This window comes from Bombina bombina, chromosome 1 (assembly GCF_027579735.1).
Source record: "Bombina bombina isolate aBomBom1 chromosome 1, aBomBom1.pri, whole genome shotgun sequence".
In the NCBI taxonomy this organism is placed as follows: Eukaryota; Metazoa; Chordata; class Amphibia; order Anura; family Bombinatoridae; genus Bombina; species Bombina bombina.
In genome coordinates, this window is record NC_069499.1 from 1,031,521,854 (window position 1) to 1,031,666,032 (window position 144,179).

At 39.2% G+C, this 144,179-nt stretch overlaps 1 protein-coding gene across 2 annotated transcripts; it reads left to right on the forward strand.

Annotated features, from left to right (window-relative positions):
* The first annotated feature begins 10,568 nt into the window (after positions 1-10,568).
* DDX27 (DEAD-box helicase 27) lies at positions 10,569-97,493 on the forward strand. 2 transcript variants are annotated; one of them, XM_053719411.1, is made up of 21 exons: positions 10,569-10,764; positions 13,386-13,529; positions 13,660-13,719; positions 13,797-13,944; positions 15,645-15,688; positions 23,579-23,665; positions 24,226-24,331; positions 24,424-24,597; positions 33,085-33,235; positions 48,594-48,693; positions 48,813-48,954; positions 50,527-50,680; positions 50,976-51,057; positions 51,829-52,006; positions 71,688-71,794; positions 71,883-71,985; positions 95,075-95,169; positions 95,272-95,386; positions 96,248-96,344; positions 96,492-96,566; positions 97,137-97,493. In XM_053719411.1, the coding sequence occupies exons 1-21, from the start codon at positions 10,681-10,683 to the stop codon at positions 97,150-97,152; spliced, it is 2,262 nt and encodes a 753-aa protein (XP_053575386.1). In that variant the 5' UTR covers positions 10,569-10,680; the 3' UTR covers positions 97,153-97,493. The 2 variants fall into 2 exon arrangements, with proteins under 2 accessions (XP_053575386.1, XP_053575422.1); XM_053719447.1 differs by having other exon boundaries at positions 23,582-23,665.
* The last annotated feature ends 46,686 nt before the right edge of the window (positions 97,494-144,179 follow it).

Genomic DNA, 144,179 nt, shown 5'->3' on the forward strand with positions numbered 1-144,179 from the left:
GTCACTCATGTTATCCAAGGTGGGCCTCACCCTGTGAACAGGAGGACCTCTAACCAGACGAGCCCTTTGTCTCTCTTGGAGACGCCGAGCCCGCCTGATTTTATTGTACACCACTCGTGCAACAGCACCAGCAGCAACTAACTGCGGCTCATCCATATTTGCCAAGCTAAGCAGCACAAAGCCAAACAGCAGAGCAAACCTCACAATGAGTAACAAGGTATGCAAAAACACAAAAGCGATTTGATACAATGTCGATCACAAGGGACGCTTTGGCCATGTTGTTTGGGGGATTTATAATGCAATATGTCCAATGGTAGCGTGTTCGTAACGATTGCTGATTGTATACACTTGATTGTATGTGAGCGGTGTGAATGCTTTCAAAGTGGGCGGTTTTTTTTAGGTGTTTGCTGAAATTTTTGCTGAAAATTGTTCCCCCCCAATGAATCGTAATGTGAAAGTGTAAAATATAACATATACAGTGCATCTTCGTAATGTTTGTTCATATGTGTAATAAATACTTATTAAACGCGATCTTATAGTAAAAAGCACACGTCCAAGCTAACATGAATGAAAGTGCATAGTTGTGTATAATGTGCATAGACATGGCATAGAATCTGATCGATCAATGTTGCTGCAATATTGTTTCTAAACGATAAAGTAACTGCTGACATCTGTAATCTTCTATATAAAAGTGATTGGCGAGATGTCAATGTTGTACGCGTCCCATTGAAATCGTAATAACAATGAAGATCTTCTGGCTGACATCTGTAATATTCTATATATAAGTGATTTGCGAAATGTCAATATTGTACACGTCCCATTGAAATCGCTATAATAATGAAAATCTTCCAAACTCTCGTTTACGTATATGTAGTATTGTAGTATTAAGTTAGAAACTTCTGAAAGGGGCGGTACAGTCCAAAAGCTGTAATCTGAATGATTGAAGCTTATAATGACGTCATCATATTAGCAACCTGCCTGTCTAGTTTGCAAATCTTCATTCTGTTGTTGTATTTTACAACATTGTTATTGTGTGCTGATTAAAAATATTAATGTGTGCTTTGCTGTTGTGTGATGCGTGTTATGTACATATACATATGTATTGTGTTTCTCTCCCACATATGCTGATTTATATGAAGCAGTATAGCATTGTTGTTCCTTCCAAAAAAGTGACAGCTGTAATATTTTCTAATGATCTGTTCTTATTATACGTAATTCCTAATGGTATATTATGAGTGAATCGTGATGTTAAAGGGACACTAAATCCGTAATTTATCTTTCATGTTTCATATAGAGAATCTAATGTTAAGCAACCTTCCAATGTAGTTTATGATGTAAATGTGTTCATTGTTTATATGTGTTTTTTGGCCAGAATATCAATGCACATGTATGAGTCAATGACAAAAGTTGAGCCTATATAGATATGCTGTTCATCCAAGCATATGAGTTGAATAAATTAAATGTTATAATAGAGGTAAATGAGACGTGTTTCCAATTGTCTACTGTTTGTGAATAATGAAATGTAAAAATAATTTTTCAGTCCGTTTAAATATGATGTAATTTTTCAAACCGATTTCGTATTGGTGATGGTGATTTGTAGTTGATGTAATGTAAATAAATATATAACAATTTGATGTTGTAGTGAATTTCACACAAGTAAAAGCCATAACTCCATAGGGAAATAGTAAATTCTTGATCTATTTGTAATAGCGGGACTAACGCAAGAAAGAATGAGTTAGTTTCACAATTGTAACGCTGGTATTACGATTTTTATTGTCTACGCATTTTGCGTGCGTTAGGTAAATATGCCTGTCGCGTGCACGAGCACGTCTTCCCCATAGAAGTCAATGGAGGAGAAAAATGTGTTGAGAAATAAAATCCAACACTTGTTTTGAGCGTAAAGTGAGTGACGTCATGTTCTTGTGTGAAAAAGTAGCTAAATCGTGTTTATTTCCTAATAAAAATCTGATTTGTATAGGTAATGTGCTTTTTTTGTTTGTATGTATCTCATTGTGTATGTATGTGATAATATTTGTAGTTAGATGTAGCTATATGAGTGTATGTTCCCGTCTGTCTATGTAAGTCAATGGAAAATGGATTTGTGAGGGGGGGGGGTTTCAAACACACGAGATCTCGTAACTTTGATCCGTTCTATTTTGACATGAAAATGTAAAATATCAAAAATAAATATTGTGCAGTGTTTGTATGAGTGTAAGTGTACTTTGTGTAATGTTTTTGTAGTGATTTGTGGATGTTTTTGTTAGCGGTATATGATTAACTACTGGGTCTGGGTTTACGTTAATGATTTGAGCAGAGATGGATATTTTTGTGGCGTTACGTAAATTCGTAATACCAGCGGTAGGGAAAAAGCAGCATTAGGGGGCTTTTTCACGCATAACGCACAACTCATAACCTAGCCGAAAGTGTTTAAATAATAAAGTGTACTATTATATGACGTCAATTATACGCGTAACAATTTTGAAACATCTATTACATGCTTCACTATATCTCATAAGATAATGTGAATGATGGGGATCCCCCAAGCGCCTACCAGGCCGGAGGCAGAAAGGGATTAGTAACGATATAAATCTAGTGCTTCTAAAATTACATAAATATTTAATAAACAAAGTCTAAAAACATATACAGTACAATTCATGGATCCATGAAGAATAATAAAACAGGGTATATAAACAGATACAAAAATTAAATAAAAACAATGGATGGTCACAAGTTATTGGCCTATCTGATGCGCAGAACTGGGTACAGAAGAATAGGATACCAATGTGTTAAGTTAAAAAAACAGTAAGTGTTCAAAGATATTCAAAAAGTCATCGTGATGAAAAAGTCTCAGTGAAAAAATTCCAGTGAAAGAACAATAATCAGTACTGTGAATTGCAATTCAGTTTCCAAAAATAAACAAATAATAAAAATCAATATTGGTGAAAAAATTATTATGGTGAAAAAATTTATGAAAAAAATCCTGTGTGAAAACAAAGTGGAAATAGTCACCCAGATCTATATGGATATTCCTTGCAGTGATCCCATAGTGTAGATATATCATTGAGGGTGTGGAGAGAAGAGGGACAGTGCCCACAGAAGTGTGGAACAAGAAGTCAGAAATCAGTGTATGAACCAGATTGGCCCAAAAAACGATATCCACCTAAATGTATGAAAAGAAAAATATAGTGCAGCTTACTTCACACAATATTACATAAATGGAAATAGTCTTACCAATACTCAGTCTTCACCATAGTTTTCACCATAATAATTTTTTCACCAATATTGATTTTTATTATTTGTTTATTTTTGGAAACTGAATTGCAATTCACAGTACTGATTATTGTTCTTTCACTGGAATTTTTTCACTAAGACTTTTTCATCACGATGACTTTTTGAATATCTTTGAACACTTGCTGTTTTTTTAACTTAACACATTGGTATCCTATTATTCTGTACCCAGTTCTGCGCATCAGATAGGCCAATAACTTGTGACCATCCATTGTTTTTATTTAATTTTTGTATCTGTTTATATACCCTGTTTTATTATTCTTCATGGATCCATGAATTGTACTGTATATGTTTTTAGACTTTGTTTATTAAATATTTATGTAATTTTAGAAACACTAGATTTATATCGTTACTAATCCCTTTCTGCCTCCGGCCTGGTATCCGCTTGGGGGATCCCCATCATTCACTCGATTTCTATTGGTGGTTACTAGGTATCACCCCCCTCAAGCTCTAAGGGTATAGAGTAGGCGCTAGTCCATATCCCTATTACTTGTATCTCATAAGATAAGTTAACAATTCAAATTTTGTTAAAGGGACTTTAAACTTAAAATTGAATTCCCCATAAAAAGTTAACTTAAGCATAGTTAAAGAGAAAAAAAAACAACGATCGCATGGAGGGGGGTGGTGGGGGGACTGCTACACTACAGAAAAAAATTGAAAAACTGGATACTGACAGACAGCTGCCCGTACCTAAGATGGCGGACACCATTTGGAGTGTAGAGGGTTAGAGACCTGTTTAGGAGGGATCAGGGAGTTGGGATGGTAAGGGGATCCTAAACTGCATAAAATAAATAAAATGTATTTAAAAAATAAATAAATAAATAAATAAATAACAAAAGCCCTAAATCTTAATCCTGGCAGACTGTCTGCCAGTACCTAAAATGATGGTGAGGAATGAGGGGGAGAGCTGTTTGGGAGAGATCAGGTGGGAGGGTAATCCTTACACTAAAATACTATAACCCTTGCCAGCTTACTAATTAACCCCTTAACTACCAGGAATTTCAGAAGTATGGTGCGCAGCTGGAATTAGTTTCCTTCTAATTACCATAAAACAATGACAAAACCATTAATATCTACTACTTCTGAACAAAGGGGACCCCAGATAAGCTTTTACTTCCCTGATATAACTGCAGAAACTGTATGTAAATAATTTCAGTGAGAAACACAAAAGTTTGTGAAAAAGATAACGATTTATTCTATTTGATCACATTTTGCGGAGAAACAGTGTTGTGAAATATAACAAAAGGAGCCTAGCTCAATACCTTGGGTTGTCTAATAAAAACATATATATAGTTTTTCTATACTGTGGCATAATACTCAGGATAACATTAGATGGGTACAATTAGAATCTGAGATGACAAAAACATCTCCTATTCATAAGCTTTTATGATCTTCAAAAGGGACTAGGCCGAAGTTATGCAAGAAGTTCCTATCTATTTCCCACACACTTTGGATTTGGGATAAATTCTATAAACAATTGATTTCATCACAGGAGGTATCTAAAGCAATGCCATTAGTAATTCTAGATACATCCTTTAGCAACATAATTCAGTCTAAGTGGGCTAACAAGTGACTTTACAGAGTCGCTGATGCATTAGTCAATAATACACCCCTGACTTATAACCAATATAGAGACATAAATTATGATGAACAACCTGGTTGGTACCATTATCTCCAACTCAAGTCTCGCCTTACCACATCAATTAATACACAAACCAAAGAAGCACATTCATATGTAGAAAAATTATGTCTTATGGGCACTAGAATGAGAGGAATGATTTCCAATCTCTATCTTGTAATTAAAAGCTCTACACAAACTACCAAACACAATTTTATGAATAAATGGGAAGCTGAGCTGGGGACCACATGGACAGGAGAGAGATGGGCAAGAGACTTGAGTAAAGGGGTTTTGTTTTCATATTGTGCCAATTTGCAGGAGAACTTTATTAAAGTTGCATTCCGTTGGTACCTAAATCCAACTAGGTTTCATACAAACACAGGTCACTCGTCCTAAGAATGCTATAGAGGGTGTGGATCAATGGGTACGTAATTTCATATGTGGTGGTGGGAGTACACACACACTCAAGAGATGTGGAGGCAGGCATAGACTTAATAAATATGATTTATGAAGCTAACATAACCCTAACACCAGTAGTAGCACTATTACATCATCCCATACAAACTCTTTCTCCAATGGCCAATAAGCTAGTAGCATTGATCTGTACCGCTACTCGGGTATGCATTGCTAAATACTGGAAGGGACAGATCCCTAACTTTGTTATTAAAAACAAGATAAATTATTATTACCTCATAAGCAGTTATTCAGTTGATATACTTGATAAAAAAGAATCATTCCTACAGCTATGGGAATCTTGGATACTATTTACGAAATCCAAACATGGGGAGCAGAGAGCCGGGCCCATCAGTGAGCATTAAAGGGAGACCCACAACGTAATGTATTATTCTGATTGATCAGGTACTATTTGATAACACTTATGTTTCTTAATTCTATAACTTAACTTAACTTAACTTGTACTTGTGGTGTTTCTCTTATACGGATGTGTGATGTTAAAATTATGACTAATATGAATACTACCTTTACACTGGTTACTTTGTTGTATGCCTGTAGGTTTTACTTGTAACTATGTATATTGGAAGAAGAAATGTAGACGCAAAAAAATTATATTTTTTATGTTTAATAATTTAATAAAGTTGTTTTAAAAAAAAAAAAAATATATATATATATATATATATATATACTGTATATATATATATATATATATATATATATATATACATATAGTTTTGACAGGTAAATAAAAAAACAAGGCTCTAAAGGCTCTATTTTTGTTTAAATTGAGTGATAGCAAAAATGCTAAAAGTTCTTCGGTATTTTGGGAAAGTTATTCTCTGTAGTGAAGGGGTTAAACTCTGTAGCAATAAAGGTCTGTACTCCATTTTAAAGGAAACCCATTTTTTTCTTTTGTGATTCAGAATAGATTATCCAAATTAAAAAAAGTTTCCAATTTACTCACGTCATCAAATTATCATTACATAGTATATTTTGTTGAAGAGCATACCTAGGTACATAGCATACACATGTCTGCAGCACTGCAATTCAGCAACACTGCTGCAATCTAGTGCTCTTGCAAATGTATGACACCATTAAAATTATTCTTGCAAAACTGCTGCTATCGAGTGCTCTTGCAAATGTATAACACCGTTAAAAGTAATGAGCGGGTAGGCAGCGCAGCGCAGGAGGGGTAGAGGTATGCTACAGAAAAATATAATTGGGGAGGGATGGGTTCCCTACGCTACAGAAATGGGTTATAACAGGGCGAGGGTCCCTTTAACAATCGCTATGAGGGGGGAGGGTTTAGTGGGATCGCTACAGTACAGAAAAAATATATATTAATAAATAATTTTAAAAAAATAAGAAAATTACTATTAACTGGGTACTGGCAAACAGCTGTTAGTGCCTTATATGGCTGCTACTAGTTAGAGGGTAAAGTTGCCACATATTTTCACAGAATGTGTTAACAAAAGTGGGGGAGTTCCTAACTTGCACAATAACACGCCCAGTGTAGCTGTTATTAATCAGACACATACAGGGAGTGCAGAATTATTAGGCAAATGAGTATTTTGACCACATCATCCTCTTTATGCATGTTGTCTTACTCCAAGCTGTATAGGCTCGAAAGCCTACTACCAATTAAGCATATTAGGTGATGTGCATCTCTGTAATGAGAAGGGGTGTGGTCTAATGACATCAACACCCTATATCAGGTGTGCATAATTATTAGGCAACTTCCTTTCCTTTGGCAAAATGGGTCAAAAGAAGGACTTGACATGCTCAGAAAAGTCAAAAATAGTGAGATATCTTGCAGAGGGATGCAGCACTCTTAAAATTGCAAAGCTTCTGAAGCGTGATCATCGAACAATCAAGCGTTTCATTCAAAATAGTCAACAGGGTCGCAAAAAGCGTGTGGAAAAGCCAAGGCGCAAAATAACTGCCCATGAACTGAGAAAAGTCAAGCGTGCAGCTGCCAAGATGCCACTTGCCACCAGTTTGGCCATATTTCAGAGCTGCAACATCACTGGAGTGCCCAAAAGCACAAGGTGTGCAATACTCAGAGACATGGCCAAGGTAAGAAAGGCTGAAAGACGACCACCACTGAACAAGACACACAAGCTGAAACGTCAAGACTGGGCCAAGAAATATCTCAAGACTGATTTTTCTAAGGTTTTATGAACTGATGAAATGAGAGTGAGTCTTGATGGGCCAGATGGATGGGCCCGTGGCTGGATTGGTAAAGGGCAGAGAGCTCCAGTCCGACTCAGACGCCAGCAAGGTGGAGGTGGAGTACTGGTTTGGGCTGGTATCATCAAAGATGAGCTTGTGGGGCCTTTTCGGGTTGAGGATGGAGTCAAGCTCAACTCCCAGTCCTACTGCCAGTTTCTGGAAGACACCTTCTTCAAGCAGTGGTACAGGAAGAAGTCTGCATCCTTCAAGAAAAACATGATTTTCATGCAGGACAATGCTCCATCACACGCGTCCAAGTACTCCACAGCGTGGCTGGCAAGAAAGGGTATAAAAGAAGAAAATCTAATGACATGGCCTCCTTGTTCACCTGATCTGAACCCCATTGAGAACCTGTGGTCCATCATCAAATGTGAGATTTACAAGGAGGGAAAACAGTACACCTCTCTGAACAGTGTCTGGGAGGCTGTGGTTGCTGCTGCACGCAATGTTGATGGTGAACAGATCAAAACACTGACAGAATCCATGTATGGCAGGCTTTTGAGTGTCCTTGCAAAGAAAGGTGGCTATATTGGTCACTGATTTGTTTTTGTTTTGTTTTTGAATGTCAGAAATGTATATTTGTGAATGTTGAGATGTTATATTGGTTTCACTGGTAAAAATAAATAATTGAAATGGGTATATATTTGTTTTTTGTTAAGTTGCCTAATAATTATGCACAGTAATAGTCACCTGCACACACAGATATCCCCCTAAAATAGCTATAACTAAAAACAAACTAAAAACTACTTCCAAAACTATTCAGCTTTGATATTAATGTTTTTTTGGGTTCATTGAGAACATGGTTGTTGTTCAATAATAAAATTAATCCTCAAAAATACAACTTGCCTAATAATTCTGCACTCCCTGTATATACGCTCCACCGAAATTTCCCCACCTCCACTATCTTTTTTTCCCCTCAGTTTGGGTTGTTCAAGGGGGCAAAGCCCCCCTTGTAAACCTCATACCAAGGCTGACCATATTGCCGCTTTAAAAATGGACACATATGAAAAATACATATGCTGTTTAAAGAAATGCTTTGAATAATGTTCTGTTATAAGAACCCTGACATACTATATGTATTTTTCATATGTGTTTGTTTTTAAAGCGGCAATTGAGGTTCACTTGGGGTGAATGCCAGAGAATCTAGGATCAGCGCAGCACCCCAATGATCCTCTGGCATCCACCCCAAGTGAACCTCGAGGAATGAGATTTACAAGGGGACTTTGTCCTGCTTGAACCCCTAGGTGGAGGCAAAAAAGATAGTGGTTAGTGGAGATGGGGGAATTACGGTGGAGCGCATATATGTGTCTGATTAAGAATGCCTACACTATGAAAATTAGGAACTACTCCACCAGCAAGTAACAGCTAATCAGCGCTTGGCAAATATCCTGCTAAGTGGAATTAGCGAAAATGTGGTTGCCACCTGTCCGGTGTTCTGTTATATTTGCCTACCTTGTTACATTGTCCTACTTACGTAACACGTACGGCCAAGCCTACATCTAGACAGAGAACTTTCATATCCGCTATATTTGTTTCAAAAGGAGGCTGATGTTTAAATAGTGATCGTATTCTGTATACTTTTCCTACCACCTTATATTTTGCTGTTTTGAGTGCAGATCTCGCTCAAACATAATTAATTAAAACATAAACACCAAATATTTGTATAGTATTAGCTTGTGATGATAGCGTTCATTTTATAAATGTATTTTTCAGGCTATGTAAAAAAAATAATGGCAACATATCTGAACCCTGAAAAAAATAGTTATAAAATTAATGCTATCATCACAAGCTAACATACATAATATTTTGTGTTTATGTTTTAATGTTTTATGTTTGAGCGAGATCTGCACTCCAAACAGTCAAATATTACTATCCGATCAATATTTTGACATCAGCCTCCGTTTCAAACTAAAATGGCGGAAATGAAAGTGCTCTATCTGTCCAAATGTGTTACATAGGTAGGATAAAGTAACACAGTAGGCAAATATAAGAGAACCCCGGGAATGACCCTGACAGTTTGAGTTTCCATTTTTGTATCCGGGTTTGAAGCTGAATCAGGGTTTGGTGGGAAATAGCCATAGCCAAAAGGTGACTTTGCGAATTTGCAACATACTGCATGTGCCTAGTTATTTCTCTCTTTTGTGTATGTGTCTTTGTATGTTAGTGCATCTCAGTCTTTTGCTTGCGCACTTTTTACTTTTGATTTCGAATAGGTGTGATTTTTTTTTTCTTTGAGTCCATTTATTTAGTATAATTTAGTATGCCACTTGTAATCTGGCCTATGGCAGGTATTTTTAAGGTTCTGGTCAAAATTAAAAATAAATATTAAATATAGAAATAAAGACACTATAATGGTAAACAAAACCTGTGTGTTAGTATCTGATTATAAACCAATGATCGTTTAAAAATCAGACCTAGCATCTTTTGTTGCCAATTTATGCTGTATATTTATGGCAATTTATTTAGCTATAGCACTTTTAAATGTAATCCCATTATAGTCTATGGGCATTCCTTTTTGTCATTCACTTGTCATTCCATAGAAAGCAGCTATAATCTGAAGTAATCTCACTTTCAGAATATGCTACTGTACCTGTGGAACATATCTGGTAAATATCTAGTTGATATGTCTCGTATTTTCAACACTTCTAATTTAATTCTAATTAAAGACTATGGGCATTCCATTTTGTCATTCACCCTTGTCATTCCTTTTAGTACATCCCTTTATTTAGTGACCACACACGTTTTCATTTTTCCCCTCAAGAACCGTTTCGGTCGGTGCAGAAAAGAAAATGTTTATATACGTAAACGTCAGCCTATCGTGTGTTCTACTACTGGTAATAAAGCACTGACGTTTAGACTACTCGATGCTATGTTTTATCAATACCACCAGGGAGCGCTGTACTCTTTAGCTACAATATTTTATGCGTTTCTTTTAAAGCGTCGCACAAGCCCTGAGCAAATTTCCGGAATGGGCGGGGTATGTGCGTGGAGAGCTTCCTGTGTGTAGCTGGGGAACACACGTGGGCAAAAATAGTGGGAGAGATCTTTACTGCTTGCAAAACCTGTGCCTGGAAATTCATGTAAGCAAGATGCTGGCGGAGCTGGATCTGGTTGGGACCATCCTGGACGATGATGAAATCCCAGAGGAGCCCGAATCTGAGGAGGAGGAAGAGGTGATCATGATGTGGGAGACGTGTGTCATGTGATACAACAAGGGGCAGACTGAGATAGACTAGTGACAATTGTGTGTGTACTTACAATAATCCATGGGGTAGCAACAGTGTGTGTTCATAGGAATGTGTGACATTGACGTATTAAAGTGGGGAAAGTGGGTATATGGGTGACGAGAGTGTGTATAGCCATTAATGATTTATGAGGAAGATCCTCTAGATTTTAAAAACACATATAATTGTATAATCTTGTCTCGTTTGCTATTTACGCTTTATAACTAATTACTATGTAACAGAGTCAACAACTTGCAGCCTTAACCCAGCCTTTCTGGATCCATTTTAAATAAATACTTTTCTGAATGGGAAAACAGGAAGAATAAATATTAAAAGCATTTTGCTTATTTTTTTGTAGCTATTCATAACTAAATTGATAGTAAAGTCAACATTACATTTCCGTGATTCAGAGAGAGCATGCATATTTTGAAAAAAAAAATAAGGTTAGTTTACTTTTATCTAATTTGCTTTTTTCTTGTATCCTTTGTTGAAAAGGTAGGCTAGCTGCAATGCACTATTAGTTGTTGATTGGTGGCAACACACACACGTCTCTTCTTAGGAGCTTACCTAGCTCCCAGTAGTGCATTGCTGCATTAAAAAAAAAAGATACCGCATTTGCTTTATTTATTTAGATGGTAATACAAGTAAATTGAAACGCTGCTCAATGCTCTATCTGAATCATGAAATAAACTGTTTCATGTGCTATTAAAGGGACAGTCAACACCAACATTGTTATTGTTAAAAAAAAATAGATAAAGCATTTTCTACCCATTCCCTAGCTTTGCACAACCAACATTGTTTTATTAATATACTTGGAAACAGGCAGTAATTTAGAGGGTTAAAGGGACACTGTAACCAAAAATTTTCTTTCGTGATTCAGATTGAGCATGAAATTCGAAGCAACTTTCTAATTTACTCCTATTATCAAATTTTCTTCATTCTCTTGGTATCTTTATTTGAAATGCACAAATGTAAGTTTAAATGCCGGCCCATTTTTGGTGAACAACCTGGGTTGTCCTTGCTGATTGGTGGATAAATTCATCCACCAATAAAAAAAGTGCTGTCCAGAGTACTGAAACCAAAAAAAGTTTAGATGCCTTCTTTTTCAAATAAAGATAGCAAGAGAATGAAGAAAAATGATAATAGGAGCAAATTAGAAAGTTGCTTAAAATTGCATGCTCTTTCTGAATTACAAAATAAAAAATTTGGGTTCAGTGTCCCTTTAATTGTTAGAAATATACTACTGACAGCCTTTTATCACGTTTTATTAGCTTTTCACAACAATAGACTGCTAATTCACATGTGCCATATAGATAAACATGTTCTCTCTCCTGTGGAATTGTTCAGAAATCGGCACTAATTGGCTAAAATGCAAGTCAATAGATAAATAGCCATGTGATCAGGGGGCTGTCAAGAGGCTTAGATACAAGGTAATTACAGAGGTTAAAAGTATATTAATATAATAACTGTTTTCTGCGCAAAACTGAGCAATTGGTAATAATGGGATTATCTATCTTTTCAAACACTAACACATTTGGAGTAGAATATAGCCCTAAAAATGGTGCAAATTAGTTTTAGAATAGAAGCATTTTTGCAGTATACTTGTATTAGCAAAATGCTTCTTGTAAAACCTATGGCCATTTCAGGTGCAAGTGCCTGTGAACTAGCATTCAAGCTTTTCACCTGCTCACATGGATCCCAGCATGCTGACCCCCCCCCCTCCCTTTTTTGTTTGTACTGCAGAATCTGTTGGTGTGTTGCAACTAAAAATAATAAGAATTTAATAACAACTGGGCATATGCAAAGGTTAATTAAAGTGAAGGTAAAGTTTTGTTAAGCAGCAATGGTATTTAGGATCCTTTTAATAACTCTAATCCAGTCGCTAGGTTTGTTTTTTACAAATATTTAGTTATTTAGGTATTTTTCTAACAATAGTTTTGTTACCGTTCCGTGCAGATTTTCCTCCCATCCTCAAGTTCCGGGTTTATGATACTGTGACTTATAGAGCGGTCCCACCCGCTCTATACGTGTCTACTACGCTCGTGCACATCGAGCATGGAATAACGGCGCATGCGCATCATTTGTTCTCAGCGATCTTTGCACATGCGTTAATCCCGGTTGTCGCTCTCTACTGCGCATGCGAAAATACTTAGCAAGTTCCTCGGCAGCTCCTGCTATGACTACTACCTAAAGTTTATAATGCGCATGCGCGAAATGAGGATGCGCGCACTTGGAAAATGAGAAGTAGAAAATGTTGCGCATATAGACCCATCTGTTGATGACGAAATTTGACGGCCGCCTAACGGCCAAAGAATCAATTGGATGGCTCAACCACGCGATAGTTCTTTCTAAAAAAAAAAAACATTGTACGGGTTGATTTTCGGAAAGCCGATTACATGACAATAAAATAAGATATCTCAGGTAATATATATTTTTGGAATATTGATGAATGAAACTTACATTTATTTGCCTTGATATCTATAATTGTTTATAATAGAGCGTTTGACTTTACCTTCACTTTAAGGTGTTTAGTGCTGATACATGTCCTGTGTTTTGTTTCCGACCTACAGGATCAGAAAATTGTCCTAAACAAAAAGAAAAAGGCCCATGCTGGGCGGAGTGAGGACTTCAATGCAGACTTCATGTTTGGGGAGCGGGATGGACAGAGTGATGACAGTTGGGTGATGGCCGATGTCATGAAGCAGCTGAAAAAGGTCAGGTGCCACCTCCGATGGAATGTAACATAATTGGTGCCACTTTTATATCTTGTGTCTGTGTTTAAAGAAAACAAGGACGCTTGTAAGAAAACCTATTCATGTTTGTAATTCGTTAATGTTCCTTTAGAGAACAGCTACCAGTTTGGATGCGAAGATAGAAGCCGTGAGGAAAAAAAGGAAAGTCCAGGTGAGTAATCCATAAAGGATTTCTCAAGTATTTCAGACCAATTAAAAAAAAAATGCTTAGAGCTCTTATTCTTATAGGACAAGACAGAGATAGATACAAAAGTATCAGATAATGTGGAGGAAAAAAATTTGTCTGGTGGTGATGATGATGATGATGAGGAGGAAGAAGATGAGATGAGCAAGGAAGAATTTTCTTCCGAAGAAGAGAGTGTGCTAACAAAAGCTGGTACTAATCTGTCTAGTAGTTGTAATAAACCTGCTGTTTCCTTTTTCCCCTTAAAGGGACACTGTACCCATACTGCTATTATCAATTTTTCTTCGTTCTCTTGCTATCTTTATTTGAAAAAGAAGGCATCTACGTTTTTTTCTTGCTTCAGAACTCTGGACAGCACTTTTTTTAGTTGCAACACACCAACAGATTCTGCAGTACAAAAAAAAAAAAAAGGGGGGGGGGGTCAGCATGCTGGGATCCATGTGAGCAGGTGAAAAGCTTGAATGCTAGTTCACAGGCACTTGCACCTGAAATGGCCATAGGTTTTACAAGAAGCATTTTGCTAATACAAGTATACTGCAAAAATGCTTCTATTCTAAAACTAATTTGCACCACTTTTAGGGCTATAGTCTACTCCAAATGTGTTAGTGTTTGAAAAGATAGATAATCCCATTATTACCAATTGCTCAGTTTTGCACAGAAAACATAGTTATTATATTAATATAATTGTAACCTCTGTGATTACCTTGTATCTAAGCCTCTTGACAGCCCCCTGATCACATGGCTATTTATCTATTGACTTGCATTTTAGCCAATTAGTGCTGATTTCTGAACAATTCCACAGGAGAGAGAACATGGTTATCTATATGGCACGTGTTAACTATATGGCACATGTGAATTAGCAGTCTATTATTGTGAAAAGCTAATAAAACGTGATAAAAGGCTGTCAGTAGTATCTTTCTAACAATTAAAGGGACACTGAACCCAAATTTTTTATTTTGTAATTCAGAAAGAGCATGCAATTTTAAGCAACTTTCTAATTTGCTCCTATTATCATTTTTTCTTCATTCTCTTGCTATCTTTATTTGAAAAAGAAGGCATCTAAGCTTTTTTTGGTTTCAGTACTCTGGACAGCACTTTTTTTATTGGTGGATGAATTTATCCACCAATCAGCAAGGACAACCCAGGTTGTTCACCAAAAATGGGCCGGCATCTAAACTTACATTCTTGCATTTCAAATAAAGATACCAAGAGAATAAAGAAAATTTGATAATAGGAGTAAATTAGAAAGTTGCTTAAAATGCCATGCTCAATCTGAATCGCGAAAGAAACATTTTGGGTACAGTGTCCCTTTAATTTACTCCATCGTTCATGCTGACTAATGCTTTTCATATTACTGCTCTCACCTTTTGTTCCCTTAAAGGGACAGTCAACACCAGGATTTTTGTTGTTTAAAAAGATAGGGAATTCCTTTATTACTCATTCCCCAGTTTTGCATAACCAACACTGTTAGAATAATACACATTTTACCTCTGTAATTACCTTGAATCCATGCCTCTGCAAACTGCCCCCTTATTTTCTTATATCTTTTGACAGACTTGCCTTTTAGCCAATCAGTGCTCACTCCTAGGAGCTTCAAGTGCGTGAGCTCAATACATGAACTAACGCCCTCTAGTGGTTAAAAAACTGTCAAAATGCTTTCAGATTAGAGGTGGCCTTCAAAGTCTAAGAAATTAGAATATGAACCTCCTAGGTTTAGCTTTCAATTCAGAATTCCAAGAGAACAAAGCAAAGTTGGTGATAAAAGTAAATTGGGAAGTTGTTTAAAATTGCATGCCCTATTTGAATCATGTTTTTTTTTTGTTTTTTACTTGACTGTCCCTTTAATTCACTCCATCGTTCATGCAGACTAACTAATGCTATTCATATTTCAGATACTCTGAGAATTAAGGAGAAGAAAAAGAAAAAAAATGACCAGGTAAACTTCTTGAATTTATATAACAATAAATAGCCTAGATTTTTTATATCTATTGTGTGTAAATAAATGTAACATCTGTTGCATATCAGTGGTATTATGTCTAGTCTTCAAACAAATAGTCTCACCAGCACCAATGCACCACACTGACGTGCAAACTGTTAGAGCCACTGCTCCCGGCTCCACAAAAATACAGCAGCACCATCAAGTATTGAAATCCTCATGGCTTTATTGGTCAAAAAAACATGACGTTTTGGGCTCACTTGCCCTTAATCATATGGTCCATATGATTAAGGGGCGGCAAGTAAGCCCAAAACATCATGTTTTTTGGACCAATAAAGCCATGAGGATTTCATTACTTGATGATGGTGCTGCAATTTTTTGTGGCGTTTGTCTAGTACTGTAATGTTGGTCATGTTAATTGGCCATGAATACCAAGTTTGTTTTTTATTAGATGCATTTAATTTTTTCTGAATAATCAAATTCTCTAGTGTCAACTTTTTTTTTAATATAAATATATATATATATATATATATATATATATATATATATATATATATATATATATATATATATATATATATATATATATATATATATATATATATATATATATATATATATATATATATTTAAATTTATGGAGCTTTGTCCATGCTATCAATACAGCTGTGAAAGCTGTCTCTTATTGGCCTGTGAGCATGTATAATGATGTTACATGGAAAAAGGAATTTCCTGCTAATGTTATTATACATTTAAATATGGTTAAATTCTTCCACTCCCCCCCCCCCCCCCCCCATTTAGAAATGCTATTTTCCTTGTCCATCTAAGCTTTAAATTATTTTGCATAAACACAAGTAAGCGGAGGCATTAAGCATTATATATGGACTTCTGTTGCTATATAAGCTATTATCGCGTTTGTAACGCATCTGTCACCGTCGGCAGTTGCGCACGCATCCTCAAAGGAATGTTGGATGTGCGAGTAGCCACCTCAACGCGAGACAACTTCAGGAGCTCCAAGCTTCAGGCATCTGCGCATATGGAGCCGGAGCATGATCGATGAGAAATGAGAGCAAAAGAGAGTAGCGGGGGGAGAGAGCGCAAAAGAGAGTAGGGGGGGGGGGAGAGAGCGCAAAAGAGAGTAGGGGGGGGAGAGCGCAAAAGAGAGTAGGGGGGGGGGGAGCGCAAAAGAGAGTAGGGGGGGGGAGAGCGCGCAAAAGAGAGTAGGGGGGGAGAGAGAGCGCAAAAGAGAGTAGGGGGGGAGAGAGCGCAAAAGAGAGTAGGGGGGGGGAGAGAGCGCAAAAGAGAGTGGGGGGGGAGAGCGCAAAAGAGAGTGAGGGGGGGGGAGAGAGAGCAAAAGAGAGTGGGGGGGAGAGAGAGCAAAAGAGAGTGGGGGGGAGAGAGAGCAAAAGAGAGTGGGGGGGAGAGAGAGCAAAAGAGTGGGGGGGGGGAGAAAGCAAGAGTGGGGGGGGGGAGAAAGCAAGAGTGGGGGGGGGAGAAAGCAAAAGAGAGTAGTGGGGGGAGAGAGAGCAAAAGGGGTGGTGAAATAATCCATCTGCCATTAGGCTGCATCCAGGTGGATTCTTTCGCCACCCTGCTATATTTGGAATCCACCTGGATGCAGCCTAATGGCAGATGGATTATTTCACCACCATCCAGATGGATTCCGAAAATGGCAGGGTGGTTCAGTCCCCACAATAGACTGCCCTCTGGGCAGGCTTTCCCACTAGGATTTACATAAAATACAACAGATAATATGAGGCTGTTTCAGCATTTGTATAGAATCCTCAAGTGTGAACTGCCATCCTGAAGAATACTTCCTAATTTATTACAGGTTTCTGTAAATTTTCTGAATTGTAGGAATAAAATATTAGCATGTATAGCCTAAAAGAAAGCTATCTATAATAAGTGAAAAGTGAAATGTCTGTTTTAAATATCTCTTTTTCTCCAACATTGGTGTGTCCGGTCCACGGCGTCATCCATAACTTGTGGGATATTCTCTTCCCCAACAGGAAATGGCAAAGAGCACAGCAAAAGCTGTCCATATAGTCCCTCCCAGGCTCCGCCCCCCCAGTCATTCTCTTTGCCGCTCTGAACAAGTAGCATCTCCACGGAGATGGTGAAGAGTATGTGGTGTTTAGTTGTAGTTTTTTATTCTTCTATCAAGAGTTTATTTTAAAATAGTGCTGGTATGTACTATTTACTCTGAAACAGAAAGAGATGAAGAGTTCTGTTTAAAAGAGGAGTATGATTTTAGCAGCAGTAACTAAAATCCGTTGCTGTTCCCACACAGGACTGTTGAGCTGAGAGAACTTCAGTTGGGGGGAACAGTTTGCAGACTTTTCTGCTCAAGTTATGACTAGACATTTTTCTAACAAGACTGTGTAATGCTGGAAGGCTGTCATTTTTCCCTCATGGGAATCGGTAAGCCATTTTCTTAGACTCAAACAGAATAAAGGGCTTATTATGGGCTATATACTGGTGGACACTTTTAGGGGCTAAATCGATTGCTTTATTTAAGTATTATATGCAGTTTGAAGTGAATTTCACACTTTGTAATATTGGGGAACGTTTTTAGAGCCAGGCACTTGTTAAGACACCTTCCCAGTCAGGAAGGGCCTTTCACTGTAGTAGGCAGAGCCTCATTTTCGCGCAATTATTGCGCAGTTACTTTTGAGTATAGTACATGCAGCTGCATGTGTGAAGGTCTGGTATTCACTGAAAACGTTCCTAGAAGGCTTCAATTGGTATCGTATACCCCCCTGGGATTGGTGAAGTCGCAACAAAGGCTGTGGCTGGGACTGTAGGGGGGTTAAAATTGCAAACAGCTCTGGTTTCCACATTTTAAGGGTTAACAGCTTGAATTGGGGTGCAATACTTTGAATGCATTAAGACACTGTGGTGAAAATTTGGTAAAGATTGGATAATTCCTTCATAGTTTTTCACATATTCAGTAATAAAGTGTGCCCTGTTTAACATTTAAAGAGACAGTAACGGTTTTGTTTAAAAACGGTTTTTGTGCTTTATTAACCAGTTTAAGCCTGTTTAACATGTCTGTACCTTCAGATAGATCATGTTCTGTATGTATGGAAGCCAATGTGGTTCCCCTTCAAATATGTGTGATAATTGTGCCATAGCGTCCAAACAAAGTAAGGACAGTACTGTCACAAATAGTAAGGTTGCCCAGGATGATTCCTCAGATGAAGGAAGTAGACATAGTTCTACATCATCTCCTTCTGTGTCTATACCAGTTATGCCCGCGCAGGCGACCCCTAGTACTTCTAGCGCGCCAATGCTTGTTACTATGCAACAATTGACGGCAGTAATGGATAACTCCATAGCTAATATTTTATCCAAAATGCCAGCATTTCAGAGAAAGCGCGATTGCTCTGTTTTATACACTGTAGAGCAGGAGGGCGCTGATGATAATTTTTCTGTCATACCCTCACACCAATCTGAAGTGGCAGTGAGGGAGGGTTTGTCAGATGGGGAAATTTCTGATACAGGAAGAATTTCTCAACAGGCAGAACCTGATGTTGTGACATTTAAATTTAAATTAGAGCATCTCCGCGCATTACTTAAGGAGGTGCTATCTACTCTGGATGATTGTGACAATCTGGTCATCCCAGAAAAATTGTGCAAGATGGACAAGTTCCTAGAGGTCCCGGTGCACCCTGATGCTTTTCCAATACCTAAACGGGTGGCGGACATAGTGAATAAGGAGTGGGAGAAGCCAGGCATACCTTTTGTCCCTCCTCCTATATTTAAGAAATTGTTCCCTATGGTCGACCCCAGGAAGGACTTATGGCAAACAGTCCCTAAGGTCGAGGGGGCGGTTTCTACACTAGCCAAGCGCACGACCATTCCTATTGAGGACAATTGTGCTTTCAAAGATCCTATGGATAAAAAATTGGAGGGTTTGCTTAAAAAGATTTTTGTACAGCAAGGTTACCTCCTTCAACCTATTTCGTGCATTATTCCTGTCACTACAGCGGCGTGGTTCTGGTTCGAGGAACTGGAAAAGTCGCTCAGTAGGGAGACTCCGTATGAGGAAGTCATGGACAGAATTCACGCACTTAAGTTAGCTAATTCCTTTATTTTAGACGCCGCTTTGCAGTTAGCGAGGTTAGCGGCGAAAAATTCAGGGTTTGCAATTGTGGCGCGCAGAGCTCTCTGGCTAAAGTCTTGGTCGGCAGACGTATCTTCCAAGACAAAATTGCTTAATATCCCTTTCAAAGGTAAGACCCTTTTTGGGCCAGAATTGAAAGAGATTATTTCAGACATCACTGGGGGAAAGGGCCATGCCCTCCCACAAGATAGACCTTTTAAGGCTAAGAAAAGTCCAATTTTCGTTCCTTTTGCAATTTCAGGAACGGACCGGCTTCCAACTCTGCAGCCTCTAGACAAGAGGGTAACGCTTCCCAGACTAAACCAGCTTGGAAACCAATGCAAGGGTAAACAGGCCAAGAAGCCTGCTGCTGCTACCAAAACAGCATGAAGGGGTAGCCCCCGATCCGGGACCGGATCTAGCAGGGGGCAGACTCTCTCTCTTTGCTCAGGCTTGGGCAAGAGATGTTCAGGATCCCTGGGCACTAGAAATAGTTTCTCAGGGTTATTTTCTAGAATTCAAGGAACTACCCCCAAGGGGAAGGTTCCACTTGTCTCACTTATCTTCAAACCAAATAAAGAGACAGGCATTCTTACATTGTGTAGAAGACCTGTTAAAGATGGGAGTGATACACCCAGTTCCAACTGTGGAACAAGGTCAGGGGTTTTACTCAAATCTGTTTGTAGTTCCCAAAAAAGAGGGAACTTTCAGACCAATTCTGGATTTAAAAATTCTAAACAAATTTCTCAGAGTTCCATCGTTCAAAATGGAAACCATTCGAACAATTTTACCTACAATCCAGGAGGGTCAATATATGACTACCATGGATTTAAAGGATGCGTATCTACATATTCCTATCCACAAAGCTCATCATCAGTTCCTAAGGTTTGCCTTTCTGGACAAACATTATCAGTTTGTGGCTCTCCCATTCGGACTAGCCACTGCTCCCAGAATTTTGACAAAGGTGCTCGGGTCCCTTCTAGCGGTTCTAAGACTAAGGGGCATTGCAGTGGCACCTTATCTGGACGACATTCTAATTCAAGCGTTGTCTCTTTCCAAGGCAAAGGCTCATACAGACATTGTTCTAGCCTTTCTCAGATCTCACGGGTGGAAGGTGAACGTAGAAAAGAGTTCCCTGTCTCCGTCGACAAGAGTTCCCTTTTTGGGAACAATAATAGATTCTTTAGAAATGAAGATCTTCCTGACAGAAGTCAGAAAGTCATAGCTTCTAAACGCTTGTCAAGTTCTTCACTCTATTCTGCAGCCTTCCATAGCTCAGTGCATGGAAGTAGTAGGGCTGATGGTTGCAGCAATGGACATAGTCCCTTTTGCTCGAATTCATCTAAGACTATTACAACTGTGCATGCTCAAGCAGTGGAATGGGGACTATACAGACTTGTCTCCAATGATTCAAGTAGACCAGATGACCAGAGACTCACTCCGTTGGTGGTTAACCCAGGATCACCTGTCCCAGGGAATGAGTTTCCGCAGACCAGAGTGGGTCATTGTCACGACCGACGCCAGTCTATTAGGCTGGGGCACGGTCTGGGATTCCCTGAAAGCTCAGGGTCTATGGTCTCGGGAAGAGTCTCTTCTCCCGATAAACATCCTGGAACTGAGAGCGATATTCAATGCTCTCCGGGCTTGGCCTCAACTAGCGAAGGCCGGATTCATAAGATTCCAGTCAGACAACATGACGACTGTAGCTTACATCAACCATCAGGGGGGAACAAGGAGTTCCTTGGCGATGAGAGAGGTGTCCAAAATCATCAAATGGGCGGAGGATCACTCCTGCCACCTATCTGCAATTCCCATCCCAGGAGTAGACAACTGGGAGGCGGATTATCTGAGTCGTCAGACTTTCCATCCGGGGGAGTGGGAACTTCACCCGGAGGTGTTTGCCCAGTTGACTCAATTATGGGGCATTCCAGACATGGATCTGATGGCGTCTCGTCAGAACTTCAAGGTTCCTTGCTACGGGTCCAGATCCAGGGATCCCAAGGCGACTCTAGTGGATGCATTAGTGGCGCCTTGGTCGTTCAACCTAGCTTATGCGTTTCCACCGTTCCCTCTCCTTCCCAGGCTTGTAGCCAGGATCAAACAGGAGAAGGCCTCAGTGATTCTGATAGCTCCTGCGTGGCCGCGCAGGACTTGGTATGCAGACCTGGTGAATATGTCATCGGCTCCACCATGGAAGCTACCTTTGAGACAGGATCTTCTAGTACAAGGTCCATTCGAACATCCAAATCTAGTTTCTCTGCAGCTGACTGCTTGGAAATTGAACGCTTGATTTTATCCAAGCGTGGGTTTTCAGATTCCGTGATAGATACTCTGGTCCAAGCCAGAAAACCTGTGACTAGAAAGATTTACCATAAAATATGGAAAAGATATATCTGTTGGTGTGAATCCAAAGGATTCTCCTGGAGTAAGATTAAAATTCCTAGGATCCTCTCCTTTCTACAAGAAGGTTTGGATAAGGGATTGTCAGCGAGTTCTCTGAAAGGACAGATTTCTGCTTTATCTGTCTTGTTACACAAACGACTGGCAGCTGTGCCAGATGTACAAGCTTTTGTACAGGCTTTGGTTAGAATCAAGCCTGTTTACAGACCCTTGACTCCTCCCTGGAGTCTAAATTTAGTTCTTTCAGTTCTTCAAGGGGTTCCGTTTGAACTTTTACATTCCATAGATATCAAGTTACTATCTTGGAAAGTTTTGTTTTTGGTTGCTATTTCTTCTGCTAGAAGAGTTTCTGAATTATCTGCTTTGCAGTGTGACCCACCCTATCTGGTGTTCCGTTCAGATAAGGTTATTTTGCATACCAAGCCTGGTTTTCTTCCAAAAGTTGTTTCCAACAAGAACATTAACCAGGAAATAGTTGTTCCTTCTTTGTGTCTGAATCCAGTTTCAAAGAAGGAATGTTTGTTGCACAATTTAGATGTAGTCCGTGCTTTAAAGTTCTATTTAGAAGCAACAAAGGATTTCAGACAAACTTCTTCTTTGTTTGTCGTTTATTCTGGTAAGAGGAGAGGACAAAAAGCTACTGCTACCTCTTTCTTTCTGGCTGAAAAGCATCATCCGATTGGCTTATGAGACTGCCGGACGGCAGCCTCCTGAACGAATCACAGCTCACTCTACTAGGGCTGTGGCTTCCACATGGGCCTTCAAGAATGAGGCTTCTGTTGATCAGATATGTAAGGCAGCGACTTGGTCTTCTCTGCACACTTTTGCCAAATTTTACAAATTTGATACTTTTGCTTCTTCGGAGGCTATTTTTGGGAGACAGGTTTTGCAAGCCGTGGTGCCTTCTGTTTAGGTAACCTGATTTGCTCCCTCCCTTCCGTGTCCTAAAGCTTTGGTATTGGTTCCCACAAGTTATGGATGACGCCGTGGACCGGACACACCAATGTTGGAGAAAACAGAATTTATGCTTACCTGATAAATTACTTTCTCCAACGGTGTGTCCGGTCCACGGCACGCCCTGTTTTTTTAATCAGGTTTGAAAAATGTCTTTCTCTATACACTACAGTCACCACGGCACCCTATAGTTTCTCCTTTTTTTTTTCTCCTAACCGTCGGTCGAATGACTGGGGGGCGGAGCCTGGGAGGGACTATATGGACAGCTTTTGCTGTGCTCTTTGCCATTTCCTGTTGGGGAAGAGAATATCCCACAAGTTATGGATGACGCCGTGGACCGGACACACCGTTGGAGAAAGTAATTTATCAGGTAAGCATAAATTCTGTTATTTAAAGGGTTTCTCACTTTTTTTTTTTTTCCTTGTTTCTAGAAGGATTCAGGTTTTTTTGAGGATGCTTCTCAGTTTGATGAGAATTTGACATTTCAGGATATAAATTTATCTCGTCCACTTCTTAAGGTAATATGAAGTAGAGTTTATTCCTTGTTGTATGGGATCACTGTCTTAATCTCCTTTACATTAAAGTGCCTGTAAACCTAAAAAATAATGTTATATAATTCTGCACATAGTGCAGAATTATATAACATTATTTTAGTGCAAGTTTTTTATTATATAATATCTCCGGTGATTTTTATAAAAATATGTGCTTTAATGTGCTCTACTGAGCGGGTCTGGTTTTTCCGCAGAGCGCATCGGGCCAGCTGTTTAGTCACAGCCCGGCCCGACCGTGCCATTACATTCAATGCAGCTCGCTCCTGCTCTGTCTGACAGCAGACAACGAGCTGCATTTAATGTAATGGCGCGGTCGGGCCGGGCTGTGACTAAACAGCTGGCCCGATGCGCTCTGCGGAAAAACCAGACCCGCTCAGTAGAGCACAGAGGGCGGGTCTGGAAAACCCTCTTATTTTTATAAAAATCACCGGAGATATTATATAATAAAAAAACTTGCACTAATATTTTTTAGGTTTACTGGCCCTTTAAAGTAGCCAGCCTTTTTTTATTTTCTTCTTATATCATAGGCAATCTCTGCAATGAGCTTCTCACAACCAACCCCCATTCAAAAAGCATGTATCCCTGTCGGGCTCTTGGGAAAGGACATTTGTGCTTGTGCTGCCACAGGGACAGGTAAGACTTAAACAAGAAACATGAAATTAATGAGACCAGGTTGTGGTGGTTATACTTTGGTTAACCTATTTCTTTCTTTCCTCTCACTTTAGGTAAAACGGCAGCATTTATGCTTCCGGTGCTGGAACGTTTGATATACAAACCACAGAAGACTCCTATGACACGTGTGTTGTGTTTGGTACCAACCCGTGAGCTGGGTATCCAAGTGCACTCGGTTACTAAGCAGCTGGCCCAGTTTACAGATGTCACAATCTGCCTGACTGTAGGTTAGTATTCTCAGATATGAAACTTAAAGAGGTTTGTAGCACATGATGTGTGTGTATGTATATATATATATATATATATATATATATATATATATATATATATATATATATATATATATATATATATATATATATATATATATATATATATATATATATATATATATATATATATATATAGTTGGCATGCTTGTTCAAAACATGGGAGTCATGCAAAATACTAGATTATATTATAATTATTTATATTTATAAACATTATTATGGAGGTATACAATACATTTTTATCTAGAGTTCTTAAACAATATTAAACTTTTATACAGGAGATAGCAGGCCCTGCTACAAAGAGCATACTATCTAGAGGTTTAGGAATAAATGAGACAAGGTATAAAGGTTGCTTGGGTGTGCTTTTGTAGAATGGTTTATAGTTACGGAATCAGTGAAACAAACTAAAAATACCACTTCTATAAGGTGGTGAAAAGCAATGCTCGTCATACAGACTTAACATGTTCTTATAATGCACAATGGGACAGTATTTCTTTTATTGTCCACAGCTTAAAATAAAAAAAATACCACATCTACTAGAAGATGGTGCAAAGCAATGATTAATAAACTCAAATTATGTTTTGTGTGTGTGTATATACTAATATATACATGTGTGAGCATAACCCCCACACTAAAATAAATATAACTTCCATATTTCACCTCTACTAAAAAGCAGTTGAAAGCAACCACTACCATTTTTATTATTTTTAATTTAGATATTTCATTGGCATTAAGGGTGGTTAAAATCAATCAATAAAAGGTGTTATTGGTAATTTATTTTTTTGTTCTTAAAGGGACATAAAACCCAACATCTTTCTTTCTTGATTCAGGTGGAACATTCAATTTTAAACAACTTTCCAAGTTACTTCAATGATCAAATGTTCTTATTGTCCTTTGTTCAAAGGGTGTGGAGTACTGGCGCTATGCAGCTAGGGACAGTGGAAGTATAGTATAACAGTATCTGTGATATATATAGTGAAGTGATGGTAATTGATCTATTCAATGTATCAAAAAGATGTGACTAAAGATGAGCTTGAAGAAAGCAAATTACAATAGTACAGATTTTAATACATAAAATATTAATATATAGAAATGCTAAAAAACAGATACAATCGCAGATGTTACTATAGGCACTAATATTGTGCCAAATGTGGTGTCGGATCACACTATAGAGTAAAAGAAATAAGATCTGATATAAATAAATCCTATATGTGACACTCAGTTGAAAATACAGGGCTGTATGGTATGTGGACTAAATGCGTCCTTATGTAAAGGCCTCTAGATATAAGGCAATTCTAATAGGTAAAATGAAGGGCTTAATACTTATAAAAATACTGATAAACTAATACTCTGGACATCCAAGAGCTAAAAAACGATTGTTAAAAATATATATAATACGTTAAATGTAGGGTTTGCAAACCTGGAGGATTGTTGTATTACCACTTAGATTTTGGGATACATAAAAGTACCTTCATGCCACTCACTCTACGTGTAGAGTGAGGGGTGTCTGTGGTATCGATCTGGATAGAGTCTTATGATCTGATAGGAATGGATCGGGTCTCAATTGGCTCACAAAGAAAGCTGACCTGACTCCTTGTTTCTTCGTCCACTCCAGCGACTCTAATCGATTTCTGCTGGCTGCTCCAACAGTTGGTCTCTCTCTGTTGCAGACGCGCCCGAAGGAGTACTTGACTTCCGGGTTCTGTGCTGCGTCTGTCACCTAGATGGTCTTGTCAGCTGACACACAGCTGATTGCGCCTCTGATGCGCTTGATACATACAGTGTATGCGTAAAACGTCTGCCGGTGTGGATAGTATCCCACAGTAGGTAACAAGGATATTAGAAGATCAGTCAGGCCAGTGGGGAAGTGATATCCCAATGTCTACCTTCTAGATTGTAAATTCCCACGGGAATAGGGCCCTTAATCCCTCCTGTATGTGTAAATTTTGTCCTGTCTCTTACAAGACTTGTATTGTTTTATTTAAATGAATTGTATCCATGGACAGCGCTGCGGAATATGTTGGCGCTTCATAAATAAAGTATAATAATAATAATGTCAGCTCTAGTGCTGGGCAGTAATAATACAACCTTAGTGGATGTAAATGTTCATATATAAGTTATTGCAAAGTCCAGGATAATAAAGGAAAATGGCAGCACAAAGTCAGAGTGTAGCATATACCAGGCTACAAAATTGCCAAATAAAGTAATACAACCAAAGTGTTTCACCCCTCTCCAGGAGCTTTTTCAAGATGTGTCTAGATTGTTAGCAGTGCCTTTTTTAAAGGCTGTAAAAACATCCCTTATTGGCTCACCAGATAGACATCACTTATGCTAATTGCTCCAGTTAACAATGTCTAAAGAGGTCGTGTATACAATATATATGAACACATACCTCTAATAATTTTATTTATGTTTATCATATCATATAATCCAATAGGAATATATTTTTGGGATGATATGGGGATATAAATAGTGTAACAGACTACAGCTGTCGTGCATACATGTACAATATGTTTATATGGATGGATGGGTGAAAAATAAAGATTAAAGGGACATGAAACCCACATTTTTTCTTTTGTGATTCAGAAAGAGCATGCAATTATAAACAACTTTCTAATTTACTTCTATTATCTAATTTGCTTCATTCTCTTGATATTCTTTGCTGAAAAGCATATCTAGATAGGCTCAGTAGCTGCTGATTGGTGGCTGCACATAGATGCCTCATGTGATTGGCTCACCCATGTGCATTGCTATTTCTTCAACAAAGAATATCTAAAAAAATGAAGCAAATTAGATAATAGAAGAAGTAAATTAGCAAGTTGTTTAAAATTGTGTTTTCTATCTGAATCATAAAATAAATTTTTTGGGTTTAGTGGCCCTTTAATACATAAATGGGATAAAATAGATGACTCTTACTTAAGATTCTTAAGTCTAAATCTAATTTGCGTGGGGGATGTAATCTTTTCAACTATAAACACTGCGTTAAATGCAGATAGAAATAACAATAAATAATGAATAATAAAATAAATTCAATTTTATGTATAAGGGGCAAAATTGCCATAAAAGCATGTATTGGCTTAATATCTCTAAAACATATACCTATATGTTAAGATACACATATTAAGAAATGTACTAACAAATATATACTAAGAAGAAAAAATACATTAAAATAATATATATATATATATATATATATATATATATATATATATATATTATATTTTTTTTAATTTTTTTTTTTAAAAATCACACAAAAAATATGTATATGGAAAAATATATTATAGATGCTATTATAAAAATATATATATATATAAAAACATATTTTTATATTCAAACCATATATTTAAGAAATAGTAATACCAATATATGAAAAAATATGATTTAAAAATACCAACATTTATTTTATTTTTTTTAATTTTTTTTATTATATTATTTACAGGAGTGTACGGAATCAACAAAAAGGACTTATATTATTCATACATAAAGGGAGTGACATCCAATTCTGAGTTAAGTCCCAACGGATGGAGGGTTTTCATTTTGTATATTCTGCTTTTTTTTTTTTTTTTTTTTTTTTTTTTTTTTTAAGCAATTTGGTCTCAAAATTACCCCCTCTCTAATATGGTTTTACTTTGACTATCCCCCAGAAAGTAAGGTCTTTTAGTCTGTTATGAATGTCCCTAAAGTGTCTATAAGTGGGTGTCTTTATTACCTTTTTCAATGATCCATAAGTGCTCTTATTTTTTCTCTTAGTGTCCTAGTCGTTTTGCCCAAATATTGTCTATTGCAGCTGCATTGAATTAGATACTCTACCCCCTTATCAGTGCATCTAATTGTATCCCTGATTGTGAATTTTCCACCTGTTTGGCTGGAAAGAAATTCTTTAGTTTTGGAACTGTAGTGACAGGATCTGCAGCAGTGACGTGGATAGAAAGCATTCACTTCATTTTCCAACAGGTCTTTTTGTACAAGACTGGGACTTTTTCCTTTGAACTCACTAGGAGCTAGAATCCTTTTCAAATTACTTGATTGTCTATAAATGAACCGTGGTCTTATGGATAATTTAATACCAAAAATGGGGTCTTCCCTCACTATATGCCAATGTTTATTAATTATTTTTTCTATTTTCTTATACTCCCCATTATAGTTAGCTATGAAAGGCACTATCAGATCCTGTTCTTTAGAATCTATGGGGTCTTTACTATTATCTTTATACTGTAGGAGGGAGTCTTTCTACTTTCTTAACTTTCTCAAATTCCCTAGTGATGGCCGTTTCATCATATCCCCTGCCGGAGAACCTTATGCTTAGAATTATAGCTTGTTCTTCATATTCAATAATCTTACAGCAGTTTTTACTTACTCTAAGAAATTGTGCTTTAGGTATATTTTCTTTCCATTTTGTTAGGTGTCAACTTTTGGCATGGATGAAATTGTTTGAATCTACTTTCTTAAAGTAAGTCTTAGTGTTAGTTGTTGGATTCAATTGCTATGTCTGTCTATGAAGGATATTCTTTCCTTGCTCATCTCATACATTGGCATTATTGGTGATTATCCATATGACCACGGTTCATTTATAGACTATCAAGTCATTTAAAAAGGCTTCTAGCTCCTAGTGAGTTCAAAGGAAAAAGTCCCAGTCTTGTACAAAAAAAAAACCTGTTGGGAAATAAAGTGAATGCTTTCTATCCCTGTCACTGCTGCAGATCCTGTCACTACAGTTCCAAAACTAAAGAAGTTCTTTCTAGCCAAACGGGTGAAAAATTCACTATCAGGGATACAATTAGATGCACCAATAAGGGGGTAGTGTATCTAATTCAATGCAGCTGCAATAGACAATATTTGGGTAAAACGACTAGGACACTAAGAGAAAGATTAAGAGAGCACTTTATGGCTCATTGAAAAAAGTAATAAAGACACCCACTTATATCGACACTTCAGGGACATTCATAACAATATACTTAAAGACCTTACTTTCTGGGGGATAGTCAAAGTAAAACCAGATTGGAGAGGGGTTTATTTTGAGACCAAATTGCTTTAAAAAGAGGCAGAATTGATGTACAAAATGAACTCAGAATTGGATGTCACTCTGTTAATGTATGCTGATTCCGTACACTCCTGTAAATAATATAATTTAAAATTAACCAATAAAATACATTTCGGTATTTTTAATCATATATTATTTTTTTCATACATTGGTATTACTATTTCTTAAATATATGGTTTGAATACCATTTAAAAATATATATATATATATATATATTATATTTTCTTAATATGTGTATCTTGTAACGTATATGTTTTTAAGAGATATTAAGCTAATACATGCTTTTATGGCAATTTTACCCCTTATACACAATTTATTATTAATTTATTGTTATTTCTATATGTGCATTTAACGCAGTGTTTATAGTTGAAAAGATTACTTTCCCCACGCATATTAGATTTAGACTTAAAAATGTTTCAGTAAGAGTCATCTATTTTATCCCATTTATGTATTAATCTTTATTTTTCACCCATCCATCCATATGAACATAATGTACATGTATGCACGACAGTTGTAGTCTATTACACTATTTATATCCCCATATGATCTCAAAAATATTTCCCTATTGGATTATGATATAATAAAAAAAATGATTAGAGATATGTGTTCACATATATGGTATACACCTCCATAGACATTGTTAACTGGAGCAGTTGGCATAAGTGATGCCTCTATCTGGTGAGCCAATAAGGGACGTTTTTACAGCCTTTAAAAAAGACACTGCTAACAATCTAGACACATCTTGAAAAAGGCCCTGGAGAGGGGTGAAACGCGTTGATTGTGTTACAATTTTGTAGCCTGGTCTATGCTACACTCTACTGACTTTGTTCTGCAATTTTCCTTTATTATCCTGGACTTTGCAAGAACTTATATATGAACATTTACATCCACTAAGGCTGTATTATTACTGCCCAGCACTAGAGTTAACTGACATTGGGATATCACTTCCCCACTGGCCTGACTGTGATCTTATAATATCCTTGATACCTACTGTGGGATATTATCCACATCGGCAGAGGTTTTACTCATACACTGTATGTATCAAGTGCATTGGAGGCGGAATCGGCTGTGTCAACAGACAAGACCATCTACGTGACAATCAGACGCAGCACAGAACCCAGATATCAAGTACTCCATCGGGCGTGTCTGCAACAGAGAGAGACCAACTGCTGGAGCAACCAGCAGAAATCGACCAGAGCTGCTGGAGTGGACGAAGAAACAAGGAGCCAGGACAGCTTTCTTTGTGAGCCAATTGGGAGCCGATCCATTCCTATCAAAGCACATCGATACCACAGGCACCCCTCATTCTAGATGTAGAGTGAGTGGCATGTTGGTACTTTTTATGTATCCCAAAATCTAAGTGGTAATACACCAATCCTCCAGGTTTGCAAACCTCACATTTAACGTATTCTATATTTTTAACGATTGTTTTTTAGCTCTTGGACGTCCAGAGTATTTATCAGTATTTTTATAATTATTAAGCCCTTCATTTTACTTATTAGAATTGCCTTATATCTAGAGGCCTTCACATAAGGATGCATTTAGTCCATGTACCATACAGCCCTGTATTTTAACTAACTGAGTCACATATCACATATAGGATTTATTTATGTCTTATTTCTTTTACTGTATAGTGTGATCCGACACCACATTTGGCACAATATTAGTGCCTATAGTAACATCTGCGATTGTTTCGGTTTTTTAGCATTTCTATATATTAATATTTTATGTATTAAAATCTGTACTATTGTAATTTGCTTTCTTCGAGCTCATCTTTAGTCACATCTTTATGATACATTGAATAGATCAATTACCATCACTTCCCTATATATATCACAGATACTGTTAAACTATACTTCCACTGTCCCTAGCTGCATAGCGCCAGTACTCCACACCCTTTGTACTATCCGTTTCCTTTAGGGGGTTTTCTTTGGGGGTACCCTCCTGTACTTGGCTTTAGGTTAGTTTTTTAGCGCCAGCTCTTCCCACACATTCCTTGTTTTACTTTGTTAAAAAGCAGGAAGTTAACGTTCATTAGTTCACGTGCCTGAAGCACTATATGGCAGCTGTTTTGCAACAATGTTATACATTAGCAAGAGCACTAGATGGCAGCACTATTTCCTGTTATGTAGTGCTCCAGTCATGTGCACGCTACCTATCAAGATATCGCTTCAACAAAGAATAACATGAGACACAAATCTGATAATAAAAGTAAATCAAACTTTTTTTTTTTTTTTTAATTGTATTCCCTATCTGAATCGTGAAAGAAAAATTGCATTTCATGTCCCTTTAAAATAGCTGTAAAATGTGTTGCTAGGCAACATCAGCATTCTTCTACAGTGCACCAGCAAGAATCACTCTTTTACACATGCCGAGTAGTGACTTAGAAGGGAACTTCAAAGTGCTTGTATAGATTGAAAACAGGTAAATTATTTATTTATTTATATATATATATATATATATATATATATATATAAAATGTGTGTGTGTATTTGTTAATTCAAGCAGTATTGTGTGCCCCTTTAAAGGGATACTCAAGTCTAAAATTAAACTTTCATGACTCAGAGCATGTAATTTTAAACAAATCTCCAATTTGCTTCCATTAACAAAATGTGCAGTCTTTTTTTATATATTTATATTTTCAAGGCAGCGGCTCCTACTGAGCATGTGCAAGAATTTACAGAATATATGTATATGCATTTGTGATTGCTGATGTCTGTTACATGATAAAGGGGGAGTGGAAATGGACATAACTTTGAAATTTGTCAGAAAAAAATTACTGCTCATTTTAAAGTTCAAACTAAGTGCTATTACATTGTCTTTATTATGAATTTGTAGATTATGCAAATGTTCTCTATTTACTGGTCCTTTTAAGCTATCCAAAGCACAAATTGCATAATTTAGCATTGATTTTACCATTGGAAAAAAAATATTAACACATTTTAGCTTAATATTTGCTTTCGTGTTAGCCTTGTGATATACCCATTTAAATATTCACGAACAAATATGTGAAATCCTGACTTGCACACAACTAGTATTTTATGTTGTAAGTTTCAGCACAAATTGTATACGATTTGGTGACGCAATTCATGAATATAACCTTGAAGATAGTATAATTGTTTATCCTAAATCGTAGAATTTTAGCATTTAGGAGCATTTTTATTTGCTGCACTGTACAACACAAATTCTTTAGCATAACTTCTCGCAGAACATTGTGGCCCCCTATGTGGAGTTAAGACACCTGATCTAGAGCTGTTCTTACATAACACACATTTGAGGGTTTGTGTTATACGTATTTGTCCATCTTTCAGGGTTGTTATTATTTTTTTATTCGCAAATGCTTTATTATAAACGAGACCATGTAAATAAAATGACTTGACTAAGACTTAATATCCTCTGTTTAGGTGGTCTGGATGTAAAATCACAAGAGGCTGCGTTGCGCACTGCTCCTGATATTTTGATTGCCACCCCTGGAAGACTTATCGACCATCTGCATAACTGCCCCTCGTTTAGCCTAGATTCCATTGAGGTGCTGATTCTTGATGAGGCTGACAGGTAATGGGGCTTGAGCATGGCTTCTATTCTTTGACTGCATTTGCAAACCAAAAGTTTCAATCATCCTGGTTTCCTAATTGTATTTTATTTGAAAAGCCTCATGTTCTTCGTTACATTTTCATATAACTGCATTTAATAGACACTGCTTTAAAGAAGAATATGCACAGATACTGATCTAAAAATCCAGTATAAACCTTTTAAAAACTTCCTTAGACGCTCCCAATTTAGCACTGTTGATGAGGTAGTCTGGGACACCCACTGAGAGGGGCTGGGTAAACAAAAATAGCAAACACTCCCCACCTTCCCTGTATATGAAAACACAAAATAACATAAACAGGCGTCTGTAAACGCATGTATACATCTAGCTTTGTGGAGCTTGTGTTATGAGTCTGAAAATCAGCACACACAAAAAAAAGCAAAACTATACATTTTTATAAAAACACTACCAGATGGGCTATATAAATGAATCCAAAGAAAAAAACTAGTGTACAATGTCCCTTTAAATATATTTGATTATAGATTAACTGTTTTAAGGATATCAATTAGTTGAGGAGTTTTATATATTAAATGGCATATGCTAGCGTATAAAAAAGAAACAACTCCAAGTCAAAAAATATAAAATAACAATTTTACTAATTAATTAAAAATAATGTACAATAAAATAGATATAGTTGATATCGCTTTAATTAGATTAATTTAATATTTTGAAAAAACTTTTAAAACTTTCAATTAGTTTTGAATTTATAAATCGTTATATTCAAAGTAAAAAAATATATAGGGTTAAACGGATCCGTTTAAATTACTACAAAATTCTTAAAATAAATCAAATGGAATAATTAGAAATCCCACTAGTTTCTATAAATTGGAATTAAAAATGTTACTTACAGAAGCTAAAAATAAATACTAACAGATACAGAATTTAATTATCTACTACCAGCATTTCCGAAAATACCACTATTTTATATTTTACCCAAAATACACAAAGATGTTATTGATCCACCTAGGCCGCCCGATCGTTTAAGGTATAGGTTCTCTAACTTCAAATTTATCTGAGTATGTAGATAAGTTTCTACAGAAACATGTGGTTGTATTGGACAGTTATCTAAAAGACTCAACACACATAATCAAATTACTGAAAGATATAGAATGGAAAGATATGTGGCTTATTACATGCGACGTGACATCCCTATACACGTGTATAAGACACATAGATGGACTAAATGCAGTAGATCAATATTTAAGTAGAGATGAAGAAATGGTTGAAGTACAAAAAGACTTCCTCCTTGAAAGTATCAAGTATATTTTGACCCATAATTTTTTCCATTTGAAGGCAATTTCTATGACCAAATCTGTGGTACTGCCATGGGGACCTGGTTCGCTCCCAGTTATGCTAATCTGTTTATGGGTCTTTGGGAAACTGATTTCTTAACAAACACACCACTGGGCGCAAACCTGGTTTGTTTTAAAAGATATATAGATATTTTCATGATCTGGAAAGGCGACAAAATATTGTTTGAAGAATTCTATAAAAGAATGAATGATAATGATAAAAACCTTAAATTCACCTATGAGATAAGTAAGGAGAAAATCATATTCTTAGATTTGGAGATATATATAATCAATTTAAATACCAGAACACATTTTAAAGTAGTATACAGTAATAATTACATACATGTGGAAAGCTGCCACCATGTCCGATGGAAAAATAATATCCCAAAAGGGCAATTATTGAGAATAAAGAAAAATTGTTCACAAGAACAAGATTTGGAACAATCACAAGTATTAAAAAAGAAATTTACAGATAAGGGGGTACAATTGTGACTCAATAGATAAACAAATAGAATTAGTGAAAAATAAAAACGAGAATTACATATTACATAATCCTAAAAAGAAATCCAACAAAGAAAAAATTCCAAAGGTACCATTCATAACCCAATACAATAAAGATCATAAAAAGGTGGAAAAGATAATAAAAAAACATTGGAACATACTGAAATCAGATGAAAAATTAAAGGATATAATAGGAGAAAACCCAGAAATTATTTACAGAAAGGCAAACAATCTTAAAACTAGATTAGCTCCAACAGATTTAAGGAAAAACAGGAAGTTAGATAAAGACCTTGAAGGAAAAGAAAGTTGTTGTTTTTTTCCATGCTATGCATGTAAGGCATGTAGACACTCAGAAAAGAGAGAAATTCAAATCCAATATTACAGGAAAAGAGTATGAAATTAAACAATTAATACGCTGTACAGATAAAAATATAATCTTCCTCTTAGAATGTTTTTGTGGGAAACAATATATAGGTGAATCAACTAGACCAGTAAGGGAGAGAGTGAGAGATCACATACTCTCAATAGAAAATGCAAAAGATGATAGAAATAAAGATCTACCAGTACCACAACATTTTTTGACATGTAATAATTGCAACTTAAAAAAGTTAAATATATTGCAATTGATAAACTTAAGCCCAATTGGAGAGGAGGAGATGCGCTACAATGAGCTACTAAAACTAGAATACAAATGGATATATGATTTAGAAACTAAAACACCAAAGGACTAAATATTGAATTTAGTATAAAACCCTTTCTAAAATATTTAACCAAATAAACCCCTAAGAAATCTGATGAGAAGAACAATCGATATGTATGCATATACAGATATTTCATCTGTTGGAATATTGAACCAATAAATTTATATATAGATATTGGTTCTGATATAACCACATAGATCCCCACATGAGTAGATCTGTTATTATTTTAAATAGATTACATTATATAGGCATCAAAAAACATTTGATCATAATAAGTCCATCACCCATAAATCTAATTTACAAGTAAAATTTGTCCATATGTTTGATTTAATATAAATTGAATATATGGAATTAAATATCAACTTCTTTCAGATAACATTAGTGTTGAAAAAATCCTGATGTAATAATAAAATTCTTTAGTTAGGAATATATTAGTTTTTTATCTATCACTTTAGTTATTACTTTATTTAATTATCAATGTATTTATTAATCTTGATCTATTGACCACAGCACAATAATAAAACATTTGTGAAGTATATTGTTAAAAAATAACATCCTTAAAGGGACAGTTTACTCAAAAATTTTCTCCCCTTTAATTTGTTCCAAATGATCCACTTTACCTGCTGGAGTGTATTAAATTGTTTACAAGTAGCTCCTTTACCCTTATATTGGCATTTGAAATTGTTAATTTAGCATGTGGTATCCCCACCTATTCTGAAAGTTTGTGGCCGCGCGTACCAGCTATAGATAAGCTTTGTAAACACAGCCAGCAGAAGAAATTACACTCCCAGTGTGATAAAGCAGAGATAAGGTAATAAAATGTTGATTTTCCATTGTTCTCTCAAAGTACTGGTGAATGTTTTAAGGACAGATATAAGATAAAGAAGCAGGTATATTTGCACAATGTGATACAGTAATGAGATCTGATTATACCTACAAGCTCAACCCATTTTATTAGGTTGTGGCTTCAAAACACAAAATCAGAGCTTTAAATTAACACAAATAAGCCTTAAAAAGCTAATTTTCATACATTTTTTACTCTGCAGTTGGTAAAAAAAGCAATTGTAAACACATTAAGGGAAAATTATTTTACAGTATACTGGCCCTTTAAGTCCTTCAATATGAAATAAGAAAGTTTTTAAATTTAAGACTTGTATATTTATAATAAACAAATTGACATTTTTTCCAATTGACTATACAAATCCGTTATTTATAAAAGAATAAAAAATAGGGTTTGAAATCAAGAATTTTTCGTTTTAACTGTAAAACATTAACGAAAAATGTGCATACAAATAATTTGTGTACTACTGCTCTATTGGAGGAATTAATATCCAATAAGATATCGCCTCAACCAACCAATAAAAGATGGTCCCTGTTAGTTTAAATAAGACCGCGAATACTGAGATGAGCATTATGTTTGAAAAAGGCTGCAGGTGACGGCCGAAACTCATTCGTAGTGCTCTCTAACTATTTGGATTTACAAGGAATCGGTGCCTTAACCGCAACTTCAAATACAACATCTGCAGAAGACGCTAAAGGTAACGTAGCCTGTTGTGAACCAAACCACACAAGAAGTCTATTCAGACACTGCGAGAGGAACTCCCTTGGATACCGCAGAAAAATAGAAGGATAAATATTTGTTTGGCTCAAAGGACGTACCTAGGTCTGCACACCACTGCATCAAAGATTGCCTTATTGGAAAGGCCACAAAGACACTGAAACAAGAACAGTCAGAGGTAAAGTACACTAACAACACTTTGGATCATAAAACTAAATCAAGTCTACACGAAAATATATACCGGTATGGCGGTAGATAAAACAATTCTTTTGCTTTAATACATCTACCTCAACTGAAGATAAAAACATTCCATTATTAAGCCCCGGGCAAATAACTTTGACTTTTCGTTCTAAAGATTCATTTTAAAGGTTCATTTTAAAATATTCATTTCAGCATCAAACTCGGTGAATTTACTTATGTAATTATCACACTGAACTAAATGGTTTATCTATAAGCAGTTTACATAGTTTGTTTCAGCGTATTTGTTGTAACATTATCTGTTTCTAGCAGCTGAATAAACGTATCTTTATTCTGTTACAAAACTAGAGCATAATTGTATCAAGATTGTATCTATCTGTAGATGTAAAATATTCATGCTCTTAGATTGCAATAGAGAGATAATACAAATAAGAATATAGATATGTATCATATGCTTATGTAGCCTTTACAACAGTCTTTTAAGAAAGAATTATTCCATTGTACTATATTTATTTTAAAACTTTTTGTAGTAATTTTAAACAGATCCGTTTAACCCTATATATTTTTTTACTTTGAATATAACGATTTATCAATTCAAAACTAATTGAAAGTTTTAAGTTTTTTCAAAATATTAAATTAATCTAATTAAAGCGATATCAACTATATTCATTTTATTGTACGTTATTTTTAATTAATTAGTAAAATTGTTATTTTCTATTTTTGGACTTGGAGTGAGTTGTTTGTTTTTACGCTAGCATATGCCATTTCATATATAAAAAATCCTCAACTAATCGATATCTCTTAAAACAGTTGAGATCCATAATCAAATATATTTACATTCCATATGTTAGATGTATCCAGATAAAGCTATATAAATTAAGACTAAGTAATATCTACTTGAGAATTACTTTAGGCGCATTTAAAATACTTTTTTCTTAAAGGGACAGTCTAGGCCAAAATAAACTTTCATGATTCAGATAGAGCATGTAATTTTAAACAATTTTCCAATTTACTTTTATCTCCAATTTTGCTTTGTTCTCTTGGTATTCTTAGTTGAAAGTTTAACCTAGGAGGTTCATATGCTAATTTCTTAGACCTTGAAGCCCACCTCTTTCAGATTGCATTTTAACAGTTTTTCACCACTAGAGGGTGTTAGTTCACATATTTCATATAGATAACACTGTGCTCGTGCACGTGAAGTAATCTGGGAGCAGGCACTGATTGGCTAGACTGCAAGTCTGTCAAAAGAACTGAAAAAAGGGGCAGTTTGCAGAGGCTTAGATACAAGATAATCACAGAGGTTAAAAGTATATTATTATCACTGTGCTGGTTATGCAAAACTGGGAAATATGTAATAAAGGGATTATCTATCTTTCTTTCATGTAATTAGCAAGAGTCCATGAGCTAGTGATGTATGGGATATACATTCCTACCAGGAGGGGCAAAGTTTCCCAAACCTCAAAATGCCTATAAATACACCCCTCACCACACCCACAAATCAGTTTTACAAACTTTGCCTCCTATGGAGTTGGTGAAGTAAGTTTGTGCTAGATTCTACGTTGATATGCGCTCCGCAGCAGGTTGGAGCCCGGTTTTCCTCTCAGCGTGCAGTGAATGTCAGAGGGATGTGAGGAGAGTATTGCCTATTTGAATTCAATGATCTCCTTCTACGGGGTCTATTTCATAGGTTCTCTTATCGGTCGTAGAGATTCATCTCTTACCTCCCTTTTCAGATCAACGATATACTCTTATATATACCATTACCTCTACTGATTCTCGTTTCAGTACTGGTTTGGCTTTCTACTACGTGTAGATGAGTGTCCTGGGTTAAGTAAGTCTTATTTTCTGTGACACTCTAAGCTATGGTTGGGCACTTTATATAAAGTTCTAAATATATGTGTTCAAACATTTATTTGCCTTGACTCAGGATGTTCAACGTTCCTTATTTCAGACAGACAGTTTCATATTTGGGATAATGCATATGAATTAATCATTTTTTTTCTTACCTTAAAATTGACTTTTTTCCCCTGTGGGCTGTTAGGTTCGCGGGGGCTGAAAATGCTTCATTTTATTGCGTCATTCTTGGCGCGGACTTTTTTGGCGCAAATTTTTTTTTCTATTTCCGGCGTCATACGTGTCGCCGGAAGTTGCGTCATTTTTTGACTTTTTTTGCGCCAAAAGTGTGGCGTTCCGGATGTGGCGTCATTTTTGGCGCCAAAAGCATTCAGGCGCCAAATAATGTGGGCGTCTTTTTTGGCGCTAAAAAATATGGGCGTCACTTTTGTCTCCACATTATTTAAGTCTCATTATTTATTGCTTCTGTTTGCTAGAAGCTTGTTCTCTGGCATTTTTTCCCATTCCTGAAACTGTCATTTAAGGAATTTGATCAATTTTGCTTTATATGTTGTTTTTTCTATTACATATTGCAAGATGTCCCAGTTTGAACCTGAGTCAGAAGATACTATTGGAAAATCGCTGCCTGGTGCTGGATCTACCAAAGTTAAGTGTATTTGCTGTAAACTTGTGGTATCTGTTCCTCCAGCTGTTGTTTGTAATGAATGTCATGACAAACTTGTTAATGCAGATAATATTTCCTTTAGTAATGTTACATTACCTGTTGCTGTTCCATCAACTTCTAATACTAGTGTTCCTGTTAACATAAGATATTTTGTGTCTAAATCCATTAAGAAGGCTATGTCTGTTATTCCTCCTTCTAGTAAACGTAAAAGGTCTTTTAAAACTTCTCATTTTTCAGATGAATTTTTAAATGAACATCATCATTCTGATTCTGATAGAGATTCCTCTGGTTCAGAGGATTCTGTCTCAGAGGTTGATGCTGATAAATCTTCATATTTATTCAAATGGAATTTATTCGTTTTTTACTTAAAGAAGTCTTAATTGCATTAGAAATAGAGGATTCTGGTCCTCTTGATACTAAATCTAAACGTTTAAATAAGGTTTTTAAATCTCCTGTAGTTATTCCAGAAGTTTTTCCTGTCCCTGATGCTATTTCTGAAGTAATCTCCAGGGAATGGAATAATTTGGGTAATTCATTTACTCCTTCTAAACATTTTAAGCAATTATATCCTGCGCCATCTGACAGATTAGAGTTTTGGGACAAAATCCCTAAAGTTGATGGGGCTATCTCTACTCTTGCTAAACGTACTACTATTCCTACGGCAGATAGTACTTCCTTTAAGGATCCTTTAGATAGGAAAATTGAATCCTTTCTAAGAAAAGCTTACTTATGTTCAGGTAATCTTCTTAGACCTGCTATATCTTTAGCGGATGTTGCTGCAGCTTCAACTTTTTGGTTAGAAGCTTTAGCGCAACAAGTAACAGATCATAATTCTCATAGCATTGTTAATCTTCTTCAACATGCTAATAACTTTATTTGTGATGCCATCTTTGATATCATTAGAGTTGATGTCAGGTATATGTCTCTAGCTATTTTAGCTAGAAGAGCTTTATGGCTTAAAACTTGGAATGCTGATATGTCTTCTAAGTCTACTCTGCTTTCCCTTTCTTTCCAGGGTAATCAATTATTTGGTTCTCAGTTGGATTCTATTATCTCAACTGTTACTGGAGGGAAAGGAACTTTTTTACCACAGGATAAAAAATCTAAAGGTAAATTTAGGTCTAATAATCGTTTTCGTTCCTTTCGTCACAATAAGGAACAAAAGCCTGATCCTTCACTCACAGGAGCGGTATCAGTCTGGAAACCATCTCCAGTCTGGAATAAATCGAAGCCTTTTAGAAAACCAAAGCCAGCTCCCAAGTCCACATGAAGGTGCGGCCCTCATTCCAGCCCAGCTGGTGGGGGGCAGATTACGATTTTTCAAAGAAATTTGGATCAATTCAATTCACAATCTTTGGATTCAGAACATTGTTTCAGAAGGGTACAGAATTGGCTTCAAGATAAGGCCTCCTGAAAAGAGATTTTTTCTTTCCCGTGTCCCAGTAAATCCAGCGACGGCTCAAGCATTTCTGAAATGTGTTTCAGATCTAGAGTTGGCTGGAGTAATTATGCCAGTTCCAGTTCTGGAACAGGGACTGGGGTTTTATTCAAATCTCTTCATTGTACCAAAGAAGGAGAATTCCTTCAGACCAGTTCTGGATCTAAAAATATTGAATTGTTATGTAAGGATACCAACATTCAAAATGGTAACTATAAGGACTATTCTGCCTTTTGTTCAGCAAGGGCATTATATGTCCACAATAGATTTACAGGATGCATATCTGCATATTCCGATTCATCCAGATCACTATCAGTTTCTGAGATTCTCTTTCCTAGACAAGCATTACCAATTTGTGGCTCTGCCGTTTGGCCTAGCAACAGCTCCAAGGATTTTTTCAAAGGTTCTCTGTGCCCTTCTGTCTGTAATCAGAGAACAGGGTATTGTGGTATTTCCTTATTTGGACGATATCTTGGTACTTGCTCAGTCTTCACATTTAGCAGAATCTCATACGAATCGACTCGTATTGTTTCTTCGAGATCATGGTTGGAGGATCAATTTGCCGAAAAGTTCATTGATTCCTCAGACAAGGGTAACCTTTTTAGGTTTCCAGCAGTGACGTGCAGTGACGTCAGAGGCTGGTGAGGCAGTGGCTAGGATACGCCTTCATTCTTTAGATATCCTTTGTTGAAGAAATAGCAATGCACATGGGTGAGCCAATCACATGTGGTATCTATGTGCAGCCACCAATCAGCAGCTACTGAGCATATTTAGATATGTTTTTCAACAAAGGATATCAAAAGAATGAAAAAAAATAGATATTAGATGTAAATTGGAAAGTTATTTAAATTTGCATATCGGATTGATATGGGTTTCATGTCCCTTTAAATGGTGTCTTGGAAAACTGGTCAACTTAGTAAACATCTGATTTTAGTCTAAAAGGATTGTAACAGAAACTCTTGCCAGATAACACAATGCTTGCTCTGATTATGAGATCTAGAAATCCATGCCCATTAAAATATGTTTAAAACATACTTTAATGCTGCAAATTATGCTTATAGATTCTTTCATTATGCAGTAAATATAAAAATGTCTTGATCCAGTGGCGGCTGGTGAAATTTAAAGATGGTGGGGAGCTTGGCCTCACCCCTTTAAATAAAGCCACACCATCAGGTGGCACTATCAATTCATTAATTAAATAAATAAAAGGTAGACAGAAACACAGAAAAGCATTCGGGGGGAGAGGGAGAGACAGACGGGGGAGAGAGACACAGAGGGTTAGAGAGAAAGAGAGAGAGACACAATCACACACAGAGGGGTTAGAGAGAGAGAGAGAGAAAGAGAGAGAGACAATCACACACAGAGGGGTTAGAGAGAGAGAGAAAGAGAGAGAGACACAATCACACACAGAGGGTTAGAGAGAGAGAAAGAGAGAGAGACACAATCACACAGAGGGTTAGAGAGAGAAAGAGAGAGAGACAATTACACACAGAGGAGTTAGAGAGAGAGAGAAAGAGAGAGAGACACACAATCACACACAGAGGGTTAGAGAGAGAGAGAAATAAAGAGAGAGAGAGAGACAATCACACACAGAGGGTTAGAGAGAGAGAAAGAGAGAGAGAGACACAATGATTCAATCACATACAGAGGGTTAGAGAAAGAGAGACACAATCACACACAGAGGGTTAGAGAGAGAGAGAGAAAGAAAGAGACACAATCACACTCAGGGTTAGAGAGAGAAAGAGAGACACAATCACACACAGAGGGTTAGAGAGAGAAAGAGAGACACAATCACACACAGAGGGTTAGAGAGAGAGTGAGAGACACAATCACACACAGAGGGTTAGAGAGAGAGAGAGAGAAAGAGAGAGACACAATCACACACAGAGGGTTAGAGAGAGACACAATCACACACAGAGGGTTAGAGAGAGAGAAAGAGAGAGAGAGACACAATCACACACAGAGGGTTAGAGAGAGACACAATCACACACAGAGGGTTAGAGAGAGAGAAAGAGAGAGAGAGACACAATCACACACAGAGGGTTAGAGAGAGAGAGAAAGAAAGAGAGAGAGAGAGAGAGAGACACAATCACACACAGAGGGTTAGAGAGAAAGAGAGAGAGAGACACACAATCACACACAGAGGGTTAGAGAGAGCGCAAGAGACACAATCACACACAGAGGGTTAGAGAGAGAGAGAAAGAGAGAGAGAGAGAGACACAATCACACACAGAGGGTTAGAGAGAAAGAGAGAGACACACAATCACACACAGAGGGTTAGAGAGAGCGCAAGAGACACAATCACACACAGAGTGTTAGAGAGAGAGCGAGAGACACAATCACACACAGAGGGTTAGAGAGAGAGAAAGAGAGAGACACAATCACACACAGAGGGTTAGAGACACAATCACACACAGAGGGTTAGAGAGAGAGAAAGAGAGAGAGAGACACAATCACACACAGAGGGTTAGAGAGAGAGAAAGAGAGAGCTAGACACACACAATCACACACAGAGGGTTAGAGAGAGAAAGAAAGAGAGAGAGAGAGAGACACAATCACACACAGAGGGTTAGAGAGAAAGAGAGAGACACAATCACACACAGAGGGTTAGAGAGAAAGAGAGAGAGACACAATCACACACAGAGGGTTAGAGAGAGACACAATCACACACAGAGGGTTAGAGATAGAGAGAGAGAGAGAGAGAATCACACACAGAGGGTTAGAGAGACACAATCACACACAGAGGGTTAGAGAGAGACACAATCACACACAGAGGGTTAGAGAGAAAGAGAGAGAGAGACACAATCACACACAGAGGGTTAGAGAGAGACACAATCACACACAGAGGGTTAGAGATAGAGAGAGAGAGACACAATCACACACAGAGGGTTAGAGAGACACACAATCACACACAGAGGGTTAGAGAGAGACACAATCACACACAGAGGGTTAGAGAGAAAGAGAGAGCGAGACACAATCACACACATAGGGTTAGAGAGAGACACAATCACACACAGAGGGTTAGAGAGAGAGAGAGAGAGACACACACACAATCACACACAGAGGGTTAGAGAGAGACACAATCACACACAGAGGGTTAGAGACACATAAGGGATGAGAGAGTCTGAGGGGGAGGAAGAGAGACAGAGAGAGAAAGAGACCATGGGGGAGAACAACACATAAGGAGAGAGATGGATAGAGAGAGAGAGACACACACACACACATACAAGGGGGGGGGAGAGGGACCACTGCATTTTTAAGTAATAAAACAGCAAAGCTACAGAGACTGAGACTATAACTAAGTGAGACTATAACTAAATGAGACCATACATTAGTGTGCAGTACAGAGGCAAGCTGCTAAGTTAGTGGGTGTAAAGTTTGAGTAAGCAAAATACAAAAACAATCCTTTGCTGTAAAAGAGTAAAAAAAAAACACTAAACCACATTCATTGAATTATCATTTTCACTAACAGAATCCTTTTCAGTAAAATCTTACTTTAATAAGATGGGGCTGAAACAGTGCTCTCTGTGCTTCTCTCTTCCTGCTCTGTAAGGATTCAGGAAGTGACAGTGGCACATTCCACTGCACTTAGAGGGGAAGAACAGAACTCTCTTTTTCACTTTAGCAAAGCTAGCAGGTTCACAGGACAGCAACAAAATAAATGAAAGTTGTTTTTTTCCGTTTTTGTTTTATTTTATATCATTTAACATCCAGCCCTAACTTTAAGTTCCATTTACTAATGCCTCTCACTGGATTGGTTCAGCCCAAATAGGACTGCCTCAAATAAGCAGTTAATGGGCCATGCAATGATCTTAACCACTTTCATCCAGTAGATGGCGCAGCATGTTGTGTAATGGTGGGCAGACCTGCTTGTGCCTCTTCATTGCACAACATATAGCTGTGAAAAAAAAAAATGCTGGGGGAAAAAAAATACATTTTTTTTTTTTTTTTTTTTTAAAGTCAATAAAAAAATATATATTTTTGCCCATATGAGAGGTGAAGCACTGCCTCACCTGCCTCTAGTGACTGCACATCACTGGTTTCCAGATAGATTCAGTGTCCATGACTCTGTCTCTGACAGACAAGAGACGTCTAAAATTGGTTTCAGCTTGTCGAAACCTTCAGTCTCAATCATTCCCTTCGGTAGCCTTATGCATGGAAATTCTAGGTCTTATGACTGCTGCATCGGACGCGATCCCCTTTGCTCGTTTTCACATGTGACCTCTTCAGCTCTGTATGCTGAACCAGTGAGCAGGGATTACACAAAGATATATCAATTGATATCTTTAAAACCGTTTGTACGACACTCTCTGACGTGGTGGACAGATCACCATCGTTTAGTTCAGGGGGCTTCTTTTGTTCTTCCAACCTGGACTGTGATTTCAACAGATGCAAGTCTGACAGGTTGGGGAGCTGTTTGGGGGTCTCTGACAGCACAAGGGGTTTGGGAATCTCAGGAGGTGAGATTACCAATCAATATTTTGGAACTCCGTGCAATTTTCAGAGCTCTTCAGTCATGGCCTCTTCTAAAGAGAGAATCGTTCATTTGTTTTCAGACAGACAATGTCACAACTGTGGCATATATCAATCATCAAGGAGGGACTCACAGTCCTCTGGCTATGAAAGAAGTATCTCGAATTCTGGTTTGGGCGGAATCCAGCTCCTGTCTAATTTCTGCGGTTCATATCCCAGGTATAGACAATTGGGAAGCGGATTATTTCAGTCGCCAAACGTTACATCCGGGCGAATGGTCTCTTCACCCAGAGGTATTTCTTCAGATTGTTCAAATGTGGGGACTTCCAGAAATAGATCTGATGGCTTCTCATCTAAACAAGAAACTTCCCAGGTATCTGTCCAGATCCACGGATCCTCAGGCGGAAGCAGTGGATGCATTGTCATTTCCTTGGAAGTATCGTCCTGCCTATATCTTTCCGCCTCTAGTTCTTCTTCCAAGAGTAATCTCCAAGATTCTGAAGGAATGCTCGTTTGTTCTGCTGGTGGCTCCAGCATGGCCTCACAGGTTTTGGTATGCAGATCTTGTCCGGATGGCCTCTTGCCAACCGTGGACTCTTCCGTTAAGACCAGACCTTCTTTCACAAGGTCCTTTTTTCCATCAAGATCTTAAAGTTGAAGGTATGGAGATTGAACGCTTGATTCTTAGTCAAAGAGGTTTCTCTGACTCTGTGATTAATACTATGTTACAGGCTCGTAAATCTGTATCTAGAAAGATATATTATCGAGTCTGGAAGATTTACATTTCTTGGTGTCTTTCTCATCATTTTTTCTGGCATTCTTTTAGAATTCCGAGAATTTTACAGTTTCTTCAGGATGGTTTGGATAAAGGTTTGTCTGCAAGTTCCTTGAAAGGACAAATCTCTGCTCTTTCTGTTCTTTTTCACAGAAAGATTGCTAATCTTCCTGATATTCATTGTTTTGTACAAGCTTTGGTTCGTATAAAACCTGTAATTAAGTCAATCTCTCCTCCTTGGAGTTTGAATTTGGTTCTGGGGGCTCTTCAAGCTCCTCCGTTTGAACCTATGCATTCACTGGACATTAAATTACTTTCTTGGAAAGTTTTGTTTCTTTTGGCCATCTCTTCTGCTAGAAGAGTTTCTGAATTATCTGCTCTTTCTTGTGAGTCTCCTTTTCTGATTTTTCATCAGGATAAGGCGGTGTTGCGAACTTCTTTTAAATTTTTACCTAAGGTTGTGAATTCTAACAACATTAGAGAAATCGTGGTTCCTTCATTGTGTCCTAATCCTAAGAATTCTAAGGAGAGATCATTGCATTCTTTGGATGTAGTTAGAGCTTTGAAATATTATGTTGAAGCTACTAAGAATTTCCGAAAGACTTCTAGTCTATTTGTTATCTTTTCCGGTTCTAGGAAAGGTCAGAAGGCCTCAGCCATTTCTTTGGCATCTTGGTTGAAATCTTTAATTCATCATGCTTATGTCGAGTCGGGTAAAACTCCGCCTCAAAGGATTACAGCTCATTCTACTAGGTCAGTTTCTACTTCCTGGGCGTTTAGGAATGAAGCTTCGGTTGATCAGATTTGCAAAGCAGCAACTTGGTCTTCTTTGCATACTTTTACTAAATTCTACCATTTTGATGTGTTTTTCTTCTTCTGAAGCAGTTTTTGGTAGAAAAGTACTTCAGGCAGCTGTTTCAGTTTGATTCTTCTGCTTATAATTTCAGTTTTTTTCATTTAAGATTTAAACTTTATTTTGGGTGTGGATTATTTTCAGCGGAATTGGCTGTCTTTATTTTATCCCTCCCTCTCTAGTGACTCTTGCGTGGAAGATCCACATCTTGGGTAGTCATTATCCCATACGTCACTAGCTCATGGACTCTTGCTAATTACATGAAAGAAAACATAATTTATGTAAGAACTTACCTGATAAATTCATTTCTTTCATATTAGCAAGAGTCCATGAGGCCCACCCTTTTTTGTGGTGGTTATGATTTTTTTGTATAAAGCACAATTATTCCAATTCCTTATTTTTTATGCTTTCGCACTTTTTTCTTATCACCTCACTTCTTGGCTATTCGTTAAACTGATTTGTGGGTGTGGTGAGGGGTGTATTTATAGGCATTTTGAGGTTTGGGAAACTTTGCCCCTCCTGGTAGGAATGTATATCCCATACGTCACTAGCTCATGGACTCTTGCTAATATGAAAGAAATTAATTTATCAGGTAAGTTCTTACATAAATTATGTTTTTAAAACAATAAAAATTCTGGTGTAGACTGTCCCTTTAAGCTACTAAATTCATATACAGTGTTGAGGTTTCAGTTTGTTTTTAGTGTTTTTTGTTATATAAATAGCACCATCTACTGGGGAATTTAGATATATATTCTTTCTTTGGGAAAATTATATATTTTTTTAGATCAATGTCCCTTTAATCCATTCAACAGGTGTACTGTTTATTGACAATTATGTAAAGCAGCATCTTTCCAAACACTGCATACTGTTAATGTGCACATTTTACCTTTTATCCTTATCATACTTTCACTTACTCTCTTCCCTTTACATTTCTTTTCACATATCCCTAGCTTTACCTTTTACCTTTTTTATTAACATCACCTTAATGTAATACTTCTTTTCTGCTCCCCACAGGATGCTGGATGAATATTTTGAGGAACAAATGAAAGAGATTATCAAACTTTGTTCTCGTCAGCGACAGACTCTTCTCTTCTCAGCTACCATGTCAGAAACGGTATCACCCATTTATATTTATATGCATACTTCCCTTTTATTTCTGATCACACAGTATGATTGATCACAAGTATATTGTACAGTAACACACCTAAACAAGTGGCATTTTGCACTCAACAGGTTCAGGATCTAGCTGCTGTTTCTCTTCGCAATCCAGTGCGTATCTTTGTAAACAGTAACACTGATGTTGCGCCTTTCCTGCGGCAAGAGTTTGTCCGAATCCGACCAAACCGTGAGGGCGATCGAGAAGCCATTGCATGTGGTAAGTTACATTAACCTTTATATGTCATTGTGCCCACCTTTCTTTGCATATTGATGATTCGTTATTACGTCTGCATGGAAGATGCATTTATTTATTTCAAGCATATATTCTAAGTAGAAAGACATCACTAGGGTTTTTTTGGGGGGTGGGTTACACGGAAATAACTTTTTTGCATTTTTTTTTTAATTTTTAGCATAAGACACCTACCTGAAAGTGCAAAAAAAAAAAAGGCAAAAATCTTCTGATTTTTATCAAACAAAAATGTAAAATTTCTTTCAAAGTCCAGTAAGTATTCTGGAATCAAAAGTACCACCAAAGATCATAGTTAAAAACATACCTCTACCAATGTGGCTTTGTACTGTTGTTCTCTAAGTAACCATTGAGGGGCCTAAGTATTCATTTCACATTCTTAGGTCACTGAAAATTTTTATTTAAAGGGACATAAAAAACAAAATATTACTTTCATGATTTAGATACAGCATGTAATTTTAAATAAGTGTCCAATATACTTTAATTGACTTAATTCTCTTGGTATCATTTGTTGAAGGAGCAGCAATGCACTACCGAGAGCTAGCTGAACATAGGTGAGACAATAATAAGAAGCATATATGTGCAGCTAGCTCCCATTAGTGTACTTCTGCTCTTGAGCCTAATTAGGTATGCTTTTCAACAAAAGATAACAGAACAACAAAGAAAATAAGATAATAGAAGTAAAATCGAAAGTGCATAAATCTTCTAGTAAATGTATTTGCAGCGTTATTCAGCTGTCTTCTTCCCACGGAGCATGCCACTCCCCCTCCTTCCTCCTCCCTCCGTGTTCCTCTAGCCGTGCACTCAATAGTACAGACGTATTTCTTCTAACTCGGAAAACGTTTTGAGTGCTTTGATATTAATACAATACATGCACAAACGGAATGTTTATATAAATATGAGGCACATATGAAAAAAGTTTATACAGTTAATACAGCACTCACTTAGCACCACTGTGAGAGCATTCTGGTAATCCTTCTCTAAACTTAATAACATCTGCCATGCACATCGCGTGACTGCTGTGCCCGTGTGGCAATATGGTGGCATACATAGCATCACCAAGCGTGGGATCAGCAGTCTAATTAAAGACACTCTTATTGAAATGTTTGTGGTAAACTGAGCAGCAAGAATAGGGATTCATGCTTACTTTGTTATTAGTAAATATAAGTTAGTTTAAACAATTTTTAGAAGGTGTTATAGGTCCCTTTAAAATGGTATGCTCTAGCTGAATCATGAGGAAAATGTTCATGTCCCCTTTTAAAGACACAGGATTTCTTTGTTGTAAAATGTGTTATGCTTAAAGAAAACTCCCACAAGCTTAACAACTTTATTTTTTAATCTGCCAGTGAGCTTCTTTTTCAAAGGCCAGTTTTGCACTTCCTGTTAGTTACAAAATTAACAGCATTAAATTAACCCTTTTCATTTAAAAAGATATTTGTAGTGTGTGCTAAAGAAAGTATTTAATGTTCCTTTAAGAGATATTCCATTCATTGTATTGCTGCAGTATAATGATGCATGTTATCTGATGTGATCCTTTGCCAGCTCTCCTGGCCCGCACATTCCAGGATCATGTGATGCTCTTCACTCAGACCAAGAAGCAGGCGCATCGCATGCACATTTTGCTAGGGCTGATGGGGCTGCGTGTGGGAGAACTACATGGGAATCTCTCTCAGACACAGAGATTAGAGGCCCTCAGGTGAGCTTAGTGTTTGTATTGACTTCTTTCACATGTGCTTTCTTTTCTTTTACATTAAGACTTTGGTAAAATTACATTTGAGCATATTAATGTCACATTATTTACTGTTATTTACTTAATCTATATTGCTATATTATTTCTTATTCTTTCACTCGCTTGTGAATTCCTACTTTTCCTTACCATCTTGCATTCATATGCTTACTTACCAGTTCTTGCATATACTATTTTTTTTTCTCTCCTCCTTTTTTGGATTTCGCTTTCCATTGACCTGATTTTCATTGTAACTTTTTTCTAGGCGTTTTAAAGAAGAGCAAATCGATATTTTAGTGGCAACAGATGTAGCAGCAAGAGGGCTTGACATACACGGTGTGAAGACGGTGAGTACATTTTAAACACTTTAGTACATTGTCTTCTAAGCAGTGTGTGTGTGTATATGTATGTGTGTGTATATATGTGTAGATATAGATATAGATAGATATATATAGATATAGAGAGAGAGAGAGAAGTGCACTCTCACTTAAACGTCATCTACCAGGGTGCTAGTAGATAATAATAAACAGCATACAGAAAAAACTTGTACTTGCTGGATTTTTCAAAAACAGATTTTACTGTGACCGTGTAACGTATATATTATGTATATGTGTTTGTGTGTATAGTACTCCATTTCAAAAGACATTTTAAATGCTTTTTTTAATGGTCTGCACTACTTGTTGGGTATGTTTATAGTATCTACCCAAAGTGTAGACAGATGCAGTTTGATGTAAATGAGTTTGGCCATTTATCCTAGGCAGTCACAGTTTGTAGTTTTAGGTAAAATACTTGGGTTATAGAATTTTGCTTTCTATCCTCTTTATGGGGTGTGAGACAAGCACACTTTATACGTAAAAGCAAGAGGGGTTTAATGTCCCCTTAAATTGTTCTTATATATCCTAAATAGAATCCAACAGGTTTTTACTCGGTCCGTTCATTAGTCTTCAATCTTGGTGTCTTAATGAACCTATAGTTTAGCAAGTTATCATGGAAGTGGTCTATGTGTAATGCTTTAAAACCTCTATACAAAAAAGGATGAACTACAGAGGATATATATTGTTGGAGAGGATAGTTGCTGTACTGCTTACATCACTTCTTATCTCCAAATCTCTCATCAGGTGATAAACCTGACCATGCCTGCCACCATGAAGCATTATGTGCACAGAGTAGGCCGAACGGCTCGAGCCGGCAGAGCTGGTCGCTCTGTTTCTCTGGTTGGGGAGGAGGAAAGGAAGATTCTTAAGGAAATTGTGAAAAAAGCACAGACAGCAGTAAAAGCACGAATAATCCCTCAAGGTAAGATGGGTTGGTGGATTGCTGAATCCCAAACAATATAAAAATGGACACACAGCTAGCAAACTTTCAGCACTTGTATATCAAACTTGCAGCTTGTTTATTCGAAAATCGAACTGGGCAATATTGGGAAACATGCAAAACATTTTTTTTTTATCAGACTGTGGCTGAGAAGGGAAAGATTTATGTAACAACAAAAGTATAACGTACCAGCGCAAATTAACCTATATTGCCACTCTTAAAAGCATCACCTTCCAAGATACTATATATACAAGATAATTTAATACAAAGACAACAGAGGGTGCTTCCAGCTATAGGATAATGGAATAATGAACACCTTAACCTAAGGTTAGACAAAAATATGTCTTATTATAGACCTTTTAAGCAAAAACTTAAATAAATGAAATAAATGGATAAGAAGGCACTTGAGCTATAAGTTCACTACGTTAATATAAGAAGCAATCGTCTAGCTTGCAATTGGATTTTTGAGTTCTTTCGGGAGACTAGTTAATCTATATAAAAAATGCTTTTAAATCACCTGGATACAAAATATATCAATAGCATGTTAAAATGTAGTATTTCTCGATTGTAGCGATCTAGGATAATTCATAAATGTCACAGATTGAAACAATTCATAATTATAATGATCATTTAATATATAAAAACTAGTGTAGCATAAGTAAAACAAACAATAGTAAATCTCTGTGTTAAAAAATTAATAAATTAAGAACAATTAATTTTGGAGGAGATAAATTTCCCTGAAATAAAATTCTAAACCCAAACAGAAAATCAACTTTACTAATTTTCCAAAATATGACACCGGTGTCTATCGAATACTATATCCGCTAACCCTTATTTAAAAGTATTACTAGATAGTCAAGTATTATGCACTGCTAAAAATGCAAAAAGATATGATAAAAAGTTCGGATTTTTCCCAAAGTCTTTTTCTGTAAAAGGCCCTTTTTTTTTTAAATTCTTTACCGTTTGTTTTCTTACCGCACCTTCTCTTTGTATACTTTTTGATATGGTTTTTGGAAACACAGGCGAAAGGGGTGAGTTGTTCTCATCTGTTAATCTTTCTCACTTGGCGGCTTACGTTATTCCAAGCCCGCCAAAACAGTGATTCTGTGTCCTGAACTCTACGTCCTCATACGTCAATGTCGGTGTTGTCGGTTAACTCCTTACTTGCGCAAGTAATCTAGAACCAAGTCTCCACCCACACCGCTGTCCGATATCTTTTCAAAGCTCTGCTCTTGAGTACTGTGTGTACGCAGACCACTTTCAGATTTCCACGGACACGGATCCTTAGGGGGGGATTAATTATTACTTCTAGTACGATCCACAGTTCCACGAATCCAAACTCTCACACTTAGCTTTTCTACGCGTTTCACCCATATTATTAGGGCTTTATCAAGATCAGACTTTAACATTTTTTTATCAGTCTTTGTAATGCATATATTCATTTTTTAACATGTAAAGGGACAGTAAAGTCAAACTTTCATGAATCAGTCTATGTAATTTTAAATAAACTTTCCATTTTTCTTCTGTTATCTAATTTGCTACATTCTCGTATCCTTTATTGAGAAGCATATCTAGGTAGGCTCAGGAGCAGTAGTGCACTGCTGGGAGTTTTCTGCTGATTGGTGGCTGCACATATATGGCCCTGATTAGCAACCCAAATGTGTTCAGCTAGCTCCCAGTAGTGCATTGCTGCTCCTTCAACAAAGGATACTAAGTTAATGAAGCAAATATGATAATAGAAGTAAATCTATCTGAATTGCAAAGGAAAAATGTTTAGTTTCATGTCCCTTAAAAGTAAACCAAAGTCAAGGTATACAAAAGATAGTTTAAAATCTTTTAATTAAAAGGGACAAACATTTTTTTTTTTTTTTTTTAACACATTCAGTCCTCACTGTCAACAATTGTATGGTATATTCTACAGTGCGTAGTAACTATTACTACCCTTGTAAAATGTACCGCTAATAAAATTCTAGACAAAATATACAGGCATAGCAAAGTTCATAAATATTGGAGCAGTGTTTTTTTTTGCAGTAGGTTCTGACAATAACTTTCAGTGTTAATAGATAGGAAAAAGTATAGTGTCTCAATATTTAGTAAAAATAATAATAAAAGGGTTAGCACTATATGGCAGCAATGTTTGCAACAGTGTATAGGTACATTTTGTAAAAAAAATAATATATATATATATATATATATATATATATATATTTATATATATATATTTATATATTTATATATATATATATATATATATATATATATATATATATATATATATATATATATATATATATATATATATATATATATATATATATATATATATATATATATATATATATATATATATATATAATAAAATCTCTCATGCTTGATCTGGAGCAAGAAAACTTAGATTTGGCTTTGGTATCCATTTTAAATACAAATTTATAAAAGTTTTGCAATTCCCTAAAAAGCATTTTCAATCAACTAAAGGGACATTAAACTACTCCTGCTTTGTTTGGAAGAAAACCAAGATTACAGTACTTTGGGACAGAGTAGTAGTAGTTGTCGCTCCTGTGAAGGCGAGTAAATTGGACAAATATTTCAAAGTTCCTACTTTCTCAGATGTTTTTCCAGTTCCTAAGCAAGCTTCGGAGATTGTTTCTAAGGAATGGGAGAGACCAGGTATTCCCTTCTCTCCGTCTCCTATTTTCAGAAAGATGTTTCCTATAGCTGACGCTATCAAGGAGGCTTGGCAAACGGTTCCTAAGGTAGAAGGGGCTATCTCCACCTTAGCCAAGCAAACTACTATTCCTATTGAGGATAGTTGTGCCTTTAAAGACCCCATGGACAAGAAGTTGGAGGGTCTACTTAAAAGGATTTATGTTCACCAGGGTCTTCTGTTGCAGCCGGCTGCATGCATTGCTACTGTCACTAGTGCGGCAGCTTATCAGTTTGATGCTCTGTCTGAGTCTCTGAAGTCTGAGACGTCATTGGAGGAGATCCAAGATAGGATTAAAGCTCTGAAGTTAGCTAATGCTTTTATTACGGATGCTTCTCTGCAAATTACTAAATTAGCAGCTAAGAGTTCAGGGTTCTCTATCCTAGCTCGCAGAGCTTTATGGTTAAAGCCTTGGTCTGCGGACATTTCATCTAAGTCTAAGCTTCTAGCTATTCCTTACAAGGGTAAGACCTTGTTTGGACCTGGCTTGAAGGAAATTATCTCTGACAACACGGGAGGTAAGGGTCATCTCCTTCCTCAGGATAAGAGAAATAAACAAAAAGGACGTCAAAATAATTTTCGTTCCTTTCGCAATTTCAAGGGAAATTCTTTTTCTTCCTCCTCTAAACAGGAAGGAAACTATTCTCAGTCTAAGCCCACTTGGAGACCCAACCAGCCTTGGAACAATGGTAAACAGTCCAAGAAGCCTGCTGCTGACTCCAAGACAGCATGAAGGGTATTCCCCCGATCCGTGACCGGATCTGGTGGGGGGCAGACTTTCTTTCTTCGTTCAGGCTTGGGTGCGAGATGTTCAGGATCCCTGGGCTATAGAAATAGTGTCCCAGGGATACAAACTGGAGTTCAAAAATTTTCCTCCTCAAGGAAGATTTCTTCTTTCCAGATTATCTGCAAACCAGATAAAACGAGAGGCGTTCTTACATTGTGTTAGAGACCTTTCTTCCCTGGGAGTGATTACTCCCGTTACTGTACAGGAACACGGGCAGGGTTTTTATTCAAATCTGTTTGTAGTTCCCAAGAAGGAGTGAACTTTCAGACCTATTTTAGACCTCAAGAGTCTGAACAAGTTTCTCAGAGTTCCATCTTTCAAGATGGAAACCATTTGTACCATTCTTCCATTGATTCAGGAGGGTCAATTTATGACAACAGTGGACTTAAAGGATGCATATCTACATGTTCCTATCCACAGAGATCATCACAAGTTCCTAAGGTTTGCCTTTCTGGACAGACATTTTCAGTTTGTGGCTCTTCCCTTCGGACTGGCCACGGTACCCAGAATTTTAACAAAGGTTCTGGGGTCTCTCCTGGCAGTTTTAAGACCGCAGGGCATTGCGGTGGCGCCTTATCTGGACAATATTCTAATCCAGGCGCCATCCTGTCAACAAGCAAGGTCCCATACCGACATAGTACTATCCTTCCTGAGAACTCACGGGTGAATCTGGAAAAAAGTTCCTTAATCCCGAAAGCAAGGGTGACTTTCTTGGGAACTGTAATCGACACTATATCTGAGGATTTTTCTGACAGAGGTCAGGAAATTAAAAGATTCTAGATGCCTGTCGTGCCCTTCAGTCCAATCCTTGGCCGTCAGTGGCCCAGTGCATGGAAGTAATCAGACTGATGGTGGCGGCAATGGACATCATTCCATTTGCTCGGTTTCACCTCAGACCTCTGCAGTTAAACATGCTCAGGCTGTGGAATGGAGATTATGCAAACTTGTCTCCTCGAATAACCCTGGAGCAGGAGACAAGGGATTCACTTCAATGGTGGTTGTCTATGGATCATCTATCCCAGGGTACATGCTTTCGCAGACCATCCTGGGTGATTGTGACAACAGATGCCAGCCTTCTAGGGTGGGGAGTTTTCTGGGGTCCTCTAAAGGCTCAGGGAGTGTGGACTCCGGCGGAGTCTGTTCTTCCTATAAACATCCTGGAACTGAGTGCGATCTTCAATGCTCTTCTGGCCTCAGTTGGCTTCGGCCCAGTTCATAAGATTCCAGACGAACAACATAACGACAGTGGCTTACATCAATTATCAGGAACGAGGAGTTCCTTAGCGATGACGGAGGTGGGCGGAGGCCCATTCTTGCCATCTGTCAGCGATCCACATCCCAGGGGTGGACAACTGGGAGGCGGACTTTCTGAGCAGGCAGACCTTTCATCCGGGAGAGTGGGAACTCCATCCAGAAGTATTCTCCAGCCTGATTCGCAAATGGGGTTGGCCGGAGTTAGATCTCATGGCATCTCGTCAGAATGTCAAGCTTCCGAGATACGGGTCAAGATCCAGGGATCCCCAGGCAGAACTGATAGATGCTCTGGCAGTTCCTTGGTCCTTCAGCCTAGCATATATTTTTCCCCCGTTTGCTCTTCTTCCTTGGGTCATTGCTCGAATCAAACAGGAAGAAGGCATCAGTGATCCTCATTGCTCCTGCGTGGCCTCACAGGATTTGGTATGCCGATCTGGTGGAAATGTCATCCCTGCCACCTTGGAGACTACCATTGAGGAAGGATCTTCTCATTCAATGACCCTTCCTTCATCCAAATCTAATTTATCTGAAGCTGACTGCTTGGAGATTGAACGCTTAATCCTATCCAAGCAGGGGTTTTCTGACTTGGTCATTCAGGCACGTAAGCCTGTAACTAGAAAGATTTATTATAAGATATGGCGTAAATATCTTTATTGGTGTGAATCCAAGGGCTACTCATGGAGCAGAGTTAGGATTCCCAGAATTTTGTCTTTTCTCCAAGAAGGATTGGAGAAGGGTTTATCGGCAAGTTCCCTAAAGGGTCAGATCTCTGCCTTATCTATTTTATTACACAAACGTCTGGCTGATGTCTCAGATGTTCAATCCTTTTGTCAGGCCTTGGTTAGGATCAGGCCTGTGTTCAAACCAGTTTCTCCTCCATGGAGTTTGAATTTAGTTCTTAAGGTTCTTCAAGGGGCTCTGTTTGAGCCTATGCATTCCTTAGATATTAAGTTATCTTGGAAGGTTTTATTTCTTGTTGCTATTTCTTCAGCTCGAAGAGTGTCTGAGCTTTCGGCGTTGCAATACAATTCGCCTTACCGTATTTTCCATTTGGATAAGGTAGTTTTACGTACTAAACTAGGGTTCCTTCCTAAGGTTGTTTCAGACAGGAACATTAATCAGGATATTGTTGTTCCTTCCTTGTGTCCTAATCCTTCTCAGAAGGTAAGGCTTCTGCATAATTTGGACGTAGTCCGAGCTTTGAAGTTTTACTTACAAGCAACTAAGAACTTTCGTCAGTCTTCTTCTCTGTTTGTACTTTTCTCTGGAAAACATAAGGGTCAGAAAGCTACGGCTACCTCCTTTTTCTTTTTAATTGAGGAGTATCATTGGCTTTGCATATGAGACTGCTGGACAGCAGCTTCCTGAAAGAATTACGGCTCATTCCACTAGGGCGGTTGCTTCCTCATGGCCATTCAAAAATGAAGCTTCTATGGAACAGATTTGCAAGGCTGCAACTTGGTCTTCTCTTCATACTTTTTCTAAATTTTACAAGTTTGATACTTTTGCCTCGGCTGAGGCTGTTTTTGGGAGAAAGGTTCTTCAAGCAGTGGTGCCCTCCGTTTAGGTTCCCGGTCTTGTCCCTCCCTTATCATCCGTGTACTCTAGCTTTGGTATTGTGTCCCACAAGTAAGGATGATGATCCGTGGACTCATTGTGTTTAAAAAGATTTTACTTTTATTATCAAATTTGCTTTGTTCTCTTGGTATTCAATGCTGAAAGCTAAACCTAGGTAGGCTCGTGTGCTAATTTCCAAGCCCTTGAAAGACCCCTTTCTCCGTGCAGTTTGTCAGTTATTTACAGCTAGAGAGAGCTAGTTTACATGTGCCATATAGATAACATTGTGATCACTCCCGTGGAGTTACTTAGGAGTCTTCACTGGTTGGCTAAAATGCAAGTCTGTCAAAAGAACTGAAATAAATGGGCAGTCTGCAGAGGTTTAGATGCAAGGTCATCACAGAGGTCAAAAGTATATTACTATAACTGTTAAGGTATTATCATTTTAACCAATACACATTATGGAGTAGACTGTCCCTTTTAAATAGTGTATGCTAGATTTGTGTTTTTGTTGTGATTTACACTTAAATTGAAGGTAACACAAAATGTGTGTGCACAACTAATACTACTGTTTAGATGCTTCCTAGCTGATAGGGACCACTCCCATAGACCTACTGGTAGAGAGGGACAATTCTCCATAGGCCTGATATGAAAAAAGTTATTTATTTAGCACTTACAAATATATACCTGTTGAAATACTCTATTTGTAGATTGAAGTAAACATTGTGTATAATATCACTTTAATCATCCTCTTACATATTGTGCCTTCTCTGGAAGCGAGTTGCAAAAAGACTACCTGCTAAGTGAAACGTGTGTTTTGTGGTGGTTTGGGACTTGCATAAGTCATCATGCTGTTTGTCAAAACTCTGACTAGGAGCAGTGAACTGCAAAAGTGCATTTTTCATGGCTAAAATAAACCACTCACTGTTTGATTTGCTTCCTAAATCTGATGCAATAAAATGACTCGGATGCTAGTTTTGTTAAAACTATATTTCTTTTTTATGACACGATGAGTCCACGGATCATCTTAATTACTAATGGGATATTTACCTCCTGGTCAGCAGGAGGTGGCAAAGAGCACCACAGCAAAGCTGTTAAATTAGCTCCTCCCTTCCCTCCCACTCCAGTCATTCTCTTTGCCTACGTTAGTGATAGGATGCAGTAAAGTGAGGTGTTATAATAGATTCTTCAATCAAGAGTTTATTATTTTAAAAGTGGTGCAAGATTGTGCTGCTTTGTCCTAGGGTGTATCCGTAGTCCACATCAGTCTCTTCAGTAGAGCAGTGGTGGCTTTAGAGAAATGGGAACTTGTGGGACATAATTCTCACTGTGCCTCCCATAAATTGTATGCTGCCCTGTCTCTGAAAGTCTGAGGGGATATACTCAGGCCTTTCTTTTCTACACAGGCCCATGTGAGGGAGTGGACCTCACAAGCCAAGTGAACTGCCCTGCTGTTGGGCAGCAATTTAAGGTAAGTGCTGACTTTAATTATATTCTGGGGAAGGATTTCTCTCAGACTAAGTGGGCACTTTATTTACTAAGGAGAGAATGAAGGGGGCCATTTAAGATTTAAACTCCTTTATTTTCTGGGACACCTTATCTCTCCTACTGGAGAGGACTTGACAGCATAGCAGGCACTGGGGTTCAGGGAACTTAAATTGGTGGTGGTTCTCTGGGGACTTAAGTCGCTAAACTGAGGGGAAAAGTCTCAGTGTGAGGTGATTGTTTGTTTGTATTACATTTTGGGCTAAGCCGCTGTCTAGCAAGCGGTAGACCCAATTTGTCTCCAGGTTTTTTTCAGTGGGTTCATTATCTCCCGGTGGCTTCTCTGTAGTTAACAATGGCGACCGGGAGATTACTTGTTGTACCGCCCACGATGGGCGGAGCTATGTGTGGCGCCAATTTGGCCCGCGCACTCTCCTGCACTAATTCTAATTTGCAGTAAGCGGGAAGAGTCACTGGTTACTAAAAATGACAGTGGCGTAAGGGTAGGGCCGGACATCACTTCAGCTGAGTTCCGGACATGTCTAAACAAGAGACCGGTTACTTACAAAAAAGACAGTAACGTCAAGTGCTAGACTCACAGTTCTTAGTGTCTGCACAGAGGTTGAGCCGGACAGCGTTACAGCTGAGTTCTGGACCTTTTTTAGGCTCAAATTATGTGTACCGTTTGTCTATGGTTACCTACGTTTTTAAAATATAATTGGTAGTAGAAGGGCAGATGGGCACCCCAGCCAAGGTTAGGCTGAGGTGTAAATATGGTCTGCAGTAGTTGCGTACTATGTTAGATTTTTTTTTCAGCACACAAAAATAAAAAGTTACACTTTAAAATTTAAAGAGACAAACGTTTTTATGTGTTAATAATTTTTTTTACAAAATGTAACCTGTTTCTTTGTCTAACTCATCCTTTGTGACTCAGGATGGACCTAGAGGCCCTGCTAGGTGTCTCTTGGTTTTATGCTTTGATGCTAATGGGTTCTAAAAATAGATTTTTCTGAAACTACTCCTCCTAAGCCGCATGCTATATAGGAGTCTATTGACAACGGTCATGATATGCCACAAATGTTTCCTAATATGTCCCAAAAATGTATAGCCCACACGCAGTGCCCTGTGCTTTCTCTCACACTCCACCTGGAGGTACCTTGCATTTCATGCATTGTCTGTTTTTCCAGTACTGTAGGGGAAAGTACAAGAGGACATATTTTTTTTTTATTCAATGAATACTGTGACTAATTCAGTAGTAACTATTCCAAATGTTTTTTCCTGTAACCTGAAAGAGGAGGATACTTTGGTGGTATCTGAGGGTGAATTCTCGGACTCGGATGGGGTAATACCTTTATCTGATCCGGAGATTGTTTCCTTTAGTTTTAGCTTGAATACCTCCATTTGTAACTTGTGGAGGTTTTAGCTACCCTGGACGGCTCCGACACTACCGGCGTAGTCTATCCTAGAGAGTCCAGTAATTTATACTAATATTGTGATTTGCCCTTAATGGTGGAAGTATTTCCTGTACCAGATAGGGTTATACAGATATTTGCTCAAGAATAGGAGAAACAAGGTATCTGTTTTTCTCCTCCCCTATATTTAAAGGGAGGATTTCTATAGCAGACTCTATCAAGGAGTCGTGGCAGAAGGGAGATACTATTCTCATAGAGGATAGTAGTTCCTTTTAGACCCTATGCAGGAGAAGGACCCTATGGTCAGAAGTTAGAGGGTTTAGATTGTCAACCTGCAGTTGGTATGGCTGTCACCAGTGCGGCGGCATACTGGTTTGATGCGTTGCCTGTTTCTATTGGGCAGACACCCCTCTCGAAGGGATAGAATGAAGGCCCTTAAATTAGTAATCTCCTTTAATACAGAGGTTTATTAAACTGGGAGCTATAATTCAGGCTTTGCCATATTGGTCCGTAGAGCATTATGGTTAAAATCTTGGTCTGCGGATGTTTCATCCACAGGATGAGAGAAATAAGCGAAGGGATGTCAGAGATAATTTTAGGTCCTTTCGAGATTTCTAGGGAAATCCTTTCCATTCTTCTCCCAAGCAGGAGCAGTCTTAGTCTTCATGGAAGACCCAATCAGTCTTAGAATAGGAGAAAACAGTCCAAGAAGCCTGCTGTCCAATCGAAGACGGCATAAGGGCCTGCACCCGATCAGTAAGGTGGCAGGTTTTCCTCCTATCAGGCTTGGGTTTGTGATTTCATGATATGTACATTGTGGCCCAGGGATGCAAATTAGAGTTCAAGACTTCCTCCCAGGGGCAGGTGTCTGCTTTCAAGATTTTCGGCAGACCAGACTAAATAGAGAGGCGTTTTTACGCTTACGAAGCCTCTCTGACCTGAGAGTGATAGTTCCTGGTCCAATCCAGGAATGAGTCCTGGGATGCTACTTCTATCTGTTCGTGGTTCCAAGGAGGGAACCTTCAGACCTATTTTAGAACCCAATCAGGGTTCTTGGACTGACGTATTTAAGATAGACGCTATCGTTCCATTCTTCCTTTGGTCCAAGAGGATGAACACGGGAGATTTGAAGGATGCATACTTGCATCTTCCCATCCACAAGGACTATCTCAAAATTACTAGGGTTTGCCTTTCTAGACAAACATGCCAGCCTGCCTTTCAACATGCAGGATAACGCTCGATTTTTCCTGTGGTCTCCCGGATGGAAGGTGAATTTGGTAAAGAGTTCCTTAGTTCCACCTACATGGGTAGTTTTCTTGGAGAGCTATATTAGTGTCCTCGTCAATGAAGCTGACAGTAGTCAGGAATTCGAGGATTTTGATTCTTACCTAGCACTTCAGTCCCATCAGTGGTTCAGTGCATGTAGGTAATTGGGCTGAGGGTAGCGGCAATGGACATCCTTCCAGTTGCCTGTTTCCACCTTAGTTCTCAACAGTTAATAATTCTTGGTGGTATCTCCGAATTCTTGCTCCCAGGGAACCTGCTTTCGCAGTTCTGGGTGAATGCATCAACAGATGCCAGTCTTTTGGGCTGGGGATCTGTTTGGGACCCTCTAATAGCAGGGATCATGGACTCGGGTGGAATCGGTTCTTCCCATAACCGTTTTGAAAAAGTAAATATCTCCTAGCCTGGCCTCAGTTAGCGTCATCCGGGTTTATCAGGTTTAAGTTGGATCTTACTTTAGCTGTCGGGGGCTCTGAGTTTTCTTGGCCATGAAAGATCGTTCAGTGGGCTGTGACTCTCGATTGCTGTTTGCTGACTACCTGTATTCCAGATGGGATTTCTGAGAGGGGGTCTTAGTAAGTAAGCAGACTTTTTACCCAGGGGAGGAGGAAGTCCAGCCGAATTCTCAATGGGGTCAGTTAAAACTGAATCTCATGGCTTCTCGTCTCGTTATCTTGGAATTTCAGTCTTGCATACTTAATTCCTCTAATTTTTTCTTCTTAGTCTTGGCTCGAGCTAAGCAGGAAAAGGCATTGGTGATTCCCTTTTCACCAGCGTAGCTGTGTCACTTCCTCCACCTGGGAATTCCGTGGGGGAAGGACCTTCTACTTCAAGGACTTTTTATCCAAAAACTGTTTCTCTGTAGCGGACTACTGGAAGATGGAAGTTTTATTTCATCCAAGCATGGATTAGGAATTGATGAGTGAGACCATGAATCAGGCTCGTAAGCATGTATCTAGGAATATTTTACTCATGACGTGACATAAATATTTTTAACTGTGTGGATCCAGGGATTATTCCTGGAGTGGAGTCAGGATTTGTAGAATATTGTCTTTCTCCAAGAGGGTTGGCGAAAAGACCATCGACAAGCACCCTAAACGGTCAAATTTATGCTTTTATCGATTTTATTACTCAAGCATCTGGCAGATGTCCCAGATGTACAATTCTTTTGTCAGGCCTTGGTCAGGATCAGGCCTGTGTTTAAGCCAGTTACTCCTCCATGGAGTCTTAATTTGGTTTTAAGAATTCTTCAAGGGGCTCAGTTTGAGCCTATTAATTCCTTGGATATTAAGTTGTTTCCTTGGAAACCTTTATTTCTTGATACTATTTCTTCTGCTCGTAGAGTGTCAGAGCTTTCGGTACTGCAGTACGAGTCTCATTACCTTAACTTATTTTTCATTTTGTTAATGTAGTTTTTTCGTACTAATTTAGGATTTCTTCCTAAGGTAGTTTCTGATCGGAACATTAATCAGGAGATTGTTATTTTTTACTTGTGTCCCAATCCTACTTCTCAGAAGGATCTGTTTCTGCACAATTGTCTTCTGCATTGTTTGTAGTTTTCTCAGGAAAAGGTAAGGGACAGATAGCTACGGCTACTTCTTTCTTTTTGGCTGAAGTGTATAATACTTTTTGCGTATGAGACTACTGGACAGCAGCCTCCAGAGAGAGTTACGACTTATTCCATGAGGGCTGTTTCCTCATGGGCATTCGAAAATGAAGCTTCTGTGGAACAGATTTGCAAGGCTGCAACTTGGTCCTCTCTTCACACTTTTTCAAAATTCTATAAATTTGACACTTTTGCCTCGGTTGAGGCCGCTTTTGGGAGAAAGGTTCTTCAAGCAGTGTTGCTTTCCGTTTAGGTTCCCTGTCTTGTCACTCCTGTATCATCTGTCTACTCTAGTTTGGGTATTGAATCCCATTAGTAATTAAGTTGATCCGTGGACTCGTGTCATAAAAAAGAAGAAAATCTATGCTTTTCTGATAAATTTATTTCTTTTTTTGACACGATGAGTCCACGGCCCGCCCTGTTCTTGTAAGACAGGTTGTTGGTTATTTTAAACTTCAGACACCTCTGCACCTTGGTTTTTCCTTTCTTTCCTTAACTTCAGTCGAATGACTGGAGTGGGAGGGAAGGGAGGAGCTATTTAACAGCTTTGCTGTGGTGCTCTTTGCCGCCTCCTGCTGACCAGGAGGTGAATATCCCACGTGTCAAAAAAGAAATAAATTTATCAGGTAAGCATACATTTTCTTATTCTTTTTATATGTTTCCTATCTTTACTTTGTCTTTTTTTGTGTTTTTGTTCTATATTTCTTCCTCAGTCAGTCCCTATTTACAGTATGGGTTAAAGAGGCATGAAATTCAAAATTAAATTTTTTTTTTTTTTCCTATGACATGGAGAGTCCACAATGTCATTCCAATTACTAGTGGGATATTCAACTCCTGGCCAGCAGGAGGAGGCAAAGAGCATCCCAGCAAAGCTGTTAAGTGTAACTGCCTTACCCATAACCCCCAGTCATTCTCTTTGCCTCTGTCAATGGAGGTTGTGCGAAGTTGGTGTCTGAAGATATTTAATCCTTTTATGGGTATTTTTCCCTGCAAGCAAGGATTGGGGTTTAGCTGTGTCCACGTCAATCTCTTCAGTAAGAGTAGTGGTGGCTTTTAAGCAGTTAAAAGGCGGTGAGGTAGTCCTTGCTTTTTATTTTAACACTTTGCTTCCCCGTTACAAAAGTCAGCGTTGGTTACTCTGCTCTTGATTTCCCTACAGGTCCATGACAGGGTACCTGCCACACCTAAGGAGCAACATCTGTCCTGCAGGTAAGTGCCTTTGCCTTCTAGGTACTGAAGGCCAGCAGCACTTAAGGGGTTAACCTCCTAGGATCCATTTTCTGGGACAAGTTATCTTATTCTTAGTTTAAGGATACAACCTTGGGGACAGAGTTAATTAAGGGCTTCTCTGAGACCTATGATTCAATGCACAGTAGAGGACAGTTAGAGAGGTTTTGCACTTGGCTGTGAAGTATAACTTTATTGTAGGCACAAAATGTTATTGGAGACTTTTGCATTGCAAACGGCGCAATTTTAGTGAAGCAGTGGACATTTTTGCATGGTAGAGGAAAGAGATTGTGCTTAGCGGTTTTCTATATTAAGCACTTTCCTGTTTACCTGCATATTATAAGACAGAGTTAGTCAGTGGTGGTTGTTGTTGTTGTATCGTTTCTTCTTTCTTTAGCTCGCAATTTTTGGTGCAATGTTTTTTTTTTCTCCCGCTCACGTGATGCCCGCTATTCCGGAACGGAGCTCAGTGAGTTTGTGGTGCGTATGCATCGCACGTCTAGTCGGAACCTTGATCGCATCTAAGTGGATTGTTAGAGGCAAGATCAGTATAGCATCAGTAAAGTCTGCCTTTTCAATTGCTACTGGGGTAATTTGTGGTGATTTAAATGAGTTTTTCAACCTAAATAATTTTTTGATAAAAATTTTCTGTGGCTACAGTAATGGATTCTGATTTAGATCAATCAATGTCTGTAGACAAGTGCTTACTATGTTTAGAGGCTCAAATTGTCCTGCCAATGCAATTTAGTTCCTCATGCTTATCAAAGACTCTAAAGATAAGTTACTCCTTTCTGTGCCAAGTGTCTCTCAGGAAAATGCTGTGCGTGACATGCCTCAGCTTTCTCCTCAAACGTCCAAAGCATTAATTGTTTCTCATTTTGTGTCCGATTAACCTGTGGGTGTTTATTTACCTGGGGATTTTGCCTCTCAGGTTTCCTCTGCAGTAATGGCTGCTTTGTCAGCTTTCCCTGCATTGTTAAGTGCAAGAGAAAATCTAATCATTTGCCTGTTACTAAGGCTTCTGACTCTAGGACTGCATTAGCCACTCTCGGTTGTCTTATGAGGACAATACTTCAGTAGCTTCTGAAGGTGAGATCTCAGATGACACTTTAGCAGAAAAATCTTCTAAATCTGAAGAGATTAATTTTAGATTTAAGCTTGTACATCTCTGGTTACTATTGAAGGAGGTCCTAGCTACTTTAGAGGAGTCTGAACCTTTGGTTGCTGTCAATCCCACAAAGTCTTCTAAATTGGATATAGTATATGATTCCTTATCTTCTGAAGAGGTTTTTCCTGTCCCTAGGAAGATGTCTGAAATTATAGCACAGGAATGGGATAAGCCAGGGGTTCCTTTTTCCCCTTCCCCTGTTTTTTAAGAAGATGTTTCCTGTTGCTGACTCTTAGTGATTCATGGCGCACTGTTGCTAAGGTAGAAGGAGCTATTTCTACTCTGGCTATAGAGGATAGTTGCTTTTCTAAGGACCCAATGGACAAGAAGCTTAGAGGCTTGCTTAAAAAAGATGTATATCCATCAGGGATTACAGTGGCAACCTGCAGCGAGTATTGCTACGGTTGCAGGAGCTGCATTTTATTGGTGCAATGCATTGTCTGATCTTATTAAAGTGGAAACTACAATAGAGGAGATCCAAGACAGGATCAAAGCTCTCAAATTGGCCAATACCTTTTATCTGTGATGCCAATATGCAGATAATTTGTCTGGGAGCTAAGATGTCTAGCTTCACGGTACTAGCACGAAGGGCTCTGTGGTTAAAATCTTGGTTGGCCGATGTCTCTTCTAAGGCCAAGCTTTTGGCTTTACCTTACAAGGGAAAGACTCTGTTTGGACCTGGTATAGTGGAGATCATTTCAGAGATTACTGGTGGAAAGGGAGCTTTCCTACCTCAGGACAAGAAGAATAGACCTGGAGGTCGCCCGACTTATTTTCGTTCCTTTTGTAACTTTAAAGGACAAAACTCCTCCTCTTCAAAGCCAGATCAACCCAAATCCACTTGGAAATCCAACCAGCCCTGGAGCAAGGGAAAACAAAACAAGAAGCCTTCCGCTGACTCTAAATCAGCATGAAGGTTACACCCCAGATTCCAGTATGGATCAGGTGTGGGGCAGGCTTTCTCTTTTTCGTCAAGCCTGGATATGCAATGTCCCAGAGCCTTGGGAGGTGGATATAGTATCCCAGGGTTACAGAATGGGTTTCAAGTCTTGATTCAAAGAAGGGTTTAGGAGCACCGAGTCTGAAACAAGTTAAAATATTTTGTTTTATTGAAAATTATTGTAATTCACACAGGGTCCAGTGATCTAGTATCCCAGGGTTACAGAATGGTTTTCAAGTCTTGCCCTCCACGGGGCAGATTTTTCTTGTCAAGGCTATCCTCAAACCAAATAAAGGAGGCCTTCTTAAACTGTAAAAGACCTATACTTTTTGGGAGTTATTGTTCCTGACCCTCTAAAAGAACGGGGTCTAGGTTCTATTCAAATCTATTTGTGGCTCCCAAAAAGGAGGGAACTTTTTGGCCCATTCTAGACTTCGTGTCACAACAAATTCCTCAGGGTTCCATCCTTCAAGATGCAAACTATTCGTTCCATTCTTCCTTTGATTCAGGAAGGTTAGTTTGACAACTATAGACCTGAAGGACGCATACCCTTATGTTCCCATTCACAGGGAACACCATCAGTATGAGGTTTGCTTTTCTGGACAAGCACTTCCAATTTGTTGCTCTTCCTTTTGGTCTGGCCACGGCTCCCAGAATGTTCACAAAGATTTGCTGTGGCGCCTTATCTGGATGACAACTTGGTTCAGGCGTCATCGTTTCAACTAGCCCAATCTCATACAGAGATACTGTTGTCTTTTTTCTTCGTTCCCATGGGTGGAAGGTGAATTTGGAAAAAAAGTTCTCTTGTTCCATCTACCAAAGTGGGTTTCCTAGGTACTATAATAGATTGAACCCAGATAGGGACACCCCAGTCTCAAAACATTTCAAAAGTATGCACCAGGGAGATGCTTCATTAGTCTCTATACAGGCGTGGAGGAGATAGGGAGTACAAACTCGGTTATAAGGAAGCCAAATGGATCTTCCTACTAAATACCAGATACCCCAAAGGCATCAATAAAGAAAGTGATGTGAATTTATTTATTTAAGAAAATCTATAGTTGACAACTTCTTTTTGTAATTTCATATATCTTAGGTCATCTCTAACATATTATAAAGTTTATATTGTACTTTCCGGAATATGGGTCCCCTTTTTACTCTCTATTATAATGTTTGTGTACCTTTTAATAATTGTATCCATGTAGGAAAGGGTTAACCTTATTTATTTTAATTGATTGAGGCCCCTTTAAATGGAGGCCAGACGTGCAGCTTTCAAAAAGCAGTGATCAAACGTGGAGAACCACGCGAAACATATCTGCAGTCTGTTAAGCTGTAGCCCTGACCTCTTGTTAATGGAGCTTCAGCTCTGTACTTGTTTTTACTACGTACCCCGATAAAGACTGCTTTTTTATACTTTTTTGGCTGGTATTTTTGCACTTTTCCTTGGATTATCACCGCTTTCTAGTGGAAGTTGTTTGGGACCTTCATCCTGTGTAGCCCGGAAGTACACTTGGTTTCTACTGATTGCAGAGTGCGCCGGAAGCGCGTCAATCTGGGCTCCAGGAATAAAGGTCAGATGGAGGAGACAAGTGCCTACGCTGAAGACAACGCTGCCTGATGGCACGGATCCCTGGACTTGGTAAGCGCCACTTTACAGTTTGCTTGTACTATAATAGATTTCCCTGTCCATATTGATTTTTTCTGACAGAGGTCAGCATTCTTGCTTCCTGCCTTTCTCTCCAGTCTGCCTTTTCGTCCATCTGTGGCCCAATGCAATGGAGGTGATTGAACTGATGGTGGCATCCATGAACATTATTCCTTTTGCTTGGTTCCATCTATGACCGCTGCAGCTTTGTATGCTCCATCAATGGAACGGAGATCATTCAGATTTAACTCAAAGGATAAATCTGGACCCTCTGACAAGACACACTCATGGTGTCTCAGGGCACTTGCTTTCGGAGAACTTCCTGGGAAATTGTAACTACGGGCGCAAGCATGTCAGGCTGTTTGCTGTTTTGGGGACATATAAAGGCGCAGGGCCTGTGGTCTTGGGAAGAGTCCTCTCTTGCCATAAATATATTTGAGTTGAGAGCTATCTTCAATGCCCTTTTAGCATGGCATCAGCTTTCATAGATCCGATTTTATAAGATTTCAATCGGACAACATCACCTCAGTGGCTTATATCAACCACCAGGGAGGGACTCGAGTTCCTTCACCATGAAGGAGGTGACTCAAATTCTGCAGTGGGTGGAAGCCCACAATTGTCTCCTATCTGCCATCCACATTCCAGGAGTGGACAACTGGGAAGCATATTTTCTGAGCAGACATACCTTTCATCCTGGGGAGTGGGCTCTCCATCTGGAAGTGTTCTCTCAGATAACCCTCAAGTGGGGGGTTCCAGAGTTGCATCTGATGGTGTCATGCCAAAACGCCAAGGTTCCAAAGAGATCCTCAGGCTGTTCTGATAGATGCTCTAGCGGTTCCTTGGAGGTTTTCTCTGGCTTATCTGTTTCCTCCGTTCGCTCTCCTTCCAAGAGTCATCGCACGTTTCAAACAGGAGAGAGTATCTGTGTTTCTGGATGGCCTCGCAGGATCTGGTTCGCGTATCTGGTGAGGATGTCATCTCTACCTCCTTGGAGGATACTTCTGAAGAAAGACCTTCAGGGTCCTTTCCTCCATCCAAACCTAGATTCTCTGAAGCTAACTGCTTGGAGATTGAACGCCTAGTTCTTCGTGGTTTTTCTGAAGCGGTCATTGAAACTTTCATTCCGGTTCGAAAACCGGATACTTGCAAGATTTAAAATAAGATTTGGTGTAAATATATGTTTTATCCTTTTGCGCAAACATCTGGCAGACCTACCAGATCTTCAAGCATTTGTACAGGCCCTGGTTAGAATCAGGCCTGTGCTTAAACGTGTTGCTCCCCTGTGGAGCCTTAATTTAGTTATTAAAGTTCCAAAGTTCCAATTTAGTTCTTGAGCCAATGCCTGCTATTGATATTAAACTGTTGTCCTGGAAGGTTTTGTTTCTTGTTGCGATTTCTTCCGCTCGCAGGGTGTCTGAGCTTTCAGCTCTGCAGTGTGATTTCCCCGTACCTTGTTTTTTTATGCTGCTAAGACGGTCCTTCGTACTAAATTGGGGTTTCTTCCTAAGGTAGTGTCGGATCGAAACATTAATCAGGAAATTGTTGTTCCTTTTTGTCCTAATCCTTCTCAAAACTTGGATGTTGTGCGGGCTCTCAAATTCTACTTGCAAGCTACTAAAGATTTTAGGCAATCGTCTACCCTGTTTGTTGTTTTCTCTGGTAAACGTAAGGGTCAGAAGGCTACTGCTACTTCTGTTTCTTTGGTTGAGAAGTTTGATTCGTTTGGCTTATGAGACTGCTGGACAGCAGCCTCCTGAGAGAATTACGGCTCCACTAGGGCTGTCTCCTCTTCTTGGGCTTTCAAAAATGAAGCTTATGTGGATCAGATTTGCAAGGCGGCAACATGGTCCTCTCTGCATACTTTTTAAAAATTCTAGAAATTTTATACTTTCGCCTCGGCTGAGGCTTCCTTTGGGAGAAAGGCTCTTTAAGCGGTGATGCCTTCTTTTTAGGTTCTCCTGCCTTTTTCTCCCTGTTCATTCCGTGTCCTCTAGCTTGGGTATTAGTAATTGGAATGACGTCGTCGACTCTCCATGTCATCGGAAAGAAAACCTGATAAATTGCTTTCTTTTCGGACATGGAGAGTCCGCGACCCCACCCTTTTTAGTTACAATTCAGCAGTTTTTGTTTGTTTTTTTGTTAACCTCAGGCACCTTTTTCACCCTTGTGTTTTTCTTCCTTTCCATGTCCTTTGGCTGAATGACTGGGGATTATGGGTAAGGGAAATTACACTTAACAGCTTTGTTGGGGTGCTCTTTGCCGCCTCCTGCTGGCCAGGAGTTGAATATCCCACTAGTAATTGGAATGACGTCGTGGACTTGGAATTTATCAGGTAAGCAAACATTTTGTTTTATTGTTCAGATCTTTTTTTTTTTTTTTTTTTAATTTGTTATTAAAATGACTTTGCAAGTCTGTGTTTAACCACTGCAGAGTCTCTAGTGCTAAAATGATATGCTGAAACAAATTTGAGCAGGTCAGTTTTGCTCTATAGTGTCCTTTAACTGCAGATTTCAGAATTGGTTTTGAGAATGTGTAGTTGGGTAAGTTGGGTAATTTTTATGTATTTTTTATTTATTTTTTTTTAATGATTTTGCTAGATGTGATTTCCAAGTTTCGAGAGAGAATTCAAAAGTCGGAAAAAGAGGTCTATGCTGTACTCCAACTGGAGCGAGAAGAGAGAGAAATGCAGCAATCAGAGGCACAGGTGGGGTTGTCAACACGTTAGTATGATCATGACAACTACCTCCATTTGAATTATTCGTTAAATGTTTCAACCTGTGTTCTTCACCTAGATCGGTGTGGCCAAAAAAAAGTTGGAGACAGGGGGAAAGTCAGAATCTGCACAACAAGAAAGAAGCTGGTTCCAATCAAGAGAAGAAAGGAAGAAGGAGAAGCGTAAGTTAGATTCTTAATGGTTAATTATCCCAGAGTAGCGGCTCTTGGCACACATAAATTGTAAACTTATAGTCCTGGGAATCTATACCATTCAAAGGGACATTAAACAAAAAAACAGTATGTATCATGCATATGAAATCACACTATTCAGACATATACTTTTGTATATATTTGTGACCAAATCATCCGCAAGGACAGTTGTGAACTGTAACATTACCCATAAGCATACACCATATGGTGAAAAGTACACCTGACTATCATAGCTAAATCAGCTGGCTGGACATCCCATTCCAAAACCATGGGCATTAATATGTGTGTTGCCCAAGCCCCCTTTGTGGCTATAACAGCCACTTTAGGGAAGGTCAGACACTGATGTTGGACGACAACGTCTGGCTCACAATATTAGTTCCAATTCATCACAAAGGTCTTCATTGGGGTTGAGGTCAGGCCTCTGTGCAAGCCACTCTATTTCCTCTACACCAAACCTGTCTTCATGGACCTTGATGTGTGCACAGGTACACAGTCATGCTGGAGCAAGAAATGACCTCCCCCAAACTGCTGTCACAAAATTGGAAGCACTAAAATGTGTTTGTATCCTGCAGCAATAATGTGTCCCTACACTGGAAGTAAGGGACCTAGCTCAAACTCTGAAAAAAAGCCCCAGACCACTATCCCTCCTCAACCAAACTTTACAGTAAGCACTATGTATTCTAGTAAGTAGTGTTCTCCTGGCATTCACCACACCTAGATTTTTCCATCTGACTTCCAGATAGTAACACAGGATTCGTCATTACAGTGCACACATTTCCACTGCTCCAGAGTCCAGTTGCAGTGTGCTTTTGCTTAGAATTGTTCATGTTGATAAGTTTGTGTACAGCTGCTTGGCCTTGAAAACCCATTTCAGAAAGCTCCCAAAGCACAGTTCTGATGCTGATGTTGCTTCCAGTGGAAGTTTGGAACTCTTTAGTGATGCAACAGATTATAGGCGCACTCCAGCCCTACTCTGTGAGTTTCTGTGGTCTGCCACTTTATTCCTGGACTGTTGTTGCTCCTTGAAGTTTTTACTGACAATAATAGCACAGTTGACCATGACCCAGAGAGTATGGCAGAAATTTCACAAAATGACTTGTGGCATCCTAAGACAGTGCCATGTTTAAAGTCACTGAGCTCTTCAGTACTGCCAATGTTTGTCTTCGGAGATTTCATTGCTATGTGCTGGATTTTATGCATCTGTTAGCAATGGGTGTAACATAGTAACATAGTAGATAAGGTTGAAAAAAGACAAAAGTCCATAGTGTTCAACCTATACAAATCTAAAATACTTACAAAAAGCTCCAGTTAAGCTTAAATAACCCCACTAAAAGGCGACTCATTTAATACTAGCAATCATGTCCATGAATTTTGTTTATAAACAGAAATGTATCCAGACTGTTTTTAAATGTATCTAGGGTATTGGCATTCACTACCTCCTTTGGTAATGAGTTCCACAATTTTATTGCTCTTACAGTGAAAAAACGTTTCTGTTGCAGGAGATTAAATCTCCTTTTCTCCAACGTTATATTGTGACCTCTTGTCAGAAACTATTTTCTTGGAATAAACAGAGCTTCTGCCATCTCTGAATATGGGCCTTGAATATATTTATATAAAGTAATCATGTCGCCTCTCAAGCGCCTTTTTTTTCTAAAGAAAACAGACCCAGTTTGACTAGCCTCTCATCATAGGTTAATTTCTCCAATCCCCTTATTAGCTTTGTGGCCCTTCTCTGAACTTTTTCTAGTTCTGCAATATCTTTTTTTGAGATCGGTCCCCAGAACTGCACTCCATACTCAAGGTGAGGTGTCCAGGGCTTTATATAGTGACAGAATTATGCTTTCCTCCCTTGAATCAATGCCTCTTTCAATACATGCTAGTATCTTATTAGACTTTGAAGCTGCTGCTCTGCATTGTGCACCCATCTTTAGCTTGTTATCTATTACTACTCCCAAATCCCTTTCCTCCTCTGTTTGGCTAAGTTTTGTCCCATTTAAAAAATACGTTGCCTGCTTATTTTTACTTCCAAAATGTAGAACCTTGCATTTTTCCGTATTAAATCTCATTTTCCATTTACTTGTCCATACTTCTAATTTTTGCAGATCCTTTTTGTAATGAAAGTTCATCCTGCTCTGACCTAATGACATTACTTAACTTTGTATCTGCAAAAATAGAGATGTCGCTATTTAATCCTTGCTCCAAGTCATTTATAATTGGGGCCCAGTACTGATCCCTGGGGGACTCCACTGATTACCTTGTCCAATCTGAGTATGATCCATTTACTACTACTCGTTGCTCCCTATCTTTTATCCAGTTATTTATCCATTAGCTAACATTTTCAGCTATTCCCAGTCCCTTAATTTTGTGCATTAATCTCTCATGTGGCACTGTATCAAATGCCTTTGCAAAATCTAAGTATATCGCATCAACTGATTCCCCTTTATCTATATGTTTTACTGACTTCCTCGTAGAATCTAATTAGATTAGTTTGACATGATCTATTTCTCCTAAAACCATGCTGATTAGAACTCATAATCTTGTTTACACAAATATGCTCATCAATATAATCCCTTATCCCTTCAAATATCTTCCCCCACTATTGATGTCAGACTAACTGGTCTATGGCTACCTGGATCATCCCTGCTTCCCTTTTTGAAGAGTGACACCACATCAGCTTTACGCCAATCCTGGGGTACCATGCCTGAGGATAATGAGTCTTGAAAAATTAAGAGTAGAGGTTTGTCTATAACAGGGCTAAATTCCCTTAACACCCTTGGGTGTATTCCATCTGGGCCTGGAGTTTTATTTACCTTAATATTATCCAGTTTTTTCCTGATATCCTCTAAACATAACCCAGTTAATGGTATGGACTGGCATGTTCTATTTTGTTCCAAAGTATCATCCAATTGTTCCTCTCTTGTGTATACTGAAGAAAAAAACTGGTTTAGTACCTCGGCCTTCTCCCTGTATATTATTTATCATGCTACCTTCCCCCCTTTTTTTTTTTTTTTTTTTTTTTTTTCCTTTATTTAATATCCAACAGGTTAAACAAATTCATGCGACCAACTGTAGACACAGAGGAATAAACAATACAACAAAAACAAATACAGCTTAGTTAACTTAGTGCAGTATCTCACTAAATGCTTGCAAGGTAACTGAAAATATTGATAGTGAGAGAAAAAAAAAAACAAAGAAAAAAAACAACAAAGAAAGAAGTATACCTTATGTTAGGCTAACCTGCCTAATACTGAAATTCAGTGTTTATTCCACTCAATTAAATGATCACCTGTTGGAGAGGTTTTACTTTCCCCCTATAACTTAAAATACATCCAGTTAAGAACTGTCAATAACTTATGTCTTATTATTTTATCGGCAATCCTCATCCTTAACTGGGGTGAACCCAACAGCAAATAACAATCAACAAACAAACAGACAAACGAACAAAAAAAAAAAAAAAAGAAAGAAAAAGGGGAAAAGAAGGGAGAAAATAAACAAGGAGGGAGAGTAAGTGAATTACCAAATGCCCAACAACACCATTTCTGAGTTTCTAAATGGATGAATCAGGAGGTCAATTTCACTTGAAGGAAAAGATTTAATAAAAAATGCCCACTTCTTAAAGAATGAAATGACCTCTCGTTCCTCATTTAAATTAGTATCCATTTGCTCAAGGATACATTGTTTTTTTAGACAATTTTTGACCTCCGGAATACTGGGGGCAGTCCCTCCCCGCCATTTTCTAAGGATTAAATATCTGGCTGCTAATATGGCCATATTAACAATTTTAGTATTGCCTATCTGATCTTCTAAGTCCTTCCGTAAGAATATAATGTGAGATACCTCTAATCTCAAAGAGGAGGTTCCTAAAATAGTGTTAAGCCAGTATTGTAGTTTAGACCAGAATTGTTGCAGCTTTGGGCATTCCCAAAACATATGTATAAGATTAGCAGAAGGGAGAGAACATTTAGGGCAAGAGCTAAATTTAAAATTACCATACCGCGCTCCCTTTTCTGGAGTAAAAAAAGTAATTAATAATAATTTAACGTGAGATTCTCTCCATGTGGAAGAAAGAGTGACTCGTTTAGTTTCCGCAATTGAGAATTGGATGCAGCTAGTCTCTATATGACTTTGCCTTAAAGCAGGAGCCCAGTTAGTGGAGATCTTTTCCAGATTAGAGGCTCCTTTTTATAGAGCTCAAATCTGTATAACTGGTTGAAATTGAAATACCAGATTTAGCTAAGATAAGCCATTTCTCTATGGGCCCCTGGGACCAATTCCAGCCGTAAGTACTTATTATATTAGAAACAAAATGCCTTGCTTGTAAGTACGCAAAGAAATCTTTTTGAGGAAGAATATATTCCGCTCTCAATGAGCCAAAGGTTATTATGCATGACCTTTCAAAATCTAGTAACTGAGAGACCTTACTTAAACCTACCTTATGCCATCTCTGGAAAGGTGAAAATTGAAATCCCGCTTGAAATTGAGGGTTACCTGATAGTGGCATGAATTTAGAGACCCTATATTCAACACCTAAGAGTTTACACACTTTCCACCAGGCTTGAAGGGGGCTATAGATTGTTCTCATCTTTTTCACCTCCTTTGATAATTGAGCAGCATTACAGTGAATAATTGCTAAAGGAAGATATGGATGTGTTATGTTCCTTTCTAGATTATTATTAGTAACGTAGTCTCTCTCATATACCCAGTCCATAATTAAACGTAGTAAAAAGGCATAATTATAGAGTTTTAAATCTGGTAAAGCCAGGCCTGCGAGTTCTCTGGGGAGAGAAAGTTTAAGTAAGGAAATTCTGGTTTTTTTATTTTGCCACAGGAATTTTCTCAGGGAAGTGTTAAATATTGTCAAATCTCTTCCCCTTATGATCAGTGAAGTATTTTGTAATACATATAAAATTTTGGGAAGACAAATCATTTTATATAAGGCTATACGGCCTGACAAAGAGAGGGGGAGATTCTGCCAATTTTTAAAAATCTTCATAACTCTATTAAGTACTGGGGTAATGTTGAGGTTATACCATTTTTCTGGACTAGATGAAATCATTATCCCTAGATATTTAAAAGCTCTGGAGACTATTTTGAAGGGTATGTTTAGCATGGGTTCCTTGGGGGGTTTGATCCACATAAGTTCCGATTTTGTGGTATTCACTCTGTACCCAGAGAAAGAACCAAATTGTTCAATGATAGATATAAGTTTAGGAATATTGTTAACACTATTAGACATATAAATAAGAATATCATCGGCGTACAGAGCAATTTTCAGCTCTTCCGTACCGATCTTAATCCCCTCCAGCTGTTGCCTAATGCATATGGCCAAGGGTTCAATAGAAACGTTAAAGAGGAGTGGAGAGAGAGGGCACCCCTGTCGAGTTCCTCTTTTAAGCCAAATATCTGAAGAAGTCGAACCATTAATTAACATTTTTGTAGAAGCTACATTATAAAGATTATTAACAAAGTTGAGGAATTTGCCATAGAAACCGAAATGTTGCAAGGAATGAATTAAATGATAATGGTGTATCGAATCAAAAGCCTTCTCGGCATCTATAGCTATAACTGCTAGATCAGGGGTGACCCCCTGCCCTCCAGCCCCCAAACTCTCCCTAGTACTGAAAAAGTCAATAGTAAGAAGCAATTCTCTTATCTTAGCTGAAGAATTACGCTTGGACATAAAGCCCGCTTGGTCATTGTGAATAACGCCAGGAAGAATTGTTTGAAGCCTCAAGGCCAAAATGGTGGTAAGAATCTTGTAATCTGAATTAAGCAAGGCTATGGGTCTATATGACTCCTTCCTCTTTGGGTCCTTGCCTTGCTTAAGGATCAAAGTAGTGCAAGAGGCTGCAAAATTAGGAGAAGGGGGGTTACCCTTTGTATATATGTCGTTATATAATGAAGTTAGATATGGCAAAATTGTTAACATTGCAATTTTATAAAATTCGTTGGGGAGGGCATCTGGGCCTGGAGCTTTATTCAAAGATAAGTCTTGAATTGCTCTTGATACCTCCGTTTCAGTAATCGGGAGATTCAGATTTTCAATCTGGTCAGGTAATAGTGATGAGGATACAATCTTACTCCAAAAATCTTTGCGAGCAGGTATATTTGAGTTTTTCAAAGAATATAAATCTTTATAATAGGATGAAAATATCTGTGATATATCGTCCATTTTTGTTATCAGTTTACCATCTTCAAATAGGGAGTCAATTAGGGAAACCTCTTTATCTTTTTTAACTAATCTTGCTAAAAGTTTACCCGATTTACTACCATATCTGTAGAGTTTAGCTTGAAATCTCAGATCCTTCTGAGAAGTTTTATAGAGAAGAAAAGTATCTCTATCTTTCAGCGCCTGGGTGTATCGTTCCCAGGTGCTGGTTGTTTTTTGTAGAAGATAACAATTGTATGTACTAGATACTGCTTTTAAGATTTCCTTCTCCCTAAATTTCAATTTCTTTGTCCTCCTAATACAATATGCCAGGATCTCACCTCTGATCACTGCTTTTGCTGTCTCCCAAAAAATGGTGGGACGATTGATATAGTCCTGATTGAAAGATATATTCTTCTAACTTAAGTTTTACCCAATTCTTAAATTTGAGATCCATGGCTAAGTAAGATGGGAAATTAAATAGATTACTTCTAGTAGTGGGGTCACTAGCTTGGAACTCCAAGAAGATAGGGGCGTGGTCAGAGATACATATAGGAAGAATTCCTGCTATTACTCTCGTTTTACATAATTCTTCGTCCAAGAGAAGATGATCTACCCTTGAAAGTGATTTATGCGCCTTGGAAAGGCATGTGTAATCCCTTAAGTCCGGATTTCTCCAACATAGGTGTGTCCGGTCCACGGCGTCATCCTTACTTGTGGGATATTCTCTTCCCCAACAGGAAATGGCAAAGAGCCCAGCAAAGCTGGTCACATGATCCCTCCTAGGCTCCGCCTACCCCAGTCATTCTCTTTGCCGTTGCACAGGCAACATCTCCACGGAGATGGTTAAGAGTTTTTTGGTGTTTAAATGTAGTTTTTATCCTTCAATCAAGAGTTTGTTATTTTAAAATAGTGCTGGTATGTACTATTTACTCTGAAACAGAAAAGAGATGAAGATTTCTGTTTGTAAGAGGAAGATGATTTTAGCAACCGTTACTAAAATCGATGGCTGTTTCCACACAGGACTGTTGAGATGAAGTAACTTCAGTTGGGGGAAACAGTGGGCAGACTTTACTGCTTGAGGTATGACTGGCCACATTTCTAACAAGACTTTGTAATGCTGGAAGGCTGTCATTTTCCCTATGGGATCCGGTAAGCCATTTTCTTAGTTAAGTAAAAGAATAAAGGGCTTCATAAGGGCTTTAAAGACTGGTAGACATATTTTTGGGCTAATACGATTACTTTCTAAGCATATTTGATGGATTATAACTATTAATAGTGCTTATAATCTTGGGGATTGTTTTTAAAAAAACGGCAGGCATGGTATTGGACACCTTTTTCACTGGGGGCCTTTTCTAGTCATAGGCAGAGCCTCATTTTTGCGCCACTAATGCACAGTTGTTTTTGGAGAGCAAGGCATGCAGATGCATGTGTGAGGAGCTAAGAACCACTGAAAAAGCTTATTGAAGGCGTCATTTGGTATCGTATTCCCCTCTGGGCTTGGTTGGGTCTCAGCAAAGCAGATACCTGGGACTGTATAGGGGTTAATTGTAAAAACGGCTCCGGTTCCGTTATTTTAAGGGTTAAAGCTTTCAAATTTGGTGTGCAATACTTTTAAGGCTTTAAGACACTGTGGTGAAATTTTGGTGAATTTTGAACAATTCCTTCATACTTTTTCACATATTCAGTAATAAAGTGTGTTCAGTTTAAAATTTAAAGTGACAGTAACGGTTTTATTTTAAAACGTTTTTTGTGCTTTATTATCAAGTTTATGCCTGTTAACATGTCTGAACCATCAGATAAACAATGTTCTATATGTTTGAAAGCCAAGGTTTCTCCCCATTTAAATATATGTGATGATTGTGACATAGTGTCCAAACAAAGTAGGGACAATGATGCCACTGATAATGATGTTGCCCAAGATGATTCCTCAAGTGAGGGGAGTAAGCATGGTACTGCATCATCCCCTTCTGTGTCTACACCAGTCATGCCCACACAAGAGGCCCCTAGTACATCTAGTGCGCCAATACTTATTACTATGCAACAATTAACGGCTGTAATGGATAATTCTATTAAAAACATTTTATCCAAAATGCCCACTTATCAGAGAAAGCGCGATTGCTCTGTTTTAAATACTGAAGAGCAAGAGGACGCTGATGATAATTGTTCTGACATACCCTCACACCAATCTGAAGGGGCCAGGAGGGAGGTTTTGTCTGAGGGAGAAATTTCAGATTCAGGAAAAATTTCTCAACAAGCTGAACCTGATGTTATTACTTTTAAATTTAAATTAGAACATCTCCGCGCACTGCTTAAGGAGGTATTATCTACTCTGGATGATTGTGACAATTTGGTCATTCCAGAGAAATTATGTAAGATGGACAAGTTCCTAGAGGTCCCGGTGCCCCCCGATGCTTTTCCTATACCCAAGCGCGTGGCGGACATTGTAAATAAGGAATGGGAAAGGCCCGGCATACCTTTTGTTCCTCCCCCTATATTTAAGAAATTATTTCCTATGGTCGACCCCAGAAAGGACTTATGGCAGACAGTCCCCAAGGTCGAGGGGGCGGTTTCTACTCTAAACAAACGCACTACTATCCCTATAGAAGATAGTTGTGTTTTCAAAGATCCTATGGATAAAAAATTAGAGGGTTTGCTTAAAAAGATGTTTGTTCAGCAAGGTTACCTTCTACAACCAATCTCATGCATTGTTCCTGTCACTACAGCAGCGTGTTTCTGGTTCGAAGAACTAGAGAAGTCGCTCAATAAAGAATCTTCGTATGAGGAGGTTATGGACAGAGTTCAAGCACTTAAATTGGCTAACTCTTTTATTTTAGACGCCACTTTGCAATTAGCTAGATTAGCGGCGAAAAATTCAGGGTTTGCTATTGTGGCGCGCAGAGCGCTTTGGCTAAAGTCTTGGTCAGCGGATGTGTCCTCCAAGACCAAATTGCTTAACATCCCTTTCAAGGGTAAAACACTGTTTGGCCCTAACTTGAAAGAGATTATTTCAGACATCACTGGGGGAAAGGGCCACGCCCTTCCTCAGGATAGGTCTTTTAAAGCTAAAAATAAGCCAAATTTTCGTCCCTTTCGCAGAAGCGGACCAGCCTCAAATTCTACACCCTCTAAGCAAGAGGGTAATACTTCTCAAACCAAACCAGCCTGGAGACCGATGCAAGGCTGGAACAAGGGTAAGCAGGCCAAGAAACCTGCCACTGCTACCAAAACAGCATGAAGTGTTGGCCCCCGATCCGGGACCGGATCTGGTGGGGGGCAGACTTTCTCTCTTTGCTCAGGCTTGGGCAAGAGATGTTCAGGATCCTTGGGCGCTAGAAATAGTTTCTCAAGGTTATCTCCTGGAATTCAAGGAACTACCCCCAAGGGGAAGGTTCCACAGGTCTCAATTATCTTCAAACCAAATAAAAAGACAGGCATTCTTACATTGTGTAGAAGACCTGTTAAGAATGGGAGTGATTCATCCAGTTCCATTAGGAGAACAAGGGATGGGGTTTTACTCCAACCTGTTCATAGTTCCCAAAAAAGAGGGAACATTCAGACCAATTTTAGATCTCAAGATTCTAAACAAATTTCTCAGGGTTCCATCGTTCAAAATGGAAACCATTCGAACGATCCTTCCTACCATCCAGGAAGGTCAATTCATGACCACGGTGGATTTAAAGGATGCGTACCTACATATTCCTATCCACAAGGAACATCATCGGTTCCTAAGGTTCGCCTTTCTGGACAAGCATTACCAGTTTGTGGCACTTCCATTCGGATTAGCCACTGCTCCAAGGATTTTCACAAAGGTACTAGGGTCCCTTCTAGCGGTGCTAAGACCAAGGGGCATTGCAGTAGTACCTTACTTGGACGACATCCTGATTCAAGCGTCGTCTCTGTCAAAAGCAAAGGCTCATACGGACATTGTCCTAGCCTTTCTCAGATCTCACGGGTGGAAAGTGAACATAGAAAAAAGTTCTCCGTCCCCGTCTACAAGAGTTCCCTTCTTGGGAACAATAATAGATTCCTTAGAAATGAAGATCTTTCTGACAGAGGTCAGAAAATCAAAACTTCTAAGCTCTTGTCAAGTACTTCATTCTGTTCTTCTTCCTTCCATAGCGCAGTGCATGGAAGTAATAGGTTTGATGGTTGCGGCAATGGACATAGTTCCTTTTGCACGAATTCATCTAAGACCATTACAACTGTGCATGCTCAGACAGTGGAATGGGGATTATACAGACTTGTCTCCGACGATTCAAGTAGATCAAAAGACCAGAGATTCACTCCGTTGGTGGCTGACCCTGGACAATCTGTCACAGGGAATGAGCTTCCGCAGACCGGAGTGGGTAATTGTCACGACCGACGCCAGCCTGGTGGGCTGGGGCGCGGTCTGGGAACCCCTGAAAGCTCAGGGTCTATGGTCTCGGGAAGAATCTCTTCTCCCGATAAACATTCTGGAACTGAGAGCGATATTCAATGCTCTCAAAGCTTGGCCTCATCTAACAAAGGCCAAATTCATAAGGTTTCAATCAGACAACATGACGACTGTTGCATATATCAACCATCAGGGGGGAACAAGGAGTTCCCTGGCGATGGAGGAAGTGACCAAGATAATTCAATGGGCGGAGGATCACTCCTGCCACTTGTCTGCAATCCACATCCCAGGAGTGGAAAATTGGGAAGCGGATTTTCTGAGTCGTCAGACCTTCCATCCGGGGGAGTGGGAACTCCATCCGGAAATCTTTGCCCAAATAACTCAATTATGGGGCATTCCAGACATGGATCTGATGGCTTCTCGTCAGAACTTCAAGGTTCCTTGTTACGGGTCCAGGTCCAGGGATCCCAAGGCGACTCTAGTGGATGCACTAGTAGCGCCTTGGACCTTCAACCTAGCTTATGTATTCCCACCGTTTCCTCTCATTCCCAGGCTGGTAGCCAGGATCAATCAGGAGAGGGCTTCGGTGATCTTGATAGCTCCTGCGTGGCCACGCAGGACTTGGTATGCAGACCTGGTGAATATGTCATCGGCTCCACCATGGAAGCTACCTTTGAGACAGGACCTTCTTGTTCAAGGTCCATTCGAACATCCGAATCTGGTTTCCCTCCAACTGACTGCTTGGAGATTGAACGCTTGATTTTATCAAAGCGTGGGTTTTCAGATTCTGTCATAGATACTCTTATTCAGGCTAGAAAGCCTGTAACTAGGAAAATTTACCATAAAATATGGAAAAAATATATCTGTTGGTTTGAATCTAAAGGATTCCCATGGAACAAGATAAAAATTCCTAAGATTCTATCCTTTCTACAAGAAGGTTTGGAGAAAGGATTATCTGCAAGTTCTCTGAAGGGACAGATCTCTGCTTTATCTGTTTTACTTCACAAAAAGCTGGCAGCTGTGCCAGATGTTCAAGCTTTTGTTCAGGCTCTGGTTAGAATCAAGCCTGTTTACAGACCTTTGACTCCTCCTTGGAGTCTAAATTTAGTTCTTTCAGTTCTTCAAGGGGTTCCGTTTGAACCCTTACATTCCGTAGATATTAAGTTACTATCTTGGAAAGTTTTGTTTTTGGTTGCAATTTCTTCTGCTAGAAGAGTTTCAGAATTATCTGCTCTGCAGTGTTCTCCTCCTTATCTGGTGTTCCATGCAGATAAGGTGGTTTTGCGTACTAAGCCTGGTTTTCTTCCGAAAGTTGTTTCTAACAAAAATATTAACCAGGAGATAGTTGTACCTTCTTTGTGTCCGAATCCAGTTTCAAAGAAGGAACGTTTGTTACACAATTTGGATGTAGTTCGTGCTCTAAAATTCTATTTAGAGGCTACAACGGATTTCAGACAAACATCTTCTTTGTTTGTTGTTTATTCTGGTAAAAGGAGAGGTCAAAAAGCAACTTCTACCTCTTTCTTTTTGGCTTAAAAGCATCATCCGATTGGCTTATGAGACTGCCGGACGGCAGCCTCCTGAAAGAATCACAGCTCATTCCACTAGGGCTGTGGCTTCCACATGGGCCTTCAAGAACGAGGCTTCTGTTGACCAGATATGTAAGGCAGCGACTTGGTCTTCACTGCACACTTTTGCCAAATTTTACAAATTTGATACTTTTGCTTCTTCAGAGGCTATTTTTGGGAGAAAGGTTTTGCAAGCCGTGGTGCCTTCCATCTAGGTGACCTGATTTGCTCCCTCCCTTCATCCGTGTCCTAAAGCTTTGGTATTGGTTCCCACAAGTAAGGATGATGCCGTGGACCGGACACACCTATGTTGGAGAAAACAGAATTTATGCTTACCTGATAAATTACTTTCTCCAACGGTGTGTCCGGTCCACGGCCCGCCCTGGTTTTTTAATCAGGTCTGATGAATTATTTTCTCTAACTACAGTCACCACGGTATCATATGATTTCTCCTATGCATATTCCTCCTTTACGTCGGTCGAATGACTGGGGTAGGCGGAGCCTAGGAGGGATCATGTGACCAGCTTTGCTGGGCTCTTTGCCATTTCCTGTTGGGGAAGAGAATATCCCACAAGTAAGGATGACGCCGTGGACCGGACACACCGTTGGAGAAAGTAATTTATCAGGTAAGCATAAATTCTGTTTTTGTGACCTCCAGATATCCCTAACCCCAAGGTTTTGAAAAAGTCTGTTAAACAATTTTGATTCAATATTATCTCTTTTAGTTCTGGGGGCCAATGGTTGTTGTCTTAATCTATCTAAGGGATATTGGGGTGCCATATTAAAGTCCCCTGCAACTATCAGGTAACCCTCTTTATAGATCATAATGTCTGCCTGTAATGTTTCCCAAAAAGACCAATTAATAACATTAGGGGCATAGATGTTACATAATGTGTATATTACTTTATCAATCTTAATTTTTACCATAAGAAACCTTCCCTCAGAGTCATTTTTTGTATGAAGAATTTGATAATTTAGCTTTTTCCCCAGAAGAATTGCTACTCCTCCCTTTCTCTGTTTGCTAGGTGAAAATAAAACTTCCTTAACCCATGAACATTTGAGTTTTAGTAATTCTTCTGTCTTTAGGTGGGTTTCCTGTATAAAGGCAATATCAGTTTGAATTTTTCTTAAATATGCTATTATTGTTTTGCGTTTAATCGGGGAGGTAATACCCCCAATATTCCAAGAGGTCAATTTGAATCTATCGTGTTGGCCATCTAATTTATCATGAGGGAGAAAAGAAGAAAAAGAGAAAAATTTCATTTTAAATAATGAGAGAAAAAAAAATAAAAAAGGGAACAAACAAAAACACAGAAACACAACCGAGGACCACCGAGGGCCTCGTTTACCATCCTTATGATAAGCTGCCATAAAAAAAAAGAAGAAGAAAAGAATTTAACTCAGGTTTAGCAAAATATGCTTAGGTATTAGTCATTGCCTGTGGTCTTAGCCCTTGATCTGGAGCAGAGGATTGACTTATGAATTTTTCTGCCTCCCTGGCTGAGTCAAAAAAATGTGTCTGGTTCTCTATTATAATTTTCAGTCTGGCTGGATAAATGATGGTGGCTCGATATCCTTGATTTATTAATCTAGTGCAGACTGGGGCCAGCTCCCTCCTCTTAGCTGATGTTTCAGCTGAAAAATCCTGGAAAAGCATTATTTTAGTTTCCCCTAAGAGGATAGGTTGTTTTTTTTTGTAAAACTGTAATAGTAGAACTTAATCTTGATAGTTAAGTGTTTCTCCAACATAGGTGTGTCCGGTCCACGGCGTCATCCTTACTTGTGGGATATTCTCTTCCCCAACAGGAAATGGCAAAGAGCCCAGCAAAGCTGGTCACATGATCCCTCCTAGGCTCCGCCTTCCCCAGTCATTCTCTTTGCCGTTGCACAGGCAACATCTCCACGGAGATGGCTTAGAGTTTTTTGGTGTTTAAATGTAGTTTTATTCTTCAATCAAGAGTTTGTTATTTTAAAATAGTGCTGGTATGTACTATTTACTCTGAAACAGAATAGAGATGAAGATTTCTGTTTGTAAGAGGAAGATGATTTTAGCAACCGTTACTAAAATCGATGGCTGTTTCCACACAGGACTGTTGAGATGAAGTAACTTCAGTTGGGGGAAACAGTGGGCAGACTTTGCTGCTTGAGGTATGACACATTTCTAACAAGACTTGGTAATGCTGGAAGCTGTCATTTTCCCTATGGGATCCGGTAAGCCATTTTCTTAGTTTAAATATAAGAATAAAGGGCTTCACAAGGGCTTTAAAGACTGGTAGACATTTTTCTGGGCTAAAACGATTACTTTATAAGCATATTTAATGGATTATAACTTTAAAGAGTTATTTTAATCTTGGGAATTGTATTAAAAAAACGGCAGGCACTGTATTGGACACCTTTTTTCACTGGGGGCCTTTTCTAGTCATAGGCAGAGCCTCATTTTCGCGCCACTAATGCGCAGTTGTTTTTGGAAAGCAAGGCATGCAGATGCATGTGTGAGGAGCTCCGATCCACTGAAAAAGCTTATTGAAGGCGTCATTTGGTATCGTATTCCCCTCTGGGCTTGGTTGGGTCTCAGCAAAGCAGATACCAGGGACTGTATAGGGGTTAAATGTAAAAACGGCTCCGGTTCCGTTATTTTAAGAGTTAAAGCTTTCAAATTTGGTGTGCAATACTTTTAAGGCTTTAAGACACTGTGGTGAAATTTTGGTGAATTTTGCACAATTCCTTCATACTTTTTCACATATTCAGTAATAAAGTGTGTTCAGTTTAAAATTTAAAGTGACAGTAACGGTTTAATTTTAAAACGTTTTTTGTGCTTTGTTATCAAGTTTATGCCTATTAACATGTCTGAACAATCAGATAGACGATGTTCTGTATGTTCGCAAGCCAAGGTTCCTCTCCATTTTAATATATGTGATGAATGTGATAAACAAAGTAGGGACAATGATGCCACTGAAAATAATGTTGCCCAAAATGATTCCTTAAGTGAGGGGAGTAAGCATTTTTACTGCATCATCTCCTTCTATGTCTACCCAAGTCTTGCCCACTCAGGAGGTCCCTAGTTCATCTAGTGCGCCAATCCTCCTTACTATGCAACAATTAACGGCTGTAATGGATAATTCTATTAAAAACATTTTAGCCAAAATGCCCACTTATCAGCGAAAGCGCGACTGCTCTGTTTTAGATACTGTAGAGCATGAGGACGCTGATGATAATGGTTCTGACATGCCCTTACACCAGTCTGAAGGGGCCAGGGAGGTTTTGTCTGAGGGAGAAATTTCAGATTCAGGAAAAATTTCTCAACAAGCTGAACCAGATGTTATTACATTCAAATTTAAATTGGAACATCTCCGCGCTCTGCTCAAGGAGGTGTTATCTACTCTGGATGATTGTGACAATTTGGTCATTCCAGAGAAATTATGTAAGATGGACAAGTTCCTAGAGGTCCCGGTGCCCCCCGAAGCTTTTCCTATACCCAAGCGGGTGGCGGACATTGTAAATAAAGAATGGGAAAGGCCCGGCATACCTTTTGTCCCTCCCCCTATATTTAAGAAATTATTTCCTATGGTCGACCCCAGGAAGGACTTATGGCAGACAGTCCCCAAGGTCGAGGAGGCGGTTTCTACTCTAAACAAACGCACTACTATCCCTATAGAAGATAGTTGTGCTTTCAAAGATCCTATGGATAAAAAATTAGAGGGTTTGCTTAAAAAGATGTTTGTTCAGCAAGGTTACCTTCTACAACCAATTTCATGCATTGTTCCTGTCACTACAGCAGCGTGTTTCTGGTTCGAAGAACTAGAAAAGTCACTCAATAAAGAATCTTCTTATGAGGAGGTTATGGACAGAGTTCAAGCACTTAAATTGGCTAACTCTTTTACCTTAGACGCCACTTTGCAATTAGCTAGATTAGCGGCGAAAAATTCAGGTTTTGCTATTGTGGCGCGCAGAGCGCTTTGGCTAAAGTCTTGGTCAGCGGATGTGTCCTCCAAGACCAAATTGCTTAACATCCCTTTCAAGGGTAAAACACTGTTTGGCCCTGACTTGAAAGAGATTATTTCAGACATCACTGGGGGTAAGGGCCACGCCCTTCCTCAGGATAGGTCTTTTAAGGCTAAAAATAAACCAAATTTTCGTCCCTTTCGCAGAAACGGACCAGCCTCAAATTCTACATCCTCTAAGCAAGAGGGTAATACTTCTCAAACCAAGCCAGCCTGGAGACTGATGCAAGGCTGGAACAAAGGTAAGCAGGCCAAGAAGCCTGCTCCCGCTACTAAGACAGCATGAGATGTTGGCCCCCGATCCGGGACCGGATCTGGTGGGGGGCAGACTCTCTCTCTTCGCTCAGGCTTGGGCAAGAGATGTTCAGGATCCTTGGGCGCTAGAAATAGTTTCTCAAGGTTATCTCCTGGAATTCAAGGAACTGCCCCCAAGGGGAAGGTTCCACAGGTCTCAATTGTCTTCAGACCAAATAAAAAGACAGGCATTCTTACATTGTGTAGAAGACCTGTTAAAAATGGGAGTGATTCATCCTGTTCCATTAGGAGAACAAGGGATGGGGTTTTACTCCAATCTGTTCATAGTTCCCAAAAAAGAGGGAACATTCAGACCAATTTTGGATCTCAAGATCCTAAACAAATTTCTCAGGGTTCCATCGTTCAAAATGGAAACCATTCAGACAATTCTTCCTACCATCCAGGAAGGTCAATTCATGACCACGGTGGATTTAAAGGATGCGTATCTACATATTCCTATCCACAAGGAACATCATCGGTTCCTAAGGTTCGCCTTTCTGGACAAGCATTACCAGTTTGTGGCACTTCCATTCGGATTAGCCACTGCTCCAAGAATTTTCACAAAGGTACTAGGGTCTCTTCTAGCGGTGCTAAGGCCAAGGGGCATTGCAGTAGTACCTTACTTGGACGACATACTGATTCAAGCGTCGTCTCTACCACAAGCAAAGGCTCATACGGACATTGTCCTAGCCTTTCTCAGATCTCACGGGTGGAAAGTGAATGTAGAAAAAAGTTCTCTATTCCCGTCGACAAGAGTTCCCTTCTTGGGAACAATAATAGACTCCTTAGAAATGAAGATTTTTCTGACAGAGGCCAGAAAATCAAAACTTCTAAGCTCTTGTCAAGTACTTCATTCTGTTCTTCTTTCTTCCATAGCGCAGTGCATGGAAGTAATAGGTTTGATGGTTGCGGCAATGGACATAGTTCCTTTTGCGCGAATTCATCTAAGACCATTACAACTGTGCATGCTCAGACAGTGGAATGGGGATTATACAGACTTGTCTCCGACGATCCAAGTAGATCAGAGGACCAGAGATTCACTCCGTTGGTGGCTGACCCTGGTCAACCTGTCACAAGGGATGAGCTTCCGCAGACCAGAGTGGGTCATTGTCACGACCGACGCCAGTCTGGTGGGCTGGGGCGCGGTCTGGGAACCCCTGAAAGCTCAGGGTCTATGGTCTCGGGAAGAATCTTTTCTCCCGATAAACATTCTGGAACTGAGAGCGATATTCAATGCCCTCAAGGCTTGGCCTCAACTAGCAAAGGCCAAATTCATAAGGTTTCAATCAGACAACATGACGACTGTTGCATATATCAACCATCAGGGGGGAACAAGGAGTTCCCTGGCGATGGAAGAAGTGACCAAAATAATTCAATGGGCGGAGAATCACTCCTGCCACTTGTCTGCAATCCACATCCCAGGAGTGGAAAATTGGGAAGCGGATTTTCTGAGTCGTCAGACATTTCATCCGGGGGAGTGGGAACTCCATCCGGAAATCTTTGCCCAACTAACTCAATTATGGGGCATTCCAGACATGGATCTGATGGCGTCTCGTCAGAACTTCAAGGTTCCTTGCTACGGGTCCAGATCCAGGGATCCCAAGGCGACTCTAGTAGATGCACTAGTAGCGCCCTGGACCTTCAACCTAGCTTATGTATTCCCACCGTTTCCTCTCATTCCCAGGCTGGTAGCCAGGATCAATCAGGAGAGGGCTTCGGTGATCTTGATAGCTCCTGCGTGGCCACGCAGAACTTGGTATGCAGACCTGGTGAATATGTCATCGGCTCCACCATGGAAGCTACCTTTGAGACAGGACCTTCTTGTTCAAGGTCCGTTCGAACATCCGAATCTGGCCTCACTCCAACTGACTGCTTGGAGATTGAACGCTTGATTTTATCAAAGCGTGGGTTCTCAGATTCTGTCATTGATACTCTTATTCAGGCTAGAAAGCCTGTAACTAGAAAAATTTACTATAAAATATGGAAAAAATATATCTGTTGGTGCGAATCTAAAGGATTCCCATGGAACAAGGTAAAAATTCCTAAGATTCTATCCTTTCTACAAGAGGGTTTGGAGAAAGGATTATCTGCAAGTTCTTTGAAGGGACAGATTTCTGCTTTATCTGTTTTACTTCACAAAAAGCTGGCGGCTGTGCCAGATGTTCAAGCTTTTGTTCAGGCTCTGGTTAGAATCAAGCCTGTTTACAAACCTTTGACTCCTCCTTGGAGTCTCAATTTAGTTCTTTCAGTTCTTCAAGGGGTTCCGTTTGAACCCTTACATTCCGTAGATATTAAGTTATTATCTTGGAAAGTTTTGTTTTTGGTTGCTATTTCTTCTGCTAGAAGAGTTTCAGAGTTATCTGCTCTGCAGTGTTCTCCTCCTTATCTGGTGTTCCATGCAGATAAGGTGGTTTTGCGTACTAAACCTGGTTTTCTTCCGAAAGTTGTTTCTAACAAAAATATTAACCAGGAGATAGTTGTGCCTTCTTTGTGTCCGAATCCAGTTTCAAAGAAGGAACGTTTGTTGCACAATTTGGATGTAGTTTGTGCTCTAAAATTCTATTTAGAGGCTACAAAGGATTTCAGACAAACATCTTCCTTGTTTGTTGTTTATTCTGGTAAAAGGAGAGGTCAAAAAGCAACTTCTACCTCTCTCTCTTTTTGGCTTAAAAGCATCATCCGATTGGCTTATGAGACTGCCGGACGGCAGCCTCCTGAAAGAATCACAGCTCACTCCACTAGGGCTGTGGCTTCCACATGGGCCTTCAAGAACGAGGCTTCTGTTGATCAGATATGTAAGGCAGCGACTTGGTCTTCACTGCACACTTTTACCAAATTTTACAAATTTGATACTTTTGCTTCTTTGGAGGCTATTTTTGGGAGAAAGGTTTTGCAAGCCGTGGTGCCTTCCATCTAGGTGACCTGATTTGCTCCCTCCCATCATCCGTGTCCTAAAGCTTTGGTATTGGTTCCCACAAGTAAGGATGACGCCGTGGACCGGACACACCGTTGGAGAAAGTAATTTATGCTTACCTGATAAATTACTTTCTCCAACGGTGTGTCCGGTCCACGGCCCGCCCTGGTTTTTAATCAGGTCTGATGAATTATTTTCTCTAACTACAGTCACCACGGTATCATATGATTTCTCCTATGCATATTCCTCCTTTACGTCGGTCGAATGACTGGGGAAGGCGGAGCCTAGGAGGGATCATGTGACCAGCTTTGCTGGGCTCTTTGCCATTTCCTGTTGGGGAAGAGAATATCCCACAAGTAAGGATGACGCCGTGGACCGGACACACCGTTGGAGAAAGTAATTTATCAGGTAAGCATAAATTCTGTTTTTCGCTATAGTTGGTCTTGGTCTGGGGTTTTCTTTATCTGGAGGTTGCCAGCCTAATCTGTGTGCTCTTTCAAGGACTATCTGTGGATGCGTTTGTGGAATTTGGAGTAATTGTGGTAATGTTTTAGTTAAGAATTTGGTAAGATCTTCGTATTGTTTTTCCTCAGGGACCCCTATCACCCTAAAATTATTGCGTCTTGCACGGTTTTCTAGGTCTTCCATTTTAGACTGGGTTTTTGTAAGTTTAGAGTTCAGGGAGTCTATTTTATCAGTGTGACTGCCCATCATATCCTCTAAATCAGAGATTCTTTGTTCTGCCTCGCTCAATCTACTAGAGAATTGGCGAATTTCAGTTGTTAGTGACACTATATCCTGTTTTATTTCATTTTTGAGGGCATCAAATTTAGGTGTTAAGGCTTCAGATATATTTGAAACAAGTGTTTGTAAATCAAGTGGTGTATTTGTGTGAGGGAAGGTAGTGGTGATGGAGTGAATGTCGGCCATGACTTCTGTTGAGGCCTTAGATTTTTTATCTCTTTGCCTCGCTGACATATTTAGCGGGGACCTTTTAGCCTGTGTGTTAATAAATTTATCCATAAATCTGTGGATGTGATGTGAAAAATCTGGGGTATTAACTAATTCGAAGGGGTTAGCCCCCTTAAAGTGATAACGTATAATAAGGAACAGTGGGGGAAAAGGAAGTGAGTGAAAATATGAGAAAGTTATTAGGGCTCTTTTAAAGATCCTTAGCCTAGGATCAAGAGTATATCCAGAAATATTATACCCTCTGATTTACCTCTAACTCTAGTTCACTGAATTAGTACTTAATATAAAGTTAATTTTGTATCAGAATTTTCAAAGAACAAGAAATGTGACTGTTAATTATTTTACTTTCTAAAGATTACTAACTTCAACAAGCTATATATGTATTAAGACTATACAGGCAAAAAAGAAAAAAACAAGAGAGAAAAAAAAAAAAAAAAATTTAACCAAAGTCAGATTTTAAAGAATCTCCTAGGTTTCTAGGTGCAAGGAATCCTACAGTTAATGGAGATTTCCCTTCCTTAGTCCAAGCCCTAAGGGCTGCCTCTCAGGCTTTAGGATCTCTTCTCAACACACATAAAAGAAAAAATACACATAAGCCACAGAGGTACTACAGCGCTCAGACACAAATGATTTTACAAAATCTGGCGCAATAGTTTGCTACCTATAAGACAAAAATTGATAAATAGTCACAGTCAAGTAACCAGGGGACTAGAGGAAGGTTTCCAGGCACCAGAGACTTACAAAGGCAGAGCACACCAATCTAGCTGTATTAACCATTCAAAAAACTGAAGCATGGACAATAAGGGGACAGTCTATCCTTCAGAGCTGCGGCAATTCCATGATAGGTTATCCCCTTAATACAAAGGGAACACAGTCAGAGATAGGAATGTCTAAACCAATTTTCTACTGTATGGAATTTACAAAATTCTAAAATTAAGACTTATAATTTCCTGCTTAGTCGTAAGTATCCCCAGTTAATTATCTTAATTCAGAATTCCCTACCTCTGCATGAAAACTTTGGAAATAAGTACAATAATTTAACAGTTGTTTGCTTAGAGGAGGGATGAGAATCTAGACCAAAATTCAGGGTCTGCATATCAATAGAGGGAGAAACAAAAAATAGCACCTCCCTAGGGTTAATTAATAAGCATAGTTAAACCCATTTTCCACAATTTAAATCATTAACTTAATATATACATATCCCAATTGTACAAATTAATAGCTTAAATTACTAAGCACACTTGAAATTAGACAATTTTGGGTATTTTTAGGTCAAGTCCAGGCATAGACAAAAAAGAAAGTATAGGTAAGTTCAGTATCATAGCCAGCTGCCAGGAAAAATAGTGTCTTTGAACTTAAACCTTATCAGGCTTGCTTGTGTATACCCGGATGCAAGGTGTCCGTTTTTACTTTCCCCTTCTCAAAGTGACTCCTGCTCTTTATCCTTTGAAAGTGTAAGTATGTCAAAAAGAGGAAGGGAAAAGAGGGGCACAGAATTTTCAATCGGTACGTTACCCCCTGCCAGTTTCCAGACGTCTTGACCGGGAACAAGGTGCTCCTCTTCAGCACATCCCCCCCCCCCCCCTCTCGCAGCACCGGTGGGAAGGGGGTGCACCCGACCACAGCTGCCAGAGAAGTCAAACAGCACGCTGACAGACCAGTGCTGAAATCAACGGGCAACAGAAGAGGCAGTCTGTGATCTGAGAGAACAAACCAGGAGCAGATGACGGTCCGTGTCCCTCACGCAGCACCGGTGGGAGGAGATAACGGACCGGGAGCAACCGCGAGACCAGCCACCTTTCCACAGCAAAGACAGGAAGCACGATGGATCCGCTGGGGGCCGACTCGTCCGGTGTTCTCACCTCTGCAGCAACACAGCGGGATTTGCAGGTAGGGCCAGATGACTGTCTTAGAACAGTTTGCCAAAGTCAGTATGGAGGAGGCGGGTCACCGCGCCGGGTTCAACCGGCAAGCCAGGGGTAACCCAAATAGAGGCTCCAGACCAGGAGACCTAACTTTAGTCAGGGTCCGTCCTCTGCTCCAATTCAGTTATAAGGAAGCACTTTATCATATACAGAACAGCGTAGCTTTTCTTTTCATTTTTTTCCTTCCTTCTATAGCAGTATGAATTGCACGTATAGGGCTAATGACAAAGTGCAATGATTGTGGCAGCTTACAGTTCTTGTGCGGTATAATGGCACTGTGTCAGAACCAGCAGCGATAGATTTGCTGAGCAAGCCTCCCAAAGTGTAAGGGCTTAGGCGCGAAAATTTCGCCAACTGCTTGCAGTGGAGGTAGTGCTGAGCAGGTGTCTCACCTGACCACACACCTGGGCTCCTCCTCTGGAACTGAACCCTCCACGCATTTTAATGAACTTCTATTATCCTTCTTAGATTTTTTTGCTGTTTATGTACTTAAAGAACCTTTTAGGGTTAGACTTAGAATCCTTTGCAATTAATTTTTCGTTTACAATTTTGGCTAATTTGATTGCTTTTTTGCATGCATTGTTACATTCCTTATAAAAATTTTATGTTGAGTCTGTACTATTTTCTTTGATTAATTTAAATGGCTGAAACACCTGAACTAAATAATTAGTAGGGGTGTCCATATACTTTTGGCCATATAGTGTATAAAATGTATTGTATTTATTCATTTAAACATTAGAAAAAGTGCCACACATATATAATTATGGGATTGCTATGGGTGTTTTTATAGTTGCATTGTTCTGTGTGTGTGTTTGAATCCTTATTTATTTTTCTGTCAATAATTCTTATTTATCTACAGTCACACACGCCCTGCAGGAGTTTGATTTTGCTCTTAGAGGTAAAAAGAAGCGCAAGAAGTTTATGGTAGACACAAAAAAGAAAGGAGAAATGACGGTAATTTTGGGGAGAACAAATTCTTTCACTGGATATTCTGTCTGTCTCCTAAAAGTCTTGCCACAAAGTCTAATTTGTCTAATGTTAACCCTTCTATTTCAGCCTGAGGAGCGTTCCCAGTTTGAGATACTGAAAGCTCAGATGTATGCAGAGCGTGTGGCTAAGAGAAATAGCAAACCCAAGAGAGCCAGGGCTATGCCTGAAGAGGAACCCTCAGGTATTATGAGAAGTCCACTTAAAAGCTGTTGAGAAAGTTATTTTGGTGACAAATGGTTACTAATTTTCTAACTAAATTGAGGGTATCAAACACTCCCATGACTTTTGGATCACTTTACTTGAAGGCAAATGCATGGTTAAAGGGACAATCTAGTCAAAATTTAAATGATTCAGATAGGGCATGCAATTTTAACAACTTTCCCATTTACTTTTATCCTCAAATTTACTTTGTTCTCTTGGTATTCTCAGTTGAAAGCTAAACATAGGTAAACTCATATGCTAATTTCTAATCCCTTGAAGGCCGCCTCTTATCTCAGTGCATTTGAATTTTTTCACAGCTAGAGGGTATGAGTTCATGTGTGCCAGATAGCTAACATTGTGCTCACATCCGTGGAGTTGCTTATAAGAGGACACTTATTGGCTAAAATTATTGTTATAAAGCAACAGAGACAATAGAAACCTGGCTTATCTGTTCTTGCATTAAAGGGACACAAGTCAAAATTAAATTAATGATTCAGATAGAGCAACTTTCAAATTCTCTTCCATTAGACAGTGTGCAAATAAATAGACTGCACTTTTTGTTGAGTCATCAGCTCCTACTGAGCGTGTGCAAGAATTCACAGAATATACGTATAAGCATTTTTCTGATGGCTGTCATGATACAGGAGGAGTGGGAATAGACATAACTTAAATTTTGTTAGAAAAAAAATCTACTGCTCATTTGAAGTTCTTAGTGGTATTTTTTTTATCATGCATTTGTTGATTATAAAAATCTAGTGTATTTACTGGTCCTTTAAATAGATCATGAACATAGCAGTTTTGGGGTTTCTGTGTCAGGCTTGTTATGTGCTCTTTATTTCAGACAAGAAGATAAAACCCAAGAAGCAAAAGAAAAACTCTGTATTTGATGAAGAGCTGACAAACACAAGCCGCAAAGCATTGAAACAATACAGAGCAGGGTATGTAACTTTCATTTGCACTGGTTGCTGGCCGCTATCACTTTATTTCCTGGAAGGTTTATAATTTGAGTGAGTTCTCGTGGGTAATATGTGTTTTTCATCTTTATCATTTGCTGCTGTTTTGAGCTTCTTTCTGTTTGTTCTCAGCCCTTCTTTTGAAGACAGGAAACGTCTGGGAATTCAGCAACGCAGGAAAGGAAGCAGTTTCAAATCAAAATCAAGGTTTGTACCAGTTGGTCTTTAGAGGTGTGAATTGCCCTTACCCATCATCTCATTAATGGCAGTTAAAGGGACATTAAATTAAAAACTGAACCACTCAATATTTAATCTAACAGTATTGAAATATGCATTATTTGTATTAACTTTCATTATTCAGGCAGTGCATGCAAATTAAAAAGACTTTTCAATGACCTTCTATTATCAAATTTACGTTATCTTGGCATCCTTTTGATGAAAAGCATCACTAGCTAGGCTCATGAGCAGTAATGCACCACTGGGAGCTAGCTGGTGACTGATGGCTAGACACATGTGCCTCTTGTAATTTGCTCGCCAAATGTGGTAAGCTAGCTCCCAGTAGTCCATTGGAGATGACTTTAAACACTGTATTTAATTCCTTTGCATACAGTGCAATGATATTTATTTTTGCGCTTTAATAAGTAGAGAATTAAGTGAAGAGGACTAAAAAATAATAGGTGATAGGAGATTTTGCTTTCTATAAGGACAATGGGCTATAAGTCTGTGTTTTGTGTAAAATGAGTTCTTGGCTGTTCTATCTCTCTCCTCTCTTTCTAGGTATCGCAGGAAATAAGTTGTGACTGGGTGTTCATCAAGAATCTAAAGGTTTCTTCATGTTGAATGCTGTGTACTTTCCAGTGCTGTAGTAATGTGTGTCCATGGGTGATACCATCTATAAATTGAGATATGTCACATGAACTGGGAACTGTTAATATTTATACATTCTCTGATTTATCACATTTTTAATCAGACAGTGTATCCTCTTCGGAAACAGACCGATTTTCATGCTTATCACGGATGGCATGTGCTCATACCTTCAATTTATTTTACATCTGGGATTTTACACAGAAGAAATTTGTATCCTTCTGTATAGAAAATGTAATATTTTACTAATTAAAATATTTTATTTGATAATGTTTTTGTCTTTTTCTATAATCTCATTGGTTGAATATCGTCATCTTTTGGGCAGTCTATTACTCCCTGTTAGATAAAACATAACCAATTTTGGAAGGTTTTATATCAATGGAAACGTCTGCTTTTATTGTCTCTTTTTACTTGTGTTCTGTGATTATAAAAACAAAATTTACTTCCACTGTTTAATTGCAGTACAGAAGCTTCTGCAGCAATTCAGGTAGCATGTAATCTTGGTAGGAAAAAAGAAAATTTATGCTTACCTGATAAATTTATATCTTTTTTGACACGATGAGTCCACGAATCATCTGAATTACTAATACTGGTCAGCAGGAGACGGCAAAGAGCACCACAGCAAATCTGTTAAATAGCTCCTCCCTTCCCTCCCACTCCAGTCATTCAACCGAAGTTAAGGATAGAAAGGAAAAACCAAGGTGCAGAGGTGTCTGGAGTTTATAATAACCAACAAACCTGTCTTAAAAGAACAGGGCGGTCCTTGGGCTCATCTTGTCAAAAAAGAAATAAATTTATCAGGTAAGCATACATTTCTCCAACATAGGTGTGTCCGGTCCACGGCGTCATCCTTACTTGTGGGATATTCTCTTCCCCAACAGGAAATGGCAAAGAGCCCAGCAAAGCTGGTCACATGATCCCTCCTAGGCTCCGCCTTCCCCAGTCATTCTCTTTGCCGTTGTACAGGCAACATCTCCACAGAGATGGCTTAGAGTTTTTTAGTGTTTAACTGTAGTTTTTATTATTCAATCAAGAGTTTGTTATTTTAAAATAGTGCTGGTATGTACTATTTACTCTGAAACAGAAAAGAGATGAAGATTTCTGTTTGTAAGAGGAAAATGATTTTAGCAACCGTTACTAAAATCGATGGCTGTTTCCACACAGGACTGTTGAGAGGAATTAACTTCAGTTGGGGGAACAGTGAGCAGACTTTTGCTGCTTGAGGTATGACACATTCTAACAAGACGATGTAATGCTGGAAGCTGTCATTTTCCCTATGGGATCCGGTAAGCCATTTTTATTACAGAAAGAAAAAAAGGGCTTCACAAGGGCTTTTTAAGACTGTAGACATTTTCTGGGCTAAATCGATTTATATATAAACATATTTTATACTCCATAGCCTTGAGGAATTATTTTAATCTTGGGAATTATGTAAAATAACCGGCAGGCACTGTATTGGACACCTTACTCTCTAGGGGCTTTCCCTAATCATAGGCAGAGTCTCATTTTCGCGCCTCTATTGCGCACTTGTTTTTGAGAAGCATGACATGCAGATGCATGTGTGAGGAGCTCTGATACATAGAAAAGACTTTCTGAAGGCGTCATTTGGTATCGTATTCCCCTTTGGGCTTGGTTGGGTCTCAGCAAAGCAGATACCAGGGACTGTAAAGGGGTTAAATATAAAAACGGCTCCGGTTCCGTTATTTTAAGGGTTAAAGCTTCCAAATTTGGTGTGCAATACTTTTAAGGCTTTAAGACACTGTGGTGAAATTTTGGTGAATTTTGAACAATTCCTTCATACTTTTTCGCAATTGCAGTAATAAAGTGTGTTCAGTTTAAAATTTAAAGTGACAGTAACGGTTTATTTTAAAACATTTTTTGTACTTTATCAAGTTTTTGCCTGTTTAACATGTCTGAACTACCAGATAGACTGTGTTCTGAATGTGGGGAAGCCAAGGTTCCTTCTCATTTAAATAGATGTGATTTATGTGACACAAAATTTAGAGAAAATGATGCCCAAGATGATTCCTCAAGTGAGGGGAGTAAGCATGGTACTGCATCATCCCCTCCTTCGTCTACACCAGTCTTGCCCACACAGGAGGCCCCTAGTACATCTAGCGCGCCAATACTCCTTACTATGCAACAACTAACGGCTGTAATGGATAATTCTATCAAAAACATTTTAGCCAAAATGCCCACTTATCAGCGAAAGCGCGACTGCTCTGTTTTAGAAAATACTGAAGAGCATGAGGACGCTGATGATATTGGTTCTGAAGGGCCCCTACACCAGTCTGAGGGGGCCAGGGAGGTTTTGTCTGAGGGAGAAATTTCAGATTCAGGGAAAATTTCTCAACAAGCTGAACCTGATGTGATTACATTTAAATTTAAGTTGGAACATCTCCGCGCTCTGCTTAAGGAGGTGTTATCTACTCTGGATGATTGTGAGAATTTGGTCATTCCAGAGAAACTATGTAAAATGGACAAGTTCCTAGAGGTCCCGGGGCCCCCCGAAGCTTTTCCTATACCCAAGCGGGTGGCGGACATTGTAAATAAAGAATGGGAAAGGCCCGGTATACCTTTCGTCCCTCCCCCCATATTTAAAAAATTGTTTCCTATGGTCGACCCCAGAAAGGACTTATGGCAGACAGTCCCCAAGGTCGAGGGGGCGGTTTCTACTCTAAACAAACGCACCACTATACCCATAGAAGATAGTTGTGCTTTCAAAGATCCTATGGATAAAAAATTAGAAGGTTTGCTTAAAAAGATGTTTGTTCAGCAAGGTTACCTTCTACAACCAATTTCATGCATTGTTCCTGTCACTACAGCAGCGTGTTTCTGGTTCGAGGAGCTAGAAAAGGCGCTCAATAATAATTCCTCTTCTTATGAGGAGATTATGGACAGAATTCATGCTCTCAAATTGGCTAATTCTTTCACCCTAGACGCCACTTTGCAATTGGCTAGGTTAGCGGCGAAAAATTCTGGTTTTGCTATTGTGGCGCGCAGAGCGCTTTGGTTAAAATCTTGGTCAGCGGATGCGTCTTCCAAGAACAAATTGCTTAACATTCCTTTCAAGGGGAAAACGCTGTTTGGCCCTGACTTGAAAGAGATTATCTCTGATATCACTGGGGGCAAGGGCCACGCCCTTCCTCAGGATAGGTCTTTCAAGGCCAAAAATAAACCTAATTTTCGTCCCTTTCGCAGAAACGGACCAGCCCCAAGTGCTACGTCCTCTAAGCAAGAGGGTAATACTTCTCAAGCCAAGCCAGCCTGGAGACCAATGCAAGGCTGGAACAAAGGAAAGCAGGCCAAGAAACCTGCCACTGCTACCAAGACAGCATGAGATGTTGGCCCCCGATCCGGGACCGGATCTGGTGGGGGGCAGACTCTCTCTCTTCGCTCAGGCTTGGGCAAGATATGTTCTGGATCCTTGGGCACTAGAAATAGTCTCCCAAGGTTATCTTCTGGAATTCAAGGGGCCTCCCCCAAGGGGGAGGTTCCACAGGTCACAATTGTCTTCAGACCACATAAAAAAACAGGCATTCTTACATTGTGTAGAAGACCTGTTAAAAATGGGAGTGATTCATCCTGTTCCATTAGGAGAACAAGGGATGGGGTTCTACTCCAATCTGTTCGTAGTTCCCAAAAAAGAGGGAACATTCAGACCAATCTTAGATCTCAAGATCCTAAACAAGTTTCTCAAGGTTCCATCGTTCAAAATGGAAACCATTCGAACAATTCTTCCTTCCATCCAGGAAGGTCAATTCATGACCACGGTGGATTTAAAGGATGCGTATCTACATATTCCTATCCACAAGGAACACCATCGGTTCCTAAGGTTCGCATTCCTGGACAAGCATTACCAGTTTGTGGCACTTCCGTTCGGATTAGCCACTGCTCCAAGGATTTTCACAAAGGTACTAGGGTCCCTTCTAGCGGTGCTAAGACCAAGGGGCATTGCAGTAGTACCTTACTTGGACGACATTCTGATTCAAGCGTCGTCCCTTCCTCAAGCAAAGGCTCACACGGACATTGTCCTGGCCTTTCTCAGATCTCACGGGTGGAAAGTGAACGTAGAAAAAAGTTCTCTATCTCCGTCAACAAGGGTTCCCTTCTTGGGAACAATAATAGACTCCTTAGAAATGAGGATTTTTCTGACAGAGGCCAGAAAATCAAAACTTCTAAACTCTTGTCAAATACTTCATTCTGTTCCTCTTCCTTCCATAGCGCAGTGCATGGAAGTAATAGGTTTGATGGTAGCGGCAATGGACATAGTTCCTTTTGCGCGAATTCATCTAAGACCATTACAACTGTGCATGCTCAGTCAGTGGAATGGGGACTATACAGACTTGTCTCCGACGATACAAGTAGATCAGAGGACCAGAGATTCACTCCGTTGGTGGCTGTCCCTGGACAACCTGTCACAGGGGATGAGCTTCCGCAGACCAGAGTGGGTCATTGTCACGACTGACGCCAGTCTGGTGGGCTGGGGCGCGGTCTGGGGACCCCTGAAAGCTCAGGGTCTTTGGTCTCGGGAAGAATCTCTTCTCCCGATAAATATTCTGGAACTGAGAGCGATATTCAATACTCTCAAGGCTTGGCCTCAGCTAGCAAAGGCCAAGTTCATACGGTTTCAATCAGACAACATGACTGTTGCATACATCAACCATCAGGGGGGAACAAGGAGTTCCCTGGCGATGGAAGAAGTGACCAAAATCATTCAATGGGCGGAGACTCACTCCTGCCACTTGTCTGCAATCCACATCCCAGGAGTGGAAAATTGGGAAGCGGATTTTCTGAGTCGTCAGACATTTCATCCGGGGGAGTGGGAACTCCATCCGGAAATCTTTGCCCAAATTACTCAATTGTGGGGCATTCCAGACATGGATCTGATGGCCTCTCGTCAGAACTTCAAGGTTCCTTGCTACGGGTCCAGATCCAGGGATCCCAAGGCGACTCTAGTAGATGCACTAGTAGCACCTTGGACCTTCAACCTAGCTTATGTATTCCCGCCGTTTCCTCTCATCCCCAGGCTGAGAGCCAGGATCAATCAGGAGAGGGCATCGGTGATCTTGATAGCTCCTGCGTGGCCACGCAGGACTTGGTATGCAGACCTGGTGAATATGTCATCGGCTCCACCATGGAAGCTACCTTTGAGACGGGACCTTCTTGTTCAAGGTCCGTTCGAACATCCGAATCTGGTCTCACTCCAACTGACTGCTTGGAGATTGAACGCTTGATCTTATCAAAGCGAGGGTTCTCAGATTCTGTCATTGATACTCTTGTTCAGGCCAGAAAGCCTGTAACTAGAAAAATTTACCACAAAATATGGAAAAAATATATCTGTTGGTGTGAATCTAAAGGATTCCCTTGGGACAAGGTAAAAATTCCTAAGATTCTATCCTTTCTTCAAGAAGGTTTGGAGAAAGGATTATCTGCAAGTTCCTTGAAGGGACAGATTTCTGCCTTGTCTGTGTTACTTCACAAAAAGCTGGCAGCTGTGCCAGATGTTCAAGCCTTTGTTCAGGCTCTGGTTAGAATCAAGCCTGTTTACAAACCTTTGACTCCTCCTTGGAGTCTCAATTTAGTTCTTTCAGTTCTTCAGGGGGTTCCGTTTGAACCCTTACATTCCGTTGATATTAAGTTATTATCTTGGAAAGTTTTGTTTTTGGTTGCAATTTCTTCTGCTAGAAGAGTTTCAGAATTATCTGCTCTGCAGTGTTCTCCTCCTTATCTGGTGTTCCATGCAGATAAGGTGGTTTTACGTACTAAACCTGGTTTTCTTCCGAAAGTTGTTTCTAACAAAAACATTAACCAGGAGATAGTCGTGCCTTCTTTGTGTCCGAATCCAGTTTCAAAGAAGGAACGTTTGTTGCACAATTTGGATGTTGTTCGTGCTCTAAAATTCTATTTAGATGCTACAAAGGATTTTAGACAAACATCTTCCTTGTTTGTTGTTTATTCTGGTAAAAGGAGAGGTCAAAAAGCAACTTCTACCTCTCTCTCTTTTTGGATTAAAAGCATCATCAGATTGGCTTATGAGACTGCCGGACGGCAGCCTCCTGAAAGAATCACAGCTCATTCCACTAGGGCTGTGGCTTCCACATGGGCCTTCAAGAACGAGGCTTCTGTTGATCAGATATGTAAGGCAGCGACTTGGTCTTCACTGCACACTTTTACCAAATTTTACAAATTTGATACTTTTGCTTCTTCTGAGGCTATTTTTGGGAGAAAGGTTTTGCAAGCCGTGGTGCCTTCCATCTAGGTGACCTGATTTGCTCCCTCCCTTCATCCGTGTCCTAAAGCTTTGGTATTGGTTCCCACAAGTAAGGATGACGCCGTGGACCGGACACACCTATGTTGGAGAAAACAGAATTTATGTTTACCTGATAAATTACTTTCTCCAACGGTGTGTCCGGTCCACGGCCCGCCCTGGTTTTTTAATCAGGTCTGATAATTTATTTTCTTTAACTACAGTCACCACGGTATCATATGGTTTCTCCTATGCAAATATTCCTCCTTTACGTCGGTCGAATGACTGGGGAAGGCGGAGCCTAGGAGGGATCATGTGACCAGCTTTGCTGGGCTCTTTGCCATTTCCTGTTGGGGAAGAGAATATCCCACAAGTAAGGATGACGCCGTGGACCGGACACACCGTTGGAGAAAGTAATTTATCAGGTAAACATAAATTCTGTTTTTTCTTTTTTATGACACAATGAGTCCACGGATCCATCTTAATTATTAATGGGATTCAATACCCAAGCTAGAGTACACAGATGATACTGGAGGGACAAGACAGGGGAACCTAAACGGAAGGCACCACTGCTTGAAGAACCTTTCTCCCAAAAGCGGCCTCAGCCAAGGCAAAAGTGTGAAGAGAAGACCAAGTTGCAGCCTTGCAAATCTGTTCCACAGAAGCTTCATTTTTGAATGACGATGAGGAAGCACCAGCACTCCTGGAACTGAGCCTTAACCCTCTCGGGAGGCTGCTGTCCAGCAGTCTCATATGCAAAACATATGATACTCTTCAGCCAAAAAGAAAGAGAAGTAGCCATAGCTTTCTGTCCCTTATGTTTTCCCAAGAAAACCACAAAGAAGAAGACTGACGAAAGTCCTTGGTCGCCTGCAGGTAAAACTTTAAAGCACAGTTAACGTCCAAATTGTGTAGAAGACGTTCCTTCTGTGAAGGATTAGGACACAAGGAACAGAAATCTCCTGATTAATGTTCCGATCAGAAACAACCTTAGGAAGAAATCCTAATTTAGTACGTAAAACTACCTTATCTGAATGGAAATAAGGTATGGAGACTCATACTGCAATGCCGAGAGCTCTGACACTATACGAGCAGAAGAAATAGCAACAAGAAATAAAACTTTCCATGATATTAACTTAATATCTAAGGAATACATAGGCTCAAACGGAGCCCCTTGAAGAACTTTGAGAACTAAATTCAGACTCCATGGAGGAGTAACTGGTTTGAACATAGGCCTGATCCTGACAAAATGAATGTACATCTGGGACATCTGCCAGATGTTAGTGTAACAAAATGGATAAGGCAGAGATTTGACCCTTTAGGGAACTTGTCGATAAACCCTTCTCCAAACCTTCTTGGAGAAGGGACAAAATTCTAGGAATCCTTACTCTCAACTCCATGAGTAGCCCTTGGATTTGCACCAATAGAGATATTTACGTCATATCATATCGTAAATCTTTCTAGTTACAGGCTTACGAGCCTGAATCATGGTCGCTATGACCAATTCTGAAAAGCCCCGCTTGGATAAAATTAAGCGTTCAATCTCCAAGCAGCTTCAGAGAAATTAGATTTGGATGTAGGTAGGGCCCTTGAATTAGAAGGTCCTTCCTCATCGGAAGTCTCCAAGGTGGCAGAGATGACATGTCCACCAGATCTGCATACTAAATCCTGCGAGGCCAAGCCGGTGCAATGAGGATCACCAATGCCTTCTCCTGCTTGATTTGAGCAATGACCTGAGGAAAAAGAGCAAACAAAGTAAATAAGTATGCTAGACTGAAGGTCCAAGGAACCGCCAGAGCATCTATCAGTTCCGCCTTAGGGTCCCTGAACCTCAACCTGTATCTTGGGAGCTTGGCATTCTGTCGAGATGCCAAGAGATCTAATTCCAGCTGACCCCACCTGAGAATCAGGCTGGAGAACACTTCCGGATGGAGTTCCCACTCCCCCGGATGAAGGGTCTTCCTGCTCAGGAAGTCCGCCTCCCAGTTGTCCACCCCTGGGATGTGGATCGTCAACAGGCAACATGAATGGGCCTCTGCCCACTGAATTATCTTGGTTATCTCTGTCATCGCTAAGGAACTCCTCGTTCCTTCCTAATGATTGATGTAAGCCACTGAAGTTATGTTGTCCGACTGGAACCTGATAAACTGGACCGAGGCTCACTGAGGCCAGGCCAGAAGAGCATTGAAGATGGCTCTCAGCTCAATCTATTATAGTTCCCAAGAAAGTTACCCTTGTATTTGAGACTAAGGAACTCTCTTCCAAATTTACCTTCCACCTGTGAGATCGCAGGAAGGATAACACCATGTCCGTGTGGGATCTTGCTTGTTCTAATGATGGCACCTGGACTAGGATGTCATCCAGATAGGACGCCACTGCAATGCCCCTTAACCGAAGCACCGCCAACAGTGATCCCAGAACCTTTGTGAAAATTCTGGTCTTGCCACAGCTCCCAGAAGAGCCACGAACTGGTAATGTTTGTCCAGAAATGCAAACCTTAGAAACTCGTGATGATTCTTGTGAATGGAACATGCAGGTACGCGTCCTTTAAATCCACTGTTGTCATAAATTGAACCTCTTGGATCAAAGGAAGAATGGAACGAATAGTTTCTTTCTTGAAGGACGGTACTCTGAGAAATTTGTTTAGACTCTTGAGATCTAAAATTGGTCTGAAGGTTCCCTATTTTTTGGGAACCACGAACAGTTTGGAGTAAAAACCCCGACCCTGTTCCTGTATTGGAACTGGAACAATCACTCCCAGGTTTGAAAGGTCTCTTATGCAGCGTAAGAACGCCTCTCTCTTTATCTGGTCTGCAGATAATATTGAAAGCAGAAACCTGCCTCTAGGAGGAAAACTTTTGAATTTGTATCCCTGGGACACTATTTCTATTTCCCAGGGATCCTGAACATCTCGAACCCAAGCCTGAGCGAAGAAGGAAAGTCTGCCCCCTACAAGATCCGGTCCCGGATCGGGGGCATGTCCTTCATGCTGTCTTTGATTCAACAGCAGGCTTTTTGGATTGTTTTCCCTTATTTCAAGATTGATTGGGTCTCCATGCAGGTTTAGTCTGTTTCTATTTGGAGGCAGCAGAGGAAGAATTTCCCTTGAAATTTCGAAAGGAAAGAAATTGCTCTGTCCTTTTTGTTTGTTTCTCTTATCTTGAGGGAGAAGATGACCCTCACCTCCCGTGATATCACAGATAATCTCCGACAGGCCAGGTTCAAACAAGGTCTTCCCCTTGTAAGGAATAGCTAGAAGCTTCGAATTGGAGGACACATCCACAGACCAAGGCTTTAACCATAATGCTCTGCGAGGTAGAATAGAGAAACCTTAAATCATAGCTCCCAGCTTGATAACTTGAAGGGAAGCATCCGTAATAAAGGAATTAGCTAGTTTAAAAGCTTTTATCCTATCGTGGATTTCATCCAAGGAAGTTTCCGTCCTGATGGTATCAGAAAACGCATCGAACCAATATTCCGCCTCACTCGTGACGGTAGCAATGCACACAGCTGGTTGCCATTGCAAGCCCTGGTGCACATACATCTTCTTGAGTAGACCCTCTAACTTCTTGTCCATAGGGTTCTTGAAGGCACAACTATCCTATATATAGGAATAGTAGTTCTCTTACCTAAGGTGGAAAACGGCTCCTTCCACCTTTGGAACGGTTTGCCAAGCCTCCTTAATATAGTCTGCTATGGGAAACATCTTTTTAAATATAGGAGATGGAGAAAAAGGTATACCCGGTCTCTCCCACTCCTTAGCAATAATTTCAGAAGCTCGGTCTGGGACCGGGAACACGTTTGTCGAGGCAGGTACCTCAAAATATTTGTTCAACCTACTGGACTTTTTAGGAACAACCACTACCGTGGAGTTGCTGTCGTCCAAAATAGCTTAAACCTCCTTAAGTAACTAACAGAGGTGCTCTAGCTTAAACCTGAAAGATACAACCTCAGTATCTGCGAGAGGAATTACACTATACAAATCTGAGTTCACCTTCAGATGCTACTACTGTATCCTCCTCTTCAGGCTTCTGGGAGGGGACCTCAGACATTGCAACAACTGTGTCAGAAACCTCGCTTACTGATCTGATTTTCCTCTTACGCTTTCCCTGCAACATTGGAAAAGCAGACAACTCATCAGATATTGTAGAAGACATGAGAGAAGCGATGTCTCTTAAAGTAACTCCAGCGGGAGCTATAGAAGAACTGCTTGTGAAGGCTGCAAAATTTGGGACGCTTGAGGAGACAGATGTGCATATATTGAACCTCGTCATTAGACTCATGGACAACATCCGCTTTTAAAGTCCTCTCAATACACGTGGAACAGAAAGGGATTAGTGGTTCCACATTAGCATCAAAACACAAGGAGCAAGTGACCTACTATCCCGGTCAGCATTTTGCTCTTAGAAAAACTTCTGAGTTATTAACACCACCAGAGACTTAAAAATCTGTTTCTCCCAGCCCCAGTGCCTGCTTTAATGCTGTCCGTTTCCCTCAGACTGAGAGTTTACGTGTCCCAACAATAAAGAGCATATCCTATGAGCCCCTGTATTGTGTGATGTATAGTAATGAAGTGCTCCCTTTTTCTCCGAGTGTCTCCCCACAATAATAAAGTAGCACTTACCTCGTATGTCTGCCAGACAGCAAGGCAACTCAGCAGGTTTAAGAGGTCCTCTCCCTCCCATAGACCTGTGAAAAAGAAGAAATTCCTGAGTAAATATCCTTCAGGGTTTAGGGCAGCATTAATATATGGGAGGCAAAGTGAGAATTATGTCCCACCAGTTCCCATTGCTCTAAAGCCACCAATGCCCTACTGAAAAGACTGATATGGACTAAGGCTACACGTTAGAACAAAGCAGCACAATCTTGTACTACGTTAAAAATAATAAACTCTTGATTGAAGAATCTTTTCTAAGATTCTAACACCTAACTTTACCACTTCCTAGCACTAACGTAGGCAAAGAGAATGACTGGGGTGGGAGGGAAGGGAGGAGCTATTTAACAGCTTTGCTGTGGTGCTCTTTGCCGCCTCCTGCTGACCAGGAGGTGAATATCCCATTCGTAATTAAGATGATCCGTGGACTCGTGTCATAAAAAAGAAATATAGCAAAATGTGTCCCTAAAAGAAATAACTTGCTAAAAAAGGATTGTTTTGGAAGATCATGATTTTGTCAGACAGTGTATATGTAATGCATATTCCCATTTATTTTTTTAATCAATTGTTATTGAAGTGTACAAATCAAGCATTAACATACATGTTTACTGTGAATAATACATAGAAATGCTGTAATATGAGTAAACATAGATCACATGGTGGTTGTGAGAGCAAAATGGAACCTCAATGATTTTTCTTCTTCAATATAAAGGCAAAGAAAATCCCCTTTTAAAAGCTATAGGGCCACTATTGGACTTCTAGTCCTCAAACTAGATAAAGGAGGAAGAAGGGGACAGTAACAAAACAAAAAATACTCTTGGGCCTCTACATAACTTAAAGAAGCAAAATAATACAGTAGAATTCCTTAAATAACCAATCCGTAATAAAACCACAATGCAATAACAATATAGATTTCAGTTTGCGTAGTAGACTTTATTCTGAAAAAATGTCAAAGTTACTTCCATTTTTCTTGCCCCTTGTATCGTGAGTCAGCCATCGGCCTCTCTCAAACACATATATAATGTGTACTCTTGCACATGCTCTGGAGCCGGCACTTTAGAATGTGTACATATAAAAAGCAAAGAAGCAAATTGGAAAGATTTTCTCTTGTTTTTTTTTTTTTTTTTTTTTTTTTTTAATTGCATGCTCCATCTAAAAATACTAAATCATGAAAGCTAATTTTGTGTAAAGGTAAACGTCCCATTTATTGTTGGGTAACTAGCTTCTAGAAGCCTGTTAAAAAGCAGACCACAGAGATAAGTGTACTAGGACACTACTGGGCTCTAGTACACTGAAAACCCAAACTTATTTTTTTGGGAGTAAACTACTTTTTATTTTTTTATAGCATTAAGAGTGTACAGTACTAACATAAATCTGTCTTTTTGATATGCAAAGATCCTATGTAGGGTCAAACCAATGTGAGCAATTCCACAAATATTAAATCTCCAGAACATTTCATATTAAAAAAAAAAAAATCATTAACCTTTTCCCGCTGTTAGGACGTTCCATGCCGTCCTAACTGCGGTGGGCTTTAGCGCCATTAGGATAGCATGGAACGTCCTAGCCATTTCACTGTACTGAAGCCAACGGCGCTCAGATTGGGATTGTGGCATGGGGGGGGGGGGGCGTGCCTAGCATCATAGGGACACCTCCCCCTGACCTGATCCGATGTAGACAATTTAGACCTGACACGAAAGGGTTAACCGTGGATTACAGAATAAAGAATTAGGAGGTCAAAAGCATAGGTTCTATGAAGAATTCAAAAATATAGTACACCAGTAAATAGGTCTTGGTAGCAGACTTTTAACTCCCTGCTAGTAAATTATAGTGGGATTGTTCTGTGTGTGTGTATATATATATATATATATATATGTGTGTGTGTATATATGTGTGTGTGTATATGTGTGTGTGTATATATGTATATATATGTGTATATATATATATATATATATATATATATGTATATAATGGCTCTGTCATTCTAATACGAGGAGAGTCCACAACTTCATTTACTACTTCTGGGAAATACAGAACCTGGCCACCAGGAGGAGGCAAAGACACCCCAGCCAAAGGCTTAAATACCTCCCCCAGTCATTCTTTGCCTTTCGTCACAGGAGGATGGCAGAGAAGTGTCAGAAGACTTCGAAGTAGTCTCTTATGGAGGGTAGTACTCTTCGGAAACGGACGGGAGTTTTAAGTAGTCTTGTCAGCCTCTCAGTGAGAGCATTGACAAATGTTAGGGTCTGGAGATGCAGGGAGAGTCTTTCTGTGAAAACCATCCAGACTCATATTAACAGCTCCTTAAGCAATCAGTGTTGACGAGTTTCACTGCCTGCTTTCTTCACTGAAGTCTGTCAGGAGCGATGCTACACACTGTCAAACTTGGGCCGTGTTCCTTTTCCACGGCGTTGATGGTTATCTGAAATAATGCAAGAAGACAGGGCCACAGTGTGGCTCCTTTATCTGTATATAATCAAAGGTTAATATCTCTGGAAGGTGATTGAGCATTGTGGAACAGTTAGGTTTTCTTGTCCTTGATTTCTGCGCAGCCCGTTTAGTTGGCACGCTTTTTCTTGGCTCCTGGGGCGGTCCTGCATGTTACTCCAAGTGACCGGGTGTGGCCTCTTTTTCCATTTATGAAGAAAAAAAAAAAAAGAGTCCACAACTGCATTCATTACTTTTGGGAATTCAGAACCTGGCCACCAGGAGGAGGCAAAGACACCCCAGCCAAAGGCTTAAATACTCCTCCCAGTTCCCTCATCCCCCAGTCATTCTTTGCCTTTCGTCCCAGGAGGTTGACAGAGAAGTGTCAGAAGTTTGAGAAAGTCTCTTATGGAGGCTAGTACTCTTCGATATGGGACTGGAATTTTAAGTAATCATGTCAGTTTCTCAGTGAGGGCCTGGATGAAAGTTTGAGTCCAGAGATGCAGGGAGAGTCTTTCTGCGAAACCATCCCTACTCGTATTAACAACTCAAGCAATCAGCATTGTCGAGCTTCGATTCACTGCCTGCTTTCTTCTCTCTTAATTCTTTCTCTAATTCTTCATGAATGTACATAACTCATAATGAAATACAGGGTCTCAGTGGGACTCCTTTGGTATCTTGGAATCAAGGGTTAATATCTCCTGAGGGGGATTATTGAACAGGGTTTTTTTTTATCATGTTTATGTGATTTAGTCTGCTTATGTGTAGCGTAATCTGGGCTCATGGCTTTGGAACAGAACGGCCTTTGGAAGTGACGCAACCTTTGGGTTGGGTGTACTTTTTTTGAACTGCAGGGTTCACCCTGTGATCGGGCATGTTTACGTCTTGTTTCTCATTTCCGCATTCCTGACTGTGTGGCGACGGAGAAATTCTGGTCTGCTGGTGTCTGGTTCGTAGGAGGTGAGTGCCCCAGCCATTGTGGGTGTCAGGTGCCGTTTACATTTCTTTTATGTAATTGGCGATAGTCCATGAGCTAGTGACGTATGGGATATACATTCCTACCAGGAGGGGGCAAAGTTTCCCAAACCTCAAAATGCCTATAAATACACCTCCCACCACACCCACAACTCCGTTTTACAAACTTGGCCTCCTATGGAGGTGGTGAAGTAAGCTTGTGCTTGATTTTTCTTTTATTATAAGCGCTTCTCAGCATGTTGAAACCCAATTCCTCTGAGTACAGTGTTTGTCAGAGGGATGTGAAGAGAGTATTGCCTATTGATTTTATGGTTTCTCTCACAGGAAATCTTTTCAAGGGTTCTGTGCGTTTATTGCATACAAAAATTTGTTTATCAATTTTTGAATATGTATTGTTACATTTAGACTGTATACATTTTCATTGGTCTATGTATCAACTTGAAAACTTCCTGTTATACCACTACATGTGTATTTAATGATGCTAATGAAGCAAGCGTGTATTCGTTTTTTGCATTTGCTTGAGGAAACGACCGCTGAGCGGTTGAGAAACGCGTTGCAGCAAAAAGAAAATAAAGTGTGTGTTTTCACGAACGCTTTCGAAGTTGTCCTTTTGTATGCTGACTCCGCTTTAGCTATATTTCTCCACAATCGGTAGCTTTTCTGTTTGGAACGACCATCTGACTCCAGTTACCACAGTGAGCTTCAGCTAAGGAACAGCTGACAGTGTACTAGCCACTGTATTAAGTGCTAGCCTGCATTCAAGCATCTGTCACAGCACAGTGCAATTTGTTCTTGTGAGCATATTATCTGTTAACTTCAAGCAGTTATATTAAACGTAATACACTATGAGGCGCCCTCTTCCTTTTTCTTCATTTCTCTGTTATCGGTTGTAGGGATTCATCTCCTACCTCCCTTTTCAGATTGACGATATACTCTTTTATATACCATTACCTCTGCTGATAGTTTTCAGTACTAATTTGACTGTCTGCTATATGTGGATGGGTGTCTTTTCAGTAAGTATGTATCATTATTTAAGACACTCTCAGCTATGGTTTGGCGCTTTATGTATTAATATAAAGTTTTAAATATATGTATTATACTTATATTTGCCATGAGTCAGGTCTGTGTATATTTCCCTTTTGCAGTCTAAACAGTTTCAGTTTAGGAATCATGTTTGGGAAGTTTTTTTCTTACCTGGGGTTTCAGTCATTTTTCTAATTTGACTTATTTTTAAATTTTTTCGTGGGCAAACCTAGGCTCACGAGGACGCAAAATGCTGTTATTTATTGCGTCATTCTTGGCGCTGTCAGTGTATTTATAAGAATATTAGCAGTACTCTCCAAATCATATGTCAGTCTATGGCAGGGTTATAATACAATATATTTAATAATTATCCTTTAAAAATAACCCCTCAATCAATATGCATCTACTAGAAACCATAAAATTAATATAAATACCTGAATTATTTTTATTAGTAAATATCTATGAACACATTGAAATATATTTGTAATACCAGAATATGAATCAATATTATATGCATTTAAAAACTATTCAAGTATGCTATGCAAAATTCATAAGTCTACCCTTAAAATTAGCCTTACTCACAGCAGCCTTTCATTCAATTAACACAATGAGATTAAAGTATAAACCACTGAACATTTAGACTGATACAATTTTTCACTGTGCTTAGTAAACAATAGGACAAAATATATATATATATATATATATATATATATATATATACATACATACATACACTCGGCTATTTAGCTGTAATTGATTATAATACAATTCTAATTAGGACACTAAAAATTCCTATATTCTTAATGTGAACAGTTACTTAAATGTCTATTTAAACTGGAACAAATTCTTATTTACTTATAATTAAAACCAATTCTAAGATAGATAGATATATATATATATATATATATATATATATATATATATATTCTGCACAGAAAAAACAATTTATCATCAAGGATATATATTTAACAATACATAGATTATGAATATTAGCTAAAATATAAACTGCTCTTTAAATTTATTTACAACAGCAATCTTTTAATAAATGACAAGAAGAAAACAGAGCATCCACAAATCACAGCAGCGTTTATTCAGGTAAATGACACACACAGAAAATTGCACACTTACAAGATGACAGTAATGTATGAGCGGTAATGCCCTCTGGCTAGTTGTCTTTCGCCTGTAGCAAATCTCAGCGGGAACACCTCAGACGCCGACCAGCAGCACCAAGAGACCCACTTCCTGTCGCATACGGCAGGTGCCAAAGAGCAACCCAAAAAAGCAGCAGTCCTAAACACTTTGATGGTAGGAGTTAGTTACCCTACGCGTTTCCTCTGCACACGGGCAGACTTCTTCAGGGGTATATGAAAATACAAGCTTGTGTGCAGAGGAAACGCGTAGGGTAACTAACTCCTACCATCAAAGTGTTTAGGACTGCTGCTCTTTTGAGTTTCTCTTTGGCACCTGCCGTATGTGACAGGAAGTGGGTCTCTTGGTGCTGCTGGTCGGCGTCTGAGGTGTTCCCGCTGAGATTTGCTACAGGCGAAAGACAACTAGCCAGAGGGCATTACCGTCATCTTGTAAGTGTGCAATTTTCTGTGTGTGTCATTTACCTGAATAAACGCTGCTGTGATTCGGGGATGTGCTGTTTTCTTCTTGTCATTTCTTATACAGCTTGCTGCAACGGGGATACACATAGCTGGAGTTCCGTGATTCATCAGCTGCTCCTGTAAGGATCCTTCAGCATATATTCCATCAGACCAACTGGACATTATCACGTCGGATTTGCCGTGTATGCACATTTACTGAACAAACTTTGCCTCCATCTGGTTCAGCTAGGTTAACACACCAATCCTGCTACAATCAGTCTATATGCTTTTTGTGTGACTTAAACCAGCTACGGTTTTGGGACTGTTTTATTTTGGGACTGTTTTATTTTGGGACTGTTTTATTTTGGGACTGTTTTATTTTGGGACTGTTTTATTTTGGGACTGTTGTATTTTCACATATCTGTTGTGTACGTCGGTGATTGGATTTATGTCCCATATGTTTATACTATAGGGGAGTGGTTGTGTGTCTGCTGAGAAACAGATATTAGATACACCCCGTTTTTACTTTTTGAATATTTTTTTAAAGGGGAAGTTCTACGGGTGCCCCACCTGATTCAGTGTAGCGCTGTCATTTTCTCCTGTTTTTAGCAATCTTTTAATACATTACCAAGATGAACACCAATCGATATCCAGTATTTCTTAATAGGAACAATCTCACCTCAGAATACAAAAAAATGGGGATATCCGCATATGGAGTATAAGAGTAGCTGTGTGCTTTAATAATAACTACAGTAGTTTATTCCTTCAGGATTAGCCAGCAGCAGCCTCTATGCTTGGGGTTAAATCATCTTATCTCACCCCTCCCCTTTTTTGATCGTTACCCATCATTGGTGAGGATTGGAAACGCCCAAACGGAAGCTTGTCTCGGATTGGCCCTTTGCAACTGAACATGGATTGGTTCATCTGGGAATTTATGTCAGGGAGATGCATCCCTGCAACAACCAATCGTCTCTTTGCTGTAATACCTGCATCGCAACACCGGATTCTGTACATCGGGGGCAGCATGATGACAACACAGCAATACATTTCACCATCCAACATTTTTATCAATTCAATATTTCTATGAAGTGGTTATTCATTAGACCATAACTTCATGAATCAATCGCTCACAATATTAATTAAAGATGGGGCAGCATCATATAATTTTTCTGATTTATTCTAATATGAAACATCATGTGTCTTTAACATTATATTAAAGCAATTTATACTGCTAATTATTCTGAGATTAATGGCGTTTATACATATGTTATATATATATATATATATATATATATATATATATTCATACAATTACAGCATGTTTTACATTTCTAACAAATTCTGCATGCATGAATCTTGTCTATGGTCCATTTGAAATAAAAATAAGTGTTATTAATCATTTCTTTTTAGGTCCACAAATATCTATTTATATTCTTAAAAATACAGAGGCTAAGATATATAAAATAAATAATATAAATATATATATATATATATATATATATATATATACACACACATTCATTTCTATGCAGTATCTTGTATTTATCATCTTTTAGCTCGATCTGGAAAAACAGAAAAACATGATATATATATATTTCAAACATGGGATTACAATTTCCATTCAATCTATTACAGATTTGAATTTATTTTTCATATATATATTCAATACAGCAATTATTTATTTAATATAATATGTCCCAGCTCAATATATATATTTATATATATATATATATACTGTGTAGACATGAGTGGGAGGGGCCTAATTTAGCGCTTAATTGCGCAGTAACTTTTGCAGACTGAGACATCCAGCTTCCTTCAGGAGTCTTCTGAATGCTATAGGACCTCTCTAAAGGGCTTTTAGGCTTTCCAAAGTCGTTTGTATGGGAAGGTAGGGCCACAGCAGAGCCGTGGCAGTTTGTTGTGACTGTTAAAAAAAACGTCTATCGTTTTTTTTTATCTGTTTTTTAAACTAAGGGGTTAATCATCCATTTGCAAGTGGGTGCAATGCTCTGTTAGCTTATACACACTGTAAACATTTCGTTTGATTTACTGCTTTTTTTCACTGTTTTTCAAATTCTGACCTTTTTTATTTTTCTTAAAGGCACAGTACCGTTTTTATTTTTTGCTTGTTAACTTGCTTTAAAGTGTTTTCCAAGCTTGCTGATCTCATTGCTAGTCTGTTTAAACATGTCTGACATAGAGGAAACTCCTTGTTCATTATGTTTAGAAGCCATGGTGGAACCCCCTCTTAGAATGTGTACCAAATGTACTGATTTCACTTTAAGTAATAAAGACCATATTTTGTCTTTAAAAAATTTATCACCAGAGGAATCTGACGAGGGGGAAGTTATGCCGACTAACTCGCCCCACGTGTCAGAACCTTTAAATCCCGCTCAAGGGACTCACGCTCAAGAGGCGCCAAGTACGTCTAGCGCGCCCATGGCGTTTACTTTACAAGACATGGCGGCAGTCATGGATAATACACTGTCAGCGGTATTATCCAGACTACCTAGGTTACGAGGAAAGTGAGACAGCTCTGGAGTTAGAAGAAATACAGAGCATACTGACGCTTTTGTAGCTATGTCTGATACCCCCTCACAATATGCAGAAGCTGAGGAAGGAGAGCTTCTTTCTGTGGGTGATTTTTCTGACTCGGGGAAGAGGATTCAACCTGATTCTGAAGTATCAACATTTAAATTTAAGCTTGAACACCTCCGCATGTTGCTCAGGGAGGTTTTAGATGCTCTGAATGACTGTGATACAATTGCAGTGCCAGAGAAATTGTGTAGATTGGATAAATACTATGCAGTACCTGTTTACACTGATGTTTTTCCAATACCTAAAAGGTTTACAGAAATTATTACTAAGGAATGGGATAGACCAGGTGTGCCGTTCTCTCCCCCTCCTATTTTAAAGAAAATGTTTCCAATAGATGCCGCCACACGGGACTTATGGCAAACAGTCCCTAAGGTGGAGGGAGCAGTTTCTACACTAGCTAAGCGTACTACTATCCCTGTCGAGGACAGTTGTGCTTTCTTAGATCCAATGGATAAAAAATTAGAGGGTTACCTTAAGAAAATGTTTATTCAACAAGGTTTTATTCTACAGCCCCTTGCATGCATTGCCCCAGTCACTGCTGCTGCGGCCTTCTGGTTTGAGTCTCTGGAAGAGGCTTTACAGGTAGAGACCCCATTGGATGATATACTTGACAAGCTTAGAGCACTTAAGCTAGCCAATTCTTTTGTTTCTGATGCCATTGTTCATTTGACTAAACTAACGGCTAAGAATTCTGGTTTTGCTATTCAGGCGCGTAGGGCGCTATGGCTTAAATCATGGTCAGCTGACGTTACTTCAAAGTCTAAGCTGCTTAATATTCCCTTCAAGGGGCAGACCCTATTCGAGCCTGGTTTGAAGGAGATCATTTCTGATATCACCGGAGGAAAAGGTCACGCCCTTCCTCAGGATAGGTCCAAATCAAGGGCCAAACAGTCTAATTTTCGAAACTTCAAGGCAAGTGCGGCATCAACTTCCTCTAATACAAAGCAAGAGGGAACTTTTGCCCAGTCCAAGTCGGTCTGGAGACCTAACCAGACTTGGAACAAAGGTAAGCAGGCCAAAAAGCCTGCTGCTGCCTCTAAGACAGCATGAAGGATTGGCCCCCGATCCGGTAACGGATCTAGTAGGGGGCAGACTTTCGCTCTTCGCCCAGGCTTGGGCAAGAGATGTCCCAGGGATATCTTCTGGACTTCAAAGCTTCTCCTCCAAAAGGGAGATTTCACCTTTCACAATTATCTGCAAACCAGATAAAGAGAGAGGCATTTTTACACTGTGTTCAAGACCTCCTAGTTATGGGAGTGATCCACCCTGTTCCAAAGGAGGAACAGGGACAAGGATTCTATTCAAATCTGTTTGTGGTTCCCAAAAAAGAGGGAACCTTCAGACCAATCTTAGATCTCAATATCTTAAACAAATTTCTCAGGGTTCCATCATTCAAGATGGAGACTATTCGTACCATCCTACCTATGATCCAGGAGGGTCAATACATGACTACAGTGGATTTAAAGGATGCTTATCTTCACATTCTGATACACAAAGATCATCATTGGTTTCTCAGGTTTGCCTTCCTAGACAGGCATTACCAGTTTGTAGCTCTTCCCTTTGGGTTAGCTACAGCCCCAAGAATCTTTACGAAGGTTCTGGGGTCACTTCTGGCGGTCCTAAGGCCGCGGGGCATAGCAGTAGCCCCTTATTTAGACAACATTCTGGGAACTCTAATAGATTCTGTAGAAATGAGGATTTACCTGACAGAGACCAGGTTATCAAAACTTCTAAATTCCTGCCGTGTTCTTTATTCCACTTCTCGCCCTTCGGTGGCTCAGTGTATGGAAGTAATCGGCTTAATGGTAGCGGCAATGGATATAGTGCCATTTGCCCGTCTACATCTCAGACCGCTGCAACTCTGCATGCTCAGTCAGTGGAATGGGGATTACACAGATTTGTCCCCTCTACTAAATCTGGATCAAGAGACCAGGGATTCTCTTCTCTGGTGGCTATCTCGGGTCCATCTATCCAAAGGTATGACCTTTCGCAGGCCAGATTTGACAATAGTAACGACAGATGCCAGCCTTCTGGGCTGGGGGGCAGTCTGGAACTCCCTGAAGGCTCAGGGATCGTGGACTCAGGAGGAGACCCTCCTCCCAATAAACATTCTGGAACTAAGAGCGATATTCAATGCTCTTCAAGCTTGGCCTCAGCTAGCGACAATGAGGTTCATCAGATTTCAGTCGTACAACATCACGACTGTGGCTTACATCAACCATCAAGGGGGAACAAGGAGTTCCCTAGCGATGTTGGAAGTTTCAAAGATAATTTGTTGGGCAGAGATTCACTCTTGCCACCTATCAGCTATCCATATCTCAGGTGTAGAAAACTGGGAGGAGACTTTTCATCCGGGGGAGTGGGAACTCCATCCGGAGGTATTTGCACAATTGGTTCAACGTTGGGGCGAACCAGAACTGGATCTCATGGCGTCTCGCCAGAACGCCAAACTTCCTTGTTACGGATCCAGGTCCAGGGACCCCAAGGCAACGCCGATAGATGCTCTAGCAGCGCCTTGGTCCTTCAACTTGGCTTATGTGTTTCCACCGTTTCCTCTGCTCCCTCGTCTGATTGCCAAAATCAAGCAGGAGAGAGCATCGGTGATCTTGATAGCACCTGCATGGCCACGCAGGACTTGGTATGCAGATCTGGTGGACATGTCATCCCTTCCACCATGGACTCTGCCTCTGAGACAGGACCTTCTACTTCAGGGTCCTTTCAACCATCCAAATCTAATTTCTCTGAGACTGACTGCCTGGAGATTGAACGCTTGATTTTATCAAAGCGTGGCTTCTCCGAGTCGGTTATTGATACCTTAATTCAGGCACGAAAGCCTGTCACCAGGAAAATCTATCATAAGATATGGCATAAATATCTTTATTGGTGTGAATCCAAGGGTTACTCATGAAGTGGAGTCAGGATTCCCAGGATATTGTCTTTTCTCCAAGAAGGATTGGAGAAAGGATTGTCAGCTAGTTCCTTAAAGGGACAGATTTCTGCTCTGTCTATTCTTTTGCACAAGCGTCTGGCGGATGTTCCAGACGTTCAGGCATTTTGTCAGGCTTTAGTTAGAATCAAGCCTGTGTTTAAACCTGTTGCTCCACCATGGAGTTTAAATTTGGTTCTTAAAGTTCTTCAGGGGGTTCCGTTTGAACCTCTTCATTCCATAGATATCAAACTTTTATCTTGGAAAGTTCTATTTTTGGTAGCTATTTCCTCGGCTCGTAGAGTTTCCGAGTTATCTGCCTTACAATGTGATTCCCCTTATCTGATCTTCCATGCAGATAAGGTAGTTTTGCGTACCAAACCTGGGTTTTTACCTAAGGTGGTATCTAATAAGAATATCAATCAGGAGATTGTTGTTCTGTCATTGTGTCCTAATCCTTCTTCAAAGAAGGAACGTCTATTACACCATCTTGACGTGGTTCGTGCTTTAAAGTATTATTTACAAGCTGCTAAAGATTTTCGTCAAACATCTGCTTTGTTTGTTGTCTACTCTGGACAGAGGAAAGGCCAAAAGGCTTCGGCAACTTCTCTTTCGCTTTGGCTAAGATGTATAATACGCTTAGCTTATGAGACTGCTGGCCAGCAGCCTCCTGAAAGGATTACAGCTCATTCTACTAGAGCGGTAGCTTCCACATGGGCTTTTAAGAACAAGACTTCTGTTGAACAGATTTGTAAGGCGGCGACTTGGTCTTCGCTTCATACTTTTTCAAAATTCTATAAATTTGATACTTTTTGCTTCTTCGGAGGCTATTTTTGGGAGAAAGGTTTTACAGGCAGTGGTTCCTTCCGTTTAAGTACCTGCCTTGTCCCTCCCTTCATCCGTGTACTTTAGCTTTGGTATTGGTATCCCACAAGTAATGGATGATCCGTGGACTGGATACACCTTACAAGAGAAAACATAATTTATGCTTACCTGATAAATGTATTTCTCTTGTGGTGTATCCAGTCCACGGCCCGCCCTGTCATTTTAAGGCAGGTATTTTTTAACTCTAATCTACAGTCACCACTGCACCCTATAGTTTCTCCTTTCTCTTGCTTGTCTTCGGTCGAATGACTGGAGGTGGCAGTTAGGGGAGGAGCTATATAGACAGCTCTGCTGTGGGTGATCCTCTTGCAACTTCCTGTTGGGAAGGAGAATATCCCACAAGTAATGGATGATCCGTGGACTGGATACACCACAAGAGAAATAAATTTATCAGGTAAGCATAAATTATGTTTTTCTTTGTTACACAGAGACTTTAAATGCCAATCTGTCTGTTCTCTGTACATGGGAACTCCATAGGAGATAATTTGCACATAGGTGATGCAATAATTTCTTCTTTCCCTACGAATCTCATTATGCTTCAAGGAGAGATTCCAGACATTTCGTCTTCACTCACTGTATGGGGTAAAGAATGTTCTGAAGTTTACACTTCCAATTAAGGAGCAAATGTTGTATTTTAAAGTCTCTGGAGACATTCTGTCTGTATTTAAGTCTTGAGATGTGTATTCAAACCATGTGGGTTTCTGAGTTAAATCCTGACATCAGAATTGCAATCCCATTTTAATAATACCTGATAAAAATATGGTTTCATACATAAACACATTCCCCTGTCCTATTTACATATATATATATATATGTCATTTACCTGTACCCTGACAGCGCGAAATTGCGCCTCCGATGGTGCAAATTTCGTCATTTTCTCCGTCTTTGACGCTAGTTGTTTTGGCGCGAAGATCTACTGAAATTGTTAAATTGTGGAAATTTAATGTTATGCCTAATGTTATTTTTCTTTTTCTGTTACATTTTGCGAGATTTTTTCAGATTTCATTCTGATCCTGACTCTGATGTTACTGTAGAAACTGATGCCCTGAAACACAATTATGTGGCATTTATCATATTTTATGCTAATGTTTCTATATGTACAATGACATTTACTATTTTTACTTTCTCAGTTCATGTACTTGATTTCATCTGCAAATATCACGTTATTGCTTTTATCATAAAAGGTTATTACTGCTATTATGCCTTTAAGTAAACTTGCAAGGTCTTTTCAAAATTAAGATTTAATTAATTTTGTTCTGACCGAAAGCATACTTAAGTTTATTCTACTGATGAAGGTTTCTTTGGCTCAAAGGATCCCTTATCAGAGACAGGTTTGTTAAAAAATCTCCTTATTTTTCATTTGAACATTTTTTTGTTCTTTGTTAAGGAAATGTTGTTTTTAGCTTTAAGGAGCCTAGTCCTCCTATTAAAGGGAATGTTCTTTTATGAATCGGAGCATACAATTTTAAACAACTTTACAATTTCATTCTATTATTAAATTGTCTTCATTATCTTGTTATCGATTGCTGAAGGGACAGCATTGCACTACTAACACAAAGCTGAAAATATTTATGGGATATACAATCCTACCAGGAGGGGCAAAGTTTCCCAAACCTCAAAATGCCTATAAATACACCCCTCACCACACCCACAATTCAGTTTTACAAACTTTGCCTCCTATGGAGGTGGTGAAGTAAGTTTGTGCTAAGATTTCTACGTTGATATGCGCTTCTCAGCATTGTTAAAGCCCGATTCCTCTCAGAGTACAGCGAATGTCAGAGGGACGTGAAGGGAGTATCACCTATTGAATACGATGATTTCCCTAACGGGGGTCTTTTTCATGGGTTCTCTGTTATCGGTCGTATAGATTCATCTCCTACCTCCCTTTTCAGATCGACGATATACTCTCAAATTTACCATTACCTCTACTAAAGAACTGTTTTAGTACTGGTTTGGCTATCTGCTATATGTGGATGGGTGTCTTTTGGTAAGTATGTTTTCGTTTACTTAAGACACTCTCAGCTATGGTTTGGCACTTTATGCAAATTATGTAAAGTTCTAAATATATGTATTGTACTTATATTTGCCATGAGTCAGGTTCATGTATTTCCTTCTGCAGACTGTCAGTTTCATATTTGGGAATATAAACACTTTAAGAAATTTTTTCTTACCTGGGGTTTAGTCTTTTTCAATTTGACTACTTTTGCATTTGTGGGTATTAGGCCAGTGGGTGCGTCAAATGTTAGACTTTATTGCGTCATTTTTGGCGCAGGAAATTACGTTTTTGACGCAACTTCGTCATTCTGGCGTCATACGTGACGTCGAGACCTTTCACACGGCGGCGTCATTAGTGACGCAAGTGTGTCATTTCCGTTGGCGCCAAAAAAGTTTTTGTTACGTTGTGCGTCATTCTTGGCGCCAATTTTTTCTTCATTATTTCTATACCCCATTGTTGTTTGCCTCCTGCTTTCTTTTCTATCAAGAGGCCTATGCTTTTGCATTTTTTCCCATTCCTGAAACTGTCATTTAAGGAAATAGATAATTTTGCTTTATATGTTGTTTTTTCTCTTACATTGAGCAAGATGTCCCAATCTGATCCTGTCTCTGAAGTTTCTGCTGGAACATTGCTGCCTGACATCGGTTCTACCAAAGTTAAGTGCATTTGTTGTAAACTTGTAGAAAGTATTCCACCGAATGTCGTTTGTAATAGAACTTTTACATGCGGATAGTGTCTCTATCAGTAATAGTGCATTGCCAGTTGCAGTTCCTTCAACTTCTAATGTGCATGATATACCTGTAAATTTTAAAGATTTTGTTTCTGAATCTATTATGAAGGCTTTGTCTGCATTTCCACCTTCTAATAAACGTAAAAGGTCTTTTAAAACTTCTCATTTAGCTGATGAAATTTCAAATGACCAACAACATAATAATTCATCCTCTTCTGATGAGGATCTATCTGAAACAGAAGATCCTTCCTCAGATATTGACACTGACAAATCTACTTATTTATTTAAAATAGAGTATATGCTAAATGCTGAATATGTTCATTTGTTCTTCATTAATGCTGAGTTGCATGTTTCACCTTATTTCTTAGGTCTGTAAATGTACTTTTTAAGTGTTATGTCTATTCCTTAAAGTTATAAGCTAAAATCTCATGCCATAGATCTGCCACCAATCACCCTTTGCGTGGCCTGGTAAGGCAGACACCATTAACTACACTGTTCTTAAACGAAGTTAATTACAGCTATTTGTTCCCTGAGTTATCTCCTTATTTTATTATTAATGTATATGCTCCTTCTCATGGTGAAATGTCTATATTTAAGAAATTCTCATAACTGATGGTATTGCCTTAGAATTGTATGCTTGTCTCTCATAGGAATGTATTGGAAATTCTTTGCCCTTTAACATAGGCAGGTTAATTCTGCACACAGAGGACATTATAACCTATACGTGCTGACTTACTGACGCACATAAAGACCTAACAAGGGACTGGCTCTTGGGACCAGCGGGCTAACACTTTTCTTTATTCAAAATACAGTTTGACTAACTAATCACTAACAGACTCTAAAATCAATGCACGCTAATACAGTACCTACCCGCTAGCAGGCACACGCACACTAACGATACGCCTCTCTATAGAGGCAACTTAGATACACTTATTACCAACTACACAGTGTGCAGAGAGGTTGGTGGATCGTAGGCACGTACAGTCCTATTTTAAACTGCCCCACAGAATAAACATATACAAGCCTTACCTGAGCCCTTTTAGATGCGATTACCAGCGAAACAACAAGGCTCCCCGCTTGTAGTATCATCTTTACCTCACACACTAAAAAATGGTCCTAAACTGTGTAACTCTTCAGCGGCCATGACCTTTTCCCTCATATGAGTGGGCTTCCTAGCTTGACAAATATAACGTCTGACTCAGCAAAATAGGCATACTGCAGAGAACCTATGAGCTCATTAACTGACATTTCTCATTACTTTATTTTAACTGGACAGTCCTTATATAATTGATATGCTATAAGTATACTTCTGTTTTATTATAACTTACATCAGTAAAGGGGCTTTTCCCCTAATTCAGGTTTGTTACAAAGTTCTTGTATATATAATTAATCTTAGGAGTGAACCACTTTCCGTGATTTCCGTGAACCACTTTCCGTGATTACGCTCCTCCCTTTCCATTTACTCTCTAAACCCCACTAACTTTTCCCCTCCCTCCTTACTTGAAACCACCCTCTATACCCTCTTCCCTATCCTAACCACCTTCAATCCTTCCTCCCCCCTTTTTTTTTTTTTTGTTTTTGTTTGTTTGTTGTCTTTTTTTGTCATGGCTGCGCGCCAAAAATCCAAAAGGTTTTTCGAACACTCAATTAATCTCACTACCATAAATGCAAAAGGCCTGAATAACCCAGGCAAACGTTCTATAGCGTGCAGAGAATTAAACAAAATACAGAGCCATATAATCCTGCTTCAGGAAACACATTTTAAAAAGGGAAGAGAACCCAAATGGCATAACTCCCAATTTCCACTAGCTTACTTCGCCTCTGGCCAGACTAAAAAAGGGGGAGTAGGTATTGTTTTTCATAAAACTATCCCATTCAAAATGACACATATTGAGAAAGACCCAAATGGCAGATACCTTATCCTTGTAGGCACACTATTCGGTCACCATATTACCTTAGCCTCAATTTATTCTCCCAATCACGGTCAAGACACATTCTTCAAACAGATCTCAGACCTCCTCATGGAGCTTTCTAGGGGTATCACCTACCTAGGTGGAGACTTTAATATCGTGGCTGTCCCCGCAGTTGACACATCAAGGGGTATTTCTTGCACTCCCACTTCTACAATCAAACAAGTAAACGATACACTTAAAAAGCTATCACTACATGACATTTGGCGAACCCTGCACCCAACCTCCAGGGATTACTCCTTTTACTCTGCCCCTCACAACAGTTACTCAAGGATTGATTATATATACACAGACTCCTGTGGTCTCTCGATCACCCACCACTCTACTATTGATCATATTACATGGTCAGACCATGCCCCAGTCTCTTGTTCAATACTATGGCCGGATATACCAATCACACAAAAAACATGGAGAATGGACGATTCTATCCTAGACAACCCTTTAATTTATAATGATATACATAAGATTATGACAGAATATTTTGAGATTAATAGTCACCCTCCATCACACGCCATTATCTGGGAAGCACACAAAAGCGTCATTAGAGGTGCTATGATTAAACATAAGGCTTTCCTCAACAAGCAATACAGAACCAAATATGCCGACCTACAAACAAAAATTAATACCCTAGAAACTAAACATAAAGCAGACCCCTCTTGCCTCACTACTAGCACTCTCTTAAAAGAAACAAGAATTGCATTTCATAAACACTTAACTGAATCACACCAAAAAAAAGCACTTCTTCTGAAACAGCATTACTATGAAGGGGGAAACAAACCAGGTCGCATCCTAGCCAGAACCCTAAAAAAAAGACAGCTTAGCTCTTACATTCACTTTGTAGAATCCACAGGCGGCCATCAGGTGCACAGTAGCGAGCAGATAGCCTCAGAATTCCACAGATATTATTACTCCCTATATAATATACATAACCAATCCGCTGATCCCCATCAAGTGACAGAAGGACCCCAACATGAAACGTTTATAAACTCCTACTTAAACAAAATAGACCTCCCTTCTCTATCTGCAGAAGACGCTAAATTCCTGGATTCTCCAATAACTGCTGAAGAACTTTTCTCAGCTATTAAAAACTGCCCAAACGGCAAAAGCCCTGGCCCTGACGGCTTTTCGTCAGTGTATTACAAAGAATTTAAGGAGACCCTGGCAGGCCCATTCCTAGAATTACTCAACGATCTTCGAGAGAACCCCTATCTGTCCCGTGTCCTTTTAGAGGCACACATAACAGTACTACCCAAACCAGGAAAGACCCCAGACCGCCCCAGCCATTTTCGGCCAATCTCACTCATTAATTCAGACATGAAGCTTTTCGCAAAGATTCTTGCGACCAGACTAAATAAATACTTACCTGACCTGATAGGCAATGATCAAGTTGGTTTTGTCCCCGGTCGTGAGGCTAGGGACAACACTATCAAAATTACACAATGAATCAATCACGCTAAAGTTTCAGGTCTCCCTCTAGTGCTCTTTTCCACAGACGCAGAGAAGGCCTTTGATAGGGTAAGCTGGGCCTTCCTGCGTCAGGTAATGGAACGAATGGGGTTCGGAAGAACCTTTATAAATTTAGTTTTTGCCCTTTATTCTAATCCCAACGCTAAAATTAGGATCAACGGCACACTGTCAGAATCTTTTGACATTAGAAACGGAACCAGACAAGGCTGTCCCTTATCCCCACTGCTATTCGCCCTTTCGATAGAAGTGTTAGCCAATATCGTAAGGGCCTCCCATCACATCAAAGGCATAAAAGTAGGAGACTCGGAATATAAACAAGCGCTGTATGCCGATGACGTTCTTTACACACTAACAAATGCCTCTGAATCCCTTCCTGCACTCTTAAACGTCCTTAAGGAATATGGTAGAGCTTCCGGCTTCTCTCTGAACCTACATAAATCAGAACTACTGAACGTTAATACCAGTCCCAAAATTATACAAACCTTACAGCAAATACACCAAATCCCCTTAGCTACATCTAAATTGAAATACCTAGGTATTTTCTTAACCCCTGACCCATCCGACCTATTCAAATATAATTATATCTCCCTCAAGAATGCGATTTCAGCAGACCTCTCCTCGTGGAAAAGTAAATACACATCCTGGCTTGGCAGAATAGGGGTGATTAAAATGAATGTCCTGCCCCGAATCCTTTATCTCCTCCAAACCCTTCCCATCACTCTTCCTAAGGGCTATATATCTCAGTTGCAAAAAATAATAGAACAATACATATGGGCCGACACCAAGCCCAGAATCCCTAGACGCACTATGTACTTACCAAGAGACAAAGGTGGACTTGGGCTGCCAGATATCCCCCTCTATAAAAGGGTGATTGGCCTTCAGAAGATAGTGGAATGGGCACAAAACGAAAAGCATAAAGCCTGGATAGAGTTAGACAGGCAAATCCTTAGAATTAATAATGTGAGCACCTTAGCGTGGCTCCCACCTTCTCAGCGCCCTAACATAATTAAGAATTATCATCTTTTAACAGAAACATTCAACACCTGGGACTCAACCGTTGCAACCTCCACTCACATCTCCTCGAGACATTCACCCTTAACACCAATACTTGAAAATCCCGAAATTCCCTATCACAAAATAGGTTACTTCAGACTCGCGCCATATAAACTCAAAGAGGGTACAGTCTACGGAGTAGTTGAAAATGGAAAGATTACCCCACAAGCTACACTTAGGGACGCCTACCCCAGGGTCTTCTCTTCTTGGCTGCATTACAACCAGCTGGTACATTTTATATCCGGCCATAGACAAAAACAAAATCTGGGCAGGGCACTCACTCCATTTGAGAAACTTTGCACGGGGAAATCCCTACCAAGACACCTAATATCTCTCCTTTACAAATTAGTCGCTTCCCCGGGCACAGATACACTCCCGACTTATGTTACACAGTGGAATACAGATTTAGGGACAGATAACGATGAACACTCATGGTTAAAAGCTTTTAGCTTGATCAAAAAATTGTCTGTCTCGTCAACCATCCAAGAACTCCATATTAAACTCATAGGTAGATGGTACCTGACCCCAGTTAGACTTCACAGAATATTCCCTACAGTAAGTCACATGTGTTGGAGAGGATGCAGAGGGAATGGTTCCTTGCTTCATATATGGTGGTCTTGCCCACTAATTATGCCCTTCTGGACAGAAATCTTTGATAAAATGTCTGAAATCCTCAATGTCCCCCTGCCAAAAACACCTGAGACTTTATTATTCCTAACGCTTCCCAAAACACAAAGCCGAACACACCTCTCCTTGCTGCTAATTATGCTCACTAGCGCGAAAAAACTGATCCCTAAAAAGTGGAAGAAACAAAATCCTCCCACGATAGGTGAATGGCACTCGCAAGTCGAGGAAGTCCTACTACTGGAAAGATATTACTACCTTAAAAATCATAAACTAGAAGAATATGAGTTCCTACGAGCACTATGGCAAGGAACAATATAATCAATCAATTAGATATATGCGCATGCTGGACACAGAAGGAGAAAAAGGAAAAAGAAAAGAAAAAACAGTTTGTTTGTTTTTTTTCTCTTTTTCTCTTCCCCAAATCTTCTCCTCTAATCCACCCCCCCTTCCCTCCTGACCATGGAATTCCCCCTGATGCCCCTCTCCATCCCCTTTCTCCCTCTATTCTGACCCCACTAAACTCTTAATTGTTTACTCTGAAAAATGGAAAAGTTTATATATGTTTCCTCTTGCTCCTGCTACATACTACGGAGCAAGAGTTCTGTATCATTTTTGAAGTGTACGATCTTTATGCACAAGGAAACACAATGTACAGTTTCCTCTTTGTATCTGTTTTTTATACTGTGCTGATTGTTATTACATCCAACTATGCTATTGTAATCTTTACACTTCAATAAAGCTTGTTTTAAAAAGAAAAAAAAAAATAGAGTATATGCGTTCTTTATTAAAAGAAGTGTTAATTACTTTGGATATTGAGGTAACCAGTCCTATTGACGTTCAGTCTAATAAACGTTTAAATGCTGTTTTTAAACCTCCTGTGGTTTCTCCAGGTGTTTTTCCTATTCCTGAGGCTATTTCTGATATGATTTCTAGGGAATGGAATAAGCCAGGTACTTCCTTTATTCCTTCTTAAAGGTTTAAGAGATTGTATCCTTTGCCAGCAAAATCTATAGAGTTTTGGGAAAAAATCCCCAAAGTTGATGGGGTTATTTCTACTCTTGCTAAACGTACCACTATTCCTATGGAAGATAGCACTTCCTTTAAGGAATCCTTTAGATAGGAAGCCTGAATCTTATCTAAGGAAGGCCTATTTATATTCAGGTCATCTTCTCAGACCTGCTATTTCTTTGGGTGATGTTGCGGCTGCTTCAACTTTCTGGTTGGAAAATTTAGCGCAACATGAATTGGATTCTGACATATCTAGCATTGTTCGCCTGCTACAACATGCTAATCATTTTATTTGTGATGCCATTTTTGATATCAAAATTGATGTTAGATCCATGTCTTTAGCTGTTTTAGCTAGAAGAGCTTTGTGGCTTAAATCTTGGAATGCTGATATGACATCTAAATCTAGATTACTATCTCTTTCTTTCCAAGGTAATAATTTATTTGGTTCTCAGTTGGATTCTATTATTTCAACTATCACTGGAGGAAAAGGAGTTTTTTTGCCTCAGGATAAAAAACCTAAGGGTAAATCTAAGGCTTCTAACCGTTTTCGTTCCTTTCATCAGAATAAGGAACAAAAACTCAATCCTCCTCCCAAGGAATCTGCTTCCAGTTGGAAGCCTTCCTCAAATTGGAATAAATCCAAGCCATTTAGGAAACCAAAATCTGCCCCTAAGTCCGTATGAAGGTGTGGCCCTCATTCCAGCTCAGCTGGTAGGGGGCAGATTAAGGTTTTTCAAGGATTTTTGGATAGAATCTGTCCAAAATCATTGGATTCAAAGCATTGTCTCTCAAGGGTATCGAATAGGATTCAAAATAAGACCACCTGTGAGAAGATTTTTTCTCACACATTCCTGTAAAAGCTCAGGCTTTTCTGAAATGTGTTTCAGACCTGGAGTCTTCAGGGGTAATCATGCCAGTTCCTCCTCGGGAACAAGATTTGGGGTTTTATTCAAACCTATTCATTGTACCAAAGAAAGAAAATTAGTTCAGACCAGTTCTGGATCTGAAAATTTTGAATCGTTATGTAAGAGTACCAACTTTCAAGATGGTGACTATAAGGACTATTCTGCCTTTTGTTCAGCAAGGACATTATATGTCCACAATAGACTTTCAGGATGCATACCTTCATATTCCGATTCATCCAGAACACTATCCGTTTCTGAGATTCTCTTTTCTAGACAAGCATTACCAATTTGTTGCTCTTCCATTTGGCCTAGCAACAGCTCCAAGAATCTTTTCAAAGGTTCTGGGTGCCCTACTATCTGTAATCAGAGAACAGGGTATTGCGGTGTTTCCTTATTTGGACGATATCTTGGTACTAGCTCAGTCTTTACATACTGCAGAATCTCACACAAATCAACTAGTGTTGTTTCTTTGGAAACATGGTTGGAGGATCAATTTACCAAAAAGTTTCTTGATTCCTCAGACAAGGGTCACCTTTTTAGGCTTCCAGATAGATTCAGTGTCCATGACTCTGTCTCTAACAGACAAGAGACGTTTAAGATTGGTCGCAGCATGTCGGCTCCTTCAGTCTCAGTTATTCCCTTCAGTGGCTATGTGCATGGAAGTTTTAGGTCTCATGACTGCAGCATCGGACGCAATCCCCTTTGCTCGTTTTCACATGAGACCTCTACAGCTTTGTATGCTGAATCAATGGTGCAGGGATTATACAAAGATATCACAATTAATATCCTTGAATACCAATGTACGACACTCTCTGACATGGTGGATAGATCACCATTGTTTGGTTCAAGGGGCTTCTTTTGTTTGCCCAACCTGGACAGTGATCTCAACAGATGCGAGTCTTTCAGGTTGGGGAGCTGTTTGGGGGTCTCTGACAGCACAAGGGGTTTGGAAATCTCAAGAGGCGAGATTACCAATAAATATTTTAGAACTCCGTGCAATTTTCAGGGCTCTTCAGTTTTGGCCTCTACTAAAGAGAGAACCGTTCATTTGTTTTCAGACAGACAATATCACAACAGTGGCTTATGTAAATCATCAGGGTGGGACTCACAGTCCCCAAGCTATGAAATAAGTATCTTGGATACTTGCTTGGGCGGAATCCAGCTCCTGTCTAATCTCTGCGGTGCATATCCCAGGTGTAGACAATTGGGAGGCGGATTATCTCAGCCGCCAGACTTTACATCCAGGGGAGTGGTCTCTCCATCCAGATGTGTTTTCTCAGATTGTTCAGATGTGGGGGCTTCCAGAGATAGATCTCATGGCCTCTCATCTAAACAAGAAACTTCCCAGATACCTGTCCGGGTCCAGGAATGTTCAGGCGGAAGCAGTGGATGCGCTGACACTTCCTTGGTGTTATCAACCTGCTTACATCTTCCCGCCTCTAGTTCTCCTTCCAAGAGTGATTTCCAAAATCATCATGGAACAGTCTTTCTGTTGCTGGTGGCTCCAGCATGGCCACACAGGTTTTAGTATGCGGATCTGGTTCAGATGTCCACTTGCCCGCCTTGGCCACTTCCGTTACGGCCGGACCTACTATCTCAAGTTCCGTTTTTCCATCAGGATCTCAAATCATTAAATTTGAAGGTATGGAAATTGAACGCTTAGTTCTAAGTCAGAGAGGTTTCTCTGATTCAGTGATTAATACTATGTTACAAGCTCGTAAATCAGTCTCTAGAAAGATTTATTATAGCGTTTGGAAGACTTACATTTCATGGTGTTCTTCTCATAAATTCTCCTGGCATTCTTTTAGAATTCCTAGAATTTTGCAGTTTCTTCAGGATGGTTTGGATAAGGGTTTGTCTGCAAGTTCCTTGAAAGGACAGATCTCCGCTCTTTCTGTTTTATTTCACAGAAAAATTGCTATACTTCCTGATATACACTGTTTTGTACAGGCTTTAGTTCGTATTAAGCCTGTCATTAAGTCAATTTCTCCTCCTTGGAGTCTTAATTTGGTTCTGAGGGCTTTACAGGCTCCTCCATTTGAACCTATGCATTCTTTGGATATTAAACTACTTTCTTGGAAAGTGTTGTTCCTTTTGGCTATCTATTCTGCTAGAAGAGTTTCTGAGCTATCTGCTCTTTCTTGTGAGTCTCCTTTTCTGATTTTTCATCAGGATAAGGCAGTTTTGCGGACTTCTTTTCAATTTTTACCTAAGGTTGTGAATTCTAACAACATTAGTAGAGAAATTGTTGTCCCTTCTTTATGTCCTAATCCTAAGAATTCTTTGGAGAAATCCTTACATTCTTTGGATGTGGTAAGAGCTTTGAAATATTATGTGGAAGCTACTAAAGATTTCAGGAAGACTTCCAGTCTATTTGTTTTATTTTCTGGTCCTAGGAAAGGTCAGAAGGCTTCTGCTATTTCCTTGGCTTCTTGGTTGAAACTTTTGATTCATCAAGCTTATTTGGAGTCAGGTCAAACCCCACCTCAGAGAATTACAGCTCATTCTACTAGATCAGTCTCTACTTCATGGGCTTTTAAGAATGAAGCTTCAGTTGATCAGATTTGCAAAGCAGCCACTTGGTCTTCTTTGCATACATTTACTAAATTTTACCATTTTGATGTATTTGCTTCTTCGGAAGCAGTTTTTGGTAGAAAAGTTCTTCAGGCAGCTGTTTCAGTTTGATTCTTCTGCTTTTTGATTTAAGTTTTTTTCTTTCAAAAGTGAAAATAACTTATTTTTGGGTTGTGGATTATTTTCTCAGCGGAATATGGCTGTTTTTTTGTTTTATTCCCTTCCTCTCTAGTGACTCTTGAGTGGAAGACTCCACATCTTGGGTATTGATATCCCATATGTCACTAGCTCATGGACTCTTGCCAATTACATGAAAGAAAACATAATTTATGTAAGAACTTACCTGATAAATTCATTTCTTTCATATTGGCAAGAGTCCATGAGGCCCACCCTTTTTATGGTGGTTATGATTTTTTGTATAAAGCACAATTATTTCCAAATTTCCTTTGTTGATGCTTTCTACTCCTTTCTTTATCACCCCACTGCTTGGCTATGCGTTAAACTGAATTGTGGGTGTGGTGAGGGGTGTATTTATAGGCATTTTGAGGTTTGGGAAACTTTGCCCCTCCTGGTAGGATTGTATATCCCATATGTCACTAGCTCATGGACTCTTGCCAATATGAAAGAAATGAATTTATCAGGTAAGTTCTTACATAAATTATGTTATTAATCATTTTAAAATCTGGATTTTAGGGGGGGCGGAGCTAGCGTGGCTACAGCATAGTCGCACATCATTAGAGCTCCATAATATTTATTTCTATAAGACAGACATTGACCATTTGCTGGACTATTTGTTATCCCAAAATTGTAGCAGAAGCCCAGTAAGTTAAGACCTAACCGTGGATTCTACTCTCATCCTGAACTACTGAGACAGTCGAGCTGTAAACCCTGCAGGAGGATCGCCCTGTGCAGAAATTATCGGGGAGCGGCCATCTTTTTACCCTCGTGGCTCTGTACAGTTTTGCTACACCATGGAGGACCTATGTGATGCTATAGCTTCAGCTTTCAACGATATTCGGGAAGAGCTTAGGTGGCTCATAAGTAATCAGATCTCTTCACTGCGCCCTGCTAATACGCAAGATAAGTGGACAGGGATGATGTTGGCTGGTGATGCCGAGGCATCGGTGACATGGCGCCTACAGAGAACACAGACATCTTCCCTAGGTGTTCGAGAAGATACTCGAATAGAGGAGCAGCGGATCAAGAGTGAGTGTGGACTGCAAGGTGCTATCATAGTCCCGCAGCTACCCGCAGGAGATTTGTGTTTGGGGACTTGCTGGCTGCAGATGTTGAATGAGACTTGGTGGTTAGATGAGATTGTGATGCTGTTGGAGGCTAACATATTTAGTTGGAGGGCAAGTATGACCCTGGACAAATCTCTCACGACAGAGGCTTCTGCGGATAAGTGGAATATACCGGGCATGTCATTCAGATACTATTTGCAGTTGGAGCGTTTTGCCCAGTACTGGTCGTCTGATGAATCGATATTCCACCAGAGAGCTGGAATTGGATAAAGCTCGGACATGTATTATGGCAACAGTAGACTGTCGTATTTGCCCTGACTTTTGCTGCTCAGGGATGTCTACATATCTATATGGACAATGTGTTATGTTTGCTGTTTCTTGGTAATATTAAGATATAAGTATTTAGTTTAATAAACAAATGGTTTACTGTTAGGCATTACTGCTTAGATATTCCCTTGGGCTTTAGGGATTCCCCTATACTTAAAATTTGCTTAGTTACTGCAGTTTGCAATATGATATTTGTTATAGGCTTCTGATAGGACGCTAGTTAGATATATAGATTGTTTATCTATAATGTTTGTAGGCTTTATTTACAAGTCTAATATGTTAAGAACCAATTGTTTGCACAGTCAGCAAGAATCCTACATTGCACTCTTGTCATATAACTTTCTTGTAATACTCAATGCTAGAAATGTATTATTGTAGCCCAGGAAATAACATAAGGTTTCATATTATGTTATGGATTGTATCTAGGGCATAGAATGCTTGCATACGCTATTTGTCCTTCATGCTATTAGATAAAAACCCAAGACTTAAAGGGACACTGTACCCAAAAAATTTATTTTGTAATTCAGAAAGAGCATTCAATTTTAAGCAACTTTCTAATTTACTCCTATTATGAATTTTTCTTCATTCTCTTGCTATCATTATTTGAAAAAGAAGGCATCTAAGCTTTTTTTTAGTTTCAGTACTCTGGACAGCACTTTTTTATTGGTGGATGAATTTATCCACCAATCAGCAAGGACAACCCAGGTTGTTCACCAAAAATGGGCCGGCATCTAAACTTACATTCTTGCATTTCAAATAAAGATACCAAGAGAAAGAAGAAAATTTGATAATAGGAGTAAATTAGAAAGTTGCTTAAAATGTCATGCTCAATCTGAATCAAGAAAGAAAATTTTTGGGTACAGTGTCCCTTTAACCTGTATTCACAACAACATTATAGCATGGCTGATTCCACAAGATTCCTCCATCATACCCTTGTCTTATAACTTTCTTGTAATACTCCATGCTAGAAATGTATTATTGTGGACCTGGAAATAATATAAGGTTTCATAATATATTGTATTTAGGGAATAGAATATTTACACACGTTATCTTTTCCTCACGCAATTAGATAAAAACCCAAGACTTAACCTGTATGTATAACAACTTTGCAGCAAAGGTGATTCTATATTGTTAACTATGAAGCGGTCTGGGCAGCGGATCCTCTATAACTCTCTTGCTGCTGGTAATTCTTATATGTTAAGGCTAGAGAAACTTGTAAAGCCCTATTTACACTCCTAGTACTAGTTCATGTCCAATTCTACTATCCTCTACTTTTTATTTCTAGTTTGTTTCTATATTAATAGGCTCCCCCCCCCCCCCCTTCAGGGGCTTATTTCTTAAGCTTAGGGACACAGATCCCATCTATGACTCCCTATAAACTACACAAGAGTCCTTCTTTATAGTTATGGTTGATAAATCTCTCCCTAATATATGTATATATTTATAGTCCTGAGGACCCAAAAAGGGCCCTATTTGTTATATACCTAAAACACCCAAGGTCAGTTTTTCTGTCTTTTGACCACACAGGAAGCATTACAATTTTTACATTATTTTTGACTATTAGTTCTCTAATACCTATTGTTTTTGCAATGTAAGATCTCATTAATGATTTAAAATATGGTATGTCATGCTCAATGTATTGGCAGCGATATATATTTTTGACAATTGCCCTTACGGGTTAAGGGCCTATGTTTGTGGTTACTATGCTCTGTACTGTTTTATTATTTGCCTCAATAAAAATATTACCAAAAAAAAAAAAATCTGGATTTTAATTTGCTCCTGAGGTTTTTTTCCTATTCAAGATACTATTTGTAATATGTTCTAGAGAATTCTGATTCCGTTTTGGGACTGTACTACTATTTCTATGGAAATTGGTACTTATTTTTAGGATTCTTTACAGTTTGAATATAACCTTAGTAGAGCATATTCACGTACTGTTTATATTTTTAGCTCCGCTTTTTTATCTGTGGCTTACATTACTGTTCTCTCAACCTTTTTTTGTTGAACAGTTTAGCATAAGCAGTTTCAGATTCTCAAGTATAGAACTGTTAATTTACTTCAAATGTATTCAGTTTATTATGTTTACTATATCTATTATTATGGTTTCCAATATATTTTATTATCTCTATCTTGTTACAATAACAATTTGTTTGATTTCTATTATCTCCACTATTTCTGGAGGTTTAGAGTTTTTGCTGCCCTACTTTTAGTCAGGTGATGTAGATCAGTTGGTGAATGTCCCGACTACAAACACTTGTTCTAGATCCAAGGGTCATAGATTCATATCCCGGCAGGGTTAATACAGCCCTTCGGCCTTTTGAGGTAAATTTATTGTGTACCATTTATTTGGGTAATAATAACAACTATATATTTATCAGCTTCCAATTTGGTTAACTCCGAGTGCAAGCACTGAAAAAGCTTTTTTTGGTGGGGGTTTGTATCCTGGGAGAAAAAAAACGCTATATAATTACTAGTTATTTAGACTGCATGAAGGTGCGGTTCTCAAACCAGTCCTTCTGGGGGGGGGGGGGGGCAGATTAAATTGTTTTTGGATGAACTCAGTCCAAAATCTATATTATTCTTAGGGTTTTGAATTTATTTTTAGAATGAGACCTTCTACGGGAAGATTCTTTCTCAGTACACTCTGTGGGGAAAAAAAAAATTCAGGAGTGATTATACCAGTTCTTTAGCAGGAACAGGGATTGGGTTTCTATTCAATTCTATTCTTTGTCACAAAGAAGAAAGGTTTATTCAGTCCAATCTTGGATCTGAAAACTTTATATTGTTTTGTCAGAGTCTAAACTTTTCAACTTGGCGACTATAAGCACTATTATGCCTTTTTGTTCAGCAAGGTCATTTCATGTCCACTCAATTGTACTTGACGTTTATCCACATATTTTATTTCATTCAGACCACTTTTGGTTTCTGAGATTCTCTTTTTTAGGTAAGCTTTACCAATTTGTCTCTCATGAATCAACTAGTTTTGTTTCTTCAAGACTTGGTTAGAAGATTTAATTTACCTAAGAGTTTCGTAATTCCTCAGAAAAGGGTCACCTTTTTTGGGGGTTTCTAGATGGATTCAGTGTTCATGGCTTTGTCTTTATCGGACAAGAGTCAATTGTAATTGATGTTAGCCTGTCTAAACTTACAGTCTAGAACATTCCTTTCATTGGCTATGTGCATGGAAGATTTAGGCCTCATAACTGTAGCATCGGACATGGTTCCCTTTTGCTTGTTTTTCTCTTGTAACATGTATCGAGTCCACGGATTCATCCATTACTTGTGGGATATTCTCCTTCCCAACAGGAAGTGGCAAAGAGAGCTCCCACAGCAGAGCTGCCTATATAGCTCCCCCCTTAACTCCACCCCCCAGTCATTCTCTTTGCCTACTCTAACTGCTAGGAAATGGTAATGGGTGTGGTGACAAAAATGTTAGTTTTTTATTTTCTCAAGCAAAAGTTTGTTATTTTAAATGGTACCGGTGTGTACTATTTACTCTCTGGCAGAAAAGGGATGAAGATTTCTGCAAGGAGGTTTATGATCTTAGCACTTTGTAACTAAGATCCACTGATGTTCTCACAAGGGCTGAAGAGTACTGGAAAACTAAAGTTGGGGGAACAGTTTGCATGCTATGCTGCATATGAGGTATGTTCAGGCTATATTTTTCTAGACAGACTGTTAATTCTAGAAAAGGCTGGTAATATTCCCATGAGAGAAGGGTAAGCTGTATTTCACTTGATTTACTTTGATTAAAGTCATAGAAGTTTCAGCTTGCTTGAAGGGCTTGTTTGTTTGTTTGTTACTGGTGACACCACTTTTAAAAGATAAAAACGTTTTTATTTTTCAAGAGGAAAGCATTTTTAAACGTTTTTTGTAAGGGACTGAGGGGTCATTGTGGCTTGTGTTTGGGTTTTTTAACCCACATGATTAATTAGAAAACACTCAGGTGTTTTATTTTACTAGGCCTCAAAAACCGAGTGAGGTGGGAGGGGCCTATTTTCGGCCTCAGTTGTGCATTTTCTATTTCTGTGAGACATCCAACTGCTTCTCCAAGGGTTCCTGCTGTGTTTGAGGGTTGTAAAGGAGTTTTTTTCCCCACAAATCGTTCTGAAGGGCAGATAGGAGCCACAGCAGAGCTGTGGCAGGGTGCTGAAAGTCTTTTCAATCCGTTTTGCCATTAAGGTGTTAATTGGTTATTTGCTTAGTTGTGCAAAGTTACTAAGGCTGTAGGATGCTACTGTAAAAATTTCATTAAGTTTACTGCTTTTTTACACTGTTTTGCAGAACTTGTGCAGCTTTCTTTCATGTAATTAGCAAGAGTCCATGAGCTAGTGACGTATGGGATATACATTCCTACCAGGAGGGGCAAAGTTTCCCAAACCTCAAAATGCCTATAAATACACCCCTCACCACACCCACAATTCAGTTTTACAAACTTTGCCTCCTATGGAGGTGGTGAAGTAAGTGTGTGCTAGATTCTACGTTGATATGCGCTCCGCAGCAACTTGGAGCCCGGTTTTCCTCTCAGCGTGCAGTGAATGTCAGAGGGATGTGAGGAGAGTATTGCCTATTTGAATGCAGTGATCTCCTTCTACGGGGTCTATTTCATAGGTTCTCTGCTATCGGTCGTAGAGATTCATCTCTTACCTCCCTTTTCAGATCGACGATATACTCTTATTTATATACCATTACCTCTGCTGATTTTCGTTTCAGTACTGGTTTGGCTTTCTACAAACATGTAGATGAGTGTCCTGGGGTAAGTAAGTCTTATTTTCTGTGACACTCTAAGCTATGGTTGGGCACTTTATTTATAAAGTTCTAAATATATGTATTCAAACATTTATTTGCCTTGACTCAGAATGTTCAACATTCCTTATTTTCAGACAGTCAGTTTCATATTTGGGATAATGCGTTTGAATCAATCATTTTTTCTTACCTTAAAAATTTGACTTTTTTTCCCTGTGGGCTGTTAGGCTCGCGGGGGCTGAAAATGCTTCATTTTATTGCGTAATTCTTGGCGCGGACTTTTTTGGCGCAAAAAATCTTTTCTGTTTCCGGCGTCATACGTGTCGCCGGAAGTTGCGTCATTTTTTGACGTCCTTTTGCGCCAAAAATGTCGGCGTTCCGGATGTGGCGTCATTTTTGGCGCCAAAAAGCAATTAGGCGCCAAACAATTTATTTGGCGCCAAAAAATATGGGCGTCGTTTTTGTCTCCACATTATTTCAGTCTGATTTTTTCTTTGCTTCTGGTTACTAGAAGCTTGTTTATTGGCATTTTTTCCCATTCCTGAAACTGTCATTTAAGGAATTTGATCAATTTTGCTTTATATGTTGTTTTTTCTCTTACATATTGCAAGATGTCTCACGTTGCATCTGAGTCAGAAGATACTTCAGGAAAATCGCTGTCTAGTGCTGGAACTACCAAAGCTAAGTGTATCTGCTGTAAACTTTTGGTAGCTATTCCTCCGGCTGTTGTTTGTATTAATTGTCATGACAAACTTGTTAAAGCAGATAATATTTCCTTTAGTAATGTACCATTGCCTGTTGCAGTTCCCTCAACATCTAAGGTGCAGAATGTTCCTGATAACATAAGAGATTTTGTTTCTGAATCCATCAAGAAGGCTATGTCTGTTATTTCTCCTTCTAGTAAACATAAAAAATCTTTTAAAACTTCTCTTTCTACAGATGAATTTTTAAATGAACATCATCATTCTGATTCTGATGACTCTTCTGGTTCAGAGGATTCTGTCTCAGAGATTGATGCTGATAAATCTTCATATTTATTTAAAATGGAATTTATTCGTTCTTTACTTAAAGAAGTACTAATTGCTTTAGAAATAGAGGATTCTGGTCCTCTTGATACTAATTCTAAACGTTTAGATAAGGTGTTTAAATCTCCTGTGGTTATTCCAGAAGTTTTTCCTGTTCCTAATGCTATTTCTGAAGTAATTTCCAGAGAATGGGATAAATTGGGTAATTCATTTACTCCTTCTAAACGTTTTAAGCAATTATATCCTGTGCCGTCTGACAGATTAGAATTTTGGGACAAAATCCCTAAAGTTGATGGGGCTATTTCTACCCTTGCTAAACGTACTACTATTCCTACGTCAGATGGTACTTCGTTTAAAGATCCTTTAGATAGGAAAATTGAATCCTTTCTAAGAAAAGCTTGTCTGTGTTCAGGTAATCTTCTTAGACCTGCTATATCTTTGGCTGATGTTGCTGCAGCTTCAACTTTTTGGTTGGAGACTTTAGCACAACAAGTAACAGATCATGATTCTCATAATATTATTATTCTTCTTCAGCATGCTAATAATTTTATCTGTGATGCCATTTTTGATATTATCAGAGTTGATGTCAGGTTTATGTCTCTAGCTATTTTAGCTAGAAGAGCTTTATGGCTTAAAACTTGGAATGCTGATATGGCTTCTAAATCAACTCTTTATATAAATATATTCAAGGCCCATATACAGAGATGGCAGAAGCTCTTTTTATTCCAAGAAAATTGGTTCTGACAAGAGGTCATAATTTAAGGTTGGAGGAAAGGAGATTTAATCTCCTGCAACGGAAACGTTTTTTCACTGTAAGAGCAATAAAATTGTGGAACTCATTACCAAAGGAGGTAGTGAATGCCAATACCATAGATACATTTAAAAATAGTCTGGATAAATTTCTGTATATAAACAAAATTCATGGATATGATTGCTAGTATTAAATGGGTCACATTTTAATGGGGTTATTTAAGCTTAACTGGAGCTTTTTGTAAGTATTTTAGATTTGTATAGGTTGAACTCGATGGACTTCAGTCTTTTTTCAACCTTATCTACTATGTTACTATGTTACTATGTTACTTTCCATTTCTTTCCAGGGTAACAAATTATTTGGTTCTCAGTTGGATTCCATTATCTCAACTGTTACTGGTGGGAAAGGAACTTTTTTACCACAGGATAAAAAATCTAAGGGTAAAAACAGGGCTAATAATCGTTTTCGTTCCTTTCGTTTCAACAAAGAACAAAAGCCTGATCCTTCATCCTCAGGAGCAGTTTCAGTTTGGAAACCATCTCCAGTCTGGAATAAATCCAAGCCTTCTAGAAAGGCAAAGCCTGCTTCTAAGTCCACATGAAGGTGCGGCCCTCATTCCAGCTCAGCTGGTAGGGGGCAGGTTACGTTTTTTCAAAGAAATTTGGATCAATTCTGTTCACAATCTTTGGATTCAGAACATTGTTTCAGAAGGGTACAGAATTGGTTTCAAGATGAGACCTCCTGCAAAGAGATTTTTTCTTTCCCGTGTCCCAGTAAATCCAGTGAAAGCTCAAGCATTTCTGAATTGTGTTTCAGATCTAGAGTTGGCTGGAGTAATTATGCCAGTTCAAGTTCTGGAACAGGGGATGGGGTTTTATTCAAATTTCTTCATTGTACCAAAGAAGGAGAATTCCTTCAGACCAGTTCTGGATCTAAAAATATTGAATCGTTATGTAAGGATACCAACGTTCAAAATGGTAACTGTAAGGACTATCTTGCCTTTTGTTCAGCAAGGGCATTATATGTCCACAATAGATTTACAGGATGCTTATCTGCATATTCCGATTCATCCAGATCATTATCAGTTCCTGAGATTCTCTTTTCTGGACAAGCATTACCAGTTTGTGGCTCTGCCGTTTGGCCTAGCTACAGCTCCAAGAATTTTTACAAAGGTTCTCGGTGCCCTTCTGTCTGTAATCCGAGAACAGGGTATTGTGGCATTTCCTTATTTGGACGATATCTTGGTACTTGCTCAGTCTTTACATTTAGCAGAATCTCATACGAATCGACTTGTATTGTTTCTTTAAGATCATGGTTGGAGGATCAATTTACCAAAATGTTCATTGATTCCTCAGACAAGGGTAACTTTTCTGGGTTTCCAGATAGATTCAGTGTCCATGACTCTGTCTTTAACAGACAAGAGACGTCTAAAATTGATTTCAGCTTGTCGAAACCTTCAGTCACAATCATTCCCTTCGGTAGCCTTATGCATGGAAATTCTAGATCTTATGACTGCTGCATCGGACGCGATCCCCTTTGCTCGTTTTCACATGCGACCTCTTCAGCTCTGTATGCTGAATCAATGGTGCAGGGATTACACAAAGATATCTCAATTAATATCTTTAAAACCGATTGTACGACACTCTATAACGTGGTGGACAGATCACCATCGTTTAATTCAGGGGGCTTCTTTTGTGCTTCCGACCTGGACTGTAATTTCAACAGATGCAAGTCTCACAGGTTGGGGAGCTGTGTGGGGATCTCTGATGGCACAAGGAGTTTGGGAATCTCAGGAGGTGAGATTACCGATCAATATTTTGGAACTCCGTGCAATTTTCAGAGCTCTTCAGTCTTGGCCTCTTCTGAAGAGAGAATCGTTCATTTGTTTTCAGACAGACAATGTCACAACTGTGGCATACATCAATCATCAAGGAGGGACTCACAGTCCTCTGGCTATGAAAGAAGTATCTCGAATTCTGGTTTGGGCGGAATCCAGCTCCTGTCTAATCTCTGCGGTTCATATCCCAGGTATAGACAATTGGGAAGCGGATTATCTCAGTCGCCAAACGTTGCATCCGGGCGAATGGTCTCTTCACCCAGAGGTATTTCTTCAGATTGTTCAAATATGGGAGCTTCCAGAAATAGATCTGATGGCGTCTCATCTAAACAAGAAACTTCCCAGGTATCTGTCCAGATCCCGGGATCCTCAGGCGGAAGCAGTGGATGCATTATCACTTCCTTGGAAGTATCATCCTGCTTATATCTTTCCGCCTCTAGTTCTTCTTCCAAGAGTAATCTCCAAGATTCTGAAGGAATGCTCGTTTGTTCTGCTGGTAGCTCCGGCATGGCCTCACAGGTTTTGGTATGCGGATCTTGTCCGGATGGCCTCTTGCCATCCGTGGACTCTTCCGCTACGACCAGACCTTCTTTCGCAAGGTCCTTTTTTCCATCAGGATCTCAAATCCTTAAATTTAAAGGTATGGAGATTGAACGCTTGATTCTTAGTCAAAGAGGTTTCTCTGACTCTGTGATTAATACTATGTTACAGGCTCGTAAATCTGCATCCAGAGAGATATATTATAGAGTCTGGAAGACTTATATTTCTTGGTGTCTTTCTCATCATTTTTCTTGGCATTCTTTTAGAATTCCAAGAATTTTACAGTTTCTTCAGGATGGTTTAGATAAAGGTTTGTCCGCAAGTTCCTTGAAAGGACAAATCTCTGCTCTTTCTGTTCTTTTTCACAGAAAGATTGCTAATCTTCCTGATATTCATTGTTTTGTACAAGCTTTGGTTCGTATAAAACCTGTCATTAAGTCAATTTCTCCTCCTTGGAGTTTGAATTTGGTTCTAGGGGCTCTTCAAGCTCCTCCGTTTGAACCTATGCATTCATTGGACATTAAATTACTTTCTTGGAAAGTTTTGTTCCTTTTGGCAATCTCTTCTGCCAGAAGAGTTTCTGAATTATCTGCTCTTTCTTGTGAGTCTCCTTTTCTGATTTTTCATCAGGATAAGGCAGTGTTGCAAACTTCTTTTGAATTTTTACCTAAAGTTGTGAATTCCAACAACATTAGTAGAGAAATTGTGGTTCCTTCATTATGTCCTAATCCTAAGAATTCTAAGGAGAAATCGTTACATTCTTTGGATGTTGTTAGAGCTTTGAAATATTATGTTGAAGCTACTAAGTCTTTCCGAAAGACTTCTAGTCTAT

Excerpts from the sequence above, each read along its gene's own strand:
- DDX27 (XM_053719411.1), top strand. The coding sequence starts at position 10,681 with ATGCTGGCGGAGCTGGATCTGGTTGGGACCATCCTGGACGATGATGAA. Across the intron at positions 24,598-33,084 it reads CACAATCTGCCTGACTGTAG|GTGGTCTGGATGTAAAATCA; the intron begins GTTAGTATTCTC and ends TCCTCTGTTTAG. Across the intron at positions 95,387-96,247 it reads GCCTGAAGAGGAACCCTCAG|ACAAGAAGATAAAACCCAAG; the intron begins GTATTATGAGAA and ends TCTTTATTTCAG.